Source organism: Urocitellus parryii, chromosome 10 (assembly GCF_045843805.1).
Source record: "Urocitellus parryii isolate mUroPar1 chromosome 10, mUroPar1.hap1, whole genome shotgun sequence".
In the NCBI taxonomy this organism is placed as follows: domain Eukaryota; kingdom Metazoa; phylum Chordata; class Mammalia; order Rodentia; family Sciuridae; genus Urocitellus; species Urocitellus parryii.
In genome coordinates, this window is record NC_135540.1 from 140,781,328 (window position 1) to 140,922,642 (window position 141,315).

The 141,315-nt window shown below is 56.8% G+C and overlaps 1 protein-coding gene across 2 annotated transcripts; it reads right to left on the bottom strand.

Moving 5' to 3' along the window:
- Positions 1 to 5,468: 5,468 nt before the first annotated feature.
- Ppp2r2c (protein phosphatase 2 regulatory subunit Bgamma) lies at positions 5,469 to 104,470 on the bottom strand. Of its 2 annotated transcripts, none has more exons than XM_026395252.2 (9): positions 104,271 to 104,470; positions 37,874 to 37,971; positions 35,796 to 35,961; positions 34,849 to 34,961; positions 31,411 to 31,588; positions 18,655 to 18,819; positions 12,297 to 12,466; positions 10,939 to 11,030; positions 5,469 to 7,630 (listed from the first exon to the last, which is right to left on the bottom strand). In XM_026395252.2, the coding sequence occupies exons 1-9, from the start codon at positions 104,338 to 104,340 to the stop codon at positions 7,339 to 7,341; spliced, it is 1,344 nt and encodes a 447-aa protein (XP_026251037.1). In that variant the 5' UTR covers positions 104,341 to 104,470; the 3' UTR covers positions 5,469 to 7,338. The 2 variants fall into 2 exon arrangements, with proteins under 2 accessions (XP_026251037.1, XP_026251038.1); XM_026395253.2 differs by lacking the exon at positions 104,271 to 104,470 and adding an exon at positions 104,194 to 104,266.
- Positions 104,471 to 141,315: the final 36,845 nt, after the last annotated feature.

Sequence of the window (141,315 nt, forward strand, 5' to 3'; positions counted from 1 at the left end):
ATCTGACTGTGTGGGCCTCCTGCCTAATTCTAACAGCATCCAGGTAAAGATAATGGGGCTTTGTTTTTTTTTAAAGGACCTCAGTTTGAAGAATCGCTCCCCACATAAGCAATTATTTCAGGCTCTAAAAGCTTCTGTGTTGCTAGGAAACCACCCTGGGAGGCTGGCAGCCCTTTGTTACAGAGGTTCATCCAGTGGTTGGTTGCAGCCTAACTTTGAAAAGCAGTTTGCCTTCTGCTCCCTCACCTCCCTGTCCAGAAGTGACAGTCACCTGACCAAACTCTCTAGACGGCTGGCTTTCCCGTGTCAGAGCCCCTTCCTCCTGTTGAATTCACAGAACACCCTGTCTCTGTAGGCAGAGGGCCTCCTGGGCAGCGTTCAGAGCCCCCAGAGGAGCCAGGGGCCTGGGTACTGGGATTTCGAAAGTGCCCCTGGGGCTGAGACACAGGGCCCTGTCCCTGGAGGGCCAGCAGTGAGGTGGCCAGGTCCTTCGCTCCTGACTTCTTCAGGAGCTTGCAGAGACCCAAAAGCTCAGCCCCACCAGGGAGAGTGTTAGGGCCACCAGAGGGGACAGCCAGCTGGCTCCCCACAACACTAGAAACTGCTTTTGCTGCATCGGCCCCAGGCTCACTTAGCTCCCAAGGTTGATATTATCCCTGGCTTGTCCCCGGGAAGCTGGGGCATACAGGGTTTGCAGAGAAGTTCAGCTGCTTGCCTGACACTCCTGTGGTGTCCCCACACCTCCCCCAGCACAGCAGTCCTTGTGACCAGCAGAAAGTGGAGAGGGGATGAGTTGTCACTTCTGAGGTTGTTTTATAATGAGACTGTGGCCCTATCTCAGATCATTGACTCATGGATTCATGCAACCATGTGGCCCTATCTCAGATCAGTGGCTCCAGGTGAATCCACTGCATTGAGTGGCTCCATGGAGGAGCCCATGTGTCCAGGGCTTGAGGCCTTGGCCAACAGCTATCCCAGAGAGCTGGAACAAAGTTGCCACTCCCAGCTGGCTCTTCTTCAGAGATGGCGGCGTGGCCAATGGCTAGGTGGCAAACTCCCAGGAGACCCTGAGCCAGGACCCATAGTATTCAGAGTGAATTAGTTTGTGCAAGAATGGGTTGTTTTAAAACAAGATTGGCCCACATGCTGGGCCCCTTCTGCCTGTGTCTGGTTCCCTTGCTGTTCCTCTATTATGTTGTGACATGGCTAAAGGGTGCCCTTACCAGAGGTCAAACTGATGCAGCCATAGATCTCAGACTTTCAGCCTCCAAAACTGTGAGCCAAATGAACTTCCATACTCTATAAAGTACCCAGCCTCAGGCCTTCCATTAGAGCAGCAGCAGATGGAGTAATACACCATCTAATCTTTGCTCTCCCAGCCTCTGGTCACTGACTTTGGAAGGTTTGTCAGGCTCCTGAGCCTCATTGCCTCCCTTCACCAGGCACCACTGCCGCTGTCCTTATCGTATCCATGGGCCTCCCACATGCTTCCTAGCTTCCTAGGCCTCAGTTGGCTTCTCTGTGAAACCAGGATCACAGAGAGCTGCTTTGCAGGGTTATTGTGAGTTGGTGGGAAATGAGCCATCACGCTCTCGTCCACACGATCACTCTTCACAATTCTTCCATTTATTCTTTTGATCATTTATACATTGACTCATGGATTCATGCAACCATTCATTCTCTCTCTAATTCTTCAGGCCCCCATGTCGGGCATGTCTGGAACATGTCCCTTTGCATAGGGAGGAAGATAGCAGGGTCCCCTGTACCAGCACAGTGGTCACAGCCCTTCTAGAGAAGGGCGTTTACCCAGTGGGAGGAGTTTTTAAACCCACATGGACCCAAGCCCTGGGCAATCTCCTCTCACACGGATGCTGGTCTTGGCCTTGCGAGCTGTTGTGGCCAATGGCACAATGGCAAATGTTGATGGCAGTCAGGTTGCCACATCTGACCTCAAGCCAACTGCCACATGTGCAGGTGAGGCTGTTCTAGAACGTGCAGCTTCAGCTGTGCCCCCAGCTCACCCACAGAGTGAGTCTGACGGGTTCTGGGTGAGAATGTTCACGACTTCTCCTCCTGCTCTGGGGCAGCCCAGGACAGTCCGACTCTTCAGGCATCCTTCACACTGTCCCTCCTCATTGTCCTTGTCCCTAGTGTTGAGAGTTGATAGCAATGGCCTTGACATATGTACTACCTCATCCAGTGTGCTGGACACCATGGTTTCTTTAAGGTGGGAATTTTGATTTTTCAGGTCTAGAAAACTTTTCTCTAATCATTTCCCTTCCCCTCTTTTCTCCTCGCCTCCCTGAGCCCCTCCTCTTGGTATGTTGAGACCTCAGAGAGATTATTTTTCTCTGAGACTCTCTTTGACTTTTAAAATTCTACTTCCTGAGAAATTGTCTCAACTCTCCCTTCCAACCTCTGTGGAAATCTTTGTTTCTGCAATGACACTTCTAATTTCATGGCTTATGTTCTTTGACGTTTCCTGTCTGTGTGGCCTACATATCTTCTCGGTGCAGTTTGTGTGTGTGTGTGTGTGCACACGTGTGCTCCTGGGGTTGAACTCAGGGGCGCTGGACCACTGAACTACATTCCTGGCACACCATGGTCTTAAAATTAGATTTTAAAAGATTTTTCATTTTGAGATAGAGTGTCCTGAAGTTGCCCAGGCTGGCCTTCAACGTGCAACCTTCCTGCCTCTGCCTCCGGTCACTGGGATCACAGATGTGACCACTGAGCCTGGCTATTACAGCATATTTTCAAGAACGTCTTTGTTACTACATGCACCTGAAGGTTCCTTGGCTTGGGGTGTTTTCCCTCCTCTCTTGCATAGCAGCTGCCTCCTTGGCTGACTGCACAAAGCCCTCACAGCAGCTGCTGAGGCCACAAGTGGTGGAGGTGTCCCCACAGGTGCACTTCCTGGCCAGTCTTCAGATGGCGTCCTGATGGCTGACCATGGCTGGCTTTCTGTCTCCAAGCCATTCCCTGCTGCTTGCTTTAGAAGCCTCAAGGCTGTCCCCCCTCTGTTCTCTGCCCTGTGGCTCCTGCGTTTTATCCCTTACTGCCATTTTGCTGGCCCTCGGGAGTGGCTGGTGGTAAAAGGGTGTGTGAAACCTGAGCCTCCCACAGGGGCCACTCCTCCAAATAGGCTCTGCTGGGCAGCTGGTCCTCAAGGACCTGCAGCACCAGGCCTGGGCCAGGCACTGGACACAGTGGAGAGAGAAGCATGGTCCCCTGAGGCCCCCCACAGGGAACAGGGGGCTGTGATGGGGGGTGGGAGGCAGGGCTGAGGGGCCAGGAGGAGACGGGGCTCCGGCTCAGCTCAGGAGGTTCATGGGGGGTAAAGGGCAGGTTAGCTCTGGGAGCAAGGGCTGGGACGGTGGCGGGAACATCCATTTCAGCACTTTCCCTTTCAGGTGTCCCTGCGTGCTGATGACCTCTGCACGGCCTTGGCCTCCCGAGATCTGCAGCTGTGAACGGGGGTGGCGGGGTGCACGGGGTGGTAAGGCACCTAGGTGTAAGGATCCCTAGGGTGTTGTGACAAATGACCACAAGCTCAGTGGCTTAACAGAGCACACATTTATTGTTGTACAGTCGGGAGGTCAGAGGTGCCATGTGGGCCTCCCTGGGCTAATGCCAAGTGGGCTGGTCTCCTGCAGGCTCAGAGTCCACACCCGCCTCTTCCCGCTTCCAGAGGCTGCCGAGGTCCCTGCCCGCCCCCATCTTCAGAGCCATGGTGGTGCTGCCACGTCACACTGCCCCGCCCCTTCTCCTTTGTTACCTCCCCTCCCCGCCCACCAGCGTGAGTCTCCAGTGTCAAGGGTGAGGAGATGGCTCACCTGGGTAACCTAGCTCTCCAACTCCACCTTGGAGCCTCGGTGCTTCTCAGGGGGCCAGAGCGGACGCTCCCTCACTGTTGGCTAAGGGTGGCTTTGGTGGGGCTGAGGACATGACATGTCATCATGCCCAGCTTCCACCGTGTGCCCATGCTTTTGCCATCCTGGTTTAACCCCGATCCCACCACTTACAGTTCTATGAGCTTAGGCATAAACTATTTAATCCCCCTAGGCCTCGGTCTCTCCATATGTGAAATGGGCATAACCATAGTACTGCCACCACGCCCTGCACAGGGGTCTGCACAAGGGATAATGCTCTCATGTATGGGCTGAGTCACACCCAGCCCCGTGGAACCAGGGCCAGTGAGGGAACTAACGTCTCCTTAGTCGTCCAGCTGCTGAGAAGGTGTTGTGCCCTCTGTTTACATGTGTGGATCAGAGAGGTTAGCCACTGCCCCCCAGCCGGGAAGTGACCTTCTCCCTCATGCTGTCCTGGGGGCTGTGTGGTCAAGGGGGAGCTTATCCAAGGTAGATGCTGCCAGCAAACCCACAGAGGGCTCCTGTCCTTGTCCTGCTAGGTCTGGATATGACACCTTCTAGAAAGTGCAGGTGAGGCCTAGGCTGGGGTGACAGATGCACAGCAGGTCCCCACATGTGCTCCTGTCTACCAGCAATCAAAAGAGATGAGGCTGGGCCTCTGGCTTCCTGAGTGAAGGCCCCTGTGGCCTCTCTCCAACCAGCTGGCCATGCCCGGGGACCCAGAAGCCCATGCGTATACTGCTGCTGGGGAGCACTGGAGGCGGAGCTGGCCAGCAGCCCAAGTGGGATGTACCCTTGTGTGACAAGCTGTGATCTGCAGCAAGTCCTCGGCCTTGCTGAACCTCAGTTTCTTCGTCGGTACAGTCCTGTGGAGAGCACAGGAGGGTTTGGAAATACACGGGCTATGCACACCTGCTTCCAAACAGAACAAGACACTATCGTTCGTCGAGTGCGACGTGCCACACTGTCCAAGTCCTCCTGCCGGCCATCCGCACGCCAGACCCACAAAGTAGGCATTCTGCCAGCTCCAGCTCCTCAGCGATGGCTCCAGGATCAGAGCTCGGGGGCAGCAGGAGGCCCTGGGGCGGCAAAGCCTTGCTGGGCACCGGGCCCCAAGAGGCCCAGGAGTAACCCCACCACTGCCGCCTAAGCACACACGGCATTCTGGGCCTCGTGTTAGATGTAACATTTGTTATTTTATTGGAAAAAGCTGGTATTAACATATTTATAATTTTATTCAACAGTTGGATAATTTGTGAGACATCGAAGAAAAAAAGAATGCACCTATGCGTCACAGAGTCCAAAATGACCAGGCCCACGCCACCAGCACCACCCACGCCACTACCCACGCCACGCCAGGGCCTCCCCCCCAGAGAGCAGTCAGATGAGGAGAAGATCAAAACGCCCGACAAGGCCACAGTGACCGTGTGACGCCCAGACATTCAAGGAGACCAGGGTGTTTAAACAGGAGGGTGCCCCTTCCCGCGCCTGCCCCCCCCTCGCCGCCTCTTGCACACCCTCTGCTCTGTGAGCCACAGTCTGCTTCAGGCAGGGGCATCTTCCAGGGACACAAAGACAGACTTTTCTTCCAAGAAGACCTTTTTCTGTCTTTCTCTTCTTTTTGGTTTGGTACCCAAAGTTTAAAACTGAAGAAGTAAGGACAGAGGAACTGCACTTAAGAACCCCCTTTGAAGATGAAGATCAGGTCAATGTTAACCCTGTGGCTGGACAGTGACTGCTAGCTTCAAAGGCAGGCTTCAAGGAAGGAGGCCAAGGTCCCCGAGCTGAGTGCTGGGCTTCGGCGTCCACGGATCACTATACACTCACCACATTCTCGAACCTCTTCACAGGGCAGGAAGGTCACCTGATCCTTTGATTGTTAAACTGAATTAGGATAAATATGTACATATAATACTGTCCAGGCTGCCTGGATTTTGTAGTGACATATAAACAAACATTCTTCATTCACATTGTTAAAAAAAAAAGAAAAAGACCAATGGACCCATTTCTGTGTGTGAATAACATGGCTGGAAGTGAGAGGACATGCGTTTTGTGCTTTCACACACACACAAGCTTTCCGTAATGCACTGAGACCTCAGCGGAGTCTGTTTCCTGGGTTGTAGTCCAAGTCATAAGGGATGCAGCTGGGTTCGGCCGGCTCCCGCTGCTCCCAGCTTTCTCAATGGAGATGCCCAGCCACGTGGTCCTGCCGAATTCCATGGGAGGACACTGCAGGTCAGGGCTCTGGTCTTGGCAGAGCAGGGTTTACATCCTCTGAGTGCCCTCTGGGACTGTGTGTGATCCTCAAAGAAAATACCCTAATGGTCACGACATGCATGGTCCTGTCTTTGGGAGGAGGAGCAGGTACATCCCAGGTGGAGCCCAGAGTTCAAGAACAGCTCACAACCTCGCCACCCAGAGAGAGCAGCCACCAGCTTCTCCATCTTCCCTGTCACACAGATGCCTACTCTCCTCTTCATAAGATGGAGAGGTGTCCCCTTCCAGAACCTTCCATCAGAATGATGGCCCATAAAGAGCCTGTGAGAAGACCCAGAGGGATCCCTGACCCTGCCACTTGGTGGGTTCCTGCCTTGGGCAACTTGCCTGTCTGCACAGAGCCTCGGTGTCCCCATGTACAAAAGAGGACGGTACTGCTCACCTTTATCCCTACCCACAGCCCCTTGCAGCAGGGCACTCGGGAGCAGTTCTGCTTGTGGAGGAAGTGAACAGACACCCACCTCGTGGTCGAGAGAGAGGAATAATACAGTCCACAGGCTGCAGCCAGTGTCTGTTCAGGAAAAACGTCCGTGAGTGTGGAGGGAAGAGGTGGAGGTGCCGCAGCTCAGGCCAGGTGCACCTCCGGCTTGTGCCACTCCCAGAAGCAACAGCCGCTCTGCTGGGCAGAGCCAGATGATGAGGAGAGGGTGCCAGGCCCACGCTTCGTCTCAGGAAACCGGACCAGCTGGCCTGGGCTAACGACCATTCAGAGACCAGGGCCAGAGCCTGCATCTGCAAAGTCTCAGCAGGAATTCGCCACCTGAGAGACCCAGGTGGGACCGTCTGAGATGGGCAAGCTGCTCCATTCACAGTCCAAAGAGCCTGATGTCCCCAGAGCCAGATCAGGGACCAGCTCCTGCTCCTCCTGGAAGGACCTGCGGGCATGAAAAATTAACCCAGACACATGAAAAGTCCTAAAAATGTGGAAAGACCGCAGGCCGAGGCAGGAAGCTTCCTGAATGAAGGGACCCTGAACTGAGACTTGGCAGTCACGCCCATGTTACCACCTGTGGCCCTGAGTCCTTTCTTCTCTTAAATGGTCATCGTCATGACACTAGTCTAGGGAAACTAGGCCCAAGTCACCCGTGTCCCCCATGGCCACCTCTGGAGTTGACCTCCCTCCTGCACTGCTGCTGAAGGTCGGGGACAATCTGCAAGAGTCGGGCTGGGACAGCCAGGGCCTTGCATGCTAGTGCATGTCGGAGTTGACCTTGTCCTGGAAGATGTAGAGATTATTGGTGGCTGCGATGGCAATGATGTTCTCGGCTGGGTGCCAGGCCGTGTGCAGGATCTTCTTGGTGAAGTCCAGGCTGTCCACGCTGATGTCGTCCCGCCGCCGCTTGCCACCCACGCACACGCGCCGCGGCTTGAGCACGGCCCTGGGCTTGCTGCTCTCCCTCGAGGCCTCCAGGGTCACGTCCCGCTTGGTGTTGCGGTCAAACATGCGGAAGAAGTTGTTGTAAGCCCCCGTCATGATGACACTGCGGAACAAGAGGGGTCAGCAGTGGGGGGGAGCGAGCACCCCACCGTGGCCAGCGTCCCCAGAAAGAGCCACCCTGCCTCCCGTCACCTTTCCCTATGTCTCCTTTGTGCCCTTACCTCTCAGCTGCTATCCCTACGCAGACTTTGGGGCAGGGGCCGAGACCCCAACATAACAGAAACCCCCTCTGGGCATTTCCCTGGGTGCAGACCAGGCAGCCCTAAAACTTGCAACTGCAGAGGGAAGGACACTGAGGTGGCCGGGCCAGGCTCTCAGCTGGGCAAGGCCTCTGGACCTCCCACCCGCCTCCTCAGGCCCAGGCGCCCTGCTCCCAGGAGCCATAGCTGTAGAGTGTCTCCAGCTCCCTGATGAGGATCTGCACTCTCCACGTCCCCCTGTCCTCTCCCCTCTCCTAACTGGGACTTCTGCCTGTGGAGGGAACTGCTAAGAGTACACACAGAGTAAGACCCCGGAGGGGGACAGTGCACAGGCCTGGGCCCAGGGGAGGCCAGAGCAGCTGTGTGTGGGGAGGTACTGGAGAGGAGGAGGGGCCTCCAAGAGCAACGAGAGGGTGCAGAGGTGTGGCCTGCACCCCAGGGAGGTGCTGGCCCCGCGGGGCTCTCTCCTCTTGGAGGCTGAGCTGTGCTTCTGAGGCAAGCTCCTCCCAAGCGCCGTGCGGGGACAGGATGGGCGTCCCGTGGGGCTCAGGAACCTGGCTCACGGCCCTGGATGAAGGTGTACCCAGGCTGCAGGGGACATGTCTCTCTTATCAAGGCTTCCTTCTCATGGGAGGACTGTGCCACAGTGGAGGCCTTGCCTGTCACCTCCCTTCCACCCAGCTGGCTCTGAGGGAAAAGGTGGGCAGTGAGCCCCAGGAGGCTCCTCTGTGGGTGTCCCTGGGGCACCCAGGCCCTCCTGGTGAGGGTTCACTCAGGGTCTCAATGAGAGCATATGCCAGTGATGACCAGAGGAGTCTGAGGAACAAGCACTTATGGATAGTTCTGGAAGGTTCCAAGGGTACCACAGGGGAAGTGCAATGCTCTGGGACTGGTAGGTTTAGGGTTTCGTCACCTGTGACCTGCAGGCCTGTGGCAAGAGGAGAGGAAGTCACCAGGGAGAGAAGTGGGGGAGGAAGATAGGGAGGAAGAAAAGGAGAGAGGGGCAGAGAGAGAAAGGGAGAGGGAGGGACAGGCAGATTAAGGGTCATTTCATGCCTTACTGGGACCTCAGAAGGTGGCTGTGTCTGTGTCACTCTGGGAGAGGGGTGGGGGCTGTGAGGGCGATGGAAGGGGGGAAGGAGGAGGAAGCCATCGTAGGGAGGAAGGGCAGAGGGGAGGCAGGGAGGCAGACGTGGGCAGGACAAAGAAGAGAGGTCCCCAGGATGCGGCCAGCCTGGGGAGCCCTGCTGCACTTCTCCAGGGAGACGAGGCTTGTCCAAGCCTTGCAACCAGAGATGCTCCAAGAGGACAGGCTGCAGGGGGCTTCAGGGACAGGAGTGAGTTGGGGCTGTCACAGAGGGCAGCAGGATTCTCCCACGGGTGACCAGGGAGAACGCAGGCCTGCCAACTGTGTGCAGTTGCAGATGAGCCACCTGGCCAGGCGTCACAAGACAGCCATGGACGGCCAGGCTTTATTAGTGTCACTTTCCAGGTGGGCAGACTCAGGGGCCCAGCGATGTAACCAGGCACTCTCCAGAGGAAGCCACCGTGTGCCTTGCTGGAATGGGTGGGTCACTGCAGGGCTGTCGCCCAACACACAATGTGGCACCAGCAGCTCCTCACTGCCCCTCTGTCCAGTGGGGGCTCAGCTTCCCATTAGCCAGGGAGCACGGCTGCAGGCCGCAGGCTTGATTTTGCCTCATTGTGCAAGAATGGGGTCCTGGGGCAGCACAGCTTCTCCCTGAGCCCCCGAAGTCCCAAAGGGCAGCATGGGATCCCAGCCACAGGCAGGACAAGCTCAGAGGTGGCCCGGTGCCTCTGTGCCCCAGAAATGCGACAGCCCTTGGCTGAATGAGGGCTGCACTCGGACTAAACCCTAGCCCACCCCACCTCGGGGCTCCGTCTAGTCCTGGTCAGGAGGCCAAGAGGACAGAGGCCATGGGAAAGCCCATGTAGGTGGCAGGACAGGAGAGGAACACCCAGGGGGCTATGGGAGGACCCCAGGGCTTCCTGCAGGAAGCCAGGAGGAGCCGCCCAGGAGCAGAGCACTCAGGGCGGGTTCGTGGGGGCGGGAGCAGGAAGCAGGGAGGAGTGGGGACCACCAGGGCCGAGACAGCTGGCCTGAAAGGTGCACCCCACAGGAAGTGCTGGGTGGAGGACAGGACAGCTGAGCCCCAGAGGCCACGCGCCAGCCACTGGAGCTCAGCACTTCTGACTCTGGGTGCAGACGTCGCCAGATCACGAGCGCCCCCTGGTGCCCGTGTGGAGGAAGGACATACCTAGTAGCTCAGCACCAAGTCCCTCTCCTGAGATTCTCACTGCACCTCCCAGTGTTCACCAGGGAGTCCCCAAGTGTGGGAGGGCCACAGGACAGGAGGGTCTGAGCACTCCCACCTCCTCGGGAGTGGGGTCAGTCCACTGGCCAGAGGGGGTCCTGGGGGGCCATCCTGGCTTTCTATGCATCCTCCTGTGACCACCGGGCTGGCCACTGCACACAGCTCTGGTCAGAGGCCCTGCAGGCAGCTCTGCCCCAGGACATCAGCAGGCCCAGGGGCTCCTGTTACCACTGGCTCCGCCCACCTGGGGCCAGGCCTGCCTCCTTGTGGCTTCCTCCTAGCCCTGGTCCAGTCGCTGTCCCCCCCCTCTTCCCAGCCCTGTGTCCAAAGCCACAGCAGGTCACAGCCCAGCCCCTTGCAGGACTACAGCAGCATGGCAGCCCTCAGCAGCTCAGGGGCCATCCACGTGAGTGGATAAACTGGGCCATGTCCCTGGACCCGGCCCCTTCTCCCCACTGCATGGATGGATAATGGAAGGCCTCCTCAGGGCTGCGGCCAATGGTGGCCACAATAATGGCGGGAGCAGGGGCCAGGTAGACCAATGGTCACTGCTGTAGAGAAGTGAGGCCGTCTTGGGGCCCATAGGTGTGGACAGATGACAGTGACCAGGTGCCACATGCTTCTGCCTCATGGAGAAAAGGCACTAGGGTTCAGCCATCACGCTTGATGGCCCCAGGGTGTGGCCTCGCACCGACACCTTCACTCAGCAAGGCGTGTCCACCCTGACGGTTGTCCCAGTCACCCCAGTCGCCAGCTGAGCTCCTGCAGGTCGAGAACACTCCTGCCACATGCAGGGCGGCCAAGGCTGGGCTCACCTGTCACTGCCGTTCCAGGCACATTCAAACTTGTCGAAGATGCAGTCATTCTCGTACAGGGAACAGAGCTTGCTCCGAAGGTAATCATGGACCTGGTGAGAGGAGGGCCAGGTGAGAGCAGGGACAGGGACGACATCACAGGAACTGGCCGCTCCTGGGCTGCCCTCCCCAGACTCCTTGTGGTGGAGAGAAAGAGCCCTGTTTGCAAGGTGCTGCAGGTGGCCCAAGGGACCCTGATCCCCACGAAGCCTGGCACATGGTTAGTCACGTGCTGGGTCCCCAGCCAGTCTGAGACCCACAAGAGACTCTGCACCCCCCTCTCAAAGCGCCTGAAATCAAGGCGTGTGCTTCACGGGTCTGCACTGACCACAGGGTCATGAAAGGCATGGTTTGTCCCTGTCCCATTCTGAGGCCTCTGCTATTTCTAGAGGGACACAGAAGAGCCTATCCCTGCCCAGGGTGTGCAGTGGGGGTGGAGTGGGGGCCATAGTACCTCACCCTTGGCCAAATAAGGGGCCATCACCAGGAGATGCTCCATGGGCACTGGCCTCCAGGGGCACTGCTCACACGGCCCAGCTCAGCCTCGGAGTGCCCTGTCTTCTGAGCTCTGTGCCCCTTCCCAGTCCCAACCCCTGTGCCTAACAAGACACGCCCCTCCCAGGCCTCCGGGAGGAGTGGGGTGTGGGTCACTGAGTCAGGGTCGCCTCCCTCACACCCCAGCCCCTTATAGCTCGGGCTTCCCTTTCTGCAGGAGGGCTGACAGCACCCTCTTCACAGGGGCATAAGGAATGGAGGTGACCCCAGGGTGGCAGGTGTGACACCCCATGCACTCATCCCAGGTGACGCCATGAGGATCCAGCTGGGCTTCTGGTGGGTGTTTTCTGGCCACATCTGCATGACCAAATCCTGCTCATGCCTCCAGGTCTAGTACAAATGCCTCCTCTTCCAGGAAGCCTGCCCCCCCAGCAACACATGCGAGTCTAGCACCCCGTGACGCTGGCCGCCCACCCGCAGGGTCTGCGTGGACCGTGGGAGGAAGGACACACACGCACACCCTTCCCAGGGAGGCGCCAGCTCTCACCCTGCACCCGGCCCACAGCCCAGTGCTGAGGCCTAGAGGCGTGCCCACTCCCTGCCCGCTCCGGCTGCTCCCAGGGGAGGGCAGCGCTCGCCTCACTTAGCAAGAGGACTGCAGATGCTAGAGGAGGGGTGCACCCTGCACCCCGCATGAGACCCAGCCTGAAGTCCATCTTCGTTTTCACCATCTCCTCCTCAAAACCGAGGCCCCAGGTGCAGGGACTTTTCCTGTGGGACCCCACCTGTGGAGCGGCCCGAGGTCTTCAGGCGGTGGCACCCACCTGGTAGGTCTCTATGGGCCTCGCCTCCATGTTCAGGTCCCAGACCTTGACCGTGAGGTAATCCCGTGTGAGCATGTAGCGGCCGCTGTGGCTGAACTTCACGTCTGACACCGAGGAGATGATTTCCGAGAAGAAGGAGCGGTTGCTGGGGTCCTCGGGTTCCTCAAAGACTGCAGAGAGAGTTGGTCACTGTCACTGGAGTGCCCAGCCCATGGGTCAGAGGGCCAGGAGACTGTTTCCACCCTGGGCCCAGCTGTCTGTCTGTAGGTCACTTGTTCAAACATAACAGGCACTGGCCTAGCTGTCATCCAGCAGAGGAAGAACCGGCACCTAAAGGGCTCAATTGTGGGAACAGTGACACATTTATTCTGTGTCAGATTCTGTGAAGTCTTCCCTTATATTATCTCATCTAATCCCTGAATAAAAGTATCAAGTTGATACCCTGATTATCCCCCATTTTATAGCCAAGAAAACCAAGGCAGACACTGAAAACCACGCCCGGGGGTCAGAGCTGGGGAAAGTGGTGACTGAACCCAGATCTGCTCTCCAGTGCTGCCCTCTGCTGCCTCCTACTGGTGACGTCCAGCACCAGCTCGCAAGGGTGGCCTGACAGGATCCTGCCCTAGGCTGGGCACTGCTGTGGCTTCAGAGGCCTCTCCCCCCCTTGAGGGAGACCAAGGGTCGCTCGCCCATGATGCCTGCTGGCCCCTGCTGCGCGTCAGTTGGTCTCCCCATCTCCTCCACACGGCAGGAGCCTCGTCTCCAGACAGCCATCCCCAGACCCTCCAGCCTGCCTCCACCCAACCCTTGGCTCCAGCAGGCTTGTGAGGTGAGGACGTGACCCTCTCCTCCTGTGCCAGACACCATGCTCTGAGCACTGCGTCTCTGCCCCGTGCTAACAGGCTAAGCCCCCAACTGGTCCCCAGTTTCCAACCTCACCCCTAGTCTGTTCTCCACTTGGCCACCAGGGGGAGCCTGCCGAACACTCAGGCACCCTGTGGCTCTGGCCCTTCAGAGTAAGGGTCGCTCTCCCCGTGGCCTGTGAAGCCTGTCCATGTGGGCCTTCCTCCACCCGTGCCCCTGGCCTCCCCTCCCACGGGCCCACTTCTCTGCCTCACCAGCCTCAGCATCCAGCTGCAGGGCCTGAGCACTGGCTGCTCCCTTTCGGGGCAGCTGGGCCTGACTCTGCCCCCAGACTGCTGGGGGGACTGGCCGTCTGGCTTTTCTGCTCCATGTGCAGGGTCAGGGATGCGCCTTGGGAGCCCCCATGCAGCTCCCCCAGGTGAGCCTGGCTCACCCACAATTCCCCTGAGTTTTCAGCCTTCAGCATTTCTGGGGAGACAGAAGGAGCTGCGGCTGGTGACAGGAGACAGGGCTCCACCTGGGCTCCACCTGACTGTGTGACCTGGGCCAATGTCCTAACTTCCCGATGCCTTAACGTGGTAGGCGGCAGCAGTCTCTAAAGATGTCTGCTCTCTGCTCCTGGGAGCCTGTGCACACGGAGAAAGGATCTGAAGGGGGGGATCCTGGATCTCCACCAAGTGACGACACAGGGACCTCTGAGAGGGAGGCAGGAAGCTCCCGGCAGAGGAAGAGAGGGAGGAGAGACAGAGCGCAGAGCGACCCGCGAGGAGGGTGAGGGGAGCCACGGGATGGGGAAGGCAAGGCCCCTGGAGGCTGGGGATGGACTCCGCCGGAGGCCCTAGGAACCCGTGCCGCCCACCTCCAACTCCCTGACCTCCAGAGCTGTGTTGTTTCAAGCCACAGAGGAAGAGCAGCCTCCCAGGCTCTTGTGGCAGCAGCGGGGGTGGGATGCTCCCCAGCTCCATCTGTGGGATGCACCACCGTGCCCTCCTCCGGGCAGCTCTGGGACTTGATGGACACCCACCCAGAGCAGCGCGTGCTGTGCCCCAAGCTCTCAGCAACATGAACTGGGGTTCTCCTTGTGCCCAGCACCAGCTGGGAGTGCCGTCTGGTCCCACCAAGGGTCTGGACTGCCACCGCCCATTCTGAGGAGCCTCTGCCACAGGCCCGCCCCGTCCCTTCCGCAGCTAAGCTGTCAAATGCAGAAATAACTGTCTATTCTGAGGACTCACAGAGGGTGGTTTCCATGGCTACCCTGTCACATCGCCTAGCAGACAAAAGACCCTGGTTTCTAGTGCAGAGAGAAGCTGGAGCCATGTACCAAGCGCCCTCCCACCTTGATGTGGAGGGTCTAGGAAGCTACTGTGCTTCTTGGACCTTCGGTTTCCTCATCTGTCCATTGCGGAAATAAACATCCACATGTGGTCCAGGACTCGGGTCACAGTGTGAATGAAAATCGCAGGTTTGTCCTGCTAGGAAGTGCTGACGTGAGCATGCCTCCCTGAGGGCTTGCACCCATGCTGAGTTTTGAGCAGTAAGTGGACAAACAGATACAAGTGGGAGTCAGGAGCTAGTCCATCTCCAGGTCTAAAAACGTTAGCTAAAGTAACAATCGTTTGTGTTCTGATCAGAAACAGCCACCACCACCTGCCAATCGGGAATCAGCTGCCTGCTTAGTTCCCTGCCTCGGGACCACGCATGGCCTGGTCACAGCAGGCAGCGGGGCGAAACCCAGCCCTCACCCCGCATTTACGGCAAACTAAACGAGACAAGGAGAGCCAGCCGAGAAGGCGTCCAGAGCAGGAACCAGCCTGTCACCAGATCTGAAGAGAAAGCTTCCGGGGCTGAGGCTGTGGCCAGAGGTAGAGGCTGCCTGGCATGCCCAGGCCCTGGTCCATCCCGGCACGCAAAGAGAGAGAGAGAGCTATTCCATATGCAGGCTATTGAGTTTGAGAATAAAAAATCCTGGAAAAATTTTAAAATACAGAATTAACTGTAATAGAAAATCTGCATAAACCACATAAACCACTAATCAAAAGGAAATAGACCTTTTTTTAAAAAAAAAATTATTCTCAAAAAAGACATGAGAGCCAGCCAGGTGCAGCGGCCCACACCTGTAATCCCAGTGGCTCCAGAGGCTGCGGCAGGAGGATCGAGAGTTCAAAGCCAGCCTCACCAACGTGAACTGCTAAGCAACTCAGTGAGACCCTGTCTCTGAATAAAATACGAAACAAGGCTGGGATGGGGCTCAGTGGTCAAGGGCCCCTGGGTTCAATCCCTGGATAGGCTCATACGTGAGCTTCACGAAGACGCCAGGGGCAGGTTTACTCCACCAAGTTCCAGAAAGAGGAAGACAGAGCTACCCAGCTCGCTGTAGGAAATCAACTAACCTTAACAAAACTGGGCAAAGAATAGGGAAAGAAAATTAAAGGCCAACTTCACCTAGGAGCATGCACAGAGGCCTACATAAAACCAGCGACGCGCACATGGCCGCCTGTCCACAGGCCAGGGAGGGGCCTGGACACCAGGATGCTCCCAGGAAATCATGGGCAGCCAGAAAACAGGCCACAGGGATGTCTCCGGAGGCACCTGGCCACATGTCACCTAGCACCATGCCAAACAATGTTCTGGAAGACCCAACATCACTCCCTGAACACCTCGACTTTGGAACCTAGTGCATTATGGGGAGGGGTCTGCCAGGGCCCCAAAGCAATGCTCCCTGCAGCTCTGGAGGATGGGGCGAGAACGAAAATTGGATTGAGTCATGGAAAATACAGCTCCGTGCCTCCTACTCTCAGGTTTGCCTGTGACTCAGACAAGGCTGGCTCACCACCAGGAGCGCAGCGGTCACGTGGTTGGAATCCATGCTTCTAGCCCAGCTCAGGAAGCACACAGGTGCTCCCGCACACCCAGGGGACCAGGGTGACACGGGCTGCAGGAGCCTAGGGACTCTGATTTCTACCCCCCCCCCCACGACAATGGAGCAGCATGGCACCAAGAGTCTCTGTGCCCCTCTGTGTCCCCTTCCCACCCATGTTTGCTGATTCAAGGTTTGAACCTGTTAAACACAAACAGAGAGAAAAACAGGAACAGCGTGTCGGCCGCTCTCGGTGGCCAGCGGCCTGTCCTGGCCCCATCCTTTCCGGGGCTCCCTTGCTTCCCTCTTTGGCCAAGCGCTCGTTGCTCTTTTGTCCCCCACTGAACCTCCTCCCAGGAACATTTCCACGTCATTTAAAAATCCTCTAAGACGATATCAGAACAAGGGACCGAGCAGTGCTCCATGATGCAGGCGTCGACGTCACCGAGTCGCCCTTTGCTGTCCTGGACACGGGGTGCCTCAGCTCCTGTCCTGTAGGAAGGATGTGCCCCGGAGCCTCGGTTTCCCTCCACGGGGTTCCGAGGGAGTCAGGGCCTGGACCCGTCCATTCCCGTCTTACTCTGTACCCTCTGAGCCAGCCCTGCCCAGGTGACACCTGACCTGGGGCAAGGAGGCCGTGTCACACTCCGACCTGCGCGAAGAAGAGAATGAACTTGTGTTGCGCTAAGCTGCTCCCTGTGGTTGTCCCCTGTGGCAGAGCAGGGGACAGCTCCATTCTGGGCCTGATTGTGGGCCAGCACTGCCCACACTCCTCAGGTGGCCTCTGGCCTCCCCTCTGTCCTGTCCACACACTGATACCTCAAAGGCCTAGGCCTCTCCCTGGCCACCAGGCCTCCATGTCTGGCTGCCTGCTGGACCGTGCTCCTGGGAGCCTCGTGTGCAGATGTCCCACTCACAGGTGGCCTGCCACCTCTCCAGGTCAACCCCCCTCACCACCGCTTGAGCCTGGGAGTCCCAGGCCTGGCGCAGCCCACCTCACTTGGAGCACACTTGACCTCTCACCTTTGGCCTGACCTGCGGGCGGTGGCCTGAGCCACCTGCCCCTGCTCTACTCTGATTCGCCTCCTGCCCTCCTTCCCGCGCTCCCTCTGGCCCCCTGCCTCTGCCCCACGCAGCCCTGCTCTGGACCACCTTCTCCCCACTCCCGCGGCTCACTCCCGGGGGTGTGTCTTGCCATACCCTCGCTGGCTTCTGTCCCTGAACTTGACACTGTGGCCTAGGTACATGTTCACTGTCTCCCCAACTCTGAAGCAAGCCCCTGGTGGGAACCAGCGCCCGCTGAATGCTCCTGACGTGCAGCATGGAGCGTGGGCAGGCCTGGAGGAGAGTGGTGGTGGCCAGGAGCAAGGGACAAGCTCAGGGAGGGAGAGGGCACAGGAGGCGTCAACGCCTGAGCCTGAGTCCCCAGGGCGGGAACAAGATCCATGCTGACTGCCCATGACACGTGCACCCAGGGGAGAGTGTCACCCACCCTCCGCCAGCCACCGACTGGCCTCACTCGCTCAGGGGGTGTCTCTTTCCAGACACTGTTAATAGGCACTGGGGACGGATGGGCAGGTGGACCAGAGGGACACGGCCCCTGCTCTCCCAGCAGGGGTGCAGCCTGCAACTCCACAGGAAGGGAGCCTGATCCTGCCTCCAGGGGCCTCTGGAGACCATGTGGCAACTGGGGCCACAGCCAGCACCAGGCAGCCCAGCCCCCCCCATGCTCAGTTCTGGGGGCCAGGCTCAGCCGAGTGTTCAGAAGGTGGGCTGTGGTGGCTGTCTTGCTGAGGGCTTGTTCCCCTGGGCCTCCAGGGCACCCTCTGGGGGGCTCCAGGATGAACGGGCCACACATTCCACACCCAGAGGGGCTCGGGCTGCAGGGGACGAGGGAGCAGCCCCCAGGGAGCTCTTCGAGGGAGGAGGATGAGGCCTGGGATGGGCAGAGCAGGCTCCTGGCCCCATGTGGCGTCAGGGGAGGGCCCGAGAAGGTGACATTGAAGCCAGATTTAAAGTTAGGTAGTCAGTGTAGTTAGGTAAATCGGGTCTAACATCGAGTGAAATCTAAAATGGAGGCCATGCTGGGAATGACTACAGGACAACTCATGGAATGTTAATGAAGTCCCGAAAAGGCCCTAGGCCAAAGTCCACCTCAAAGAAGTGATAATGAAGTCCTTCCTGCTCAGACTACTTCTTTGGCCCACCTGTGTCCCACCCCTCGGGCCTTCCAACCTACATTCCATCACTGAAAGAACTATAAAAAGGGGAGACAACCGCACTTCCACGGATTCCACCTCTTGGGTCCCCTTCTTCCTCCGGGAGAAGTCTTTTCTGCTGTCCTTTAATAAACTCCTAATTTCCACTCTGGCCTTGCCTCGGCGTGCTCTCTGGTGTTATTCTTCATCACTGGGGAAGCAAGGACTCGTCACCGGTCAACAGCGGTAACACCATTAGAGCAGCACCTCCTTCACTTCTGCGTCTCCTGGCCCTGGCCCTAGAGTCCCAGACCCTGGAAGCTGGGCGGCTCCTGGGCAGCAGGACCAGCAGAACAGCCCGGCCCACGCCGGCCGCCCCCAGCTCCAAGACAGGCCGTGCAGCTCGCCCCGCCTCTGCAGGGCCTGGGATGGCACTTACGCTTGGAGTGCTTGTCACACAGGGCCGCCGCCCGCATGTCGCAGAGCCGCAGGGAGCCCTTGCTGCTGCTGTAGACGAAGAGGTTGCAGTGGTGGGGGTGGAACTCCGAGGCCGTGATCACCTCCGTGAGGTCCTCCATGTTGGCCGGCTTGATGTCCACGATGTCTGGGGGCAAGGTCAAGGAAGGCCAGCAACGGCACCCTGGCTGCTCCCCTTTCCCTGCCCCCAAGGCCCCCAGAACCAGGCTGTGCACCTCTGTTCCCAGGACCCCTGGACAACACCGCAGCAGAGAGGCCCCTGAGCCACAGAGCTGCGTGGGGCAGTGCCTGCTGCCCCCCTTTCATGCGGTGTCCACTGACCTTGCAAAGCTGGACCCACTGCCTCCCTCCCACCCTGAGCCCTCTCCCCAGTGGCTCCCAGCCCTTATCATTGTTGAGCAAAAGGAGATTTTGTTGTGCACCTACTACATACTCATCAGGAATGCTCTTGGTGAAGGATTCAACATCTCTGTCACTCTAACTGTGTCTGAAACCAAGCCTGTGGTCCTCTGCCCCCTCCCCCAGCTCCTTTCCCCTCTGCCCACGGCATCGGGGTCTCCTGTGGGGAAAGGGCCTCCGTCCTTTCTGGGCCAGCTCCAACTTGTGCCTATGTGCAGGCTGGGGAGTCGCAGGCCCCAAAGCCTGGGTCTCTCAGTGGCCCAGGACAGTGGCTGTCACAGCCAGAGCACCTGGGGAGAATCTTGCTCTTGCAAAGGATGCTGGGCACAGTGGACGCTATAAGGAACTCTGTGAGCAGGCTTGGTCTCCACAGGCACAACACGGTCATGGCCAGGACCTGGGAGCCCTCTGAGCAGGGCCCTGGAGCCAATGGGCAGTGCTGCCCTCTGAAGCCAAAGCCAGTGCCCCTGGGCAGCATGGTGTCCTACAGGCCGTGGGCATCCCACTGGGTCAGGGCCACCAGGTCCCTGAACCCACAGGTCCTGCTGCCTCCCTCTTCATGGAAGCCATTGGGTATGTGACGGAGCTAATGAATGAGAAGGGATGCCATCCCTGCTGAATTTCATTTAGTCACCCCAGGATGGGCCTGATAGTGGGCTCCTGGTCAGGGAGGTGCCGTGGCAGAAGCCCCAGGGCCCAGCAAGGGCAGCCTCACTCGCCCGCACGACCATGCGTGTGTAAGCCACAGCAACCACCTGGACGGCTCCAGCTTTGGGCAACCAGGTCAGAAGCCAGAGGCCCTGGGCTGGGCATCAGGGCCTGTCTCCGGAGCAGGGAGACCTCTGCCCTGCAGCCTGTCTCCATGTCTGCAGAACGAGGGGGTGGGCATGAGCAGGGAACGCACTTTCCTTTAGAGGATGGCCCCTGGCCCCTCCTCAGCTCCTGAGCGGCTGTGTGAACCCACGTGTGGGACCCTGCTGTCCAAGGCCCGCCTCAGGATGGGCCTCCCTTGGGAAGGGGCATAATCAGGTGCATTGAGAGCCCCTCCACTTTCCCGCCTGATTCCGCTCCAGCTGTCCGGGGGGCTCTGACTAACTAACTCCCCATCACTCTTTGGCAGCTAAGAATCATATTCCCTACAAGAAAAGTTGTGGGGCACAGGAAGATTCAGGAGAGAGGAGCAGGTCACACAGACAGGACGAGGACAATGGGTAAAGTCCCCTCCTCGACTGAGCAATTATTTTCTCCAGAGCCCTGGGCTGAGGATGGCCCCCCAAAAGGTGTCCATAACCCCCAGAGAGTGTGAGAGTCATCTTATTTGGAAAGGGGGTCTTTGCAGATGTAATTCAAGATCTCGAGATGAGATCACCTTGAATTACCCAGGTGGGCCCTAAATCCAACACGAGCGTCCTCATGAGACACAGAGGACAGTCATCAGAGGGGGAGGCCCTGCCAGGATGAGCCAGGGTCCAGTGATGCAGCTCCAAGGAGCTTGGAGAGATGAGGATGGGTGTCGCATGCAGCCCTGGAGGGTGGGTGCACCCCCTGCCCTCAGGATGAGGCCTCGTCACCCTGAGGTTGGTGGATGTGTGGATGCCCTGGCTGTTCAGCCCAACCTGTGGATCCTAAGCTGCAGCTAAGAGAATCAGTGAAGCTCAGAAATGGGGTGCACTCCACCCAAGAGTGAAGTTCCTGGCTCTCCTGCAAGGACACGGGGCGCCTGGTCACACGGCCTTCTACGGGTTTGCAGAGACTTTTATAGAAGCCCTCTGTCTCCTGCTGTCAGGGGCTCTGCACTATCAGAAGACCCAGCCAGGGTCACACCAGCATGGAGGGCATCATGAGGGCTGGTGACATATGGAAGAGGGTCCCCACATCCCTGGCTCTCAGTCCTCTAGCCTTGGCACGCTCTCCACTTCAGGGGCGAATCTGCCAACAGTCAGTGGGGCGGGGCCGTGAGATGGGGAAAGCTCCCCGCTTGGTTCTGGTGAAGAGCTAAGTGAGAATGGTGAGGACGTCACCCGTGCAGGCCAGGGCAGTGCGGCCATTCCAGCCACGCCCAGTGGGCCTCGGCGAGGATGCCAGGAGGGCTAGCCTGAGACACAGCGAGCGAATGCCACCCACCGGAGTAGAGAAGCTGGCCTTCTCTGCAGGAAGGGCTGCCCTCTCCCATCCACTCAGCAGGAGACGGAGGCGCTGGGTGGGCAGCACCATGCCCAGGACCTCTGTGAGGCAGAGGCAGGGCTAGCCGGGCCGGGCTGGCCTGGAGCAGGCGCAGGTCCGCCCCGTGGCAGCCCTCCCTATGGTCGGTGCCCCAGGGCCCTGATGCTGGGTCTCGCTGGACTGGCTGGGGCCCTCAGCAAGGCAGAACTGAGTGCAGACAGACGTTGGACGGGAGGGAATCTGTGGCCTCTGGCTCCACTGATCAAGGGAGCAACGCGTGGCCATCCAGGTGCCTTGGCAGGAACCTGCTCTGCCGCCGCGGAAGCAGCACGCAAGGTCTGCTCTCAGCACCAGAGACTGTTACCATGGCAACCAAGCAGCTGCAGGGAGGGAAGGAGCATCCTGCCCAGGGCCAGGCCACGGAAAGCCTCCCCCGCTGGCCTATCAGGGACACTGAGAGCGCAGGAGACAGTCCTGGGAAAACTGCTTTCCTCAGCAAATCTCCAAAAGATGGCCTGGCCTCAAACGTGCGCTGAGCACTCAGGCCACCTCACGTCCACCCTGCCGGGCTCCCGCTGCCACAGCAAAATGCCACAGACAGCGGCTTGGACAGCAGACGCTTGGCTCTCCTAGTCAAGGAGCCAGAAGCTCAAGATCAAGGTGCCAGCTGGGTTGCTCCTCCCAAGGCCCGTCTCCTGGGCATGAGGGTGCCCATCTCCCTGCACTGTGCTCTCACACCCCGGTGCCCGTGTGTCCCGATTTCTTGTTTTTAGGAGGACACCAGCAGTACTGGGGAGGGCCCACTCCACCCATGGTCTGACCTTCACCCAGTCACTCCCTAAAGGCCTAGTCCCCAAACAGTCTCATCCTAAGGTCCTGGGCTGCGATTGGTGTTTGCCTGGTGTGTAACAGCCTCGGAGTCAGAGTCCAGACACCACCCAACAGCTGTGCGGCCTCTCAGAAGCCCAGCCTCTCTGCACCGGCCTCTTGTCCCTGGGCGGGGTGACAATGGCTCTGCAGGGCTGTAATGAGGTCTCATGAGATGACACACATGGGAAGGTTTGCACTTGGCTAAAGTTAAACCAGAATCGCGACCCAGAGTCCTGCACTCCCTCTGGGGACAAACAGAAACAAAACAAAACAAAAACTAAGTGAAGTCGCAAAGGATAGATACTCCAGCCCTGGAGGACCAGGGTGGGTGCAGAGCTGGACCCCTGGGTTCTAAGAGCTGGGAGGGCAAGCCCACACTGGGCCCAGCAGGCCTCTGTCCAGAGGAGAGAAGAGGGTGATGGGGGGAATCTGGGCAAGGGGGCAGCTTAGCAGATGCCCAGGGTGAGGGAGGGTGGGGTACAAGGTGGCCCTGGAGCAAGGCTGGGGGTGGCAGGATCCATCACAAGAGCAGCAGGCTGGGCTCTGGCCTGGGGACGCAGGGACTTCAGTGGGAAGCCTGATACCCCGAGGCCTGTCAGGAGGGTTGGGACTCAGGACAGGGCCACTGGTCCCTTCTCCCAAGTCCTCGCCCTCAGCCACATGCTTCACAAAGCCTCTCCTCTGTCCTGGGTGGCCCATTCTCCTTAGGAGCCAAAGCAGGAGCCAGGAGACACTGCCCCAGCTTCGGAGCTGGATGGGCAGCTGGAGGGACCTGGGGCTCTGAGAGGCCTTGGCAGGCGCCCACCTCTCTGAGCTCAGCTCCACCTCTGCCAAGTGGGGGGGAAGGTCACGCCCCTCTGACTCGCTGTCAGAGGTCGCTGGATGGAGCTGCACGAGCTGTGCTCAGCCTCTGAGTCACCCCAGTGGCCCCATGGGGTGATGTCATTGTGAAGGAGAGGCCAAGTGGCATGACAGCTGGGTGCTAGGGCTCCACGTGTAGGCAGCCCCGGACGAGCCCCTGCCATCTCCCCGCAGTCACTCGGGGCAGGTCTCCTAACCTGTGTGCTCAGCCATAGATGCTGGGAGATTGCCTAAGGCACCAGGTGCCCTGTGTTCAGAACACCGGTGCTCAGGGCTGACAGAGGGTGGGTCAGGGGGTCAGCACCACGGACAGCGGCACCGAGCGGAAGCCCTGGGCCTGCTCACCCCCAGCACAGTGTGCCATCATGGTGTGCCATCAGCTGCCTTTCTGGGAAGAAGGGAGGCAGGTTTCGTCGTGTTTGTCGACATGGGTAGAGGACACTATCACCATGGCCCAGCTCATACCGAAGCTGGACACAGGGGGAGGAGGGGGACCACCGCTCCTGCAAGCAGGCAGGGGCCAGGTCGGCTGAGAGACAACTTCAGGTGCCAGTCCAACCACACCCCACACAAGGGGACATGGGCCCCGTGGGGAGGTAGCCTTCCAGGCCACCGGGCGGCAGATTCAGCAAGGCTGAGTCCAGGGGCCAGGGGCAGGTGGGACTGAGCCAGGGAGTGGCCCAGCACCGGGGGACTCTGAGCCGGAGGAAGGGGCAGAGCTCAGTCAACGCTGCTAAAAGCCTCTGGAGGGCTCCCAACAGTGAGCTCTGACTCGCAGTTTTTAACTGCCACCCCTGTCACTGCTGTAGGGGACACGGGAAGCACAGCTAATGACAGCACCGACGCCGGCTTCAATAAGCGCCAGGCTACTAGAGAGATTCATGGGCCACATCCCAACACCCCGTCCAGGACAGCAGCAACAGGGGGTTGTCTTCTCACATTCTGGGCTCAGGGGTCCATGTGGACGGTCAGACCACGGAGGCATCACAAAAAGGGGCTGAGGCTGAACCTCAGTGGGTCCTAAACTGAGAAGAGAGGCCACTAGGTCTGGCCAAGGTGAGGGCCGGCAGTGGCCTGGACCCAGTCAGAGGGAGAGGCAGCTGGGCTCTGCAGCACTCCAAAGCCAGGGCAACAGCCTCACCAGGACTTGCCTAGTTCAGGGTCTGTCTTCCTACTCAACTATAAACCCCTCGAGGGCAGTACTGGGGGCCCCACTCAAAAGACGTCTTTGTGCAAGTCATGAAAAGATACCTTTTCTATACAGATTTTTTTTTTTTAATTTTCTTCCCCAGATGCCTGGCTTGGATTTCTGTCCTCACTCACCACCTCCTTTTTTGCAGTAGACAACCTATAGTACTTGAAAGCCTTGGCAACTTGTATCCCTAGCTCCTAGTACAGTACTCAGAAAGGAGAAGCCGAGCTGGAACAAGCACCCGGGGTGCAGATGCATGGCCTCTGCTTCATACCATCAGCTCTCCTATCCAACAGCGGTGGAGAGAGCCCTTCTGAATGGGTGCGCCGTGGCTGCCTTCTCTTCCTGGCACTGTGGGCAGGATGAAAAGGTGCCCACAAGGGACCCGACTGTGCGTTGCAGACTGGTGAGGGCCATTCTGCCCTCAAGACCCCTGGCAGGCATCCCCCATTGGACGGAGAACATCAAGGTCCTGGCTGAGTGGCTGGCCAGGTGAGGGAGCAGAGGGGGCAGGTTGGCGCTCCGGCATCCTTGACCCAGCACAGGGCCTGGCACAGGGGGAGGGTCCTTCCTTTGTTCCCTGCGCAGAAAGATGGTGAAGCCTGCAGACCTGTGTGCGCTGACCGGGGTCCTGAACCTCCCACCGCTCAGCTCCCTGCCTGGCTGTGGGAACCCGCTCCATGAATGAGAATCAGAAATCTGTTCCCGACGGAGGCTGGCGCAGCGCCCCTTCCAGCGTGAGGAATTGCTCAGGGGAGAAAAAATCAATTGAACTGTCTTTAAAATCCTCCGGGTGCTAAAAATAAAGCAGAGGTCCTCAGCTGTGGCCTCCTGGGCCATTTGTTACCTCTGAGGTGCATCGAAGTCTAGAAGAATTGCCCAGTGCTGTCAGCTGTCTCAAGACATTGGTAAAGGACGCGAGGGGCTGTTTCAACAGAGGCTGAGCTGGCACCTGACCACCAGAGACGCAGAGGCTTTACGAGGACCGACTTTAAATATGGAAGGGCTACTGTTCAGGGGGGAACACCCCAGGAGGTTGCCGGCCTGGTCAGTTACCAGGCCCCTTGTGTGAATGAGTGCTCCACCCCTCACAGGTATCCTCAGGAGAGGGAAAGTTCCCCACGTTGCCTTTGTGGAAGTTGATGGTCCAGGAGGGCCAGCAGTGGGCCTGAGCCCGGGCCTGCCAGGCCCCAGGGCCCAGGCTGTTCCTCGGGCTTTCAGTGCCTGGGTCTGGGCCCCCTGGACCTCACATTGATGAGAGGTGGTGATGTCCTTAGGTTCTGTGGGGATGGTGAGCTTCTCACCCCAAGTCCAGCCTGACCACCTACAGCCATGCAGAAGCACCTACTGTGTGCAGCCCCACAGGAGTGCAGGGATTGTGCTCACCTGGGCTCCTGATCCCAACCTTCTGCCGGAAATGGGGGAGGCGGTCATATCCCCAGAAAACCCAGTGCAGCTGGAGAGAGGCCAGGAGCCTGGCCAGCATGAGAGGGCACATGGCAAGGACAGGCAGACCATGGCAGAGTGACAGGGTTGGGAGCAGATGCTTGGAGCAAGTGGGAGTCAGCTGGGCTCTGAGAGGGAGATGGGCTGGTCAGGGGGGTCAGCAGTACACAGCCCACACTGACCAGAAGAGGAGAGAGGGCAAGTCTGATGTGCCAGAATGCTAAAGGCGAGGCCATAGGCCTGGTCACCAGAGAGCTGGCCATGGCTGAGGGTGCCCAGGGCCCCTCATGGCTGTGCAGGTGGACAGGCTGCCATGGCCTGGGGAGGGGATGGAAAGGCTTGGCACATTTTCCACCTCGAGGCGGAGGAGACAGGGAGCTTTCATGTGAGCTGTGGTGCCGGCTGGGCCATGTGTGCGCCAGGCAGCAGGAGAGGTGGGGAGGGGGACTGTTTGGACAGGAGGAGATGGGGACGAATAGGGAACTTCCAGGGGACCACGAGGACTGCACAGAGCCCTCAGGACAAGCAGGCTCCCGGGCAATGGTCGCAGGAACCGGGCCTGCCCTTCACTCTGCCCCAGGCCCCAGCCCTGGCTTCTCTTCTCAGGACCAGTCAGGACTGTTGTCACCCAGCATCCAGAACCCGCCAGGTGGGCTCTGCCCAAGGGCATCACAGTCGCTGGCAGCAGCTTCCCAGCTGGGTGCGGTGGCCCCTGCCCTCTGGGCTCCTCCCACGAGCCTCCTCCTCCACAGGACGCGCCGCTCCTCACCACCAGAGCCACAGCAGCACCTGCGACCCAGGCCACGGCACTTTCTCTGCTGAGGGAGGCCGGCTCCCTGTGCGGGGTCTCTCAGCTCTGGGTGCCCGTCACTCCATGGCCAAGCACCAGCAGGCCGTGGAAAGGAAACTGTGGTTGCCTGGAGGAGGACTCTGGCCAGGGGAGGCCCCCACGTGTCTCTGCAGACCGCACTGTCCACACACCCGCATTCTGCCTGCCAGGCTGCCTGGAGCCCGGCAGTCAGTGTTTTCACCTCCTCTGTTGCTAAGAGCCAGAGCACCTGTATTTCCATCAGCTGACAATTTTCACAAAGTTAGAGGCTACACCAGGTTTTGCTGAGCTATATGGCAGAATATGCAGCCAGGGAGGTCCCCGGGATCCCAGGGGACCAGTAATCCAACTACATGATCCCTGGCCTGGCTCAGGTTCCAGCCACTAATCATCCTTCTTCCCCTGCACCCCACCAGCTCCAGGGCTGCCCTTTCCCTGGCAAAACCACAACTGACTCACTATGCCCCTCCCCGGCACCCACAGCCAGCAGACAGCATGGCTGGGAAGGTGCTCACTGCTGTGCCAGCTGGGCACATCGGTCACCAGCTCCCACACTGGACACCTCACTAATAGTCCATCACCCGTCCACTCCTGGAGGGCAGAATCCTCTCCACCCCCAGCATCAAGCACGGTTCCTGGCACACCGAGGTGCTCAATAAATACCTGCTGGTAGGTGGCATTCCCTGCAGCATGCAGAGAGCACCATCTGTGTGCTCGCAGTGTGGCAGGAGCCCAGGCTGACTGCAGTGCCCAGGAGAACGCCACAGCTCTGCAGAGGATCAACCCTCTCACAACTAACCATTCTAATGTCCTGGGGCCACTTGGGTCCCAAACCTGTGAAGCCTACATTCTTACTGTCTGGGAACCTCACCTGCCTATGGCCACGCCCAGATGTCCCCTCTCCCCTGCATCTCCTTGGCTCCCAGGCTGTGTGTGCAATCCCACCCACCACCACACACAGCCTCACGGCCCCTACAAAGCTGGCTGGTGATGCTGCCCAGCTTCCAGTGTGCCCACAGCTTCTCAGACCTGAAGCCGTGGAGGCAGACAGTGGCTGCATGTCACAGGTTCACGTGCCGTCACACTGCACGTCCCCAGGCTCTGAATCCACAGACTCAACCATGTGCCGCGGAAAATACTCAAAAGAAAGTTGCATCCACTGAACACGTGGGTTATTTTTCCCGGTCATTGTTCCCTGCATGACACAGAGTCACAACTCTTTCCACAGCACTGTCAGTGCAAGAGGCCTAGAGACGGTGTGAAGCACACAGCAAGATGTGCAGAGGCGATATGCAAACACCACGCCACTGTATACCAGGGCCACTGTATACTCGGCCATTCTGACACCAGCATCCCGGGGCAGGGTTTGGGACCCCATGATGGGGAGGGGGACTTCTGGTCCCTGCTCTCTGTCTCTGCCACTCCAGCACTGCCTCTCTCCTTCCACCAGGAGAACCAGCCACAGGCCCGACATTTATGGAGCGCGGTGCAGCCCCGCGGCCCACAGCTCCTGTGGGTGTTTAGCTGAAGTTGGGAATTATTAAAGCTGAACTGAACTTACAACGTGGCTCCTCAGTTTCCTGGTCACACTGTAGGACTCGACAGGCACAGGTGGCCGCAGCTGGCCCCCTGAGTGCAGACAGAGCTCTCCCAGGTAGGGCGAGGACGGCTCCGTCTCTGTTGTTTCAAGTGCAGATGTTATGAATGGCTTCACAGCACTGACCCATGTCCTTCCTATTTACGGCATGCGACGTACCACGAATATTTTATTTTCATTTACAACATGAAGCTAATTTCCTCTCAAAAAAATAGTTATTTAGGCAAAACTAAAGAAAACTGACTTAAAAGAAAATTAATAAAACTTAGAAAAAAGTGGGAAGAGTAAATGAACAGGCGGCTGCAGACACGGCAGGTACCCAAGGGGCCTGCGAGTGACGCCGGTCAGGAGAGGCACGCCTCACAGCCTGGCCGGCCTGCCCAATTGTGTGGGGCCACCTCTGCCCTGCTCCCCGTCAAGCCCCTCACCCGCCGGCACTCCGCTGCCTGGAGCCCAGGGAGCTCCCCACAGTCACTCTCCTGCCTCCTCCTTGTGGCCACGGCCGCTGTGCAGACCCAGGTTCCAGCAAGGAAGACCCTTTCACTCCTCCCCTGAGCCCGCAGGCCCTCCAGGGAAGGGCTGCACCCCTCCACTCCTCCCGGGGTCCCAGGGCCTAGCAGGGGCCTGGACAGGGCAGCCTGAGAGCCCCGAGAAGCCAAAAGCAGAGGGGAGCAGCGCAGCCCAATCCCGCCGGGGCTGCAGAGCCTCCGGGAGCAAGGGCATCACCAACGCTGCACTGCACCTGGGGGATAAGCCCATCCCCCAGAGGCCCACGCCAGGAGGAAGTCGGGGTTCAAGGAGGGTGGCTGCCACTGTCCTGGTCTGCAGTGGGCAGCTCAGGGCAAGGCAGACAGCACTGGGCCAGGCCACGGAGGCTGAGCACAAAGTCCAGCTCAGCCCTGCGAGCTGGGGACTTGAGCCAGCCCAGGCTCCCCTGCAGCTATGTCCTCACCTGTGAATGGGCTGGTGGTAACATTGCCACTGTCCTCAGCTCTGCCATGAGCACCCAGTGGTGGAGGGGGCTCTCTGTGATCTGTGGACCCCTGCCAGGAAGCCCTTTGAGTCTCACCAACCCCATTAGCAAACCTGGAGTGTCTGTATTCAATTCTCCTTAGCATCTTTTCTTTTTCTTTTAAAAAATGTTTTTACCAGTCCATTATAGTGGTTTTTTTTTTAATAATTGTGGGGTTCATTTTGACATATCCACGAATGCATACAACTTCATGACATATCCATGAATGCTCCACTTCAACAACTGGTACCTCCCGTTTCCCTCCCCTCCTCCTTCACCTCGAGCCCTTCCTTCTATTAATTCATTATTTTAATGGGCACTTTATAGTTATACATGAGAGTGCAATCCATCCTGCCTCATAGACATGTGCATGGCATCGTTTGGTCAGTTACACTGGGACGTCAGTCAGTAGTAGTTCCAGATTTGGCAGTGGGCAGCGGTTCCTGGTCTTCCAGGACTGACCCCTCCCACACCTAGACACTGGGCTGGGCAGAGATGGAGGCCTCCAGCACCAGGGGGCCATGTGAGTCTAGTCTGGCCAATCAGAGCATGGCATTTACCCTCCCTCAACAGTGATTGGTTCAGAGAGAGCCAGGCCCAAGCAGAACCAATAGGGTGCCATCTAAGGTGCTCCTGAGAGAGTTTGAGAGCTGGTCTCTTTTCTCCTGGACTTTCACTCTGGCACTCACATGGAGCCTGAGACCAGAGGCAATGAGCAGAGAGCCGCCCCCTAACACCGCTGGAGCCCCAAATCCACCAGTGTGGAAGCTCTTTGTGGTTACATTGGTCAGTAAAGGCCGTGCTCACACCAGCTGGAGTGAGGCGTCCTGACCCGGCAACAGCAAGTCCCACCAACCAATGCTGTGAGCACCAGGCACGGCAGGCCTGCTGGGATTTAGCCTGGGTGGAGCATCTGGGCAGCCCAACCCTCCATCCAGCCAGATCTGAGCTTTCACCCCTCCTAATGCCCCAGGCCCAGTACTTTCTGGAGTCCTCCCGACCACCCACCCCCACCTCCACCCTCCATGCTGGAGAGCGGGAGCAAGGAGGCAGATGCTCCCAATACCATGGAGCTGACTGTGTGCTGGGCCCAGCCTGAGGGGCCCACAGACTGTATGTTGTGGTCCTGTGAGGAGGGACCACAGAGGGGCTTGAGGCTCACACAGCCCCCACGTGTGGCCAAGCCTCCTGCTGGGCCCAGGGCCCCTCAGAGGCTTTGCTTAGAGCTGCTCCCAATTCTCTTCCTGCTGGACGAGTCTCCCTGCCCGGAAGCCATTGTCACCCTCTGTCCTTCCTCTAACCCCCAGCCTGCTCCCTCCTGCTCCCCCTCTCCCCGCTGGCCAGTCCTGGTGTCTGCTGGAGGAACACTGTCCGGCCAGGCTCACAGTCCTGTGGGAGCTCAGCCGTCTGGACCCTGGGGACCAGCACTGACAGGCACTTGGAGACTCAGTTGCACGAAGTTCCCAGGGTGCCCTCTCCCATCACCCCCAGGTGGCCACTCCCACAGAGGGCAGTCAGAGTGGAGGCTGGGTGAAGAATCTGGGCTGCAGGGCCTGAGTCTGCTGTCGGCTTAGAGCAAGTGAACCTGGGCTCTGTGACTCAGTTCTCTCATCTGGAAAGGGGCTGGTGACCATGCTGGTGACCATGCCTGCCTCCCGGGGCTGCCGTGAGGATGACCTGAGTGAAAATCCATGTAGCGAGGGAGGCCAGAGCCCCTGGGTAGCACCTCACTGGGGCAGCATCACGAATGGTCTGTAGCACAGTGACATCCCAGCAGCCGCCTGCCCTGTCCACCACCACCCCCAGGGCCAAACCTCACCCCTCCCCAGACTGACATTCATGGATCAAGGGTCCTTCCCTTACCAGGCAGTGTGAGCCAGTCATCACTCTTGACCTTCACCTGCTCTGACACAGGACCACTGAGCAGAGGTTCTCCTGGCCCCCACTCCAACTGGGCTTCTGCTCCCGGGTTGTCCCTCTAAGCCCTGGAAAGGCCCTCAGTTCTGCCCATCACACATGGATACAGCTAGTCTGCAGGAGCTTCCAGGAGGGCAGGCGTCCTCCTCCAGGACAGACGAATCCTGGGCCCTTTGCCCTCTTTGCTGTACCAGAGAGGCCCCAGGAGGATGGGATGCTGGCCACTCTAGGGGAGGGGAGAGGTCAGATGTGACCCTCAGTGGCCATGACTTTAAGGCTTTCATTGAGTCGACCTGGGCTCATTCTGGGCTCATGCACACTGAATCAGAGGTGCTTCCATGAAGAAGTTAGGCAAAGCGAAGGCCCCCAAGCCTGCCTGTGGCCAAGCCAGCACCCCTGAAACCACCCCCATGGGGCCCTTGGCAAGGATACTGAAGCTCCTGTCGGTGATGGCCAGGTGCCAGAGGTTGATGCGCAGGTCGTCCGCGGACATGTACGTCTCACAGTCGCTGTTGACAGAGATGGAGTTGATGTGGTAGGTGTGGCCATTGGCGAAGATCCTGCGCGGGCTCACCTCCACCATCAGGTCCATGGGCTTCAGCACAGGCACCTGCAGGGCAGGACGGAGATCAGAGGGGCAGCAGGGAGCAGGTGAGGGTGGCATGGCAGGGCACACGATCTTAACAAGAGGCCACAGCACTCGAGGGGCCATAATCCTGATGCTGCACTGTCTGAAATGAGCAGTGACAGATGGCAAGGTCTCTCACCTGCCCAGCCCTGCAGGAGAGGCTTCCTCCTTTACATAGGCTCCTGGGATGTGTCCTGAGCCCTGGCCTGAATGCACTGTGTCTAAGTAGCTGAAAAACCCCTCTGCACCCGACTTTCCCATCTCTAAAATGACATGGAAGATAGCATGGCAGACCAGGCCACTGTCCACCAAACTGCTCTACTTTCTGCAATAACATCACTGGGAAGTTTCTGCTCACCAGGGGACTACATTTCCCAGCTGCCTTTGCAACCAAGTGTGGTCACGTGACTGATCCTGACCAATGAGACGTCAGCAAAGTGATGCATGTGCTCCTGGGCAGGTGGTTAAGCAGGGGTGTGCCTTCTGGCCTGGCAGTGAGGACCCAGGCCTTGGGGGATGGAAGAGGCTGCAGGATAGCCGCGCACCATCAAGGTGCCTGCACACTGGACCTCCTCACAGCAAACCCATCTCCACGTCAGAGTCCCTACAGTGGCCCTGGCCTCAGTCTGTGCCTTGTGCCTGGAAGGCTCAGCCGCTTTGGACTCCTAGTCAACCCTGCTTCTGCCCGCAAGACCAGAGTCACACTTCTGAGGCTGAGCCTGCCCTCCAGGGATGTCCCTGTCCCTCATGTACCCAGCTCACTGCCCACAGCGGGGGGCACTGCAGTGCATCTTGGGTGCAGCTCTGTTCAACTATGAGGTCTCCAAAGGTGGCTGGCCAGTCAGCTATGAGCTATCCCAAGGCCTGGCCTAGGCTGGTAAAGGGAAACTGACCCCACCCTGCTCAGGCTGCCCAGGCCCACTGGAGTTCCCATAGCCTAGGGCAGCTTGAGGTTGTTGTCTGCTTTCCTCTTTCCCCGGGGAATTGGGAACAGTCAGGGTGTGATGTGACCTTCTCTTGTTTGTGTCTGGTGCTGGGTCCAGGCCCAGCACAAGAGGCCCTCTGGGGAGTGAGTGAGTGGGTGGGTGGGTAAATGAATGAGTGAATGATAGGCTATGTTCCTGAGCTCCCAGGGACCCTGGGGTGGAAAGGGACAGAGGATATTGGAGTGAGTGACAAGCACCGGGCTCCTTTGATGCACATGTGGCTTTGCAGTCCCCGCTCAGTGCTCCCACGTCCAGGGGCTGCGTGAGCATCCGGTGTGAGGGTAAAGGCTCTCCCAGCCTATATGTCACTGTCAGGGTCCTCATGGCAGTGACTCTACGTCTGGGAAAACTTTGGGGGCAGGGAGTGAGTCTTAGCTGGGACTTGCTTTGGGGCTCAGGACCTGCCCAGCACATTGGCTCCCCCAACAGGATTCACAGGTGGCAGGAAGCTGCGGGGCTGATTGGCTCAGGGTCACGGGAAGGGGGAGGTAAAGAAGAGGCAAGTCGAGGGAAAGGCCAGGATGCAGCTCCGTTCAGTCCCATCTCCAAGGCTATGATCCGGGGCCACTGTCCTGCCTGGACGCCAGGCCAGTGAGACGCGACCCTCCTGCTTCCTTCTGGACGATACCCAGAAGCTTTTCTGGGCAGGGGGCGTCATCCCCCATAGTGGACACCAGGTAACTGCCTCCCAGCTTCCTCAGGATCTCTGTGCAATGTGCCAGTCACAGAGGCCCGCGTGTCTGAACAACCCGATGACCGCTCTCTGTCTCTCCAGACCCCCGGTTCGGGGCGTGCGAGCACCTGCTAAGACTCTCCAGGACGGGGTGCAGAAGGCCGGGCGGCAGGCCCTCCACCTACCAGGTCTGCTTTGCTGGTGAGGAAACCGAGGCACAGAGCAGGGAAGTAGCCGCAGCCACCAACCAGCTGTAGGTGAGTGTGTCTGGGAGCCTGCGGGGGCCCCAACACCAGGCCTCACATTAGGAGGCTTCTGGATGGGAGCGACAGCCCTGAGTCGCCGAGGAACCAAGGGAGATGGGATTCCAGGCCACGGGAGCTGCTGGGCCCCCCGGGGCTCGCCCTGCTCATTCACCAGCATCTCAGGTCACTCCTCTGGGCAGCACTTGACCCAAGGCCTGCATTTACTGAGGCTTCCCAGTGCCCAGAGCAGAGCAGAGGACGGAGGTGTGTGGGATGGATAGAAGTGAATCCGCTGTGTGAGCATCGATTTCATCAGTGGACGGTTCTGGAAGCCAGGGACAGACAAGGGGGCTCCACTCCCCCTGCCCTGCTTCAGGAGGAAAGGGACGGTTAGTCTTGTCAGCATGACACTGCTAACCACCCCACGGCTCTGCTGGGAGCAGGGACCTCGCTCCTGCTTCGTGGAGGACCAGGAGGCTGGCTCTGGACAGCCTTCCAGGCTTGGGTCCCGGCTGTCCGCCTGCTCGTCTGTGAGATGGGACCGTGGGAACAGAGCCAGCCTAAAGGATCTGGTGAGGGCTGAGTGAGCACTTGTGACAGCCCTGTGGTCCCCGTGGTGACAGTGCTTGGGAGACACGCTCACTACTGAAGCGTTTGTTCTTGCTGCAGATGAGGACTCCGAAGCTGGGGCAGGCTCGGTGCCTTGTCCCAGGTCACTTGGCCAGGCAGTGGCAGAGGTGGGGTGCGAACCCTCCTGTGGCTCATGCCTTCCATGCCTCACTAACTTCCTGCTGAGAAGAGGAGACCTTTTGCCTTTCAATCATGCTGGACCAGCCTGTGCCTTGGAGTGGCTCTGCCTGGCCTCCTTGGTGACAAGTGCCGCCTGGCCAGCTGGGCCTTATAAGTGCTGAGGCTCGGCTCACCCCAGCTTCCCTGTGCGCCGTGGCGGAGGCTTGGGGGCAGGGCTCAGCTGACAGGTCCTCTGCTCTGCTTCCTCCAGCTCAGTGCCTCGGCGTGAATCCTGGCCCTCCAGGGTGGCAGTGCCCCCCACCTCCCAAGGCAAGCTCTGGGGGCTCCGCCTCCTCCGTCCCAGATGAAAAGCACTCTGGAGACCCACGTCCGACACCTCATGCAAACCTGACCTCCGGGATGAGGGTCCTCTCCTGGTGAGGAACTGAGGCATGGGGCAGGGAGCTGGCCATGGCCACCCAACAAGGAAGCAGTCCGGGATGTGACCCTGGCCCTGGCTCAAACCTCAGAGGCCTTTCAAGTCCAAAAATTCTCATGGCTTAAAAGAGGAAGCTCCCCTTCCCGGGACCACCTGTGGAGGCCACTCACCTGCAGCGACGTCACCGTGGACAGATCCTTAAGCTTCCCTTCTTCGTCCTTCAGGTTGTAGCCCTCGGGCCTCTTATCTCGTTCGGTAATCTTCCATAATTTGATAGTTTTATCTTTAGGAACAGAACAAAGGAAAACGAGACACAGAATTAGGCACCAGGACAGGGGCAGAATCTCCAGGACAGCCAGCTCCGTACGTGGCGCTGAAGGCACCTCTCGTCACCCTGTCCGCGGTCGGGGGTCCTGCGGTTCACCTGCACTGACGCGGGGAACCTGCATGTGGGCGCTTGTCCATACTCTCTTCTCTCCTCGTGACTGGTCCCAAAAGTGGCACAGCTGGGCCAAGGGCGTGACCCTATCGAGCCTCCTTATCTACCTCTCCACTCGTTTCCAAGGCAGGACCATCGCTCCGTCCCCCTTCAAAGGCCCTCACTGGCGGGGAGAGAGGGCTCTTCCTGAGTAGCACCCTGCTGTGCGGAAGCCCCCAGCCGCTGAGGCACGAGGGCCCTGCTGCTGCCCCAGAGTGAACGTGGCCCAGCAGGCACTGGTGGCACCTGCAGCAGGGGCAGGGGTCCTCCTCCTGAGGCAGAACGACAGAGGCTCCTAAGCCAGTCTGCTCTGACTGCCACTGTACACCTGCGGCACAGCAGTTCTGGGGTGGGCTGGCGGCCGGGCTGGAGGGTCCACCCTGTGTCAGCTGCCGCTGGGTGTCCTGACCTGGACCCTCTTCTGAAACATCAAGCCCCCTCCACCCCACAGACAAGTGCTCGTGACTATTTACAACCCGGGTCCAGCCAAGCTGGTCCAGCCAAGGAGGCTGTGGCCTGGGCAAGAGGGGGGATTTCATGCTGCTCAAAATATTATGCTGAGCTCTCGCACAGATCCAGGAGAATGCCCACAGTACAGTAAAGCAAGATAGCGTTTGAGGACAGGGCCGGGCGCCTCACCGTTGGTGGACAGCAGCGAGTGCGCAGCGTTCTGCTGCGGGAGCCACTTGATCTTGTTGATCTTCTCCTCTATCTCCAAGCTCTTGAGATAGTCGAACTCTGGCTCGTGGCTCTGGAAAGTGCTGTAGACATCATACTCACCCTGGCTGTGGGGAGCATTTTTACTCTGCAAGGAGACCCCAAGGACAGAGCTGAGCTGCAGGACTGGCCAGCGCCGGGGAAGTGGACACAGGGAAGGGGCTGGGTGGTCAGAACCTCAGAGGACTAGACATTGCCTTGAAATTGGCTGCCAAGGAGCACCAGTTGGTCCAAGTCAAGGGCCAACGGAAACTACATTTTAAAGGGCTAATAACTTTCTGTGTGGCTGAGGCCACACCCCACCTCCTGTTCAATCCAGACCAGTTCACATTTAACTGAGCACTTACTATGTGCCGGACGCTGAGCTAAGGGCTTCTCGGGCTGTCCCTCATATTCTCCAGGCTTCCTTTGTGGGAATGGGAGTTCCAGGACAGCTCCCATCTTACTGAGCCGCAAGTGGAGACTCAGGTAAGTGGAACTTCCAAAGCTTTGTGTCCAGTAGGGGCCGCCACTCACTCCACTGAGGTCACATGGCAATGACCACCCTCTGGCCTCAGGTGCCAACCTGTTCCTAGTGTCTGTGTGTCCAGGGGGGGCCTGATTTGAGGGAAACTAGAAGGGAGGGAAGAGCAGGGAAGTGGCCGAGGTAGTGTCCTACCCCAGATTTCACACTGGGGTAGGACATCCTGCAGTGTTGGGCCTGGAGCAGAATTTCGTCCCTGACCCACCTTGGTGGCTCCTGTTCTGGTTCAGGCAGCAGAACTTAAACCACAGTGAAGAGGCTCCTGGTGGCGTTCCCCAAAGAGGGGGCAGGACTGCCACGTGCACCAGAGGCCGTTTCCCAGTAGACAATCAAGTTTACATGACATAAAACTGCAACCAGGGACAGATGAAGATAGTTGCCAAGCCACAACTTTGGGTATTTCTGTTCATTTTTTAAAAGTGTCTTTTTAAAACCTTTAAAGTTCTTTGCAATAAGTGCCTCCAGTTCTCCTCATCTCCCGGGAGCACTGGTTATGACAAAAAGATCAGTGACATTAAAATGAAGAGAATCCAAAACGGAGCAGCTCACATCTGCCAATTTGGTTTCCCTCCGCAGTTTGGCAAGAGGAAGGCTTCACTAGCCCCAAGGGGGACACTCTGGTCTACCTTGTGAAATCCATATGGGCCGGCCAGTGATGCACTGGGTCAAGGATGCTGGCCCTGGACTAGTCTGTGTCCCTGGTGAGCTTTTTCAGGCCCAAGATGCATCTGTCCCCATTTGGTGCCTGGGGGAAGGGAGCGCCGAGCTACACCAGCAAGCTGAGGGGAGGGTGGGGCGGACAAGGAGGCCAGCTTGGACCTTGCTCAGGAGGGCATGCGGGCAGCTCTCTGCCCCTCCCCGTTCCTGGCTTCAGGGTATCCTCCCTCCCCTGCCAGCTCACATCTCCATGGCTGGCCTGCTGTGCACCAGCTGGTCACTGGCCTGCTTGCTCATCTGTACAATGGGTCTTATCCTTGCCCTCGGAGGGGACCAATAGAGTCAAAGAGGAGAGTGCCCCAAGACTCAGCCAGGCGTTTGCACATAGTAGGTGCTCAGTGAATGGGGGGCCTTTACCAAGCGTTTCAGAAGTGACCCCCAAGGCAGGTGTCCCAGGCCTCCTGTTTCATCCAGAATTCTGCTGACAACAAACCCCACGAGGCAGGGGCAGGGCAGGAAGGGAGAGGATCCTCCTCCCTGTCCTCTCTGGCCCAGGGTCTCAGGTCACCCAGGCAGAGCAAGGTCTAACCGGAGGCTTCAGCTGTTTTTCTGGGGTCTAGGACAGGGGCACAGCTCACTGGGTGCAGTCAACACACTGCCCAGCCAAAGGCGAAGTGGTCCACATCCCACCTGCCCGTTCGCATCCCCATCTTTCCCTCCGCCCCGGACCCTGGACCTCCAGACCCCACCGGGTCAGGCCCCGCCCACTGGTCAGCCTCTACCAGGCCCCGCCCCCTGTTGGCCCCACCCACCCACACACCTCCGGTTCCCTCTGGAAGATGACAACCCGGCCGCCCTTGTCGCCTGTGGCCAGCAGCTCCCCAGTGTGGTTGAACTCGACGGTGGAGATGATATCGGCTGGGGGAAGAGAAGCAGGAGGGCGCACTCGTTAGAACGGGGTTCAGGCGCTGGACTAGCGCCCAGAGGACCTTAGGGAGCCAGACGTGGGGGAGCATGCGCAGGGCCCCTCCCGGCCTCCCCGGACTTCGGAGCCCTGTTTGGGGTGTGTGCCCCTCTTGCTTCTTCCCTCCCTTCTAGTTTGCAGGTTTCCTCCTGTGCTGAGCGGTGTCCCCCTGCATGTGGGACACTCACTGAGCCTTGAGCTCAGTCTCAGGGCTGGGTGACAGCTGGTGGTCACGTTCTAGACTTGAGGTCAGCATGGGCCAAGACAGTGGCCTGCACAGGTCTCCACTGGACGCCCTTAGAGAATGCAGGCCTTCAGGAAGCCACCCTGAGAGGATGGGGTGTGGGCGGGACTGGGGACCACGTGGCCATGCAAACTCCTAGAACCTGGGCAACTTCAGTGGAGACTGGAGGTGGCATCTAAAGGCACCTAGATGTGCCCCCCTCCTGTCTTGAACCCCCGGCCCCTGGACTCCAGCCACCTGGGCCCGGCCAGCCCTTCCCAGCATCTCCGTGGGCAGACAAGAGGCTCGCCTGCCGGGGCCTGCGATGATCGGCACCCATTCAGGGTTGGGTGGATCTCCCTCCCGTCAGAGCCCAGCCCCAGGCAGGCTTCTGGGGTCCTCCTGTCTGTGCCCGGAAGGCTGAGCCCAGCTCTGCTTGTCCTGGCCGCTGCTCCTCCGGCTCTTCTTCCCACCCATGTTCCCTCAGGGATCCTGGGGACCTTCCTTACGGGGCACCCAGAGTCGCCCACTACCTGGAGCCTTCGGCCCCCAGGGCTGGCGCGGCTGCACCGGCAGGCATTTGAAGAGAACTGACAGCCCCACCCCCAGGTCCCACAGTTGGCACCTGGGAAGTACAAGGCCTCCCTGCCGTCCCCAGCATTCTCAGGGTCCAGTCAGAGATGAGCAGCCCGGATGTTCCAGGGGCCAGCCTGGGGGCCGGGGAAAGCTGGGGGAGGACGACCGTGGCCTGGCAGAAGGACACTTCCCTCCCAGGAGAGCTGGCCTGCACTACTGCTCCCCCCCCCGGGTCTGCCACCAACATGTTGATTCCACTCACGCCCGACCCCTGACGAGGGGAGGTGAGCCTATGAAACCCACATTTCAAGTATGTTTGAAAAACAGACTGTTCCAGAACAGTCTCCCCACATGCCCAAGCAGAGAGCAGTCCTCCCATGCACAGTGGCTCTGCCAGCTCTCCGTTCCTGACCTGGGCTCCAGGCACCGAGACCCCTGACCTGACCTTAGCCATCTGGACCTACTTTCAAACAAGTCCCAGGAAAGCCCCCCCCGCCCAGGCTGGATGCCAGCAGGCTGCCCGGCCCCAGGTTCCCTCTCCTGACAGCAGCCAGGGGTCAATTCCCGGGACACAGCGTGTCTGCTCAGAGCCTGACCATGGACCCTCCCACACCGCCCCCTCTGCCGCTTCCTGCTCTCAGGGACGGCAGCACCAGTGACGCTAACTCCCCCCAGCCTTGAAGTCACCAACTCCATCTCTTCCTGACGCAACATTACCCTGCTGCCAGGGCAACACAGCCAGATGCCAGCCGCTTCCGCCTCCACCTGATGCCACACACCTCCTGACCATCACCTCCCTGCCGTCACCCGCTACAAGCCAGCTTCCATGGAGCAGTGAGAGGCAGGCTGCCACCTCATGCCCCTGCTCAAAGGCCTCCTGTGGCCCCGTCTCAGAGTAACACAAGGGGTAGGGTTAGGAGTAGGGGTAGGGCTAGGAACAGGAGTAGGGGTAGGGCTAGGGGTAGGGCTAGGGGTAGGGGTAGGGGTAGGGTTAGGGCTAGGGGTAGGGTTAGGGGTAGGAGGGCTGAAAGCCCCCGACGAGGAACACATCAGGAAGCCAAGCCTGTCTCTCCCGTGCCCCCATGGAACCTGGCAGTGCCCCCACTGGCCAGGCAACCTGCTCTCTGCCCCTGACTGTGTGTAGCTGTGATTTGCTTGGGGCTCCAGGACATCAGCAGACACTGGAAAGGGCTTGGGCACTAGAGTTGCCACCCTGCACCTCTGCCTTTGTCAAGAGAAGGGCCTGCCCAGAAGCCCACCCATCCCAGAGGAAGGAGGTACAAGCCAGTCTCTGGTCAGATGAGACCTGATGTTGGCCTCTATAGATGTGAGATGAATGGCTTTACTTATTTATTTGGGGTACTGGGGATTGAACCCAGGGGTGCTCTACTACTGAGCCGCATCCTCAGTCCTTTCAATTTTTTTTTTTTTTTTTTGAGACAGGGTCTAAGTTGCTGAGGGTCTCCCTAAGTTGCTGAGGTTGGTCTTGAACTTGTGATCCTCCCGCCTCAGCCTCCAAGTTACTGGGATCATAGTCACGGTCCTGCATCTGGCTACATATTTACTTTATATGCAGCGGTTTGGGGGTTTAGCTCAACCACAGATGACGACACCCGCCCCAACCCCGGCCACTACTCCATCTCAGTTATCCCTCTCCTGACTCTGGGCTCCATCTCCAAAGTACAGCTCTCGGGCCTGCTGGTGGTGGCCCTGAGTGTCAGCAGAGCTCCTTCCCTGTCTTTCAATTCTGCTCATCTGCTGCTTCTTGAGGGCCCAGCTTGGACCACCTTTGCTGAAATCGCCATCTGTATCCCAGAGCCCCTCTGGAGTAGCCCAACCCCCTGAGCCCAGACTGGCTTCTCCTACGGTGCTGTCCTGTCTGCGGGCTGTCTGTCTGTCTGCCTGAGCGCAAGGCCGCACGGGCAGCAGCTTGGGCTCCTTGATTGGCAATGGCACTTGGAAACTCGGTGTGGCATGTGGTGGGTCAGTCTAAGGTGTCATTCTATGTAGACCTCTGGGAAGCAGCTCCCGGCTGGCACTGCCCTCTGAGCCACCAATGCCAGCTTTGATGGTGACAGAAGAAAGAGAAAAGCGGGCTGAGAAGCCAGAAGGCAGTCGTGAAGACAGACGCACGACGTTCTGTTAACACTTAAAACAAGGCCCAGAGGAAACACGCACCCGTCCCTTGAGCACAGTGCAGAATGTCCTGGCCCCTGATCCTGTCCTTCAGAGAGCTGTTGGCGGCCATGGAGCCCAGCCTCAGCCCAGCCCGCCAGGCTCCCAGATGTGGGCTGGTTCTCACTGTTTCATATTAAGGCCCCCCCCCAAGGGCAAAGAACAAGATGTAAAATTGTATATAAAATGTCTTTGATTATGTAGACCAGTGATCACAGCCAGGTTAGATAAGCAAACAGCCGAGCGACGGCAGGAAGAAAACCTCCCAAAACGCCAACAGAGCTTCCTCTGTGTGGCTGAAATTAAATAATTTTTTCTCCTCTTTCTACTTTTCTGTTTTCCAGGGGTTTTTTTTTGTAATGAAGATACATTATTTTTTTTAAAAAAAGGTTTATTGGGTGTAATCAAAATGCAAAACCTGCACACATTTAATCTATGTAATTTGATGCGTTTGGACATATGAATAATGTATGTTATTTTATGGTGGAAAATAACAGTGCTATTAAATTTAAATGCCAGTGTAACCTTGCTACCCAGAGTGAGTGAGGGCCACAGAAGCTGGGTGGTTACCACAGTAACAGACACTAACGTCTGCAGGCGACTCATGATTCATATGTCATTTCATAACCACCGCCTCCTTCGCACGTCACGCCAGCCCCCGGGGAGAGATTACTATTTCCACTTGGCAGCTGCAGACCCCAAGCTCCCTCGGCAAGCAGTGACCCCTGCTCTCTTCCTGGGTCACGCAGAAACGTGGGTTGGATGCTGGGCTCCAGCCCCTCGGCTGTGTGGCTCTGGGGAGTCACACAGCTGCTCTGAGCCCTGGTTCCTCACCTGCAATATGCCTATTAGAGTCTTCCAGGGATTAGAGGCCCATGAGCCCGGCGGGGGGGAGGGGGTGAGAGAGTCAGGAGAGAGGGAGAGCCGACCAGGACTCCAAGGAATGATGTGTTCAAATAATTTGCTGAACAGAAGTTTAGGGTCTTTGTCACCTCTGAGTCTGCCTCTAGAGAATGTGCAGAGAGCAGCCCTGAGGTGTGTGAGCTAGATGGTGGCCCAGCCTCACCTTGCCAAGTCCCCCCACCAGCCCCTCCGACCCCGCTCTGCAGGTAATGATGGGCCACCTCCCCTCACCCAGCCCAGCCCTGCCTGCTCAGGCCCAGCAGGTGGCTGGGGGAGCTGCACAGTGACCGGTTTTCACAGTGGCCATCTCCATTGTCTTTGGGTAAAGTGGCCTCCCCTGAGACCTGGAAGTTCCCATCCCCCGAACGAGGAAGTCAGCAGCCTTGGTGCCACCTCTAGTCCAAGGCCATCCTCTCATCCTGAGGGCGCAGCCCGTCTCAGCCCCACACCACCTCCTCCCAGAAGCCCCCGCCAGCCCTCCTCTCGCCGTCCCAGTTCAGTGGCCTGGCCCACAGCTGGCCGTAGGGCCACTGGGTGCACCTGCAGGGCGCGAGCACTCCCACCTGGAGGCACTGGGTTGCTGTTACCTCTAGTCTTGACCGCAGGGGGCAGCTCAGCACCTGGCCCACCAGGCTTGCTCCCTGCGCTGCCCCCAGGGCTCCCGCCCTAGCCCAGAAGCCCCACCAAGCAGCCGTCCCACAGATGGTGACCACAGGCCTTAAATGACCACAAACACCACCACCGGACAATCTGAAGCTGGGATGGCCACCCAGAGCAGGTGGCAGCCCCTGAAGAAAAGCCCTACCCTGGGCCTGCTTCCCGCCTCCAGCCCCAGGACAAGCCCCAGCCACGGCCACGCAAGTGTGGACACTCAAGACAGCCACCGTCTCCAGGCTTACACCAGACAACAGTGTGAGGACACCTGCCAGCTGCAAAAGGGAGAGAGAAGGTTCTGGAAGGTCTCTTTGGAGAAGGGATCCCCAAACGTGGCAGGTAAAGTCTGTCATGTCTCTCGATGCCCCCAGATCATGCTCGCACGAGGCAGGCTCCAAACAGCTGCAGGCTCAGAGAAGGGATCGAGGTCCCTGGCACCGCCCACCAGCTGCCAGAGCGGACGCTTGATCTCAGGCACGGTGACCATCTCCAAATACAACAGGATCCGCAATGCCAGGTATATCCACAGGAAGTGACAGCGGCATGTCAGAGACCCTGCCCTCCCGTGTGCCCTGCGGCACCCAGCACAGCACCAGAGATGGAACCAGCCCAGGATCCACAGACATCAGGGACCTCTGACCCTGAGGTGTCCTGGGGGCTGGAACTGACAAACAGAGATGCTCAGTAGCTCTGAGAACTGTGGAGGACATGAAGACAGCCTGCTCACACCTAAGAAGGAGGAAGGGAAACGCAGCAGAGCGGGGAGGGAACTCAATGGGAATCCTACAACCCAGGAGCACAGTATCTGGAACAGAAAGATCCCGGGATCCTTAGCACGAAGAGACGATGGAAGCAGGAGTCAGTGCCCGTGGTGTCAACAGGAACCTCCCAGGCTGTGAACAGACAAAACGAAGATGTTTTAAAAAGAAAAGGGCAGAGATATGTAGAGGCTGTGGGATGTTATCAAAAGGACTGAGCCGGGCCTCGTGGCGCACCTCATCCCAGCTACTCGGGAGGCTGAGGCAAGAGGATGGCAAGTTCAAAGTCAGCCTCAGCCACTTAGCAAGACTCTGTCTCAAAATAAAATAAAAAGGGCAGGGGTGTGGCTCAGCACTTGCTCCAAGCCCTGGGCTCCATCCCCTGAACAGTGGGGGGAAAATCCTGACACACGTGCAGCTGGAGCTGCGGAAGAAAGAGAACAGAGGAAGACAGACCTGTAGAAAGAGGCACTGAGAACTCCACAATTTGCAAAGAATATAATCTGTCCAGTTTACAAATTTAAGAAGCTTACTTAACTCCACAGGGCACACCCTGGCCTGGGCACGTGCTTGATTTCTTCTCCACTATGCCTGTGGACCTCGAAGATGACAGGGTGCTCCACCTGGGCATTCCAGCCTCAGCCCTGTTACTTAACCAGCTGTGTGACCTCACCAGAACCACTCACCCTCTCTGAGCCAAGGCTGCCCCATGGGTAAAATGGAAATCATCATCACTACCTGGTCACAGTTCTCCTAGAGTGTATGTGAAACTCAAATAGCCTGTAGACTAGAAAGTTCTCTGGAGGTTCTGGCAGAGGCTTGCAAATGCAGGAGATTCAGATACTGTCGGGGACTCTCCCTCTCCTTGTCCTTCACCCTGGGTGCTGTCTACACCATTAAGGATCCATCAGGTGTTGGAGCTCAGAGCAGGGGGCCTGGGCAAGCCCAGCGTCCCTCTGATGACTGTGGCGTTTGATGAGCAACTCAGGGTCCAGGGCTGGGAGAGGAGGGAGGAGGAGGGCTGTGGGCAGGCACCCGGGACAAGAAGGGGGCCAGGTGCCAGGCCCCTGGGCTGGGGCTCTGTGAGTGGATTTGCCCAGCATCTTCTCTGGGCTCCCAGAAGAGGAGCCAGGCCCCACCTGGGAAGAGGGGTCCTCAGGCCTGCCCTCCAGGGACACCCTAGGTCCAAGGACACATGCAGGTGAGGGGCGGCCAGGTGAGGCAGAGAGGATCTGAGAGTCTCTGGAAGCAGTGACAGGAGCAGGGTCTTGAGGGACAAGGTGGGGTGGCAGATGAGGACTCAGGATTGCCACGGAGAGTGAGTCAGACACGGGAAGGCCAGGAGAGGTCACCACAGGTCCAGCCTCGGGTCACGTCCTGGGTGACCTGGTCCTAGCACGCTGCACACACTGAGTCCTTTCCACAATCCAGAGTTGTCACAGTCACCATCACCCCAGTTACAGGTGGAGACACCGAGGCACAGAGGGCAAGCACCTGCCAGAAGCCACCCAGCTAGTGGGAGCGGAGCCAAGATTCAGTGTCAGGCGGGCTGGCTCCAGAGTCCTGAACTTGACCCCTGCCTGGGGGTCTCAGGACACCAAAGGGGTCAGAGATGGGCCTGGGGAGAAAGCAAGTGCTGGGCTCAGAGTCCCCACACACCCCTGTGAAGAGGACCCTTGGAGAAAGCTGAAGATGTGGCCTGAGACCTGGAGCTGAGGGACCTGGTGTCTGAGGGCCGGGGAGGATGTTCTGCATCCACGTGCTTCCCAGGGACAGAAGAGAGCCAGCCTCGGTCATCTCAGGTGCTGTGTGCTGGTGCCTGGGGGCCAGGAGATGCAGCAGGGGTGGCTGGGCAGGGGGCCGAGGAAAGCCCCGGGGCTACTGGACAAACAGCTGTGATCCCCAGGTGAGGGTCCTGCGAGAGAGGGCTCTGCAGGCGTCTTCCAGAGCTCCCAGGGAAGGACTTAGGACAAGGTGGGCAGCCATGTCCCCCTGCCAGGCCCACCAGAGCACGCAAAGCCCAGCACACAGCAGATGGCCCACGTCTCCTGCTGACCTCCCAGCCAGCGAGCAGGCCGACAGGACGCCAGCCCAGCCCCGTCCCCCTGTAGGCCCTCCCCCCCCCGTGGGCCTCGGGAGGAGAGGCCTGGCTGGCCGCAGGCACACAGGAGAGATGCCAGCCTCTCTCAGAATCGGGACAGGCATTGACCGGGTCTGGAAAGTCAGTACTGAGTGTGTGGCGAGGTGCATGTAGCTGAGGGGGACTGGGAGAGCCGGACCACCCCCAGGGCAGGGGAGGGGCCTCCCTGGGGGGCTGTCAATCACAGGCCTGCCTGCCCCGCACCTCTGTGCTCACCCAGGGCACCTGGCTCATGGTCCTCACCCAGAGGTGACAATCTAAGGGTCACTAATTTCCCCACACTGGTCACCACGCAGGCCTGGTGAGCGGTTCTCTCCTGCAGCCTGAGCACAGGAGGAGTGAGGCAGCTCCCTGAGCTGTGCTTGGGCCACTGGGCTGGAGCAGGGCGTGAGGGGCTGGCGGAGGCGTGGGGGTCTGAGTGGGTGGGCCAGGGCACAGGACCCCAGGCTCTGCCCCTCGGGCCAGGGCATCCTCAGGATAGGAATCGGGTGCCCGCCCCAGCCCCAGGCCCTGGCCTGGCCTCTGGAGGAAGCCACCTCCTTCCTGCCGGTGACCTGTACAAGCCACCTCCCTCTCTGGTCACACCTCTTGTGTACAGAGGACAGGACCAGGGAGGGGGACGGGCAGAACCCCAGGGCTGGGCATTGGATCCTCTCACAACCTGGCGGGTGCTGCGGGCCAGTGCTGGCCTCAGCCCCACCCCCCCCAGCCGGGCTCCTAAGAGGAAAAGCACCTCCAAGCCTGGAACGCGGGTTGAACCGCGTCAGCTCTTACACTGGGCCTAGCACTGGCTCACTGTGAGGCCCGGGGACAGTCCCGTAGCTGGCACCCGCCCCCGGAGCTCCAGCAGGAAGGGAACGTCAGCATGAGGGGAGCTGTGACACGTGGCCAGCCAGCCCGACTGAGGACTCTGGCCACGTCTGCTTAGACAGTGACCTTGGGAGAAAGGAACAGCAGAGGGAGGCCTGGGCGGTGCCCTTACGGTGGCGTCCACCCAGGAACAGCTGCTGTCTGGCCAAGGGAGACCTGCTTCAGCTCCCACTCCCGCCAGCTGTGACTCTGGGGAAACACTGCCCCTCTCTGCGTCTCGGAGCCAGTGGATTTGTTCACCTGTGCAACAAGACAGCAATGTGTACCTTCCGAGGGCGCTCAGCCACCTGGGACAGGCACTCAGTAAGCCCACTGGTCTCTCATTTATTCATTCAAGACCAGACTGATGGAGGTGGGTGTCGCCCAGTGAGTGCAGAGTTTCTGGGAACAAGGGAAGAGTCTGGAACGCGATGTTGGTGGCTGTAGGACACCGAGAACGGGCTTCCTCTTGGAGCCGTGTGCTTAGGAGCAGCTGGAGTGGTACGTGGTGTGGGGTGTGTTCTAAAACAGAACGAGGACAACTGGACTGGGAGCACTGCGCACACTGGCCCTGGGCACAGCAGGCGCCCCGGGAGACAGACAAGAGTGACTTTCCATGGAAAGCAGTGTTTTCTGGAGTGAGGGCAGAAGGGCCCTTGTTCTGGCAGAGGCCTGAGGGGAGCCAGGAGGGAGCCGCATGGATACCTGCAGGACCAGCACAGACCAAGGCCCTGAGGCGAGTTAGGCCAGTTGCAGGCCAGCAAGAAGCCAGTGTGTGCAGAGGGAGGCAGGACAGGGCAGGGCAGGAGGATGAAGCGTCAAGCCAGCCTGGACACCAGACCCCGCAGGCAGGAGGTGGCCCAGGGACTTTATTCTAAGCAAGCTGGGAGCCTCCATCTGACTTAGGCTTAGAGACTGCTCCGACCCTCTGTGTCTCTGTGGCACAGAGGAGATCTCTCGGGGTGCAGGGTCTGGTACTCGAGCGGCTCTGGGACAGATCTGTTGAGCCAGAGGGAACCAAGCCTCGCGGGGTAGGCTGGGGACAAGCTGCAGCAGCCTGGGGTCACCTCTGTTCCTCATGTGACCTCTCTCCCGCTGCACTCTGGCTTCTCGTTGGCTCGGAGAGACGCTGGGCTCACACTGGTTCTGGTTTGATTTTAGGCCATGGTGGGCTGAGGCCTGACCTACACCACACCAAACTCACACTTGGGTGGTTTCTGGACGTGCCACGCAGGAACCATCCCTGCTACCTAGTCCAGGGCAATCCCACCGCCCATTGTGGTGCTCCGGCTCCTCCCCAGCCAGGCAGCCACCGCCCGCTTCCTGAGCCCCTGGACGTGGCCTGCTCTGGACCATGCCGAGTGGCCTCCCGGGGAAGGGCCCTCGCCCACCCAGCAGGGCTTTCACAGTGAACCTCAGTCCTGGGTCCCCTCTCATGGCTGGGCACTATCCAGTCACCACGATGTTTCCAAGGCAGGTAGGTCCCTTGGGGGACGTCACGAGCCTCTGGAAACCCCTGCATCCTGGGTCCCTGAGCTGTGGCTGTGCCCAGCTCTGCCAGCCAGGGGATGGCTGCGGGAGCCAGGATGGGTGTGGAAAGACGCTGCCCCGTCAGGGTCAGGGGAGGGGGAGGCTGCGATGGTGGCCAGCAGCTCCTCCCCACCCAGGCCAGATGGGCCCCCTGCTGAGTGTCTGCTGGCTGGGCTGGCAGGGCAGATGGGCCTGGGGGAGGGACGGGCAGCAATGGATTTGCCAGTGGTCAGCAGGGTCCAGTCAAGCTGCTGGGTCTGATTCCAGGCCAGGCTGGACTGTGCCCAGAGTAGGGGTGACACCCAGCTCTGGCTTCAGCACAGCCTCTAGGGATTGCCCTCAATCAGACTCCTGGGGCCTTAAGGTGGCCAGGTGGCCTGAGGCCAGCCACTGACTCAGGACGGGTCAAGGTGAAGGAGACCACCTGCTCCCCGCCTGCTCTCTTGCAAAACAGGCTCCAGAAAGCCTGCCTCCCCCAGCACCCTCAAATCACCCAGGCTTCTCTCCTGAAGAAGAAGAAGATTCTCTGGCCCGGCCCTGCTCTCCTGGCTGGACCACTGGGAAGGTCCTCCTGCGTGCTGAGGTTTGAGGACCCTGGCAAAGCAGCCTGGAGGGCGAGAGCGCCAGGCCCGTGCATTCTCAGTGATCCTCGCACGTTGGATGACTCCGAGCCTCCATGTCCCCACCTCCAATGGCAGACGCCCGGGCTGGCTGCAAGAGGGACCGAGGCGAGGACCACAGAACTGCCCAGCACCAGGGACCTGCTGAGAGTCGGTAACTGCAGCTAGTGGGCATTACCACTGCTGTCACACGCGATCACAGTGCCACCTGGACATGGTAGGGAAGTAAGTGACAGGAGAGGGCTTCCGACCAGGTGAAGCGGTTGTGGGGGCCGGTGTGGCTCTTACGTCCTGGTGGTGGGGTCTGGGCGAGCCCTGCTGGCTCTGAGCCTCAGTGTCCCTGCCTGCAGCATATTGGTGACTGGAGCCGTCGGTGCTGGGGGCTCTGCACACTGTGATATGCTGCCCTCGTGCCCAGAGGAGCGTGCAGGCCTGACACTGATTCATACGGATTACCCGGGTCGGGACAGGCCAGCTGGCCTACTGGCTTCTGTCCTCCCAGCACCTGGGGTCCCACGGGCCCTATCCTCCCTGCCCAGTTCCTTAGACCCCAGCCAGCAGGCGGGCAAGGGGGGGGGGGCGAGCTGTCCAAGCCACTGCAACGCCTCTCAGTTCTCATCACGTCAGCGTGACCACCAGACCCCCTTAGGCCTGTCTGCTCCAGGCAGGGGCTCGGGCACTGAGCCACTATGTCCCTGGCCAGACTTCCCCAGGCTGGGGTGCTGGGGTCAGTCAGCAGGGCTGGTTCTTCTCCTCTGGCCACTGATCTTGCCTCATCCTGGCCCAGGCCACATGACCCAGCAGCTCCAGCCTCAGGGGGTCTCCTCTGAAACTAACACCTCATCACATCACGAGTCTCCCTGCAGCCTCGGGGGCTCCCCAGCACCCTCGGAATGAAGGCCCATCTGCCTGGCGACCTCTTGCTCACCACGCCTGCTTGGAGCTGGCCCAGGCATCCTTCATTTCCCCAGAAGAGGCCACTTACTTATTCAAACTGGACTTACTGCACCCCTACAAAGTGCTAGACCGTATCCTAGGCAACAGGAATTGTGCCCAACGAACACTGCCTGACCAGGAAGAGAGCTTGCCCTCCAATTCAGCAAGAACTACCTGTGGCGCAGAGCAAAGCTGACTTCTTCCCCGCCCTCCTATGGCACCACCCCGTGTGCCAGTCTCTGGGTGACAGTCAGGTAGAGGAGGCCAGTCACCCTGTTCAGGTGCCAGCTGGGGTGCAGAGCCAGAGACCCCCATGGGGTGGGACGTGGGCTTGACAGACAGGTGAGGCCAACTCTAGTGGTGTGATGGCAGCAGCCGCGTCCCCAGCACCTCAGTTCTGAATACAGGCAGGCCCTCGGGTGCTGTGGCTGCTCTCCGGGACCCTCCTGCTGTGGCCTCCAGGCTCCCTGCCCCTCTTTCACCTCCCTTGCAGCCCCCCTCTCCTGACCCTCTGCTGGTACAGATGTCCACCTGGGTTACCAGATGGCCATCAGGGAAGTGTCAGTTCTCGAGGTATGGGTATGGCCTAAGGGGACTTCAGTGCCACCACACTCGACAACCTGCCACTGGGATCACAACGCCCCTTACAGAGAAGAGAGGTGCACAGACCAGAGCCCCCCGCCCCAGATGCTGCCCACGTCCTCGGGCGCCCCTACTACAGCCGGGCACATGGTCCAGCTGCAGCTCTGTGGGTGACAACAGCGATGGCCAGTGTGGAGACCCCCCTCCCCTTTGGTCTCCTGCTTAGACCATTAAGGAGCACTGCACAGTGTGCCCCCATTCAGTGGTGGAGCCAGCCTGAAGGGGTGGGTGGGCATCGCTCTCCCTTCTTACACAGGGAAACCGAGGCTAGGGGAGGGGAGTCCACCATGCTCTGGGGAACCCAGTGGGAGGTGGAGAGGACCCTGACCTGTGGTGCTCACCCAGCCTGTGGATGAACACTCCTGCCAGAGCTGATGCCAAGCACCTGCGTTTGATAACTAGTTCAAGAACTTCTAAAAATGTCACCGTCGGCTCCCTCCAGCCAACATGGGCCAGCCTGGGCACACCCTGGCAAAGTGATCCACCTAGGTGGCCTGAGGTCAGACTCTGGCACCAATGTCACCGCTGAGTTCAGAGTCTTCCCTCAGAAGCACCTGCACCCACCCAGCCCAGTACAGGAGGCTCCGGTGCACTCGGCAGGATCCTTGCCAGCCACGGAACCCCAGCCAGCATCGCAGAGGCCACGCCAGGGAGCTCAGCTGGAAGGAAGGACAGGGAGGCCCACTCCAGCCATGCGCCTTCTAGCTGTGATCAATCCCCCAGTCATGGCTTGCAGGGGCCTGGTGTGATGAGCAGAAATACAGCGCCAAGAGAGGTCAGGTGCTGTCCCTGTGCTGGGTGAGTGCCAGCCTCGGATGCAAGGTGAGGGTACTGGACCAGCCTCAGGGTCCCTCTGTGACCTCTTTGTCCATAGATGCTCTGGCTTGGGCAAGATGAACAGGGACTGGAGGACAGGCAGCATGGGACCCAGGGCCCCACCGCTGCCACGTGCCCCTGGAGGAGGACACCTGTTCCTGCAGGGGCAAACCCTGGGCCTTCCCCCTTCCCCCTCCCTCCAGCTTGATGAGCGTCTCCCACCCCCAGGAGTTCGCAGGCTGCAGGTGAGGTCTGGCTCTCCACCTCGGGTTCCCAGGACAGCTCTTCTCCAGGTCCCTCTGCCAGGGCTGGTGGGACCTGGCCCTGACCTGCAGCCAGCCATCCGCCAGTCATTCATTGACCCAACGTTCACCCATGTCCAGTCCATGTGGAGTCCCTGGGGCTGGGCCACCAAGGTGGATGTGCAGATGGCTTATGCCTCCATGGTGGCTGGGAGGGAGACAAAAAAGGAAACCAGTAAACTCATTCCAGCCTCACAGGTTCTGGGGAAGAATTCTGTGCCAGGAGTGGGCAGAACCCCCAAGAGAGGACAGTACAGCCTAGCGGTCAGAAACAGCTGCTTTGGCCAGCCCTGGATCCAAGCTTCCCTTCCTCTCCTTAGTCATCTGAGGAGGCTACTCACCCCCGGCCAGTCTCCTCGTCTGTCCATGGGCTTAAGGCTAACCCTGCCTCAGAGGGCCTTAAGGGTTAATGAGGGACAAGTATTCCACAGACAGAACTAGACTGGTCCCAACCATTTCACAAAGGACAGAGCTGGAAGTCTGACTCAACCCGATTTCAAGACCAAGATAAAGTGACCACAAACAAGAGTGTGGCGTTGGTGGAAGGCGAGACAGAGAGATCCCTGCAGCAGGCAGGCGACCAGGAATCACCTGCGATTCCACGACCAGCTGGCCTTCCCAGAGGCACCGAGGCCGGTCGCTGAGGAAAGGGTGGTCCACGCGGGAAGAAGCCCGGAGGGAGCCAACGGCTCAATGTGAAAGTCAAGAAGATAAATCTACAGGGGAATTTTGGCAGCTTTTATTTTTTAGACAAGACCCAAAGAGCAAGAGCAACAAAAGAAAAATGGATTTCTTAGACTTTATCAGAATTAAAGCATTTGTTCTTTGAAAGAAACTATTATGAAAACAAAATGTTGTGCCACAGGATGGGAGAAAACACCTGTAACGCATGCACCTGACTGTTGAGAGCCACAGCTGAAGGGGCCCCAGCAAACTTCCAGCTGATTGGCTCACCCTGGCCCCAGCAAACTTCCAGCTGCCAGCTGATTGGCTCCTCTGCGGTGATGCTCACTGGGCTGTTTCCCCGCCCTTTCAGACCACGGAGCTGCTCATTGGGAGACTCTTTTGGCTCCGCCCATGCGACCCAGCCAATCAGCCTCAAGAGAGGAGGAGTGGGGGTTGAGAGGCTCCTTGGAAGCTGGTGGAGGCACTTGGGCTCTGAGGGAATTCCTGAAGAGCTCTGTGGTGCAGCGTGTGTGTTCTAAAAATAAAGTTCGTTTCTGCTGGACAAGTGGCTCCTGAATTGTGCCCAGCCAGACTGTGGCACCTGACCAGCCACTCGCATCCAAAGCTCATAAGGGCACAGCGCTCAGTGGGAACACAGCAGCCGGAGGGAGAGGCGGGAAGAGGCCACCAGAGGTCTGGCTCTCCACGTCGTGTTCCCAGGAGAAGACCTCGTGTCCACAGACAGGCAGTGGACACAGGGGAGGCACGCCACATCCTGGGCCATCGGGAGGAGCATTGAAACCATGAGGTGACACTGGGACTCACCCAGGAGGACAGATAGATTAAAAAGTCCCGGCTGGTGACCATGAGGAGTGGCTCGCACCCCGACACTGCCAGGACTGTGCAATGAAGCTGCCCCTCGGGATCAGCCTGGCAGGATCCTAAAGAGCCACACAGGCCTACCATGCAACCCACCCGTTCCTCATAGCCAAGAGGAAGCAAAGCACACGCATGTGCAAGATGTGAGCATCCCTGTTCACAGCGGCCAGTCCACCCAGCTCAGACCTGGAACAACCCAAGTTTCCATCGACAAGTAGAAGGATGAACAATTGTGACCCAGCCACTCCGTGGGCTACTACTCAGCAATGGTAAAGACCACCCTAGGCATGTGCGAGACCGCGGGGGGGGGGGGGGGGGGGCTCTCAGAGTGATTCAGCTGGGGGAAAGGAGCCAGACCAAACAGGCCTGCGTGGTGACTCCATTTATATGGACGTCTAGAAAGTACGGACCAATACACAGCAACAGAGAGCACGTGGGCGGCCAGGCCGGTACAGGGTAGAGATGGAATGGACCACCTGGGGACAAGAGGACCTCACAGGAGGTGCTGGTTTCATGTGCATGTGGCCAAGACCCCAAGCTCACTGCTGTGTATTAAAGTGTGGCCAAGACCCCACTGTATTAAAGTGTTAAAGGGAGAAAAGGGGAAGCAGCTGCCCTCATGGGAGGCCTCCAGAGAATCGCAGGTCTAACCCCGGGACCGTGGGTCATCAACACCACCCCAAGTAACATTGAGAAGGGAAAGAAGCCTTTGGTGCAGTTTTCATCAATCAAGCGCATCCTACCTGTCAAGATACAGTTCACCCAGATTTGTCCAAGGAGGCCTGGCCCACCCGCCTTGGCACAAGCACCACGCTGTGCCCCATGGGGTGGAACTGCGTCCATCGCCTAGGGTTAGATATCTCCTCCCTCTTCCAGGCGCTTGCAGCCCGCCAGAGGCCGGCAGGAAGCTGCAAGGCAGGGTGGCATGCGCTGAGCCCGGGGCTGCCCCCTCTGTCACAGAGCCCTTCACACACGTGGCGTGGCGGGCAGAGGAAGGGACCTGAAAACCAGGGCACAGCCAAGAGTGGCCACCTGCTGGCAGGTTCCCACCAGAAACATCCAGTCCTGTTGGACAGCCGAAGTCTGCAGCAGAATGAAGCCCAGGCAAAGGGTGGAGGGCTTTGACGGGGGCCGAGCCAGGCCAGTGTGACTGGTGTTCCTCTCCTGGTCCGTCTCCAAGTGGGGCACTGTCAGGACTCCAAAGACCCTGGGCTTCCCTGTCCATGCATGAAGTCCCCTGGAACTGACACATTATCCTGCAGTTTGCCTGAATCGGTAGTTCTCAGATGGTGTCCTCAGACCCTTGGGGGTCCCCAAGACCCTTCCAGGCATTTGCAGGGCCCTCCACCTCCCAACTCCATGTTGTGTGAGGTGGTGACCGACAATACTCCAGCCACACAGCCGCACACCAGACAAAGCAGCAGCCCTCTATTAAGCCAGGCATTAAAGAGGTTTACCAAACACCACTCTTCTTACTACTGCTTTGTTTTGGAAAGTATAGTTTTTCAGAAAAAAAAATTATTTATGTTTGCATGTAATGAATTGTAATTTTTACTTTGAAATAAATTCATATATAAATCTTTTAACAGTCTAGGTTTTATTTTCTAATATGGCAAATATCAACAGACAGAGCCCACATAAACAAGGGCTTTTTGGGGATCTTGAATAATTTTTAAGAATGTAAAGACCAAAAAATTTGGCAACAACTGCCCTAAAAACATGTTGGGCAATTTGGCTGCTTGACTTGACGGATCAAGGCATCTACAGATCTACGGATCAAGCGCGTTCCTTAGCGCTTGGAGTGCCCGGCCGGCTGAGGACTCTCCCAAGCTCCTGGGTTTGTACCTTTGGTCACAAGGCACCCAGAGCCTAATGTCAAAGTCAAGGCTGGCCAAAGCCCCTAAACAAACACCTCAGAATTGGGCCGTGGCTCCCCCACCTCCCTGCTCCCACTTGTGATGGTCCAGGGCTGGGAGCCGATCACTATCTATCAGAAATGTTTGTGCCACATGATTGGACCCACCTGCCCCTCTGGGAATGTGACCAGGGCAGAGACTTCTATCTCTGGACTCGGTTCATAGTAGGGACACAGTTAATCGTGAGCACAGATGTGCCGGAGAGGGGCTTTGGAGCACTTTCAGCAGCTGTTCCTGCACACCACCCACTTCCCCAACCACAGGCACACGTGCATGCAGTGGGGAGATCGTGGCACACTGGTCGCTGGTGTGTCCAGAGTGCTCACCCTCCCTGGCCCTCCTCTCTTGCCCCTTCCTTCCTGGGTCCTTGTCCTCCTCCCATCTCTGCACTAGGCCAGGAGTGTGGAGGTGGGGAGCAGTCCCTTCCCAGGGCTCTCAGGCTCCTGGGGGAGTCAGGGATGTAAACAAGCACCACGTGGTGCAGCCCAGCCTGGGGGTCAGGAGCCTCCCGGAGGAGGAGGTGGAGCTGCATCCTGAATCCTCCTGAACTGAGGGCACAAACACTGCAGGCGGGAGGCATCCTGGGTGGCAAGGGCAGGTGCACGGCTGGGGAGCCCATTCTGTAGAAGGACGCAGAACATAGTCAGCAGAGGGGGCCCTGCAAGGACATGATCGACCCACCAAAAAGACCCCACCTGGGTCTCCACTCAGCCAAGGAGAAGCTGTGTCACTCGGCTTGTCTCTGACTCATGCCCATCCTCAAGGGCCAGCTGGAGAACCAGGGAGAAGAAGGGCCCGTCAATTCTACCAAGGCCGGGGAGGGCCAGGGAGGGCTTACAAGAGCCGCCGGGCAGTGGAGGGCGGCAGCACGATGTCTCCCTCCCATTGGTAGATGACTGTGCCCATGAGGATGTCCCTCCCTGGGCCACTGGGAAGAGGCAGGACCCCCAGCAGCTCCCTGGTTGGAAGGGGCAGACTGCTCATGGGAGGGGCAGCCCCAGAGATGGCGTCCCTCAGGGGTGGCTCAGCTGCAGGAACAAGAACTGCCCCCACCTCTCTCTCTTGCTCCCCAAGTGTCTCCTTTGATGGGAAAAAGAAGAGAGAAATTGCACTCAAGTCCCAGCTCTGTGCCCGAGTGTGTCGAGGTGACGAGATGCCTGGGTTGGTGATCAGCTGCAGTTGAGGTTACAGGAAGGTCCCTGGCCGAGGCCTCCCCAAGGCTGCCACTGTCCTCACTCTTGGAGCACACTGCCACTCTCTGCGGTAGGAGCCCTTTCCACTGGCACAGTGTGTAGCCCTGGAGGAGGCCCCTCCTGTCTGAAGGGCACACATCCTGCCTGCCGGGAGGGGCTGCTGCTGCCCCTGATGACCATGGGCAGCTCCCTGTAAGCAGAGACACACACTTCCTGTGCTTGGTGGGACACCTGCGACATCAGTTGTGAAGCACCCCGGTAGCACACTTGTCACCCCAGAGACTGCAGGACACCCTAGGTGGCCTGCAGAGATTCCCCATCCTTCAGGTGTGTCAGAATGAACCTCAAGGCCTGTGGGGAAATGGTGGGGCCCCAAAATCCCAAGCTGGGGCCAGGCAGCAGGCTCATGGCAGGAGCAGGGACCTGCAAGAGGCCCAGAGGCCGGAGGCAGGGTGCATCCAGGAGGACGGGGCACTGCCCAAGAAGGCGGTCAAACTCCAAGCCAAGTCCGTCTTGTCCCACCCTAACCAAAATAAGTAACTGACCCAGGAGGTACTGCAGGAGGGCGCGCCTGCCCAAGCCCAGTCACCGGAGCTTCCACAGAGGGCTCTGCCAGGGCCACCTCTCCACAAACAGCAGGTCTGCAAGGACGTCTGCCCAGCAACTGTCTGCTTGACCTCGGAGGATGTCACCCTGGTTTTTGATCCTTGTGGCCAAGAATGATGGGTTCAAAATATCTTATGTAATCCTTGAAAAACGTCCCCTGGCCTCCGCCCCCTCCAACACACTCAGCTTCCCCGGGCAGTGCTCGGCTGTGCCCAAGGAAACGTTACTCTGCGGGGACTCCTTCCCCAGGGTGACTTTGGTGGCAGGATGATTACAGTGGAGACTCGAACCCCACAGAGGTGGCCCAGGAGACAGAGGGTCCTGGTGTGCAAGAGGCAGGCAAGGGCTGCCTATGCTGTGGCCAGTTCTGCCAGGTGACAGCCCGGCCACTTGTGCATCTTGAGCAGCCCTGGCAGCTCCCAGGCCTCCACAGCCTCATCAGGGAAGTCAGAAGAGCGTGGCCTCCTGCACAGGCTTGCAGAGTCATGGGCACAAGTGTGACGTGGGAGCTGGGGTCCTCACTGCCATTACAGCCCAGTCGGGCAGCATGCAGGCAGCACAGCCACTAGGTCCCGCGTCATCACCACCACCACGTGGGGGAGCTATGAATTCATCAGTCTTCCCATTTTACAGATGAGAAGACCAAGCGGGAAGGTTAAGGGGGTTCCGAGCGTGGGGGAGCTCCGGAGCTTCGGAGTGGGGACAGCCCTTCTACCTTTCTCCCCCTGCAGCCGCCCCCCATCCTGCCTGCCCTGAACTGGCTCTCAGCAGGCAGTAAACTGAGGTCTGATAAACAAATAAACCACTGCATAAACGAAAGGGGTGAAGAAGAGAGGAGTGTCACCAGGAGGACAAACCCCCTCCCCACTCAGAGGCACAAGGAAAAGCTCCCATTTAATTATGAGGAGGGGACCCCCAGGGCAACCCCCAGCCAGCAGCAACACAGGCACCTTCATTACCGTTTATGGCTTCCTGGGCCCATTAACAGGAGTCCCCGTTCCTGGGGAGCGATTAGGTGGGGGAGGGCCGGGCCTGCTCCCGCCACCCCAGAGGGCGGGGCTCCGGGACGCAGCCCGTCTCGAATCCAGATGCTGACACGACAACATCCCAGAAACCTCATTTGCAGACCCAGATTAGTGCCACTCTGATGATCGTATAAAAGAAAGACAGGACATAAAGAGCCGGAACAAGCGTGACCATGGGTAGTGGCGTCACGGCGGAGCAGGGGGAGCCCCCAGAGCCTGCTGTCATCGAGGCCCATTTGGTGACTTACGGATTCCGCTAACTGTTCGTTTTGTATCCTGGTGGGGCCTCTTTTCCCTTTATTTTATCTGTTATCATCCTCATTAATAATCCAGAGGCACTCGACGGGGCTGCCGGTGTACGATAATGACTGTTCCAAGCGCCAGGATGAAACTCAGCACCCATCAGGGCAGGGCCGCCCTGCTCTGATGTTAACACAGCCCCCCTTCCCAGCGTCTGGCGGTCCGGCCCCTCTGCTGGCTCCAACTGCCCTCTGGGAAGCTCCCCATGTGCTTGTTCACCAAACAGCTCCCGCCGGTCCTGGCCAAAGTGGCCTCGACCCACAGAGGTGGGCAGCACTGCTCTCTGGGAAGCTGCTGCTCGCAACCTCTGGTCATCTTGTGCATTTCATGACCCTTCTTCATCTTCCTTCTTGTCAAAACAGGAAGAGGTCACTGCAGTGGGCTGAACGGTGTCCCCAAAGATGTGTCCACGTTCCAACCCCAGAGCCATGAGCGTGACCTTATCTGGAAAAAGTGCCTTTGCACATATGAAGCGGTTAAGAGACAGGAGACCGTCCTGCGCTGTCCCAACAGGCCCTCCCTCCAGTGGCAGTGACCCTGTTGGACATACAGAGCAGACAGGGAAGAGCAGGCGGTGTGCAAAGGAGGCAGAACCTGAGCACTGAGGCACAGGGTCAGGGGCCGACGGCTGCGAGGCCAGACAGGTGCTCCCCACGGCCCTCTCCCCACCTCGGCTCAGCCCTGGGGACTGGCCAGCTGTGAGAGCCGACGTCTGTCATTTTAAGCCACCCTTTGATGATGTTATGGCAGGAAATGGTGTTGACGGTGTGTGACCTGGCTGGGGTCCACAATGCCCAGCAGAAACAGGACAGAGAGGGGACGAAAGCACCTGACCCTCCCAAAGTCCAGCAGACTTGGTGAGCATTTATTGCAAAAATCCCAAAGTTTTAAAGCCCAATACCCTTAGATAAATGGATTGGAAAGTTCTTCAACTATTCAAAAGTGGATAAAATGGATTTAATTTTTTCCCCAGAGGATAAAAAAACTAGATTTAAAATTATTCCCTAAGGGGCTGGGGATGTGGCTCAAGCTGTAGCGCGCTCGCCTAGCATGCGTGCGGCCCAGGTTCAATCCTCAGCACCACATACCAACAAAGATGTTGTGTCCGCCGAGAACTAAAAAATAAATATTAAAAAAATTCTCTCTCTCTCTCTCTCTCTCTCTCTCTCCTCTCTCACTCTCTCTTTAAAAAAAAAAAAAAATTATTCCCTAAGGATACACAACAAAGCCTGCATGCGGTCCAGCGTGGGGGCCAAGGGCCCCAGTGTAGCTGCTCCAAGCTGAGGTGCGCTGTCAGCTAGGACTGCACAGCGGAGCTCGAAGACTTGACATAAAAGGATGTCCACCATCTCATTAATAAGTCTGCACCATGTTCACCGTAGTTTGCACATTTACAACTACCACAACTTCACCTATTTCTTTTTATTTGTGTAACATGGCTACCAGGAGATTTTCAATCACACGTGGGTTCCCATTGCTGTCCACTGCTGGGCACTGATGTAGAGGATATAGAAAATGTGGTCAGGACAGTGCTGGGAGGTAAAGTGCCCTTAGATTAGTTGACAAAAAGAATTAAAATGCCAGCCAAATGGCAGACGAGCCAGAACCCTCCCCACAAAGGACGCAAAGACACCCAAAAGGGACCAAATGTTAACAAGCTGATGAGCCAATAGCAGCAGGGACTTCACTGTCCCCTTCCCCCACCCCCAACTCCAGGCTAAGGGAGTTCCAGGGAGCCCTGGCCAGACCCAGGTTCCTCACCAGGGACACGCCAGCCCTCAGCTGATTGGATCCAGAGGCAGCCACCCCCTTCAAGAAGCAGCCAATCATGGGCTCCCCAGAGAGCTGAACCAATCACATTTCTGTCCCAGCAATCTGGGGGAGGGACTGAAGGGCCTGGAGCCCAGAAGCTCAGGTGAGGCAGCTGAGGCCACCTGGAAGACAGTGATCCAGAGCTCCTCGGTGGCCTGCAGTCACACCCACATGTCAAGTGGCATTGTCTGTGACCAGCAAGTAAGCCAGAGGGAGGCACAGAAGCCCCAGAGTCAACACTGTGACAGAGCAGGGACTGCCACCCATGTCAGCCCTGGGGACACTGAGATAGGGGAGAACCCGGCTGCCCCAGTCCTGGATGGAACTGGGGGTAGAGCCAGGAGGAGAACCCAGGTCTCTGGCCTCCGTGCACATGCCTGTCCCAACTCCGGCGCTCTTGTCCCCCAAGCCTTCGCCCACTGCTCCCTCTGCCTGGAACCTTCTAGCCTTGGCCTCTGTCTGATGAAGATTCCATGCTCAGCTCTGCCTGAGGCCTGCCCGGTTTCGGGGTTTCCGGGTCTTGGGAAGCAGCTTGGAGCAAGAACCAGGCTGGTGCGACACCATCGACATGTCACGTATCCCTCAGATGCCCTTAATTCTACGGGTGCGCCAGCTCCACACCAGGCAGGCTGGCATGTGGGGGGACGCACCTGCCTGACAGGGGCTGGGGAGCCTCAGGGCGCACTGGCAGAGCCCCTGGGCGCCGGCCTCCTGCTGCCTCTTGAGCTAATGAGGCTGCGTGTGAGCTGTAATTACACCTGCACCTGAGCACGCCTGGGAGCTGGTTCACGCGGCCTAATGGAGCATCCCGTGTTCTACAAAGTTCACCGTGTGATTTAATTAACCCCCTGGCCCGGGGGGTGCTCGTCACCTGTCTCGCAGCGCAGACCCAAGCCTGCTGGGGGCCGGGGCGAGGAGGGAGCAGGTGGGTGTGCACAGACGGTGCCCAGGGGAGCAGAGGTTCCAGGCACCCGCCAGCCAGGCTCAGGTGGAAGGTGAAAGAGGACGAAGGCTGGGGAAGTGGGAAGGTACTCAGGACGGGTCCCGCCCTGCTCCTGAGGGCGCAGCCGTGATGCATCCTGGCCGGTGGGACAGTCAGCATGAGGAGCTCACGTGCAGAGAGAAGCCCTGAGACCCAGCTCTGCCCTGCACATGTCACCCTCTCCCAGAAATGCCACAGTGTAGACGCCTTCACATACCCGCTCTCCTTTCAGCCTACCACAGCCCCATGAGGGGCGCTGTTACCATCCCCGTCCTAATGAGGAAGAAATACAGAGAAGGTAGGTAACATGCCTGCAGCCACACAGCCAGGAAGGGGCGGGCAGGACTCCTGCCAGGGCGGACCTCGCTGCTCACCCAGACCAACCAGGTTTGTCTGTGCACCTCAAACATGTCTGTTCTCCTCCTTCCCAGTGGCTTGGCCAGTCCCCCGGAAGCTCAATATCCCTGGTGCCTCCGTTTCTTCTTCCAGGAAATGGACATAACATACCTTGAGGGATTGTTTTGAGGATTACATGAGTTAATGGCTGAGAGTCACTGGGAACAAAGCCGGCCGAGCAGTAAGCCTTAGGTAAATGTGTGTTAAGGGTCTTCATCTCTTAGCCCTTTCTACTGGGGCGGGGGTTCCAGGCCCTTCCCACACAGGAATTGTGAGACCAGACCTGGGGGTGGGCCTTTCATAGAAAGGGCCACATTCCCAGTGGGTGCAGTGGCAGGCTCCCCAGGTCACAGCCCACCCTGACCTTCACTGCATGCCGGGCCCTGCTGACTGCATCAGTGGCCTGCTGGTCCCCGGGGGTGACCCTGTCGTGTTAACCCCACCCTGCTCGGGCTCCCACGTGTCCCTCAGAGTCACCTCTTGGAAACCTAATCCCTAAATATATGGTGCACTGTTTGGGGGGGCGTGGCCTTGGGAGGTGAAGGGCTCCCAGACACTGCCGACTGGCACTGTGATCCCAGACTGGCCGGAGAGCTGTGGGAAATGAAAGCCTGTGGTTCAGGAGCCCAGCCTACAGCTCCTCGAGCAGCCGGTAGGGCCAAGACAGACGCTGAAGGTGACCAACGGAATCACAAACCTGGCTCTGAGGCACAGTCATCTTCTCGAAGGTTCGCTCCTATTTCCCTCGAGAATAAACAGTGCCACAATCTGTCATGCGCTCGCTTACTCTCACACTCACACGTTCACACTCACTCATAGCTCAGATCCACGCACTCACACCCCCCTCGCACGCACGCACACTCATGCACACACGCGCATACCCCAGGAGCTGAAACTGAGCCGCCGGGGATCACATCCAGAGCCTCCGGGAAGGCGCGGCCTGGCCTCAGCCCTGGAGGAGGGAGCACTGTTGGTGACCTGGACATGTTTGTCTCAGCCCAGGATTAAATTCGCCAGGTAGAAGCTGGTGGGTACCTGTCAACAGGTGGGGCGTTTGTCCTGAAGAGATGGTCAGAGCAAGAGCTGAGCCTGCAGCCCAGAAGCCCCCAGGTGCCTCTCATCCCACGAGAGTGCCACCAAGGTCCACTAGTGACAGTGAGATCCGAGGCTCAGGTCTGCTCTGCATTTCCATATCTGGATACCCCAACAATCCTCCTGTTAGCAGCAGAGATGTTGAGCCCTCAGAAACGGGGTGCCTGGCCAGAGACCACTGCTGAGCAGGGGGCAGAGCTGAGGTCCCTACTCCATCTGCTGCTGACACAGGTGACCTTCCCAACCACCGTGTTCCCCCACAGTCCCTGTTCAGCCCCTTCCTCCCATGAGCATCTTGGTGACACTTAGAATGGGACAGTAGATCTGCAGTTGGCCGAAGATGGATAATCATGTCCAAATCCACACGATGATACACCTGATGGTAACATAAATGGGGAGGGTGTGCTCAGGTGGGCATGGCCGTGTGTGCACAGGTGGGCACGGGCGTGTGTGCTGATGGCCAAGTATTCAAGGAACTGAAGCTGCCAGTGCGGTCTTCTCTCCCATTGGCTGGAGCCAGAACTGGCTGGAGCTGCAAGTCCCGGAGACCTGGCTGGATTCAGAAGCACGGGCAGGCGGTCCTTCTACCCATGTGGAGAGACCCGGCTTTGCAGAGCTGAGCTAGACGGGCCACACTGTCTGTGCCAGAGGCTAACCAAAAAGCTTTCTTCCCATCTGCGGGCAGCTCTGGGGTCCACGGCTGGGGGTGAGGGCAGTGGGTCAGAAGGGGAAGGGGAGGGGAGCGCCAGGCAAGGTAGCGGTCCCTCCCACGGGCCACCGGCACTCCCTCCACAGTCACAGAGAGCCAGGTGTGTTCATTTTGCCTTTCAAAGAGTCTTGAGGTCGGGCAGGTGCCCTTCCTATTAGGGACACGTGCCACACCATGATGTGTCAGCAGTGGCCTTGTAAGGTCCTAACGGAGCTGAGATTTTCCTGTCACCTATTGACGTTGCTGTGGTAGCACGTTGTCATATGCCTGTCACCCCTGGGCTCTGGTGTGACTGCACAGCTAGATGCACAGAGGCACAGGAGCACCAAGCCCCGTGCCGAGCTCTTGAGAGGCGGCCTGTCCCGGAGCCTGGTGCTCCAGACTCTCGGTTGTTTGCAAGTGCACTCCTACTTATTAAAAAAGTGGCTGTGAGACCGTCCCACCCTCTCACACGGCAGCAGCCTCCTACAGCTCATGTTTGTCACGTCTCTTGATTAACCAAGGGCCCCGTGGGTGACTGACCCTCACCATCCAGGTCCGCTGAGTACGCTCTATGGTGTCCTGACCTGTGACTCTCGGAATGTACCCAACCGTGGAGCAACACATGAGGGCGCTGCGGCACGTGGCTCCCGGGATGGGGACTCACCACCGTTGACAGCTCAGCCGACTGAGGAGCTCTGCCTGGGAGCACCCCCAGTGCACCGGCTCTGCCCCCCAGTCACCAGCTCTGCCCCCAGTCACCAGCTCTGCCCTCCAGTGCACCAGTTCTGGCCCCCAGTGCACCAGCTCTGCCCCCCAGTGCTCCAGCTCTGCCCCCCAGTGCACCAGCTCTGGCCCCCAGTGTACCAGCTCTGCCCCCCAGTGCACCAGCTCTGGCCCCCAGTGTACCAGCTCTGCCCCCCAGTCACCAGCTCTGCCCCCCAGTGCACCAGCTCTGGCCCCCAGTCACCAGCTCTGCCCCCCAGTGTACCAGCTCTGCCCCCCGCTGGCTGAACAGAGCGCCTGGCCCCTCTATTCACAGGCATGGTAGAAACCAAGTTTTGTCCCAAGTCCCTAGCCACCCCTGCTTGTCGCACCAGACCTTTCTGTTTGGATTCCCTACCATCAGTGTAAACACAAGGTTAGGGCTGAGCCCACCATCTTCCAGAACAAACCCACTCCTGCACCACCTCCACCCATCAGCCACCCAGGAGGCAGGAGGCAGCTCAGCGTCCCTCTCTCCCTCACAGACAAGGCGACTCCAGTCCTTAGCCTCTTGGGACCCAGCCCTGGAGTGGATGTCTTGAGTGCACACAACAACCCCTCAGCCTTCCCCACTTTACAGATGAGGAAGCTGAGATTCAGAGAGGTCCTGTAAACTTAGAAAAGTCACACAGCTACCAGAGTCGGGGTCAGGATGCAAACTGGGGTGGCATGCAGAGGCTCTTCACTGCCTTGATGTGCAGCACCCGCAGCCCACAGTGCCTGCCTAGGAACCCCTGTGCAGCCCCTCTGGCCCCCACTGAGACTCCAGAGTCACCTCCCCACCCTCCAGCTGGAGCTCCCTGGCCACAAGCAGCTGTGACCCTGGTGAGTAGCACCCAGCACCCTAGGCTCCTCTCTCAGCCCTGCTCCCCGCCCCACACACACACTCTGTGCAGTCACCTCCTTACTGGCCAGGCCCAGGCTGCAACACGCCCTCCTGCCCAGGGCCAGCTCCGAATCCAGACCCTTCTGCTCGGGAGGCTTTGGCTCCTGCCTCTGAGCCATGCTGTCACTATCCTGCAAGGGACAGGACCCCAGCAGGGCTGCGCAGCTGCGTGAGTTTTCCTGACACAACCCCATGCAGGTTCCTGGGGGCGCTCCTGGCCTCTGCCCTCCACCCCGTGTTCCTCTGAGAGGGGCAGGGACTTGCTCTGACTGGGGCATCTGAAGGGTCAGCAGGCAGGGGGCCGACCCTCCTGGGACAAGTGCCTGCTGGGGGCCCACTGTTCTCCCCCTCCCCCACCAGCGTCCCAACAGGAAGGTGCACCAGATCAGGCCTGGGGTGGGGGCTTAGGAAGCCCATCTGGCCACCACGCCCAGCCGGGTCTCCAGGTCAGCAGTGTGGGCGGCCAAAGCAATACGCCTCCTCGGGCTGGATTATGGCTCAGTGGCACAGCGCTTGCCTAGCCTGGGTGAGGCACTGGGTTTGATTCTCAGCACCGCGTATCAGTAAATAAAAAATGATAATAAAGGTCCATTAACAACTAAAAACATATTAAAAACAAGAACACACCCTCCTCCATCCTGCCTCCTGATGCGAGCCTCAAGGGGCTCAGACCCTGGGTGGAGGGAGAGGCCACTTACAGGAACCCCTGCTGTGGGGAGGGGGGGCATGACAGAAGGGGGGAGGGGCAGTGGCAATGCTGCCCCGGAGTCTGGACCCAGGCTCCCTGTCGCCTAGGTTTTCACGTGGACCCTTCCCTGGTGATGGTGACCAAGGAGGGCACTCCCCCAATCCCATGGCCTCTCCTCCCAGCCTTGGCTTGGGACTCTTCCCCAGAGAAGAACCACCCCCTCTGGGTCCTGCCGCCCCTCCCTGTCTGGCCTCCTGAGGACTGAGGTTGACCCAAGCCCTGGTATCCCAAGGGCCAGGCCACTGGGTGGTCTCCAGGCACAGCCTGCCCCACACACCACACCGGCTCTTCTGGAAGCCGCCTGACATCAGCATAAACACGGTCTCCTGCAGGGCCTCCCAGGGGCCCCAGGGGACCACGTCCATGGCCACAGCTGAGCAGCAGTAACTCAAAGATGTCTACTGGCCGAGGGCAACCAAGCAGGCCTCCTCAGAACTGCTGTGATCAAGGCTGAGGGGGCTGGGGCTGGGGCTGAGACCGGCTGTCGGCATGCACAGGAGGGGGACAGTGTGGGAGTGGCCCATACACCCAGCGCGGGCACTCGAGGTCCCCACAGTCGGTTCCAGGCTCAGGCGTCTGGCCAGGTCACCATGCCTTGAATGGCGCACTCCAGGGGATTTCTGCCCCTCGACCCAACATAAGACCATGTTGGCTCCCTTCGCCCTGGCGAGGTGGCCGCCACACACTGCTGGTCCAGCGGACGGAGACTCGGACGGGGACTCGGGATAGGGAGGCTGGGCGGGAGGAGAGGGGCAGGTCCCTGCTCAGCTGCTTGCACTGACCTGTAGCTTTGGGAAGCCCTGCCTCCTGGGCCTCTGCTTCCTCCTCTGTGAAGTGGGGGCAGCCGCAGCAACCCACAGACGGCAGTGGAGGGGACGGACCTGAGGGGCCGGGTGTGAAGTCTGTGGAGGGAGGGTGAGCTCCACAGGAAGGGAGGCTGACTCACTCGCTAGGTGGCAGGGTTGTCACCAAGCACAGGCAGCCCGGGTGCCACGTGGCTTTATGGTCTGCTTACCCCACCCATGACAGACCTGACAGGTGGGGCTTGCTTGGCACACCAGAGTCACACATCTGTGAGGCAGCACAGGCAGCAAAGGCCACCACCCTTCACCCACTTGAGTCCCCCTGGGAGGGTCTCCCTGGCTGTGCAGATGGGTGGGGGCCAAACTGCCCCTGGGCCTGGGACCCTATTAGACACACGTTCTCTGTCTTCAAACCCCAGGCTGGCCCACATGGTCCAGAGATGTCTCAGCTGGTGCTCTGCCCTCCCCAGGGACTGTGACACATGGAAGTCACCTCTATGACAGAGGAAGGCCAGGGAGCCCAGTGAGGTGGAGGAACCCTGCCCCAGGACGCAGGGCACAGAGAGGTTTCTGGAGAAGATCCCTCGACCTCCCAGGAAGTCCCCCAAGCTGCCCTGGGCTGAGGGCTGTGCCCAGCCTTGGGGCACAGGGTGCCACCAGATAAGGAAATGGGCATGTGACCACCTGGTGCTGTCCCCTCACCCAAGAAAACCACTGACAGAAGAGAATACCCAGGACAGAGTCCATGCCCATTCAGCCTGGAAACAGGCCTGTGCATGGGGCAGGGGCTCCGTAAAGGTGAAATGGGCAACTCCAGGGCTCTGCAGCCTGGGGCCACAGGCCAAGCCCAGACCCAGGGGTAAGAATGCTCTTCGCATTTTTAAGGAATTGTAAAGCAAAGAGCAACACAAACAAAAAAATATGCAACGGAGACTTGTGGCTGCCAAGCAAACTCTGGCCTTGCTGCCCTCTCCAGGGGAGCTCCCCGCCCTGCTCCAATCCACACCCCAACCTGCAGCCAGAGAACTGGCACCAGAAAGAGGGCGGGGCTCCAGGGTCCTGCTCTCAGTAATCACTGCAAGGAGGGCTCAAAACAAGAGCACTTCATTCTCTCCACGCTCTGCAAGTCCAACTGTCACGCTCTGGGGGCGGGCGCAGCCTCTCCTGGAACCACGCCAGTCTCTGCGTCTATTGTCACAGCCTTCCCCTGGGTGTCTGTCCCCTTCTCTTCAAAGTGACACCAGACATTGGCTTTGGGGTCCACTCTAATCCAGTGTGACCTGTTCTTACCTAGTTACATATATTTCCAAGGAGGTCCCACTCTAAGGTTCTGAGTGAACATAAATTTGGGGGCATTTTCAATACACTATCCTCTGAACCCCCAATTTTCTGCCTCCTCTGGAGAACTGTATTCTCAGAGGCATGAACACCTCCCTCCCTCTCTCTCTCTCTCTCTCTCTCTCTCTCTCTCTCTCTCTCACACACACACACACACACACACACACACACACACGCACACTCTGCATGACAGGCAGGCAAGACTTCCCAAGGACAGGCTGCGGGACACATGCAGGCTGGCACATGGCCATGACAAATAACTTGTCTCTTGCCAAGTCCCAGTGCCAATGTCTTCCACTAGAACCCACCACCAGTGGTGAAGGTGAGAATAAAATCATTCTCAGCATGTGACCTAAAAGCATCCGCCCCCTCCCGCCTCAGCAGGCAGGGACCTTGCAGGGCCAGCTTGGGTCTGAAGCTGCAAGGACAGATACACTTCTGCAAAGTGTCATCCATGCCCTAAGAGCCAGGGCAGGTGCCCTGCCCTGTCCCCATGCCAGCCTCTCACTCCCGCCTCTTAGGTCTGGAAAGGGCATGGCCATTGGTGGAGCGCCTGCTAGCTGCTGGGGACATGTCATGGGGACCTCACTGAAGCTCTTTAGCCTACTTCAGGACAAGCTGATGGAAAGGAAGGGGCCAGGGCCTGTGGATGGACTGCAGAGTAAACACAGAAACCTGGTGCCATGGCTCAGCGTGTGTGTCCCCAAGGTTCATGTGTGACATGTGGGCGCTCAAGGGGAAGGGCTGGGCCCTTGTGAGAAGACTGTCACCATGATGAGGGTGGGATTGTTCTAGAAGCAAGGTCAGGCCTCTCTTTGCACTCTCACCCACGTGGTGCCTTCTGCCATGGCTGACATAGCAGGAAGACCCTTATCAAATGTGGCCCCTCCTTCTGGGACTTCCTGGCCTCCAGAACTGAGAAGAAATGTCTTCTCCATACAAATCACTCTTCAGCAGTAAGTACGCTGTCACAGCAGCCCAAAACTGATGGTGCTGCTTAACAAGAGCATTGGTCAGACACGACAGGTGGCTGCAGAGTGGAACCCCAGAGCCCAACTGTGACATGAGTAGCATTTGACAGGGAGTGATGTCTAGGGCCTGTCTGGTGCCCAGCCCGTGCCTGGCACACAGCAGAAACCCATTGAACTCTCAGGGAACACCACAGAGCCTCCTCTCCCAGCCTCACCCCTTGGAAGGGAGGCCCCCTGAGAGCAGGACAGGTGTGGTGATCCTTGGGGGGCCTGGGCAGGCCTTCATGGGGGAGGGGAGCAGGGCCTGGACCCTGAAAAGGATAATGGTAGTCCTGGAAAAGGGACCACAGGGACCATGGCACAGAGACACTTCCCCTACCATGGCAGCAGAACAAGGCCACCAACGATCTGTGGCAGAGTACCCTCCTCTCCTGTCTCCTCACACCAAGCTCACCAGGCACTCAGGTGTGGGCTCTGCTGTCCTTCACCTGCCCTGCGAGTCCTGCTTTCCTACTGGGGGAGTTTCCCACTGAGTGTGGGCCACAGAAGCCAAGGAGCCAAGTCCTCCTCTTCCCCAAGCCACACGTGGGCGTGGGGCCCAGACTCAGCCAATCACACACCACTTCCTGATGGGCACATGACCCATGTGGGCCAATCAGATGCTCCTACCTGCGCTCAGGCTCAAATGCTGCTGAACCAGGACTGTGACCATGAGTTCAACTGTGGCCCAGGTGGGCACAGCGGGTGGGGCAGCTGGCCTGTCCCACTAGACCACAGTCGCACGCTTCCTGCTTCTTGGCTTCAGGGATGCCGCTGCACAGCCTGCTGCCTTCTGCCAGTGCAGAGCCTGCAGCCCAGCAGAACCGGGCTTTCCCCACTTCTGGTGTTTCAGAGCCCCCAGCTGGACCCAAGCGCTGAATAGCGCCTGGACATTCGGCTCCAAATACTTAGTGCCACCTGGTTTGTGCCAAGTGTCCTGGTGGCTGCCATCTCTGGAACACAAAGTCCCCAGACCTGGCTCAAGGAACTCAGGCGCAGGTGGACCCCTAACTAACAAGCCAACCCGAGGCGCACTGAGAGGGCCTTGGCCGAGGGCCAAGGGTGCAGTGCTACTCTGGGCACTTAGGACGGCCACCTCCCAGAGGCCCACACCTGCTAGGATGCCAACGGCAGGACAGTCCAGTGCCTACCCTGCCCACTTCCTGGGCTGTTGTGAGCGACTTATGCGACGTGGACAATGCAGGCTTTGCCAACAGCCAGGGAGCAGCGGTGCAGCAGAAGCTGCGTGGCCTCTCCCACCTCCTGGAACCGTGTGGCTCACGTGTGCTGAGCGGAATGGCAGGGGCCAAGTCCACTGGGAGGATTTCCTAAAGAGAATTCCAGCCAGGTTTCAGGGGCAGCTCCTGGAGGCATAACTGAGTCGCAGCCCTGAGCGGCTGCAGCCCAGGGCCACAGCGGTGGCCACTTCTTTCTTTTCAACTCCAGTCGTGTGGGCAGTGAACCACTGTCTCTCACAGACAGCACGGCACTCTGAGGAGGCAAGGCCAGGAGGGACAGACACCCCAGGAGGCTGCTAGGGCCCACACACCTCCTCCTTGCTGGGACTTCCAACCGCAGGGCCCTGGGCGTGGCAGCACAAGATGGAACCCAATCCACCAAACTGGCTGTGCCATCCTGGGGCAGGGCCAGGGTCAGAGGGCAGCACCAACATGACCAGTGCACTGGGACACTGGGCAAATGAGTCTTGGCCTCCCCAGCTTCTAAAATAGGGAACTTCTCCCCAGTCAAGCTGGGAGGATCTACTGAGGACTAGAGGGGTCAGCCAGGGCCACTGGAACAAAGGACCACGGCGCAGGCCCTCAAATAACAGAGGATGATTTTCCCACAATTCTGGAAGCAGAAAGTCAGAGATCAGGGTGTCAGCAGGCGGGTTCCTGGCGAGCCTCTCTCCTGGCGTGCAGATGGCCTCTCCTCCCTGCATCCTCACAGGGCCACCACTCTGTGTGTTTTGGTGGCTTCTTCTTTTAAGGAAGACACCATCTTGGATTGGGGCCACCTCAGGGACCTTATTCTACTTTATTTATGCCTTTAAAGGATCTTCTCCTAACAGTCACATTTTGAAGTACTGGGGTGGGTGTTAGGACTTGGACATGTGAATTGCAGGGAGGGACACATTCAGTCCATGGCAATGACACGGTAGGACTTCAACATATGCCACGCCCTCTCAACTGGAGTCTCCGGAAACTGTCCATCTTAGGGGAAGAAGCAGAAGCAGCTGGCCACCAGGCTCCTGAACCCACGGGGACACAATGAGCTCACCGTGCTGCCAGCTGCACCCCACGCATCAGCACGCGGCATCTCCTCTGGGGAGCACCCAGGAGGGGCTCCGTCATCCCACCCCGGGCCTCCACCCTCGCCTCCTCTGCTGGCCGTGCCCTGTGTGGGAGAGGCTGCCTGGCACCCTCCCAGGCCTGGTCCCCTCCCAACTAACACCTGTGGAGCCCACGGCAAGTCAGGGCCAGCCAGTGCAAGAGGCCCACATGCCCTGCCTTGAGGTCTCAGTGGGGGAGGGGAGCAGCCACGACATCCTTATGGCTGGGACTCGGGACAGGGGAGGAGGGAGGCTGAGAGGGTGACCAGCGCCCAGTGCAGCCCTCCGGATGGTGAGGGTGGGGTTGCTGCAGGGGACGAATAATCACCCCATCACACCTAGGAGGAAAGAGCCTGAGAGGGCAGTCTGCTCTCACAGGCAGGGCGTGGGGCCAGCGCCAGCTGGACCTCATGCACCCACGAGGGTGGAGGAGAAGGCCTGCCTGGCGATGGCCTGCTCCAACTAGACACGGAGGCCCAGAGAGGCCAAACGCGTTGCCTGAGGTCACAGTGCACAACAGTAGGGGTTTGATGCCCCACCTGAATGTTCCACTTGTGTAATAGGAGGCCACTAAGAACGTGGACCTAGGAACCTAACTGGCGTCCCAACTCCACTCTGGACCCGGATCACATGTGGGTCCCATTTATGAAGTGGCCATACAAATCCCTTTCCTTTTCCATGAGAATGAGCAGCACTCCCCAGCACCAAAATCAGTGAAAGTAGCCAAAACTCTGTTCTCAGTGGGTACAGTGCTCACTGCCAGCACCTGTACCAGCTCCCTGCAAAACCCTGGGTCGGGGCACCATGATTTTCCAGAAGGCAGCTAAAGAGCAGAGCAAAGCAACGTAGCGGAGGCCACACGGCCTGCACCAGCCACCTGGTTCCAAGGCCCACACCTCTTCTGTGCACTTACTCCCTCGTGTCAGGGAAATGCCAGAGGAGTCTGGGAGGCCCAGGAAGAGAGGTGACTTCCCTCCACGACCCCCACCCCACAGTGCTGGAAAAACTGGCTTCCAAAGAATCCATGTGAGGGGAGACCCACAGCCAGAGGTTCCCAAAGGGTGACACTGAACCTCAGAGGACAGCACACACCAGCCCCAGCCAGCGTGGACAATAGTGGCCCGCTGCCAGTCCACTCAGAGACGAAGGTGGATAGGCTCGTTTTGGAAATCCAGGCCAATTCTGTAACCTCACCACTCCCAACGTCAACAAACCCACAGACGCATTATCCTGTCCAGCCCAGAGCCCAGACCCCCTCCCCCTGCCCCGGTCACAGCCACTCACCCCAGCTTGGGAAGCCTGGGTTTGGGGGAGCCCCTCACAGGGCAGGGGTCCTGAGGAGAAGCTGGATGACAGAGGAGGCTGTCACCAGATCAGGACTGGCTGGCAAGGAGTGCAGAGCAGGACGCAGGGAGGCCAGGAGGCAGGGAGGCCGGGAGGCAGCTGGCAGCACGCTGTCATCTAACCACAGCGGGCAAGCCAGGTCCCAGGGGTGCAAACATTCTTATCTGCCGATTCCAAACTACCAAGAACTCTCCAACCGGCTCACAAATCTAAAACTGAAGCACTCGGCTCTCGGGAGCCAGTGCAAGCCAGCTCCAGAACCCCTGGCTGAACCCTGCCTCCCATAAAATAAGAGACAAGGCCCTGGCGCATCCAGGACCCTCCCCAGAGAGGAGAGTGCAGGGCTGAGACGGAGGAGGCCCCAGAACTCCGGAGAGCAGAAGCCGGGCAGTGGAAGATGCTGGCCTGGCACCAGCCCTGAGCAGAGCCTGGTGCATACAGGCCCCTGGGCCCTAGCAAGGACAGGTCCTGTCCCGAGCCGCGGCAGCCCTCGCTGCAGCCAGTCGCCTGACCAAGCTTCCCACTCTCTGCCCTCTGCCCCTGAGTGGATCTAGCTGCTTAGGAAGAGAACGTTCTGGGGTGTTGGGCAGGTACAGAGCACAGGGCCTACCTACACTCCCTCCCCAGGAGGATAGGACGGCACTCAGTCACGTTTATCTTTCTGTAGCAAACCACGGAAATCCCCCCCGGAGGGCCAACTGGAGACCACAGATAGCTTCACACCCATCTGGGCTGGTGTGGCCCCAAACAACCTGGGAAAGTCTCGTGGCTCTCAGAGGCTTGGGGCCTCTGGCACCGGCTGCCGGCTGTTGTCATCTCTAACGTCCCTCAACAGGAATCCATGGACCTTCCAAACGCTGGCCCTTGCTCACCCTCCAGTGATGGTGCGGGAGTCTCCGTGTCTCCAGGGCCTCCCTGCACGTGCTGCCCCAAATCCCAGCACGCTACAGTCCCCGTCATCACGATGCCACCATCGTAGGAAAGCCTCTCTGCTGTCTCGTCACCCTGAGTGGCTTGCTGACACGGCCGCCCTGTGTCCTGGGATGTCCAGGTTCTAACAGTCACCAGGCCATGGACAGGCACCCCGCTCGGCCTCCTGGAAGGCCTGGAGAAGGGCTGGCGGCACCGCCAGGAAACGCAGCTGCACTGCCGAGAGGAGGGCGCCTGGGACCTGGGCTGCCTGAGGTTGTCACACAGGATCCGGTCACATGCCTGGGGATCCTCTCCTAGCCATCGATTGAACCCCTCCACTCTAAGGACGGGGCGTTAAAGCCAGAGAGAGAGCAAGGCCTTGATGAATCAGAGGAAGCTGGCAACGGTGCTCTGGTCAAGTGTCATCTGGCCCAGGCCCTGTCACTTCGACACCCTCCAGGGCCTCCTCCAACCCGGGGCAGTCTGGGCAGCCCTGTTCTGTGCACCTCTTCAATGCTAAGGACCCACAAGCACGTCAGAGCCCAGTGGCTCTCCATGGCCTACAGAATAGCATGTGTCACCAGCCCTGTATAGGGACAACCCATGGCCCTGTGTGTTCGGACACACCTGCCCTCATTGAGTCCTTGACACCCTGGGAGTGAGCACAGCCGGGCTTCTGTGTGAAAGAGCTGCCGTCTCTCATGACAGGGCTATGGCTCTCGGAGGCAGGACAGCTGGTCCAGGTGCCAGCTCCCTGGCTTTCTGGAGGGCAAATGGGGGTGACCCCACGAAGCTCTGCCAGAGTGGCCTCCGGCCTCCTCCTTCCAGCCCTTTTGCATTCTCCGGGAACTGGAGTAACGGTCCCGGGTCACAGCCTTGTCACGTGGCATCTGGCCTGCAGGTGACAGTCCTTCCTGCCGTTGTACACACAGACCTGCTCTGCCCAGGGCTTTCGCACAGCAAATTAGGTCAGAAGTCTGTGAGCCGGAGAACGATGCCAGTGTAACGTTGGTTCACACTCGGTTTCCCTTGGCGTGTGCTGTCCTGTGCCAGTCCCTGGGAGCCACTGCCACAGAACAGGGCCGGCCAGCGTAGGGAAGAGGCGCAGCCGGGCACAGGGCCGCGCCCATCCCTCGTGTCTTCCCTCTGCCCTGCTGAAGGCGTTTGGTGGACTCTGGCTGAGTCGCCGTGTCCCGTTCCTGGGTCAGCCCCTCCTCGCAGCCCCTCCATCAGGATAAGACCGTAATGGCTGCCATGTTTCACTCTGGTGAACTTAACAGGCAGAATTTTACAGGACCGGTCCTGGCTAGCGTCTGGTAGAGCGCGCACAGCGTCTGCACAGACCTGACCCCGTCCATGTGAGTCTATGGACCAGGAGGCTTCTCAGGGGACACCTGTGTCCTGTTAGAGCAGGAGCCACCTGCACCTGTCTGAAGTTCCTTGTTTGGCCTGAAGTGCTGGCCACTCCACTGTGGTCCAGGGTCAACTGCTAAGGAAGAAGGGGCGGGTACTTATGAGTGGTTAACAGGTGGCTCCTGATGACAGTTTGGGAGGTGTAGATGTGGCACAGGGTGGACACAGAGCATAAGCCAGCACATGATCATCTGACCCATCAAAGGCCTTCAGACACACAGGAACAGACTCCAGGTGGACCAAGGACCCTCCCCTCCAGAATCTGTACTGCACCAGGCGTGGTCAGAGCCCAAGAAATGGGTCTGCCAGCCCAACTGCCTCACGTCCCCCAAAGCAGGCGGGAGAGACAGGGCCACACCAGCAAGAGGCAGGGGAGCAGTGGGAGGAATCTGCCGCCACTCCCCTGCCTGGTCGCTGCCCTGCCCAGTCGATGCCCTGCCCAGGCCCTGCCCTGCCCAGGTCCTGCCCTGCCCAGGTTCCTGCCCAGGCCCTGCCCAGCCCAGGTCCTGCCCTCCCCAGGCCCTGCCCTCCCCAGGCCCTGCCCTGCCCAGGTCCTGCCCTCCCAAGGCCCTGCCCTGCCCAGGCCCTGCCCAGATCCTGCCCTGCCCAGGCCCTGCCCTGCCCTCCTCAGCAGAGATGACTAATTACTCCAGACCAAGCCTAAAAGAATTAGATGTGCTATAAATGCAAGGCTGTGATGCTGGTTGGACTGACTCGTCCTGCAATTGGTGACGGGCCCTGATTTATGGCCCCACATTCATAGGGGGACGGTTTTCAGTTTCTGATGCTCTAAATGAGACACAGATTCAAAGAAAATTAGAAATCTAACTTTAGCATGGTTCAAAATAGCTCATTTCCACCCCAGAAGAGGCAGAGATAGAAAGGACCTTTCCTCTTGTTTTCCTCTACGTTAGGGAGACACCATCTGGGCTAAGGCAGGGTGCTCACATCCAGGCCTGGGCCGAGCCCTTCCGCCCCTGGACAGTGTGTTCATCCCAGCCCACCCACTCCTGCACCCCGCCCAGAGAGGTCTTCCTGGACTGGAGTCTCACCACCCACACTCTGGCTTAAACCTGTTGGAAGGATAGGTGCCAGGGCTCTGGGTGACACTTCCCGGAGTCCTGGAAATCAAACTCACACTCCAGCCCCATGCCTTGACCAAGGCTTTCCACGTGTGGCTTCCGTGACACTGCACCACTAGGTGTGACCACCCCCAGCCTGCCTGACCTCACACCACCACGGGGACAGCTCCGGGCACAGCTCCCAGCCTCCCTGACACAGCCACCACAGGTCCCACGTGGGTGTGGCCAAACCTGTCCCTCATCCCCGTCCCTCCACCACAGCATAGAGGCCCCTGTGGCCTGCTCCTTCCAGAGCCTATCAAAATGGCATGGTGTCAGCCGGGCATGATGGCACACACCTGTAATCCCAGCGGCTCAGGGCGCTGAGGCAGGAGGATCATGAGTTCAAAGTCAGCCTCAGCAACTTAGTGAGGTTCTAAGTAACTGAGTGAGACCCTGACTCTCAATAAAATATAAAAAGGGGCTGGGGATGTGGCTCAGAGGTTAAGCACCCCTGGGTTCACTTCCTAGTACCCCCCCAAAAAAAGACATGGTGTCTTTCTGCACTGCATCTCCCGCCCCAGCTAGCTCCCCAGGGTGTGGCCATGGGACTGCTGAGTGTGGCCCCAGAGTTCACACTGGGGCCTGGAGTCGATTAGGCCTCAGGCTCAGCCCCCAAGAATTAATGTCATCATCACAAGGACAGCAGGTTTGCCATGAAAGTGGGTGTGCCCCACCTCGCCTCGCCCTCTCTCGCACCTCTGCCTTCCACCATGGGATGATGAGACCTAAGGGCCCTGGCCAGGTGCTGGCCCCTCGATCACAGACTTCCCAGACTCCAAAACTGTGAGAAATAAATTCCTTTTCCTTATAATTTACCCACCCTCAGGTACTGTGTTACAGCCACACAAAACAAGACAGGGCCTAGACATCCCCAGGTGCACAAGGCCTAGTGAGGGGTCAACAAACGACATGCTGGGCAGGTGGACTGGGACAGGTGAGCAGATGTTCTGTGGATTCATTGACTGGGAGGTCCTCAGAAAAGGGCATCTCTCCTTAGGGCTTCCTGTCTGAGCAGTCAGGTCTGGCCCCCAAGCTCAATCCTGAATCCCAATCCACAGCAGGAAAGCAGGACAGGGGAACTGAAGTCCTGTTAGGTCCTGTCCCAGCAGTCATGTGGAGGGTCATCAGCAGGCCCTTAGGGAGGGCCCAGCCCCGCACCTGGCATTGCTGGAGACCCTAAGCAGTGGGAAGACTGGTCTTCCACCCCAAGGGGAGACCCAAGGTGCTGCCCCACCCTGGTGCTGTCCATGGTTCTGAAGCTTGGCCTCCGGCCTGTGCACATCTGGGAGTCCTGCCACAGCTGGCAGCCCCACCTGGAGCCTCTCGGAGCCCTCCCCTGCCTCAGCCCCAGAGCCAGTTCTGTGGCCTGGGCCTCCTGAAGTGGCCACCCAGGCAAGGACTCCTGTGGAGTGGTCAGGAAGTGTTCCCAGGGAAACCAGGACAGGAAGGGACGATCAGAGAGCGATACTCGGCAGAGTCCCACACAGGGCAGCCTGGGCTCGGTCACACCTGTGGCCCTGGGGACAGTGCAGGTCACACCTCGGTGTCCCAGGCAGGAGTGAGGGAGCTGGTGTGTGCACCACTGCTCCTGGAGGTTCCCGGGAGCACCAGCAGAGGGCTCAGCGGCCCAAGGGCACCTGCCACCCAGTGCCCAGTGCAGGCACTGAGGGACCCGCCACAGTTCCTGGTGCGTGGATGTAGCAAAGAGGCTCTGGACGAGGGGCATGGGCAGAGGCTGTCCATAGCGGCTACTGACTGGCCCCCCACTCCTTTCCTCCAGGGCAACCCCCAGTGACCCTGCTACCTCAGCCCTGGGTCCACTGCCGTCCAGGCCCCTCCAGCTGCAGGGAGACCAAGCTCCTGCCTGCCCCCCGAGGCCCCAGGACCTGTGCCCGGCTCTACCTGCTCACTGACCACATGTGTGCACTCTGTGCCCCCACCCTTCCTCTGTTGGGGCTGGACCCCCCGTGTGCCACCTGGATGGTGGTTCCACGTCACCTTTGCTCGGCATACCCAGGCCCCTGCCTCGCCACTGCCCAGACCTCACTCTGCACCCCCGGCCTCTGCATCCTCATTTTATCCCAGTGAGAGACCAAGAGGCTTGGAGGTGGACACGTAAGAAGTGAAGGGCTGGCGCCCGTCCCCCACACAGCACAGCCCGCCCAGGGTCTCCATCGCACGGGCTGAGGCCCCTCCTCCTAGCGCTGCAGTCAGGACTGAGTGCCTGGTGGCCGCAGCGCCCATGGCTCCAGCCCACCGTCCCCTGCAGAGGCCATGGGATGCCGCCCGACCACCCACCCTTTCAGGCTGAGCCAAACTCTGGCCAAGGGAGGGAGAAGGCAGCTGGCCAAGGTGACCATCTCGACCTCCATTCATGCTGCTCCTTCAGCTGCCGGCTCAGCCCGCCACACTTGGATGTGATTCAGACACCACCGGTGGCTTGGGGGGCGCAGGGCGAGGATTCCGGCCTGAGCTCCAAGGAGGCCACCAGACTGTGCCTAACACGCCGTCTCCCCGCCTGGTGTCCAGCACCTGGCCTGCTGCTCTGGCCATCTGCCCCCCAGCAGAAGGCCTGGCCGCCCCTCCCTCTGCTCCTCTCCTTGCCAGGAAGGTGGGTGGGTGGCTGGAGCTACCCACCACTCAGCTCCATTTAGCTGGGGTCCACTGCATGGCCCACGGGGAGAGGGACACAGTAACGATGATGATTTCACCTGAACACCAGCACTCACTGAGTGTCTGACTCCCAACTACCCTGGGATGTGGGGCTAGTGTTTCCAACCTCATCAACAGATGAACAGAGTGAGGCACAGAGAGGTTAGACAACTCACCACAGGCCACACAGCCAGTGAAAGGAGCCTCGGGGCTTCAGTGCATGTGCCCTGACCACCGAGCCTTCGCTCTTGTCACTGCCTGGTGTGGAGCAGCAGTGCGGACCCAGGGCCCAGTGCTCTGCCTCAAGGCTCTTGGGTCCCAGGAGTCATGGAGGGAGGCACCCGTTATCTCCCTTCAGGTGGAGAAGGCCTGGAACCCGCACGACCGCCAGCAACACACAGCCTCAGAGCACTTGGCCTTGGTCTGCCGGCTCCGGAGCCCCTCTCCCAAATCCCCACCAACAAAAACACCGTGGCCACGCTCAGCACCCTGGAAATAAGGCCCGAGACGAGCCCTGGCCCTTCTCCTGGGGCCCACCCTCCCAGGACCCCACCAGTCTGCCCAGAGGGCTGAGTCCACTTACGCCCTGGCCACCACGGCTGGCAGCGTGAGGGTCATCTCTGGGGCCGGCTTCTCCACCTTCCACTGAAGGGTTTTGTAGGCAGGGGCACTTTAGGGGCACAGCGGCCATCTCCAGGTCCAGCCTGGCCATGCAATGCTGCTGCAGGTCAGTCCAGATTGGCACCAATACCCAAGGACACATGGGGACCTAGGGACCATCGGGCCAGGACAGAGGCCAGCTCTTTCCCACATAAGTCACCCCCATTTGGGGTCTTTCTCACAAGTCACTCTGCGGCAGCTTCCAGCTGGAATGTCCGTAGCCCCGAGCAATGAAGACAAGCCTGGGAGCTGGGAAGCCCTGGGTTCAAACCCCACCGCGACCACTTCCTGCTGTGTGGCCTTCATCTGTGACTTGACAACTCTGGGCCTCGTGTTCCTGGTCTGTATAGGCGTCGTGGATGGAAGGCCCAGCTCAGAGGCTGTGGTGGAGCTCTGGAGATGCTGGGTGCTCTGCATCTTTACCCCCCCAGCCCGCCCCCAGGAGTCCCTGCAGACCATCTGGTCCAGGGGCTGCAAACAGATGGCTCCTGGTGCAGCTTATCTGCTGTCTCTTTCAGCCCACGCAGCCCTGTGACAAGCCAGGCATCAGGCGGCTCCAACACAACAGCAGCACAGACACCCAGCCCTGGCCTCGTGCTCCGCCTGCCTGAGGCCCTCCACCCACGAGTATCTGCACTCCGTCTGGGCTCAACACCGGGGTGGGAATGAGTGGGCAGATTAGGAGAAAGAGCCCAGAATCACACCAGGACAGGACGGAAGGTTCAGAACCCAACACCAGCCCGGCACCGCGGGGCAGTGTCCCCAGGCGTGACAAGGCAAGCAGCAGCCAGTGCCTGTTTCAGGGGCTCTGCGTCCATGGGAGGGACAGCACCAGGGAGGGCCGGGTCTGGGGCAGCCCTTTCGGGTCCGTTTCCTCAGTCTGTCTTCTGAATGACAACCAGAGTCCCAGGGCTGCTCCCCGGCCCCGTCATGCAGATGAGAAGGCCGGGGCTTGGACTGACCACAGAACTGTCCCAGGTCCTCTGGGTGATAGTAGGACACACAGGACACTCTGCCATCCCAAGGGCTCGCAGGCCAGCTGTGGATCTTCCCAGAAGGCTCAGAGCCGCAGGCCTCTCCCCACCCAGCCCATGATTCAAGGGACAATTCTGCATTTCACAGACGGCCAACAGGAGCTCAGTTTCTGAATTTCTTTAAACTCAAGGAAGCTACACATGAGAGAAAGTGCAGAAGGCCAAGTGTCCGCACATCTCGAGTGACGGTGGCCAAGAGGATGACTTCTCTAACCAGACTGGGTTACATCTGCTGGACAGAGGGAGGACACAAGGGTCCCTTCCGGGCCACCAGCCACCTTCATATCCACTGCCCAGTGACCACAGCCTCTTTCACAGCTGACCAGAGGGATTCCTGATGCTTTTCCCCAACAGCTAAGAAGAACATTCTAGAGTCCTGTGTTCACTGTCCAGGTAGGACTTGGCCGACTGGAATCACTCACGCCTGCGCCCCATTGATGTGCAGCGGGGACCCGCTGGAGGACATTTAGTGAACTACGTCTGTGAAAGGACAAGCTGTCAACGGGCTTCACCTGTTAGTCCCAAGTTCAAAGCACAAGTGACAGTGGCCCTCATTAGGTCAAAGCAGAGCCTGGTACCCAGGTGACCAGGACTGACAAGGGAGCGCTGAATGCGTGACTTTCACTAGCCCGAGGTGCTCTCCTGGCTCGCAGGCCCCCTGGCTCCCTGCCCACACCAGCTGGAGATCTGCAGAGGACTCCCAGCTCAAGTGGCCAGATGGCCTGGGGCCATGCCCAAGGTCTCCCAACATGGGTGACAGTGCTGGGCGCTTTCTAAGGAACCCTGAAAGCCCACATTCCCTGGTGGACCCAGGCTGGGTTCTTGCTGACCGGGCACCCCGGGCTCTCCTACTCAGTTTCCCTATTAAATACCAGAACAGATGGTGCCCACCCTCAGGGTCAGGCTGGAGACTGGAGCTCTTGGAACCTGACCTACAGGGACTCCTAGAAATGCCAGCGCAGTCCTGGGACACCAGAGCCCAGAGGTGTCCCTGCAGCATCTCCACCCCCCCCCAGTGGATTCCCTCAGCGCCCCACACACACAGCTGAGCAGAGCTCGAGGTGGGGTTCTAGACCTGCCCTCCCAGAGGTCCTCACCCCACCCCCACCGCCAGGCCGGGCAGCAGGCCATGGGAGCAGGGACTGCATCCTGGAAACTGCAGTGGGGTTGAAGCCACACCTGCGTCCTGGCCCTGCCTCTTTACAGGCACAAAGATCACGCTGCCTCCCAGCTCTGTTTCCCCCTCTGTAAAATGGAGATTGGCACCGGTCACCTCTCGGGCCCAGCACAAAGACCAAATACAGCCACACACAGGAGGGTCCGTGGCCCAGCGAGATGGAGGACTTGATGGCTCTCACGGTCCCATGGGCACCTCTGCAGGTCTCCAGGTGCCTGGCTGGCCTCCCTGCCTCCCAGAGCTTGTCCATCAGCCAGGCCCAGTGCCATGGGAACAACGGCCACAGCTGCGCAGCACTCTCCACTGCAGCCCACCTTCTCACTGCCCCATCAGACCCTCACCCGCCAGGCAGGGCAGCTGCCTCCGTCCCCACTACTCGGATGAGAGGAGCGAGGCTCGGGGGACTACGCAGTTCACTCTTTCAGGGGCAAACGCTCTGCGTGTTACCAATAAAAGTCCACTGGAGAAAGGCGTGGACCAATGAGTGGACGGCCCAGGGACTCGGGGTACTCAGCCGATCCAGGCCACGGCTGGGGAAGAGGTCCTGGGAGAGGAGCAGCAGCCCACAGCACAGAGGTCCTGCCAGGATGGTGCTAGAAGCTGCAGCTGGCTACAGCCCAGGACCTGGTGGAGAAAGGCCCACGGGCCTGACGCCCACCCGAGGCACCTGGGGACTTGAGCTGGGCAGAGGGGCGGGAGAATGGGGCACCAGCCTCTCTTGGGCCCCTGAGACCCCACGGTGCAGAGCAGGGCTTTGACCCTTCAGCCGGGACACACTGTCACCACGGCCACCTCCAGCGCAGGGTGCTGAGAGCAGCCTCCCACTCTCGGTTTCCATGGGGATCCCCCTGAAATAACCCCACAGCGTTCTGCTCCTCCCTGCGGGGGCAGAGCCCCAGAGAAACGAGAGGGAGGGTCCAGCCCAGGTGCTAAGGAAATCTGAGGCCCAGGGCCCAGCGTCCCGTTCCCCATTCTGCGGCCACCCCACTCGCACCCCAGCAGAGACGGGCCTCAGGGGACTCACCTTCGTGCCTGCCCCTTACTCTGTGGGCCCCAGGAGACGACTCCTCAGCAGTTCAACAGGAAGGAAGAGTTGAAGTCCCTCTCTGGAACACCCCCCTGTGTCCCTGCGAGAGGGATTCATCCTGGCCCAGAGAGGCCCAGGATAGCAGGGACCAGTCTGGGGAGCAGCCAGCTCACAGGAGCAGGCTGACCAAGACGAACCTCTGGACTTGCCCTGCCCTGCTGAGCTAAGGGCCGCCCCCGCCCACCCGCAGCCCCTCATCGTCCCAGGTGCATGGAAAGCTCGCTGGTTCGCTCGGCTGCTTGGGCAGCAGACATTCCCTGAGCACCTCTTCAGGAAGGGCAGAGGGGAGGAGACTCCTGCGTCCCCTCCCAAGGGAGCCACACCACGGCCCAGGACACGGGGACGGTCACCAGGGGCAGCTGACAAAGGAGAAGACCATGGCTCAGAGGGGTTTCCTGAGACCAGCAGGCGAGCGAGAGAAGACCTGGGAGTGTGGCAGAGGACATTTACTGGGCACTTTCTCTGGGTCAGCTCCTGAGCAGCTTGCACAACCACCCAGGATCTGAGAACCATTACCACCCTCTTTTTTTTTTTTTTTTTTAAGAGAGAGGGGAGAGAGAGAGAGAGAGAGAGAGAGAGAGAGAGAGAGAGAATTTTCAATATTTATTTTCTAGTTCTCTGCGGACACAACATCTTTGTTGGTATGTGGTGCTGAGGATCGAACCCGGGCCGCACGCATGCCAGGCGAGCGCGCTACCGCTTGAGCCACATCCCCAGCCCCCCATTACCACCCTCTTTACCCACGGGAACACTGAGGCACCAAGAGGCTGCCTGCAGAGGGGTGGCCAGGCAGGACCCAGGCCCAGGTGTCCCAACACTTGCCCACTGAACAGGCTGCTCTGGGTCCTCCCTGCCCTTCCCACTGAGCACCAGGCTGCAGCTCGCTGAAAGCTCAGCTCGGCTCCCAGGCAGACTGGAGAAGAAGCCGCTCACACCTGACCCCCTTCCCGCCCCTCGCTCCCAGGGCCACTCCCACTGCCACCACCCAGTCACCAGGAACCAGGCACAGGGTACCATGACACACTGTAGGGCCTTCAGCCGGGAATTCCTGGGCAAGGGCCAGAACTGCCACGGCCAGCCCCTCTCATCTGTCCTGGATGCCCTCTACCCCCAAATGGGTACAGGAACCACAAGCTAATGGCCATCACCCCAAGGGACCTCCTGCAGTCCACCTTTACAAAGCAAGGGAGGCCACCAGTGAGGTCCTGGTCAACTCTAGGGGCCCGAGCTGACTCCAGCACAGGTAGGTGTGTCCTGCCATGCTCTTCCAGCTGAGACCCCGAATCTCAGTAGGAAGCCAGCCACCCTGGGAGACCCAGAGCCACCTTCCTCCAGGGCCCCGGCCAGGCTGAATGACCAAGGGCAGCAGAGGACAGGAGCTAGGTCACCTGGTGGGCACAGAGGGGCAGGGGAACATCTCAGGGGGAAGGCTGTGCAAGCATGGCACCCACAGGACACCAGGAGTCTGACACACCCACCAGGAGCACCACGTCCAAAGGGACAGTCACTGCGAGACACAAGCTCAGGTCCATCGCAGGCCTACTGAGAGGTGACGATGGGCCGTGCTCCTCCACCTCTGTTCAGAGCTCAGCTGGTCTCTGAGTGGCAATCTGCAGGACTGCAGTCTGCATCCCATGTGCACCCTCCCGACACCCTGGACCACGAGAACACACAGCTTTGACCTTGAACTGTTCCTGCCAAAGACACACAGAGAAAGGAAAACAGCAGGGGGCTGGGCCACATGAAGGCCCCACGGTCTGCAGCCTCTGTGGGGAGCAGCGTCCCTGCCCATGTGCCAGCGGTCCAGCAAAGCAGGGCCCTCCACAGGTCCCTAGGTCCTGAGCACCAGGTCCAGGTAGCACGGGTTGACCCTAACCCTAACCCTCCTAGAATTCTGGAGAGCGGGTACACTCCACAGCTCTGGGTGGCCAAACGTTCTCCTCTTCTCCAGGAGCCAAATCTGGGGGGATGCGAATTCCAGAGGACGTCCAGTCCTGGATGGAGAAAAGGCTCAGGGGGAGGCTGCGACCCACCTTGGCCAGAGAGGATGGGAAGAGCCACCCACTAGCCTCTGTACCACCTCCCAGCCGGCCTCCCAGGAGCCTCGAGTCTTGCGCCCAGGATTCCCTTCTCATTCTCTCTCATCCAGTTGCTGTTGGGACAGCTGTGGCAACTGTGTTGGAATTTCCTGCAGCAACAAAATGAGCCTGGGAAACACTTGGCGTGGTGGGGGTGACATGGGCCCTGGTGGCAGGCAGAGCTGGGGCTGAACCCGATTCCACCACCCCTGTGACTGTGCACCCCGGAGAGGGCTGGCCCCTGGGGCTTCTGTTCACTCATCTTGGGGTGAGGTAACAGCACCCACTGCAGGTGACTGTCCCAGTCAGGACTGGACTCATCTGGCCAGAGTGCAGAACCTATTCCACGGGGGACCTGAGCCCTCGCTTCCCTCCCCGTCCTCCACCCCTGTTTTTAACATGAGCAGAGGTCTCACTTTATTGCCCACAAGGATCCCCAGTTCTTCATCTGGGTCAGAGAGTCACTGAGTCACGGTCAGTCTCACCCGCCACAGTGGCCAGGTGTGGGAAGCACACGGCCAGGTGACCCACACAGGGTGTCACCAAGGGATTCACCCTCGGGCAGCCAGGTGAAGGATGAAGGAAGGGTTGGGGAAGGGCCAGCAAAGGCCACAAGTGACCAGACACAGTGCCAGGCCAGCCACCCCAAGCCCTGTGGAGCTGGAGGCCCAGGCAGACTGCTCGAGGGCTGGCCTAGGTGGCTACAGACCTGGGTAAAACTCCCAGCCCTGGCAGGAGGGTCTTGCAACGGGTCAAACCTCACAGGGTGAGCCCCTGGCAGCCCTCCCTCCATACTGCAGGGCTCCTGGCCCACCCAGAGCCCTCTGCCCCATTGGCCCCACACCCACCAGGGTCCCCAACACTAATCTTACTGCCAGCACCCAGCAGGCCCTGAGGTCTGTGCTGAATGAGCTCCGTCCTCCCTCCTACCCCGCCCCACACACACACACTGGTGAGATGCCTCCTCTGGGCAGCTGGGCCCTAGGCTCCTCTCCGCAGTGTCCCAGCACTGGTCACTTGCCCATAAGGTCTGTTGCAAGGACTCCTTGGGTCAGAGACCTGTCAATAACGTCCACAGCCACATTCCCCACCCCGAAATGCTCTGACCCAGCGTATGCTCAACACACTGCCCACTGGATGGATGGGTGTGCAGAGTCCCCACCAGCCCCCTCCGCCTGCTCCCCCACACTCGGGGCCCTCCCCTCCTGCCCAGGCCAGCCTCCCAGCAGCAGCTTTTGCCACTGCTCCAGACCATTCCTAAACAGCGTGACCCCCAACAACTCCACCTTTCCCAGAGGCAACCCCAGGGAGCACACAGTGGGCCGGGGCTTGACCCCTGCTGCTTCCCCTGTCAGCAGCGGGTGGGGCGGGCCTCCTCCTCAGCCTCCCAGCCCTGGAGAAGGGCCTCTGGTGATAAATCCAGCCAAGCCTGTTTTATGGAGAAGGTGCTGAGCTGCTGATAGGTTTTTATAGCTGCCTGTTTACAAAGACAAAGCATAATTAACTCTGCCTCCCCAGGTCGGTGGCCAGAAAGGAGGAGGACAAAGGAAACTGGGTGGCCCCCCTGCACTCTGTGCACTGCAGCAAGGAGCCCCCCGCCCCCAGCCTCAGTCCTCTGAGCGACCAGGATGGGTTGGCTGATTGCTGTCCAAGTTGGAAACCTCCTGGAGGGAAGGGGAGTGAGACCTGCGGTCGGCAGGTGGACAGCTCAGTGGGGCCCTCGTTCCTGGCTTCTGAGGAGCAAAGGCACCCGCACCAGAGGGACCACAGTCCCAGACCCAGAGCCACCTCCCCCACCCCCCGCACCCTGTTCCCTGTGCTCACAACCTCCACCAAACCCACGCATCACTGTACCTCTCATGGCTGTTTGTTCCGCAGGGGCCTGAGCAAGGCAGGCGGGGTGGGAGGGCTGGAGAGCGGGGCCCACGGCCTGGACAGGAGGCAGAGGACCAGGTACTTCTGCTGGCCAAATATTGCTAGAAACAGACAACTGGATGCAGCCCCTCCAGCTGGCCTAGCGCTGTGTCCCCTCAGGATGACTTTGCACTCCCTACTTGGAACCAGAGAGGCCACCAGCTCTTTGTCCTCTCGTCCCAGTTCCCAAGGACCGGCTCTGACACCCTTGTCCATTCCGGGTCCTCTGGATGGCTTTCCCAAGGCTGTGGACCTGCCTGGGGCCTGGCCTGTGCTACCTGCTGCTCTCCTTGCCAGGGAGGGCGTCCTCCCTCCCAGAGGACATGCCAGCCTCTGTGGCCCCCAAGAAAGAGTTCCCAGTTCACAAGAAAAGGAAACTGAGGCACAGAGAGGATCCTGCCTGGCACGCGTCCCTAGAGGTGTCTGTGCAGTGATGCCAACCCCAGGTTTTCAGGGACCACCTCCGTTTTTCACCTGCCATCCCCACTGTGCCCAAATGCACAGTGTGGCCCAACAGAGGTCCCAGTTTGGGGATTTGAAAATGGGGTCACCTGCCAGAATGGCAATCAGCAGATATGCCTGGAGCCCAGGGAAGACCCCAGGCTCCTGCTTGACCCCATGGTGCCCAAGCCCAGAAGCAAAGTGAGTCCTGAGTCCTCAGCATGAAGTCCATGTGGGTCCTGGACCAGCTCTGTCCTGCCTGACCTCCTGGCCCAGAGTCCCCCAGAGGTCCAGCTCTCTTGGCCCAGCACAAGCCCCTCCTCAGAACTCTGAGGCACTGCAGGAGGCTGCAGGCTGGGCAGCCCACAGCCCAGGGCCATTTTGCCAGCCCCTGACCCTCTTCCTGCCTCCAGTCCTCGAGGCCATGTGGCAGGACATCTGGTCTGGTTAAAGGGCGAGGTGGGGATGGGAGTGGGTCAGACATCTTCCCCGCCATGCTGGAGAGCATGGGCGGAAGCAGAGAGGCCCCTTGGCCCTGGTACCGCAGCCGGGCACAGGACGGATGTGTGCTGGCCTCCTTCCGAGCATCAGCGCCTAACGTGCTATTTCTGTCCACCCTTGAAGAGATCCGAGAGGACACGCTTGATTTAGAGCCGAAGACATCGAGCCACCGGGAGGGGCCATAGTGGGCCACATGCACATTGGCAGTGACCCCTGACAAAGGTGAATCCTGGGGTGGCCCGAGTCCCTCTCTGTGCCTGCCCCGTGCAGAGGTATAAGCTGCGGACAGCTTCCCAAGGAGGAAGGGGCACTGCCCAGCCCGCCTCCTGCCAGCCCAGGGAGACCTCAGCCTGGTCCACCTAACAGGAGGTGCCCAGTGCGCCCGCTCCGCCCAGCCAGGTGTGGGGGAGTGGAGAACGCCCCCGCTGCCCGGCAAGGACCTTCGCCATGGGGACTGGAACACTTTGCAGTGAAACTGCTGCGAGGCGGAGCCAAGGAGCCGGTGGGGAGGCCGGAGCACCCTCCTGGCATCGAGCCGCACCCAACCCTCCAAGAGAAAACCTGCCTGCTCACCTCTGCCTCTCAGCCTCCACCCCACACAGGGTCCTGCCAAGGGCACCTCCTCGGCCACTGTGCCCTGCTGCGGGCACCACCAAGCCTGACAGGGTGTGGCCACAGGCGAGGACAGAGGCAGCCCAGCCCAGCCCGCGCCCCTCCGTGTACAAAGCCCCTGGTGCGCAGGGAGGGAGGAGGCAGCCTGGCGTCTCACCTACACCCGGGAACGCCTTTGCTCACCTCCTTCCGACTCTTTTAATGAGCGAACATTTGGGTGATTCTGCTATTTTTGGCCCAGGGACAGCAGGAGGGAGGCACCTGTGCTCCTTCACCGAGTCAGAGGACAGGAGTATGGAGCTCAGCAGAGGAGTGGCAGCCCCAAGGTCACACAGAGCCCAGCCTGGCTCGGGGTCCTGCCCAGGCCATCTGTGGCCGATTGCGTTTCTGGGGCGGGGCACAACACTGTCACCTGTCCCGGGTGCTCCTGAAGAGCCAGAGCTGGCCTCTCCCACATCCGGGGCAGTTTAGCCCCTGTCGACCTGGCCGGCAGGTGACGAGCCCCAACTAGGACAGTAACAAGATGCTGTGAGACTGTGGGGAACTCAGGGAAGGCCATGTGGCTTCTACCTGAACCCCCGGGACACTTGGCCTTCACCTGAGTCCGCCTGTCCAAGACCACCATGCCGAGAGGGAGCCCCGCCTTCCAGCCACCCCACCCCACAGGCCATGCACTGGGGAACCTGCAGCAGGGACAGCTCCCAGGAACTCCGCAGTCACTCAGCAGTGGAAGACTTGGCAGGCCGAGCCCTGCCCAAGCAGGCCCACAGAACCCAGGGTTCAGTGTCCCTCGGGTCCAGGGTCATTTGTCACCCGGCACTCTTCGTGTGACAGGGGCATGTGGCTCGGTCTCTCTGAGGCTGTTTCCTGGTGTGGTGGATCGTCCCACCACCTCCCACAGAGGGCAGAAAGTTACTAGGGTCATGGACACGTCCTTACACAGTGGCCTCAAGAAGCAACTTGTCCTGTCACCACCTCATTGCTATCAGTTTACCATGAAGACAAAATAGCCGTGTCCCACCTAGAGGCAGCTCACATGACGACGCAGGCCCCCATCAAGAGGTGACCACAAAGCCAAGCCCCCAGAGCTGGTGCTGACGTCCACCCGTCGTTTCAGCAGGAGCCAGACGGACGGCTGTGACCTACAGGGCTCCAGTCACACCACCTGCAAGTGGACTTACTCTTAAAAACTGCCCAGAAATGTTGGGGTATTTGAATTTCAGCGCAGAAGACAACATGGTATTCAAGTGGGTATTCAAGCCCCATGAAAACACTCCTACCCTTTCACCAGGACACGGCACCCTGGAGAGGAGGACTTGAGGGAAGGGGACCAGGCAAACGGACCTCCACGAGGATGCTCATCCCGTCTAAGTCTGCTCACCAGAAGCCAGAAGCCTGGGACACGGGAGTCCTACAGGAGGGGAGAAGCCCTCCCTGTCCTCCCGCCCCACCCACCGCATCTGCCCCTGCAGGCCACGCTGCCCTGTTGATCAAGACCTGGACAGGAGGCTCAGCCTGCCTTCCCCTGGCGCCCCCAGCCCAGCAGCCCCGCTCTGCCTCCTTGCCCCGCAGCTCCAGGTGCCTCACTGGGGTCTCCCAGCCTCTGCTACAAGTGCCCACACGCCCTCCTGTCCCTCATGGCCCCTCTCCAAGTTCCCAGGACCTCTGGTCACTCTCAGTCTCCTCTTCTTTCCCTGCCTGGACTGACGGCACCATGCCACCTGGGATCTCCAAGACCTGCCGGTAGACAGGAACCACCCGCTGACCTTCCTCTGAGCCTGCTCATGAGGTCCTTCTTGCCGGGGACACCCTGCTCCCTGCTCCCCATTGGCTGGGCAGCACTGGCTGCTCCTCAGCCACTGTCACAGTTTTAGTGTCTCTGACCTGCCCCAGGCTGGATGGGCCACAGCACCCCTGCTCATCATACTGCGTTAGGACCACGGTCAGTCACAGAGGGTCTCTTCCTGCACCCCATCCTCACCCCGGCCACACACAACACTAGCTGATGCATGGTTCCCTAAGTGACCACCGAATGAGTAATCATCTCTGTGTGGTGGAATACTACACAGCCAGAAAATCATTGATGGTGTGTCAGATGTTTTAAATGATACAAAACTATTTATATTGCAATCTGGGGGCAGTTACAAAATGTGAGCAATGTTTCTGGGACAATGAAATCGGGATGCTACCCTTCTGCATTGTCAGGCATTTCTGTACTGACATAAAATAGAGAAATGTGACTAAAATCGTCTCACAAGGAGCACCTTAACAGACATCCAACTTAGCTCCTGAGTTCGATGACCTGGGACACAGGATGAATTACGTGTTCACCAAAGCTTTAGTGAAGGGTCTTACTGCTCTTCGGGGCTGTGTAATATGACGGTTGTTTTAGTGCCTTTCGCACTGAGAGCTGGTACAGGGACCACTCTGACTCGGCCTCTGCCTCCATCAGTTCTGTCCACGAGGGGCTGTTCCAAAGCCAACAGCCGGGCCCAGGTCTACACACTGACCAGAGATGGGGCAGCTGAGTCCCCCACAGCGATCGTGGGCCACCTAACCATGTCCACAGCAAGGGACTTGATGATGTGACGCTCTGAGCTGCGGCCTCAGTAGGGAGAGACGGCAGCCTCCTGGGTTTGGGCATCACTGTAGCCTCCTGCTCCGACAGGCGACATATGCAGCAGCGAACACTGCTCCTCTGGAATGCAGGCGCTAGGTCTGGACGTGGGGTGTCCTCCAAGAGCTCCTGTATGAGACCACGCAGGGCTTTTCAGAGGTGGGGACTGTGGGGGGTAACCTCATGGTGGATTAATCCACTCATGGATTTTTTTTTTAAATATTTATTTTTTTTTAGTTTTCGGTGGGCACAACATCTTTGTTGGTATGTGGTGTTGAGGATCGAACCCGGGCCGCACGCATGCCAGGCGAGCGCGCTACCGCTTGAGCCACATCCCCAGCCCCTCCACTCATGGATTAATGGGTGGTGCTGGGCAGGTGGAGTGTGGCTGGAGGAGGTGGGTCCCTGGGGACATAAACTCTGGGGTTTACGTCCCGGGTGAGCAGAGCTCTCTCTGCTTCCTGTTGCTGTGTCCTGACTGTCTCCCTCCACCACGCCCTTCCACCACCACGGCCTCGGCTCAGGCCTCCGCTGACCAAGGACTGAACTTCGGGAACATGACCAGTAACTTTCCCTCCTATGTGCTGTTCTTGTCATGTCTTTTGGTCACAGCAACAAAAAAAGCTGACTAAAACAGAGGGCAAGCGGTTTGTCCTCCGTCTGGAAGTGTAGGACAGTAAAAGTCACCTGCAACGCAGCCGGAACAGCTCGAAGCCATGTCAACAATCAATGAAGAAATTTACAGTCGTCCTGCGTCCTCTAAAACGTTTTCTGAAGACATTAAAAACCCTCTTACCGACTGTTATAAATGCACAGGGAAATTAAAAACGAGAAATGGTGTTTATTCAGGACACTGCAATTCAAAACGCCAGGGAGAGGAAGAAATCCAGTGCTTCTGCCTTTACAAGACTCCAGGCAGGCAGAGAAGGCCCTCCCTGTGCCTCCGGGTGCCGCTAAGTTGGATCAGCGTCCTAAGCTGTGTCCCCTGTGCTTTGGACATCGGGCCACATCTTCCAGCGGTCCTTGAACTCAGTGAGTCTTCCTGGCTGCTCCCTCCAGGGCACCTCCACCCTCTGGGGTACAACGGCTCTCCTCACATTCGAGGGCTAGTCCCTGTCTCACAGTTCCTCTGGCTGCAGATGAGCCTCAAGAAGGACAGAAACTTCGGCGTTCCCAGGAGCAGTGACTTCTTCTGGACTTCCACTTACATTCAGTTACGAGTCCTCCTCCAGAGTCCTCACTTTTATGTTCCTTGTGGGTTTATTTTGTTTTATTTTTTGCAATGCCAGGAATCCACCCAGGACCCTCATGCATGCCAGGCTAGCGCTCTACCCCTGAGCTACAAGCCCCACCCCAGCATTATCTCTTCCTGTCTTTGCTGAATGCCATCCTCATTGGCCAATTCCTCCTCTCAATTGTCCGTATTTGTGTGTTTATCACTGGGAATGTCTTAGTCCATCTGTGCTGCTATAACAAAACACCATAGCTGGGGTGACTTGTAAAAAACATGCTCATTTCTCACAGGTCTGGAGGCCGAAGTCCAAGGTCAAGGCAAGGCAGAGTCCCTGTCTGGTGACAACTGCTTTCTGGTTACAGTCGGTGTCTTTTCCACTGGATCCTCATGTGGCAAGGGAGAGAAGAGCTCTTTGGGGCATGAATCCCGCTCACCAGGGCTCCACCCTTACAACATAATCACCTCCCAAAGGCCCCCCCACCCACATGCACTCTCACAGCGGGGTCAAGGTTTCAACACGAACTGTAGGGGACACAAGTCTTCCATCCATTGTAGGGAGACAAGGAAGCAACACAGCTACATGTTTGCTGCCTGTGGATGAATGAACACCTGTCGAGACCCTTGGCCACAGAAGTGATCTGCTCATGTATCACCACATGCATCTGTTCTTTCTTTGGTGACATGGGGACTGCGGAGCGAGCAGTAGGGGTGGTGCTCTCTGCCGTGACCCGCCGCCTGCCTTGCTAAGTGAAATCCCAGAGGTGCTGCTGGGGTCAGCAATACCTAACTGACCACGGCAACCAACGTCAACACATCCTGGAGCCGCTCAAACTGAAGTTGGCTGCCCTCAGAGAGTTTGGCCAGGGGAAGGCAGGGCACTTGGTGAAACCCCACCTGCACTGCTCTGAGACTGGATGTGAAGAGGTGTCATCTGTTGGCTCACTCGGTCATCCAGCCATTCACTGGGCATCTGCTGGGTGTCGGGCTGAGCTAGGTATGGAGGAAGATGACAGGACCAAGAAGACATAATGTCTGCTGACTTGGTGGGGACAACACCGGCCCCAGCAGGAGCCAGAGGCAGGTCTGGGGGTTCAACGTGGGGAAGGCCTGAGGTTCGGTATCTATTGCTGTGTAACAGCACCTTGAATAAAATGACTCCCAGCAGAAACCACTTACTGTTTTGTTCATGAATCTGCCATCTGGCTGGGTTTGCAGGGGCACTTCTGCAGGATCCATCTTTAAGATGGCCTTGGCTAGCAGGGTGGCACTGGCTGTTGGCTGACAGCTCTCCACAAACTGTTTGGGCTTCCTCACAATGTGGTGGCTGGCTTCCAAGACCAAGTGTCCCCCAAAGAGTAAGGCCTGGTCCTGTGTTGGCCTGTTAATGGCCTGACCTCCAAAGCCACACAGTGTCACCTCCGCCATATTCCAGCAGTTCTTCTCATGACTGAGGAATGCACAGATCCATTCTCAGCAGACAGCAGAGTTTTGAACCATAAAATCACATAAAATTAAACACCACCAGAGGTGAACAACAAACCAAGGGGCCACCTCTGTGACAGAGATGACCAAGGATGTAGAAAAACAAGCAAAGAAAGTGGAAAACTTACAACCAAATGAATACCATGGCCAACAAGCGTAAGTGAGGCAGCTGAACCTCACTGAAAGATGATTCAGAAGCACACAGCTTGCCGGGAGTGACAGCACACAGCTACCCGAGAATCCCAGAAACTCGAGAGTCTGAGGCAGGAGGATCACAGGTTTGAGCAACTTAGCACCGTCTTAAAGTAATAAAATAAAATAAAAAGGGTTGGGGTGGAGCTCAGTTGTGGAGTGCCTGCCTAGTTTGTGTGAGGCTCTGGGTCCGATTCCCAGTAGTGGAGGGAGAGAAAAGAACGCAAGGACCTGAAGAAACACTTCTCAGAAGATGATGTTCAATCAATCAACAAATACATGAAAAAATATTCATCATCACTAGCTATTAGAGAAATTCAAATTAAAACCACTCTAAGATTTCATCTCACTCCAGTCAGAATTGCAGCTATTATGCATACAAACAACAATAAGTGTTGGCGAGGATGTGGGGAAAAGGCACACTCATACACTGCTGGTGGGACTGCAAAATGATGCAGCCAATATGGAAAGCAGTGTGGAGATTTCTTAGAAAATTGGGAATGGAACCACTATTTGACTCAGCTATCCCTCTCCTCGGTCTATACCCAAAGGACTTAAAAACAGCATACTACAGGGACACAGCCACATCAATGTTTATAGCAGCACAATTCACAATAACTAAACTATGGAACCAACCTAGATGCCCTTCAATAGATGAATGGATTAAAAATGTGCTATATATACCCAATGGAATATTACTCAGCAATAAAAGAGAATAAAATCATGGCATTTGCAGGTAAATGGATGGAGTTAGAGAAGGTAATGCTAAGTGAAGTTGGCGAATCCCAAAAAAACAAATGCCAAATGTTCTTTGATACAAGGAGGCTCATTCATAGTGGGGCAGGGAGGGGGAGCATGGGAGGAATAGACGAACTCTAGATAGGGCAGAGGGGTTGGAGGGGAAGGGAGGGGGCATGGGGTTATTAATGATGGTGGAATATGATGATCATTATTATCCAAAGTACATGTATGAAGACATGAATTGGTGTGAATATACTATGTATACAAGCAGAGATATGAAAAATTGTGCTCTATATGTGTAATAAGAATTGTAATGCTTTCTGCTGTCATATACAAATTTTAAAATTTACATGAAAATAAATAAATAAGAAAAGAATGCAGCTTATTTTACTGTTTTATGGGCAAATCTGAATCCAGCAAGGCTCTGGGGAAAGGTTCAGACACTGCCGGCTTGGGGCACGGGGAGAAGCTGGTGTCAGTTGAGGATCCTCTAAAAAAACAAACCTTTAAGAGCAGCAATTCCACTTCCCGTGGAGGGAGCCAAAGATGTACAGTCAAAGACGCCCTTCACAGACCAGCCATGACCTCGAGCAGACAGACACTTCCTCAACCCACCATCGTGGAAGTGACTTAAATGCCTATGAGGTGCACTCCACAGTGATGATGGGGTCCCTCGAATTCATTTGTTGAAGCCCTAACCCGCAGGACCTCAGAATGTGCCCATATTTGAAGATATGGACTTTAAACGGGCCATGAAGGTAAAATAGGCTTGCCTGAGTGGGACCTAATCCAACATAGCTGGTGTCCTTGGAAGGACACAGATACAGAAGGAAGACCATGAGGACCCAGGGAGAAGACGCCATCTGCAAGCCAAGGAGAGAGGTCTCAGGAGGAACCAACCTTGCCAACACCTTGATCTTGGATTCTCAGTGTCTGGAACTGTGAGCTAATAAACCTCTGCTGTCTGAGGCCTCTGTTTTCTGGTACTTTTTAATGACGGCGAGCAGCCTAGGACAAGGGGCTCTGCGTTTTATAACCTGGAAACTATCCATAAGTGTTGTTAAGGGAAATTTTAAAGGAGTGCAAAATAGGATGAGCACACAGTACGTGTCTAAACAATATTTTTGTGAAGGAGTCAATGTAGAAATGGATAGATAGCAGGTAGATAGGCTGTCTGCACCTAGGCAAATAAAAATAAGCCAAATATTTTCAGTGGTAGGATTTTCTTTTTCACCTTTTCTCTATATATATTTTCTGGACTTCCTACAATGAGTGCATTTATTTGTGTGTGTGTGTGTGTGGTAAAACAATAAGCCAATACAAATCACACTACTTTCAATGAGGTGGAGAGAATGTCCTGTGTGTTCCACGATGTCGACAGGATGAAATCCAAATTCCTTACAGTGCTTCCTCCCTCCCAGCTCCCCTCCTCTCCTCCTCTGAGCACCCCTCCCTCACACACCCTCAAGGCTTCACAGGCCCACAGGGTCCCCAGGAAGGACGCCCTCTCCAGAGGTGCCCGCCTTGACCCCCTGAGACCAATTCCCACTACTCCTTTCCTAGCTGACCTGCTGGGCTCAACTCATTGGCTTTCAGGATTCAGATCAGTCATCACCTCTCCCAGGAAGGCGTCCCTGAACCCCATAGCCAACGTGCAACTCTCCACTCTGGTCCCTGTACCAGGGGACACTCGAGGGTCAGGGGTTGAATCAGGGTGTCTTCCCTGCAAGATTCTCAGCAGGATTCTTTTAGACCAAAAAGTGACAGTTTGTTCTGCTGGGTCAGGTGGCAAAGATGACTAGCTGTCCACAAGGATCATCTGTTCCATCTGTAGAGCTGCCCCTGGGAGCCCAGCCAGGGACGGCATTTCCCAGCTTCCCTTGCAGCTGGGCAGGCGGTGTGACTAGCTCCAGCCAATGGCATTGGAGGGAGGCCCCAGGAGGCTCTTCAGGGCCAAAGTGTCTAAGAAGGGAGGGCACCTTCTCCACTCTCTCCCAAGGAACAGAGAGGGCAAGGGAGCTGACAGGTGGGAGGGCCCCCGGCCACTCTGTGGACAAGTCTGCCCACCAACTGGGACCAGCCGCGGTGGATGGTAAAGACTTCGCTGGCATCAAGCCACCAACTCCTGGGTTTCCCCACAGCAGGTGCTCACCAGCAGCTGGAACAAACTGTCCTCCGCAGCCACCTCTCCTCTGGGGAAGCTCACAGGGCACATGCAGGCCAGTCCAGCCCCCCCGGTCTCCCAGCCAAGCAGGAGCGGGAGCGGCCGGCAGGGGCTCCAGGTCTCACGGCCACATCCTCAGCTCCGAAGAAAGACAACCTGCCTCTGGCGTGTCAGCCCCGAGCTCATCCTCGGGTCATCTCACCAACACAAGCTGCCACTCTGAGAGGAAGGCCGGCCTCCCCCACCCCACCCAGGTGCGGCCCAGCGGGGCAGGGAGGGGTCCAGGGTAGGGGGGCCGCCCCGGGCCTGTTCCCCAGGAGGGAAGCAGTCACCATCAGCCTCCAAGACCCTTGGGGCCTGGGTCAGGGCAGTGGAGGTAGCACTGTCCTCCTCAGAACATAAGGAGGAATGTCACCTGCAAGTCACTGGTCTGAAAATGGGACAGAGAAGTGACAGGTCTCGACCAGAAAAAACTCAAGAGGAAGGAGAACCACAGGCAGGGCAGGGCCAGATCCTGGGTCACAACAGCTCACAGTAAGAGGGCTGTTGGGACAAGCAGGGGCATTGGTGCAACGGACCAGAGTCCAGATCACGAGGAGTCAGCACCCACTCATTCTGTGAGGCGAGTGAATGGGGTTTGGCTGCGTAAGAAAAGAGAAGGGCCTCCTGTTCAGGAATGCCTGGTGGCATGAGGTAATGAGCCCGGCTTACATTTGCTTAAAAATTCTCCAGCCAAATGCAGGAAGTACAGAAAAATCTTGATAGCAGCGGAGTTAATAGCAATCTAGAGTATTATTTTTCTCTACTTTTACGTATGTGAAAAGTTTCGTGAAATAATTTTTTGGGTTTTTTTTTTTATTCAAAAGTTAATAATAAAAGTAGCTCCCTTTCCTTCCAATTCCAGTGTGGTGTGTACATTATTTCATTTAATCCTGGCTGAAAGCCTAGGTAGTTGGCCATTCTCTCCGCTTGGGAGAAGAGGAAACTGGCTCAGAGGCTGAAGAAGCTGCCAGAAGAACACAGCTGTGCCGAAGCCGAGCTCCACAGGGACTGGCGGGGAACTGGGAAGCCAGGCTGACCCCAGGGTCCTTCAGGCCTGCAGTTGGAGATCCGGTCCCTGCTTGGGGCAGCCCACACTCCCCAGCCAGAGCCTGTGGACAGCCTTTGTTCTGCATCAATGGGTCATTTAGGGCAGGATCTAGAAGACAATGGCCCCCACTGTGCAAGGCTCCTGGGCAGCACAGCAACCCCCTGTGCCCTGCTCCCTGGGACTGCATGGCAGGCAACTGGCTCCTGGAAACAGGACAGGAAGGAGCTCAGACGCTGTCGGGGTGAGCATCAGGCACTCCACCAGGCTGTTCCAACTGCCTGGAAGGCACTAGAAGGCTGTATCCTAACACCATCACTCTAAACCTGGGGACTGCCACGTACCCTCCAGCCCCTGAACCTCCTGTCTCCTGTAGACCACCACCCACGGCCCACCACCACACACCTGTGCGCTGGAGAGGAACTCCCCCCATGAGCCTGAGACCGAGCCAGGCAGACTGGGTTCAAATCCTCAAACCCTCTAAACACAGTGCATAATCAGAACTGAGCAGGCCACTTGCCCCTGTCCTGTTGTCCCAGCTACTCAGTGTGGGGTAAGGACTGCAGGTTCCGCAGGCAGATGACCCAGCGCTGTCATTTTACAAACCATGTGAGACTAGGTAAGTACCCACACCTCAGATATAATGGGGTACACAGACTATGTATTCAATAAATGGTTACTCATAATAATGGCTGTTAGGTTTCCATTATCATCATTTAATCCTAAGTCCACATGGGCCATCATTCCTGAGGGCTGACCAGCGAGTTCTGTCTTTGCAGGGCTCGATGGGGTACTATGGGGCTACAGAGTCCTCCTACCACATCAGATCCGCCTGACCCATCACTGATGCCCCAGTCCCCTGGAAAGAAGGACTCCACAGCCCTCCCGCTTCTCTTCCTGCTCTTCGGCCACTCAGACTCTGTCCCTGTTCCAATGTCTCATTATTGGTCCCCTAGATGCTGACGAACCTTGGAGCTGCAGCTCTCATCTCCCCCACCCCTCTCTCCCCAATCCAGCAACATGGCCTCTTCTGTGCCTTGCAGAGAGTGGGCACTCCATTAATATTTGTTGAATGACTGAGTGAAGGTCATGGCCTAGCTCGTCAACTTGGTGCATCTCACATATAACACGACCCTGGAACATGAGGGAAGTCGGTAAACGTGTGTCGAACAAAAAGCCTCATTGGTATTCAGACATAGATTAAAACAAATCTTTTTCATCTATGATATTTGCAAAGGTCAAACAAATTAGACTATCTAATGCTGCTCAGCTTGCAGCAAAACACGGAAACTTTCTGGAGAATAATTTGTCAGTCTGTATCAAACATTAAAAATGTTTGTGATGTTTACATAAAATTACACTTATAGGACTTGCTCTGAAAAACACCATTCCAAAGTTAGGGGAAGGGATAGAGCAGGAAATTCTGTAAAAGGACAAAAAGCAACCTAAACATCCAACAATAAGGAGTGAAATTTGAACTACAGCACATCTATACAGCAACAGTACACAGCCAATAAAATGAGGGTCAACCTGCACTGGGGCGGGGCTGAGGTCACAGTTACCCACCTCTCCTAGGACTTGAGAATATATAATATGCTAATATGCACAAATCTGGACGAAAAACATGAACCAGGGACCCTGCATGGATAGCACGTTTAAGTCTAGACTCCCAAGTTAAAGGACCAGCGGCCTTTGGGATGGCGGGGTCCAGGAGGCGGCAACCTCCAAAGCCAACCCGGCCCAGGAGAGAAAAGCTACTCAATGGATAACAGGCTCTCTCACCGTTTTCACCAATCACAAAAGCCAAGGTGAAGGGCGTGGCCAGGGACCCCACCTCTCCCGAGTTTCAGCAAAGAGGCACAAGGGTATCATGAGTAGGGCCCTGGAAAAGAGAAAATGCGGGATCCTTCTGCCAAAAAGCATGAGACCTCACTGACTGGGCTAAAATACAGTTTTTTCATCTCTTCCATATCTGTTAGGATGTTATTTATTTCCAGTTTAAGTCAATCGAAATAAAGACAAAGTAAAAGTTTATATTTTAGAATGATTTTTATTGCCCATCATCTTGTCATGCAATTTCAATTTAAATGCTAGAGCATTTACCCAGAACGTGAAATCACTGAGAGGCACAATTAGTATTTTGCACATGCGCGTTGTTCTTTCCAGAGCAGAGGCAAGTCCTCTGAGAAATAACTGTTGTATTGGCTCCTTGATACCTGCGGTCGAGCAACACTCTACCCCACTCAGCCGACAGTAGGGAAGGACCCAAAGAAGGAGGGTGGAATCAGCCAGTCCATATGTGGATTTTGAAACATCAAAGCCTGGCTCTCCCTGATGGCCCCCTAGGCTGTAGGTCCAGCACCAACTAATTCCCTCCCTGCCTAGCCTGTTTCCCACAGGTTGGGGTAGGATTTGGGCCAGCCCACTTGATGACAGTTCTGAGGACTAGCCTGGACATTGTCATTTATGTACAGCGCTTATGAGGGCAGCCTGTGCTATGAGTCCTGGGCTGGGCATGCTTGGTATACCCAGCCATTTAACGCAGGGGGCTATGGGCCAGGGAGATCAGAGAGATGTGAAAACTCCAAACAATGGCAGGTCCCTCATTTGCAAAGATAGGCAACAACAAAGAAGAAACTGAGGCCTGGACAGACTGTGGCTAGCCAGAGACCACAGCTCAGAGCCAGACTCCACCAGACCCAGGTCGCCAAAATCAGGTCTTGTGGTCACACATCAGGTCACCACAATAGGACCCGGAAGGGGAAAACTGAACTTGGCAACCTTGACTTGGGTGCAGTAAGGGACAAAAGGACTCCTAAACAGGAAGTGAACAGAACCCTGGCTTTATGTAGAGTCCTCCTGGCTTTCCTGATACCAAGTCAGGGTTACGTGAGTCGGATGCTATTGGCTGCAAAGAATGGAGACTTGACTCAAAGGCGAAACAGGAAATGTACAGCTCATGCAACTGGATGCCCAGAGGTGAGGTGGACATCAGGCCTGGATGTCACCATGGTCCTGGGTCCTCTGTCACTCTCCACTTGGCCATCGACAATGCCATCTTAAGACTGCTCCCCACCAGGTGCCAACAGAGCTGCCAGCAACCACAGGATTTAATGTGCTCACCCCACAGAGGGACTGGCTTCTGCAGCCCCCTTTCCTTCCCACTCAGCCTCCAGAACTACCCCACATCCCCTCTGGAACAGTCACTGCCCAGGGGATGAGACTGCCCACCCTTAGACCTGTCAGACCCAGACATGGCCGCGGCCTCTTGCCAGGAACAGCACGTGTGCTGCCCAGAGGCAGAGACAGCATGCTGGGGAGTCGGCTGTGACATGACCACAAAGGTGAAACCCATCTCTCACAAGCAGCACCCTTTCCAGTGTGGCTGAGGGTGGACGGGAAACCATGGCCTCTAGGGAACAGCCCAGGACAAATGCCCACAGTGGAACCTGCCCACGAGCTGGGTTAGGGCAGGCCGGCGGCCCTTGCTCACCAGAGCCCCCTTAATTTCCTCCCTGGTAACTCAGGATAACAGACAACCTGAATGAGGTTAAGAAGACAGAGGCACTGCCCTTCCTCAGGTGTGAGCAGCAGGTGTCTGCAAGGGGTCGATGACTGAGATGCTCCAGGGAGGGGACACTGACTGTGGTCCCAGCCAAACACCGTGCTCCTGACATGCCTTACCTGCTGGGCACATGGGAGTCGCTGCTCCTCCTCAAAGTGACCCAGACCCACCAGGATCCACCTGTGAAGCCCCAGCTGAGCTCTTGTGTGGGAACCATGCTGCCTGACCAGAGCCAGGCCCAGCAGAGGACGTGCCTGGCACCTGGTGCCCAGAGAAGGAAGGGTGGGAGGGTTTGGCACCTCCAAACCCTTTCAGACCAGCCTAGAAACACCCAGGGAACTCACTCAAAGGCTGAGTATTGGGTTCTGCAGCAAGAGAGAGCACAGCCAGGAAGGGCCCTTTCTGGAAATATTCAGCTTTTGAGAAACATCTGAAAGAGACATCCCAGCATCCTCCTATCCCTGGGTCCCTTTCCCTAGGGCTCAGGTCTCTCCAATGTCCTCAGTGCTTCCACTTCACTGCTGGCCCTCATGCCCCCCAGTTCTCCGGGTCCTACACTCACACCTAATGATCACAATAACCCTCAATGCAGCTGAGCCTAGCCAAGAGTAAGCACAGAAACAAAAAACCCCACACAGTCCAATTCACACTGAGGTGTGAATGACTAACAAGACATAAACTCTTCTCAAGGTATTTAGGATTTCCCAAAGCTTAGAAACCCAGGCAGGACTCCCACTGGCAAAGATGACATTGAATTTGGGACTCAAAGGATGAGTGGGAGATAGTCAGGAGAAACGCAGGAGGTAGGCCTCCAGGAACTGCCAGAGCAAATACTGTGAGGTCAAAAGAAATTGGCATGTGAAGGAGCAGGAAGTCACCCACGCAGCGGGGCGTCCTGAAGGAGCGTGGACCGAGACACCGGTGGAACAGGAATGTGCACACCTGGTCTTTTTATTTTATTTACTTTTATTTTATTTATTTATTTTTATGTGATGCTGAGGATCGAACCTAGGCGAGGGCTCTACCGCTGAGCCACAGCCCCAGCCCCCCCACACCTGGTCTTTTGCAAACTGAGTCTCAGCATCCACTACTGGTTATGAAATTCTGGTGCCATTCATTAAATGATTCTGATAAGCTAAACACTACAGTAGGCACTTTCTACATTAGCATAGTCACCTCAATAATCTAGTCGGTGACAGAGATCATTTTATTTCTCTCTTTACAAAGTGAGAAAGCAAAGCAACTTGACCAAGGCAGCACAGGAGGTGAGGCATCAGAAGCAGAATTCCAACACAGGTCTGAAGGCTGACAAATCTACGCTCTACCAAATGCAGTCAGGATTCCACAGCATGAAAGTCCAGTTTCCTCTAAGGAGGTCACAATTCTCATCTAATTTTCTCTCAATCACTGTTACTGTTTCTTCTTGTGGACGGCAGGAAATCTGATCTAGCCCCTGCAAGGCCCTGGCACCTCAGCCCTGGGCACTATATATCCTGACATTCTGTCTGAGCCATGGACCAAGCCAAGCCTCAGTGTCCTCATCTAAAAAGTGAGATGAGGGTTATGTGAGACCTTGTGGGAGGCCCTAGCACAAAGTAGGTGCAGACCACACTTTGCCATTGACAATTTGGGGTTCCAAGGTGCTCCTTCCTCCCATCTCACCTGGGCCTCATAGGCAGGGTGGTCTTCTGCACTCTCATTTTACAGGTGGGGAAACTGACATGAGGTGGGAAGAACTCCCCTCAAGGTCACAGGGCTCCCTGCGAGAATACAGCCTGCACAAGGGAGTCTATGGGGGGCAGGGGGTGGTCCTAAGGCAGCGACTGCATACACAGGGGCTCAGGAATCATGTAAAAGGAAAAGGGACTCAAAAGCATGACTTCAGCTCCTACAGCTGAGAACCGGTGGAGTCATCAGAGAGAGAAGCCAGGGGGATGACAAGGAATTCATGCTGAAAATGTCCTATGAGCTGGGGCCGTGCAGTTGATGTTTAATTACAGCTCAGTCCTGCCTCCCATCCCATCGTCCCCAATATAAAGATGAGAAAACAGAGGCTTCCTCCAGGGAGCCAGACCGGAGCCAGATCCGCGCGGCAGAGGACCTGCCAAGATCCCCTTGCTCTAGAGCCAGGCCGCTCGGGCACCTGCCAGCAACCCGAGGCCTCCTTCAACCCTCTGCCGCTCCTCAGGCTGTGAGCGGAAAGCGCACCCCCAGCACACAGCGGATCCTGGCTCCACCTCACCCAGGCAAGCGACAAAGGGCCGCGTTCGGCTCCCGGGGCCTCCCGGAGCCCGGCCTGACAGCGCTGTCCCCCAGCGCGGCAGCCCTGCCTGCTTTCCCCACACCCACCCAGCGGCGAAGCATGACTCAGCGCTTCTCCTCTCCGAGCGGGGAACGCCACCCTCAGCAGCGGTCTGTCCGCCCAGGTTGCACACCCAGCCTCCGCCCCCGGGGTCAGGACGCCGAGCCCGCCTGGCCGTCCTCCGCTGCCTAGTCCCCGCAGGGCTCCGCTCCCTCTCGGCCTCATTTCCGGCGGAGCAGGCATTAGACACCGGCCGGAGGCTAGTCATCGCGCAGGGCCCACACAGGTTCCCCAGCTCCCGCACCGTGCGCACCAGTCCCGCGGGACGAAGCGCCCAGGGCCCTTCCCCAGGGTGCCCATTAAGAAGCCTCTTGCTAAAAACACACAAGCACTTCTGCAGCCTGCCCAGCAGCCCGCGGGGGAGATGCACCGCCCTACACTCGGGAAGGTCTCCAGCACGAGGGTCCCCGCGGGCGCAGCCCACTGTTACTCCACGGCCAGGTCTCCCTATCCTCCACCAGGGGTTCACTCCGCTGTCCCCTGGCTTCGCACTGGAGCTGTCCCACCGTTCTCTGGGCTAGGCAGAGCAGAGGGACCCAGGAAGTTACTGCCATGTAAGAGGGGCGCTGACCCTCTGGGTTCCACCAGCTTGGTGTGGGGGTTGGGCTGTAGGGCCAACTTAGGGGGTTTAAATGCAGGGTCTGTCTGGGGTAACCTGTGCCACTTGGGTGGTGGGAATCCTGAAGGTTGGGCCCCGCTACTCCTGTCTCAATATAACTCCCCAGGAATAAAACTCGAGTCCACATCTGCGCCTCCCTCCCAGGAAAGGACCCTGCCTCTGGGGGCAGGGAGAGGCCCGCGGCAGGCGAGCTTCTCCGAAGGGTCTGGCAATGGATTTTTCCTCTGGGCCCCTCTCCGTCTCCAAGGAGTGGGCAGCCTAGAAGATTCTGCGGGCTTTGGATAGGGCTGAAATGGCAAACACGGGGTTTTAAGCCATTACATTTCCCCGGGATTTCCGCATCACCTTAACCGCAGGCATGGCCTTAAAAAAAAAAAAAAAAAATGATGGCCACGGCAGATCAGGATGCTACCTGGCCAGGGGGTAAAGCTGCCTCCCGGAGGGCGGCGCGGAGGAGGGCGCTGGCCTCTCCCGGCACTGGGCAGCGGGGGGCCGGTGCCCTAGGGTTCCCTCCCTCCAGGCCCGGGTCAGGGTGAGGTGGGGTGAAGGTGGGGTGGGGTGGGGTGGGGTCGGGGGACACGACACACATCGCGCGGTCCAAACCTTCGGAGGGCATTCGGTGCGACGGCATCCCCACGCCGCGGCCGGCCGGAGGGGGTCTCAGACAACACGTACGTTACCTTCAGTCACATAGCTGTGGTCCCGCAGGAAGCTGTGGTTAATTTTCCGCGTGTCCGTGTCCTCGCCCATTGAAGGCCGTGCCCGGTGCCCTGGGCATGCCCCGCCGCCGCACACCGATGCAATCCGCAGAGGTCGCGCCGGGCGCGCGGGCCATACCGCCGCAGCCTAGCAGGGGCGCGGGCCGCCGGGGCCCCGGAGGGCGGGCATCTCGGCCGCGGGCGGCCGGGACCGGGCGGGGTGGCCGGGGCGGGCGCCGCGGTCAGGCGAGAGCGCGGCGGGCGGGCGGCGGCCGCGGGTTCGGGCTGGCCGGGGCCCGGGCGCGCATCCCGGCTGGCCTGTGCGCGCTGCGTCCGTGCGCCGGCGGCGGCGGCGGTGGCCTGGTGCCGGTGCGCCTGGCTGCGGCGGCGGCGGCGAGGGGACGCGCGCGGCGCTGCGCTGCGCTGCGCCGACCGAGCCGGGGCCGAGCCGGGCTGCGCGGGCTGGGGCGGCCGCCGCCGCCGCTGTCGCAGGCCCCTCCCTCGCGCCGCCCGCTCCTCCGCCCCTGCGGCCGCGCCGCCCGCCACCCGCCGTGCACCCAGCCACCCTGCAGGTGCAGCGGGCGCCGGGGCAGAGGTGGGGCCGCGGTGCTCGAGTCTTTGCGGTGGGCACCTTTGGTGGCTGGATGCGCCACGGAGGAGGGATGGAAGGAGGAGACTGCCAGCCTGGGTGGGGGCGGGGGTGCTGGTCGGCTGAGCTGTGGGAGGAGGGTCCCTTGGGTGCCAGGTGCTCCAATTGGGGAAGAGACGGCCAACGGATAGGGGGACTAGAAGAGCGGAGGAGGTGGGCAGCTTCGCTGGGCAGAAGGCAATAGAAGGACTGGGAGGAGGTGGGGCGCAGCTGAAGGGGGCACCTGTAGAATGGGAGTCCTAAGTGGGTGGTAGTGGGGAGAACCACAAGCCCCTTGGTTAGTAGAAGAGCGAGTGGATCCGGAAAGTTCTGGGGGCCCTTCCAAGAGCACCCTGGCTCTGTGAGGAAGCTAGGGGAGGCAGGCCAGCACTTGCAAGGTGGAACTCTGGATGATTCTGCCCAGGGTGAGTTTACCTCCCCCAGGCTGAGCCCTGATCTCTCCTCCTGCTCACCCCTGTATACCTACAAGTGAGATCCAGCTGTGGACACCAGCACTGGGGGTGCTCCAGAAACAGGCTGGAGAACGCACCTTCCCTCACCCATCCCCTGCAGTAGGCATCAGGAGCTTACCTCCTCCCTCCCTCCCTTCCTTCCCTCCCCTCTTCCTCCACCCCACCTTTCCCCTCCCTTCTAACTCCTTCCCTCCCCATCTTCCAGTACACTGGACCAGGCCCTCCTCTTTTCTCAAGCTGCCATCTCCTCCAGGCTCACTCTGTGCGTGATGCATGGGGTACAGTGGCCTCATAGGCCTGCTTGGGTGTTCGGCAAGACCTCCTTGGAAAGAGGGGAGAGAAAAGCTGCAGTTTGCCATGGGGGGACAGATTCCATGTGGTCACCAAGGCTGAGAGGCCCTGGGGTCCAAGATTTAGGGGCACAGGCTCCAGGTGACCAGCGGGACTGGTCTTGCCCAGTTGTGCAATTATGCAATGCTCTCTGCTTCTCTCAGCCGGGTTTTGGAATTCCAGAAACCTCACTAAAATGTGGTAGAGACAGGAGGGTCCAAAGGTGCTGGGTATGGAGGGCAGGCTTATGGGAAACAGAGATGCTGCCTGAGGCATCCTGGTGGGGAACAGGAGGAGGCTTTCACAGCTGAAACTGGGTTTTCATTCCTCAAAATTCCCAAAGGTCAAAGTGCCCAACCTAACCCTGCAGGTGTAATGGAAAGGCTTGGACACATCAGAGGCCTGGGGGCTCTGCCAGCACCTGCTTGCTGAGCGGCCCAGGACCAATGCCCTGCCTGTCCCAGCCTGGGCTTTTTCACTGCACAGCAAGCTACCACTGCTCTCCCTGGAGCAGAGGGGTGCAGATTAAATGCAGGGACCCTCCACATGTGCTGGTTCCACATCACTCTGCCCACAGGAAGGTGACTGATGTCCACATGGCCTCATACACTGAATGGGGACATTCTCTGTCTCTCACACCTGGTCTGCTCAGATGTCCCATACTGCACATCCTGAACCAGTACCCATTCTCTGTCCATGTCCTCCTCACCTCTCCAGCTCAGGACAGAAAAATGACTGCAGCCTCAGACACTGGAAGACAGACAGGCTACATTCAAGTCCTAACAACAAGGGAGCTGGGGCTGGCACAACCTCATCTGCAAAAGGGACATGAGAGGCACAAGGAGGGCCTCAGAAGGTTGGCATGACTGGTTCATGCTTAGCAGGAACCTGACCTCATTGGTGCTATACTGTGGTCATGCCGAGCCCCAGCCTCCTACATGTCCTTTACCCTTCCTCTCTGGTCTTGGAGAGATCTCCACACCCACCTTTCCCATCTGTCACTTCTGCCAAAGCACCCAACCCATGCTAACACGAGCCTCACCTGCAGGGATGCCCTGAACCACACTGACACTGAGGCCCACCCGCGCCTCAGTCCATCATGCCTGAGCCCTGCCTGGGACCCCTGAGTTGGTGATCTCCAGACTTGCTGGACCCCAAGGCTCAGCATCAGTCCCCAGGAAGTCCCTCTGAATCCTTCAGATTTCTCCAAGCTGTCTCCCCATTCTTCTGGAGCACCCTCCCCCAATCAGAGCCAAGGCCCTCCCTCTGCCTCCTGGCTACCGGCACCCACTCAGTCACAGAATGCACTGCTTCCTCCTCTGCGTCTGCACACGTCTCTGTCCCTCCTGGCTGGAACCTCAGCTCCAGATCCTGCACCCCCCTGCAGAGTCCCCTGCCTTTCACTCATTCACAGTGTGTCTGCTGAGCGCCTGCTCTGTGCACGCACGGCCTGGCACAGGTTAGAGGGGCAGGCCTCCCGTGGCATGAGATGGGCAATGTCCTGAGGAGGTGAGCCTGTCCTGGGGAGGCCATGGTGGGTGGAGAAGAGGAGGAAGGAGCTGCTGTGGAGACACGTGGCCGGGAGAGGTCCTTTGAGAAGGGAGGAGCAGGATGGCTGTGTAAGGAAATATTTGGCAGCAGCCCTCCAGAGACTCTCAGGACTCAGGGCGGAGCCTGCTAGGGTCTCTGCCACAGTCACAGGCCTAGACGGGTCCCTCCCAGTGCCAGCACCTGCCTCCCCTGCTCACAACCTCCGGCCGAAGGACTTGTTCACATGGGCCACCGCCTCCTCCCCACCCTCTCAATGCCTCAGCCCCTCCTGCTGGCTTCTGACCACCATCCTCCTCTCCTTCCCGAAGAGAAGCTGGTCCCATGGGGTAGAGAAAGGCTTCCTGGAGCCAGGGGACACTGTAGCCCCTCTCTTGGCTGCCGCTGGTGGGCAGCCCTACTCGCTTCTCCCTGGAGCTGCTGCTCCTCCTGATGGACCCAAGTCTCGTGCCCCTGTTTCCCCAGGATGTTTTAAGTGACATAGAGAACACACAGCCCACCCCCCAATGCCTCGGAGATTATTAGGGTTAGACGAGGTCACAGGGGGTTTCATGGTGGGATCGCTGCCTTTGTTAAAAAAGACAAGAAGGCTCACCTGCTTCCTCTGGAAGGTCACTGGGCACCTGGGGAGAGAGCCTCCCTGGGGGACAGAGCGGGCGGAGCCTCAGCCTCGCCTTGGACATCCTGGCCTCCAGAGCTGTGAGAGAGCTTGTCCGTGGTGCCTTGTGAGGGTGGCCCGTTGCACAGTTGAACACTGGGCCCCCGGACCTCGGGGAGCACCTGTGGCTGCAGACGGCAGGAGGGAAGCACAGTCAACCCACGAGGCTCCTTCTGCCCCCTCACTCCCACCCCAAAAGTCATGTTTAAATCTTGTCCCTCGAGAGCTAGGTTTTAGGAGGGGAACAGTGGAGGTGATTAGGTCATGAGGGTGGCACTCTAGTGACAGCTCAGTCCCCACAAGAACACAGAGAACTTGCATCCTGTCCCTTTCGGTCAAGTAGGGACACAGCAAGAAGACCACCAGCTCCAAGTCATGGGAGCCACACGGCCTCCAGAGGGGTGAAGGGTCCTCATCCTGTGTAAGCCATCGGCGGTGGCATCTGTGTTACAGCAGCCCTGGCTGAGGCCCACCCACACATCACCCACTGAGGCTTTGCTGCTCTGGAGATTTCCCGCCACCAACTCCAGGGCACGAATGCCGCTCGCCTGGTGTCTTGCTTGACGTTCTCTCTCTGGGTTCTCGCTTGGCGATCTGTGTACACCCTGGTTGTGGTCTAGTCGTTTGCATTGCTGTGTACTGTTCGTTGTGGAAATGCTGCAATGTGCCCTCTGCTCAGGGCACTGCAGTTACCTTCAGTTTGGAAGCCGGAAAGTTCCCACGCGTCCGCATTTTTTGCACACGTGCCAGCACTGCCACTCGACGGCCTACAGACATCTAACTTTGGTTGCAGAGGGCAAGCCGTCTCTTTAGAGTGACATTAGAGAGTCCCTGTTGGCCCACCCCTGCCTCAGGGAGCTACTGCCTTGGCTTGTGGGCACAGCCCAGCCACCAGCTGCCATGCTGACACCGACTGGCCCGCTCCTTCTCCCACCAAGGGTGAACCCCTGCCAGCTCCTCTGCCCACGCCTTCCCAGCCTGCCCTCTCCTGGTCTTAGACAGAGTTCCCAAGCCCTCCTCCATCCAGTCACATGGCCACACCAGGACCCAGGGGCTCCCATCTCCCACACGCTATTTCTGAATGCAAGGGTCTTCCCAGTAAGTGCCCGACTGTGTCTCCAGCCATTCCTGTGTGCACCCTGGGGCCTTCCCGAAGACCACAGCTTCCGGAGCAAGGCAGACTCCTCCAGAGGGCACATTTGCACCAGCCACTCCTGCCTACAGTGCCATCTTGTCGACCTTCCCTCTTTCTCCTGCTCCTCGCCTTCTTCTGTGCCTGGGGTAGATTTGCACTTCCTGTCCCCTCTTAAATTAGTTGTGGTCATGAGACTAGTGTTGGGCAGTGAAGCTTGAGGCAAGTGAGAGGAGAGTATCTCTCTGGGTTGGAGCTTCTCTGTGAGAGGCTTGCCAGATCTTCCTTCCTCCCCTCCCCACTCTCTTCTCCCTTCCTTCCTTTACTTCTTTAAAGGACTCTGAAGAACTATTACACATTGGGGTAAGCAAGAAAAAGAATGTGCTGTGTTAGTCACTAAGACTTGCAGACTGCTTATTACTGCAGCACACCCTCGCCTATCCCCACTGCTCTGTCCCTGTAAGCATTTCACATGTGTTATTGCACCCTCTATCAGAACATGAGAAATGCCACTCAGCCACCGTGGACCAAGTCATATTGCAGTAATGCAGTGACTTACAGGCTTATTTCTCATGCATGTCACACACTCCTCATGAGTTGGTTACAGTTCTCATCATTTCTATCTTTGTTCCAGGACCCAAGGTGATGGAGCAGCCCCACATTTGGACACTGGACTCATGCAGAGGTAAAAGAAAGACCTGGGATCACAAGCTCACTCCTATGGCATCACTGGTCCAAGCAGGTCACATAACACCATACATCAGTTCAGGAAGGACAGGGACCCAGGTCACAGGGCTTCATGGTCTCAGGGGAGCACAAGGGGACAATCTTTCTCTAGGAAAGAGCTGCAATTAGTTTGCACCATAAGACACTCTACCATAGTTCCCATTTTACAAAAAAAAAAAAAAAACAGATGCTGAGTCATTTTCCTGAGTCACACAGCTCCTATGTGGCATCACAGAGATTTGCCCAGGTCTGAGTGAATCCAGAGCTGATTGGGTCGGTCCATACGGCCAGTACAACCTAGCTACTCTCTGCCACTGTCCCCCTCTGTGACCTCTCAGATCCTGGGGCAAAGCTTCAAGATGGTTTCAGCTCTCTCCAGCACTGTGACTGTCTGTTCCCACCTCTAGGCTGACAGAGCGCCCCGTGGCTCTTCCCTCCTGGGCCAGGATGGCCACAATCCCACCCACTCACCGTAGCCTAGGTCACCAGGCCTGTGGATGGGGATGTCTCACAAACAGGCCACGACCCCGCAAAGGGAGGTGACGTCCACATGGAAGGGCCTAGAGCTACGGCCTAGCCCAGCCCTCCCAGGGCCCAGGGAGTGCCGCCCCGGCCCAGGCACATCCAGACATAGGGAAGATGAAAAGTGAAGATCCTGAGTCCAAACGCAGTTGCCAGACCCCTTGGAGCGTGTCCCTCCAGGGCCTTCCACGTTAGTTTTCGCTTCAGTTTTTTATTTTAATGCTGTTTGTTTTAATGATGCATTTTAAATACGCAGAGTCATGCCTGACGACAATCCCCACCTTTTGAATATTGATCCAACATAAACCAGCTTCCCGGTCCCACATATTTGCTTCAGCTCTTGACACTTAAGAAACAAAACCAGAGAAAAAGAGAGAGCGGGAAGGCGGGCGCTTCCTCGCACCCCTCCTTCATTCTGCTCTCCCCTTTCTCTTTCCAAAGGCAAACAGCGTCCCCAGGCTGGAGTTTCCGCCCGTTCCCTTTCCATTCTTCAACAATGTGCGTCTTACCACTTTGTGTAATTTTTGAATTTATATAAACATTATCATATTGATCGTCCCACATTGAAAATTGCTTCTTTGCCACCCTAAGCATTATTTTCTTCGGCTCTACCTGGTCTCTTCATCGATCTTGGCTGCTGGGAGAAAGCAATCAATGGTGCACTGCCACTCGCTCCGAGCACCTTCCCACAGACTCACCCTGTGCACCTTCTCCCAGCTCTGTGGTCAGTGATGTCACAGGATAGACAGACCTCAGCCATGGTGGAGAAGTGACATCTCAGAAACTGGCAAATGAAGGCTTTCTCCCTGAACAGCGGGCTGTTAAACATTCAGCAGCACGCCAGGGGCTATGGCGGACTTAGGATTTCTCCACCCTGCTCCACCTTGAAGGATATTTAGGTTGTTTCTGGACTTTCAGGATTTCACACAGCATGCAGTGGTGTCCTTTCACCTAGCTCCCCAAACCCAAATGCAAGTCCCTGGAATCCGGAGAGGGTGCCACCCCTTACATATACCAAGAATATACATTACTTGTGTAATGTGGAGTATGGTACATACATATGATGGGTCATGCCTACTAGTGGATATGTAAATTCAACTTCTAACTTTCTTTTCAAATTGAGAAACCATTTGTATTCCTTCAGCATTCTCACTAAGACCTGGAGCAGATGCAAATTCCTGTGAAGTTGATGATTGCTTCATTTGCAACTCCACACTGGAAGTGCAGTCAGGAATCTTTCCAAAGCTGCCATATGAATTTCCTCTTCTGTGAATTGCCTGTTCTTTCCCTTTGCCCATTTTCCCATTAGGTTGCTTGGCTCTCTTCCTCCTCCTCTTCTTCTTCTTATTCTTCTTCTTATTCTTCCTATTCTTCCTCTTCCTCTTCTTCTTTTTAAATACTTTTTAGTTGTAGTTGTTCACAATACCTTATTTTATTTATTTTTATGTGGCACTAAGGATGGAACCCAGGGCCTTGCACATGCTAGGCGAGCGCTCTGCCACTGAGCCACAACCTCAGCCCCTGCTTGGCTTTCTTCTTACTGGCTTCCTGGAGCTTTTTATGCAAAGGTACTCCCTGTTCTCATCTGCTTGTATGTGATGAAAATATTCTCTTCTCATTTGTTGCTTTTTTCTTAATGTTATGTACAGGACTCTTGTCCTACAGAAGGCACTAATTTTTATGCAGTGAAATTTGTTAGTGTTGTATTTTAAATGTTTTTTGTTTGAACAGTACTTCTCTCCCTCCTGAGTTATAAAGGTGGTCCTTCAGAATGACCTTCCTTTATATTAACACGTGAAGACCTATTAGTTAGCTTTTCATCACTGTGACAAAATACCTAAGAAAATCAACTGAAAAGAGGAAAGATTTACTTTAGGTTATGGTTTCAGAGATTTCAGTTCATGGTTGGCTGGCCCCATCACTGTGGGCTTGTATTGAGGCAGAACTTCAAGGCAGGGAGCATGTAGCAGGGAACAGTGTGTGTGTGTGTGTGTGTGTGTGTGTGTGTGTGTGTGTGGTGTGCACATGTGTGCAGGCACACGCAGATGCGTGTTTGTGTGTGAGTGAGAGAGATAGAGAGGAAGGAACTGGGGACAAGAAACAGTCCCCAAGGACCCACTCCCTTCAACTAGGCCCCACCTCCTTTGGTTTCCACCACCTCCCAGTGGTTCATTCAAATATAGATCATCCGTGGACTAATACCCTGATTAGTTTCCAGCCCTCATGATCCAATTGCTTCCCCAAAGCCTCACCTCTGAACATTGCTGCATTGGGGTTCAAGCCTTCAGCACAGGAGCCTTTGAAGGACATTCCGGGTCCCGACCCTAAGAACGTCTATTTAGAGATTTAGCCCATCTAGAGCTGCTGTGGGCTTGGGGTGAGGAGGAGGGCATCACATACTTTTCCATGTGAGCAACATAATATCCAAGTCAGTCACTGTAGCCCATCCACTCCCACTGACTGAGAGTGCCACCTCTATACCAGCTTCCTACGTGTGTGTGTGGGGGGTCATTCCTGGACTCTGTGTTCTGTTCCTTTGGTCTTTTGGCCCTGCTCACGTGACAGTACTACCCCATCTCAGGCTAGCTTTATAATAACTCCACATCAAACAGATCAAATGGCACTGCCTTGGCTCTCCTTCAAAACTGCCTTGGCTATTCTTGGACTTTTACTCTTCTATATGAATTTCTAGTCTTTTGGGTTCCATTCCAAATCCTCTTGGGTGTTTTATTATAATTGCGATGAATTTACATTAGCCAGGAGAAAAATGTGGTTCTTCCTAACACTGAATCATCTCATCCACGATGTGGTCCATCTCTCTACTTATTTGGGTCTTGTTTCACCTCTTTCAATTAAACTTTGTAATTTTCTCTATAACAATAGGAACCACATATAGAGAAGTTGAGTGTGGCAGCCCCTGTTCTAAACACTTTATATCTAGCTCAACCGATCTTCCCAACTTCCCCGTGAGATACATATTAGTATTTCTCTTTTATAAATGGGGAAACTGAGGCATGGGGTGAGGGACTAATTCACGCAGGCCAGGATGTGGAGGGTGGACAGCTGAGACCTGAGCTCTGGTGGTCTGGTTCAGAGGCTCTGCTCTGCTCAGCTGAACCACTCCTGCACCTCCTCCACAAGGGGCTCATGCCAACATTGCTAGACGTCATCTTAAGACCTGTCTGGAGTTGGCTGCTGCAGTAAATGGGATTCGTGCCTTCTCACATGTTGGTGTGACTCCTCAATAGGAATGCTATTGATTTTCTGTGTTGCCTTGTGTCCAGCAATTTGTTCAACTGTACAGGCTTCTAATGGTACAAAATTAGATTCTCTTGGGTTTTCCATGTAGACAATCATAACTGAAGACCCTTTTGACTTTTCTTTGCCATTCTGTCCCAGTGAGTTCCAAGACAAGGTGATATTGGACAGCAGTGGTGCTAGAGGGCTTTTTCAGTGCCGGGAATTGGACCCAAGGGTGCTCTACCAAGCTACATCCGCAGACTTGTTTATTTTATTCATTGAGACAGGTCTTGACTAAGTTGCTGAGGCTGGCCTTGAACTTGTAGTCCTCTCTTCTCAGCCTCCTGGGTGTCTGGGATTACAGGGATGTGCCACCAGCCCAGCTAGGAGGCATCTCTGTGTTAGGTCTAGCAATATTTTTAAAATTCCATCACAGAGAATGATGTTGGCATTCAGGGGTTGATTAATGTTCTTTCTCGGGCCAAGAATTCACTTCCTAGTTTTCTGAAAAAAATGAGCATTCACATTTTTCAAAAGTAGATGCTTTTTGTTTGGTGATTTCTTATTATACTATTGAAATGATCCTGTGACATTTTGCCTTAATCTATTAATGGAGTGAGTCAGATTATCAGTTTTGTCCGTAACCATCCTTTCATCCCTAGGGTGGACGCTACATGGTCAAGATACAGATATATCCATGTTCATTTGGCTAATAAATTTATTTGAGTTTTTGCCTCTATGTTTAGAATTTAGATTGTTTAGTAGTAGTAATTTTTTCTTGCAGTTTACTAGATGGCTTATGCTAACATCATAAAAAGAGTTGAAGAACTTTCTCTTTATGGTTCTATGGGATGGTTTACATGTGATAGAGATAATAGTCCATACTATTTCCAAGTGGCTATGCCGTGTTACATGCCAGACGGCAGCGTACAGGAGGAGTCCCTTCCTCCGTGTCTCCACCACAGTTGCGAGCGGCCAGCCTTTTTAACGTAGGCCATTCTAACAGGTATGTGGTGGCACCTCATTGTGGTTTTAATTGGCATCAACCCAGTGGCTAGTGACATTGCTTATCTTTTCATGCCTTATATGCCACCTGTATACGACTTTTGGTGACCTGTTCAGACATTCCGCCCACTTATTAATAGGGTTATTTGTTTTCTGATTATTGAGCTTAATATATTCTTGATGCAATCTATTTATCAGATATGTGCTTTGCAGAGGTTTCTCCCAGTCTAGGGCTTGTCTTTTCATTTTCTGAAGAGTGTTTTGCATAGAGGGGGATTTTTAGTTTTTTATGAGGCCTCCATTTATCAATTTTTTATTTTACAGATCCTGCTTTAAGAGTCATGTCTATGAAATCTTTGACTAACTCCAGGTCACAAAGATTTTTATCCTGTTTTCTTCTACAGCAGGACTGGCAAACTGTGGATGGAGCCCAGCTGCCTGTTTTATCTCCAGGAGGTCACTGGGACATGGCCACCCCCATTCACTTCTGGACTGTCTATGGTCACTCTCACAGTGTGATGTCAGAGTTGTGTACTTGCAACAGAGACACTGCAGTCCACAGGCCCAAAGTACTGATATCCGGACCCTGAAGACCTCTGTCATCTTCTCCTGTAGACCTAGGTTTACGTTTAGATCTATTATCCACATCGTGTTGGGTTTGTAGATGGCGCAAGACATGTGTTGAAGTTGGCTGCTCTCCTTTGTGCCTTGTGTGAGCAGCTGTGTGCCTGCGAGTCTATTTCTGGACTCTGTTCTCCATTGATCAGCTCCTCTGTCTTGACACCTGTGCTGCCTGTATTGATGACCAAGGCTTGCTAATAAATTTTGGAGTCAGATCCTGTTAGTCCTCCTTGTTCTTACTTGAGAGGGCTTTGGCTCTCCTAGGCCCTTCGCATTTCTATAGGAATTCTAGAATTGGCTCATCAATTTCTTAAAAGGCGGCTCAGATTTCATTTAGGTTGTTAAATTGTAGGTCGATTCGGGGTGACTGACATCTCGACAGTGTGGGTTCTCAGCCTGTTGGTATGGTGTTTCTCCCTACCTGGTTAATAAGTCTCTTTAACTTCTGTCATCAATATCTTGTAATTTTCAGGGTATAGGATTTTCACATCTTGACTAGGACTTATTTCTCCATATTTCATATCATAAATGGTGCTGCTTCTTAAACTTTAATCTGGGGCTCAGTGGCAGAGCGCTTGCCTAGCATGTGTGAGGCACTGGGTTTGAGCCTTAGCACCATAAAAATAAATAAATACATACATACATAAAGGCACGCTATTCATCTACAACTATAAAAAAATTTTAATTCTGATGGTTCTTGTATTCTGCAGCTTGACAAACTCACTATGAGTTCTGACATCTCTTTTGTAGATCCCACAGCTACCTGGTAATCATGCATCTGTGAGGTTTCTTTCCTTTGCCTCTGACATGAGCATCCTGTAGTCTCTTCCCTGCAGCCTACACCGCTGAGACTTCCAGGCCCAGGTGGATCAGAAGTGTGGAGTGAACGTCCCCGCCGCGGGCCTGGGCTTCACTGCCACATCTGTGTCCTTCTCACGGACACTCTGGGTCAAGCTGAGATCTGATTAGGAGTGAGGCGGGTTCTGCCCCTGTGTTTCGTGGCCTGTTGAGAGGACTGGACAGTCGTTGGCTGCACTCTCTGGCTGAAGCAGCGTGGGGCCTTCCCTGAGGACCCGGGGCCTTCCTCCTCCTCGGATTTCTGGGAAATCCTGGTAGCCGTGGTGCCCCACCTTCCTCCAGCGTTTGGTGGAGCCTCTGCAGAGCCCCCTGGCCTGGAGATTTCCTCCCGGGAGGGTTTGAATCACATGCTCCTTCCCGTATTGTCGAGAAGAGGGCTCAGGCCGGCTGCTTCTTCTTCAGGAATGTTTGCTTGTGTGTTTCAAGGAACTTATTGACTCCATCTGCTTTTTAATGTTAGTAAAACATGCATAATATTGTGTTAATTTTCGATACTGAGGATGGAACCCAGGGCCGTGTGCATGCTAGGCAAGTACTCTACATGGAGCTACATCCGCAGCCCTTTTTATTTTTCCAAACAGGGTCTCACTAAGGTACCCTCAAACTTGTGTCACTCCTGTCTCAGCCTCCCAAGCGGCAGGGAATACTAGTGTGTATCAGAAAGCCTCGCTAGTTTTCCTTTATTATTCTTTTAATAACTGCCAAATCTACAAGGATGTCACTGCTTTTTTTTTTTTTTTGAGAACTACTCAGCAAAATAAAATTCCAGTTTATAATTGGACAACATTGCTTCACATATACATCAAACAGGTCAAAAATAGATAAATAAACAATAGCTACACAGACCAAATTAAAGAAAATCGAAAGTAACCTTTTTATTTTTGGCCTTTTTAGCCTTCTCAAACAAACCGACTACTTAAAGTACAGCTAAAATACATATCCCAAAATGTTACTGGAATTCTCAGAGTAAGATTTTGTTGTTGTTGTTATTTTTTCTGTTTTTACAAGTTGGTTTCTCTTTCTCCTTTGAGATGATGATGAGCCTGGTCACACCATAAGTAAGGTCAGAGCAGCACTCAGAAGGCTGGTTGCGTCATCTGAGATCATTAAAAGTGGCTGACCCCTAGTAATATGTACAAAAATATAAAATGCATACAAAACAATCATTTTCCTTTTTTAAAGTAATTTTAAGAAAAAAAAGCAGAGCCTTAGAAGTTTCAGTTCTTTTTTTCCCCCTCCCCTGTTGAAAATTTATTCTGTTTTTATTGGTGGCGTTGTTTTCTGTCTGTTTGTTTTGGTACTGGGGACTGAACCCAGAGGCACTTAACCCCAAGCCACATCCCCAGTCCTTTTTAATTGTTTTAGAGAGAGGATCTTGCTAAGTTGCTTAGGGCCTTACTAAGTTGCTGAGGCTGGCCTTGAGCCTGTGATCCTCCTGCCTCAGCCTCCTGAGTCGCTAGGATTACAGGTGTGTGCCACCGCGATGGCTGGCGCTGTGGTTCTGGCTGCTGGTGGAGAGCGCGTGTCATTGGCACTGGCACAGCCCACAGTGGATGGGGGCCTCTGAACTCCCAGGGACCACCTTTAGCTCAGTTGGGAAAAGCCCTGTGAAGGGCACGGCCACTTTCTCTCCTTTTTGGTCTGACTTTTCCTGTGCTGCTGTCTAATCGTCCTCGTGGGGCTCCTGCTTCTTGGTGTCCTGCAGTCACCAGGTCCCCTTCAGCTGCCTTAGCCTCTGCTGCTGTCTCCGTCCTCCTCCCCCACCCTCTTCTCCTCCTTCCTCAGCCTCCCCGTTGGCCTCCTGCTCTGCATCTCCCTCTTCCCTTCTCGGCCTCCTCCACAGCCTCTTCCCTCTGCTTCAGGCCCTGGTGGTGATCCAGAGCTGGTGTCCACGTCTGCACAGTGGCCCCCAGTAATTGGATGCCATGAGGCGACAAGAGCTGGACCCGCCCAGCAGAGAGGCTTCTCAGAGCCTCCAATGGGCTGTCCCCCTCGCGTCTTACCCCTCGGCCATTTGATCATTTCTTCCTCGTCGACCTGGTCACTCTGGCCAGGAGTGTATGGATTTTATTAGCAGAAATCTCAGGTACTTCTTTATTAATAAATAACTGGCTTTGGTTTCCTTGGTTTCTCTATCACTTTTGTTTTATATTTTGCTGTTTTCTGTTCTGTGTTATTTCCTCTGTCGTGGTGAGATGCGCGGTGTCCTCCCAAAGCTCGTGTGTGAGACAAGGCAAGGTTCAGAGGCGAGGTGAGCAGATGATGAGAACCATGACCTGATCAGTGGGCCAACCCGCCGGTGCAGATTGAGCAGAGATCACGAGGCAGGTGGGTGTGGCTGGAGGAGGCGGGTAGGCGTGGCTGGAGGAGGCGGGTGGGCGTGGCTGGAGGAGGTAGGTGGGTGTGGCTGGAGGAGGCAGATGGGCGTGGCTGGAGGAGGCAGGTGGGTGTGGCTGAAGGAGGCGGGTAGGCGTGGCTGGAGGAGGCAGGTGGGCGTGGCTGGAGGAGGTAGGTGGGTGTGGCTGGAGGAGGCAGGTGGGAGTGGCTGGAGGAGGTAGGTGGGTGTGGCTGGAGGAGGCAGGTAGGTGTGGCTGGAGGAGGCAGTTCCCTGCGGGTTGAGGTTTGTCCCAGGTGGGCAGAGCGCTCTCTGCTTCCCCATTGCCACATCCTGAGCAGACTTTCTCCTCCCCACTTTCTGCCTTGACTTTCCCACTCACCTTGAGCCCTCAGCAGTGGAGTCTCCGATCTGTGGACTCAGACCTCTGGAACCGTGAGCCCTGAATAAACCTTTCCTCCTCTAATTGTTTTTGTCACATATTTTGGTCACAGCAGCAAAGAAGCTGACTAAAACATCATGTTACTTTGGGTTTCATTTGTTTTTTTTTTTTTTTTTCCTAGTTTCTAAAGGTGGAACATAAGATTATTGATTTAAGAACTTTTCTTCTTTTCCAATATGCGAGTTCGGGCTAAAAAGTCCCCTGTGGGGCCTGTGTTTGTGACACCTCACAGATTTTTATACATTGTGTTTTTATTTTCACTCAAGAGAAAGTACTTTCTATTTTCTTTTCCATTTCTTGCTGTATACACAGGTTACACAGAAGTGTGTATCATGGTTTCTAAATATTTGGAGATTTTTTTGAGAGCTCTTATTGAATTTCTAATTTAATTCCATTAAAACAGAGAACATATTTTTATGATTTGAATCCCTTCCCATTAACTAAGATTGGTTTTGTTCTGTTTGGGCAAATGTTCTATGCTGTGTATTTGAGTTTCTATTCTGCTGTTGTTGGACAAGAAGTCTCATGTCCCTGTTTCCTTATACATTTTTGGTCTAATTCTTTTATAAGTTATGAAGAGAGGGCTATTGAAATATCCAACTATAATTGTGTATTCATCTATTTCTCAGTTCTATTGGTTTGAGCTTTTTGTATTTTGGAGATCTGTTATTAGGTGCATAAATGTTTAGATTGTTACATCCAATTTATAAATTGTCCCTTTTATTACTATGAAATTACTCTTTTAATCCTAATAATATTTTTTACTGTATCTACTTTGAGATTAATGCAAGCCACAAAAATCTTCTTTTTATTAATATCAGCATAGTATATCTTTTTCATTCTGATGCTTTAGTCTATTTATTTTTATATTTAAAATAGTTTTCCTGTGCCGGGTGCAGGGGTATACCCCTGTAATCTCAGCAGCTCTGAAGGCTGAGGGAGGAGGATCTGGAGTTCAAAGGCAGCCTCAGCAACAACAAGGCACTAAGCAACTCAGTGAGACCCTGTCTCTAAATAAAATACAAAATAGGGCTGGGGATGTGGCTCAGTGGCCAAGTGTCCCTGAGTTCAATCCCTGGTGCCCCCCTAAAAAAACAAAAAGGTTGCATGTGGGCAGTATATATCTGGGTCCTGCCTTTTCATCCAATCTGACCATCTCTGTCTCTTAATTGGAAGTATTTAGGTTTATATTTGCCATATTGATATTTGCTTTCCACTTGTTCCATTTTTTCTTTGTCACCCTCTTTCCTTTTCCTGTCTTCTTTGGGATCATTTGAGCATGTTTAAATAATTCAGTTTTATCTACTTTGTGGCTTATAAGCTATAACTCTGTTTCAGTTCTTAGTGTTGCTTTAAGGTTTACTGTGTATCTCTTTAACTTATCACAATCTATCTTCAAATGATGCCATGCTATTTTATATTGAGTTGATGAGACTTATACTTACTTACAACAGTATACTTCCATTTTCCCCTCTCAGTCTTTTTGCTATTGTTATCATATATTTTTGCTTTTATACGTGCCATAAACCTCACACTATATAGTTATTATTTTTATTTCAAGAGCCAACAATATTTTAGAGAGATTATACTAACAAGAGAAAATTTTATATATACACCTATGTAATTGTCATGGCAGATGCTCTTCATTCCCTTACATAAATGCATATTCTCATCATTTCATTCTGTTTTTGAAGCACATCCTTTAACACTTCTTGTATGACAGTTCTGCCAGAGATACGTTATTTCAGGTTTTGTATGTCTGAGAAGTCTTTATTTTGCTTTTATTCTTGAAAGACTTTTTCTGAATGTACATCCCAGGTTGAAACTACTTTTTTTTAATTTAGTGCTTTAAAGATGTTGCTCTGGAGATGGACATCATTACCCTAAATACGTGTATGAAAACACAAATGGTGTGACTCTACTTTGTGTACAACCAGAGACGTGAACAGTGGTGCTCTATTTGTGCAATATGAATTGGACTACATTCTGATGTCATATATAACAAATTAGAATAATTTTTTTTTAAAGATGTTGCTCCATTGCCTTCTCACTTGCATTATTTTCTGCAATAATCTGCCGTCGTCCTCGTCTGTGTTAATGTGTTCCTCCCCACACCTCTTTTTTCGGTTCTTCCCTCTCACCCCTTTTTTCTGGCTATTTTAAGATTTTTTTCTTCATTACTTATTTTGAGTAATTAAATTATGATGTGGGTTTCGTTTATATTGTTCTGGGGTTTGTTGAGATTCTTGTATCCTCGAGTGTATAGTTTTCATCAATTTAGAAATGTGCCAGCATCTAAGATGAAGACACACTGGATGGGATTAATAACACAGAAGACATTGAAAAAAAACAGATTAGTTAGGTTGAAAACAACAATGGAAACGATCCAAAATGAAGCATAGAGATGAACAAGGCTTTTTAAAAGAAGAAGAATTTGTATCTTCAGATATTTTTCTGTTCCTCCCCAATGCCCCATTTCAGGAACCCCAATTGCATGTGCATTAGACTTTTAAAAATGGTCTCACAGCTCACTGAAGAGGCCTCTGTCTTTTTAAAATTCTTCCTTTTAAAACCCTCATTAATCTCTGTTTCTTTTTGGATGGTTCCTATTGTGGTTTTCAAGTTAACTGATCTTTTCTTAATGTCCTCTGGGTTAATAATCCTACCCAGTGTGTCTTCATCTCAGATGCTGCAGTTTTCATCTGGAGTAGTTTGATTTAGGTTTTTTCCCTCCAGTTCTGGGATGGAACCCAGGACCTAGCACACACTAGGCAAGTACTCCCAGTCCCGAGCTGCACTCCCCATCCTGTGATTGTACCCTCCATGTCTGTTGAATAGTGAACCTTTCTTCTAGTTTTAAAAAAGCGGTGGAAAGTGTTTGTAATAACTGTTTTTGACGTTCTTGTTGGTAACTTAAGTGTCAATCGAGGATCAATCTCAGTTGACTGGCTTTTCTCCTCGTAGTGAGTTGCATTTTCCTGCTTCTTTTCATGACTGGCCTTTTTTTTTACTGGATGCCAGACCCTATGACTCTCAAGTTCAAGAGTGCTGAGCGTCCATATTCCTATAAATGCTTTTGGACTTTGTACTGAAAGGTAGTCAACACATTTAGAAACAATTTGACCCTTTCAAGTCTTGCTCTCACAGTTGCAGATCTTAATCTACCACCAGTTTTTCCCCACCATGGAGACCAGACTTCCCTGAGCCGTCTCCCAGTGTGCTGTTTCCAGTCAGGCTGATAGGAGCAGAAGCCTCTGCCAACTCCCCGTGCGCTTACACTCCCTCCCCTCAGGTCCTTGTAGTCATTTCTTCACTAGCCTGTGCTGATGAGCACTCAACCAAGTGCTCAGGCTGGACTCTGCTGCCTCCAGAGCCCTCCTTTTGTAGCTCTCCGCCTGCCCCCCTGGCCCCCTGGCTCTCAGACCCCTGGCCCCCTGACTCTCGGGCCCCTGGGTCTCCTTGGCTCTCGGTTCTGCCTGCCCAGCTCAGGGCTCCTCCATGCTCAGGGGCAGCCTCTCCCTGCACCAGGGCTGGCAGCTCCGGGCAGCCGTGGGAGGGGTGCTGAGCTCGCCCATTCCTGTCCCACCCTCAGCGGTTGCTGTCCTGTGCTGCCTGGGATCCTGTTGCTTGAAAACAGCCATTTGGTGTTTTGTCCCATTTTTTGGTTGTTTCGGGAGGAGGTGAGTCTGCTGCCTTTATTCCACCTCTGCCCGAAGCTCAGCAACTGCGTTTCAGGTTTTGCATTATCCCCTTCCACGGGGATCCCATGAGAGCCGGGCACCTCCTCTTCCTCCCCCATGGTAGGGAAGGGTTCCCGGCACAGCCCCCTCCAGTGGCCCTCCCCACAAATCCCCTGTGACCCACCACCCCCCTTGCACATCCTGTCTGTTCAGGGGGTAGGAGAACCTTCCCACTGGCTTCTGACGGTTCTTTGGAAGTCTCCTCATCTGATCCCTCACCCCAGTGTGCTGTGGCAGTTCTTCTGGAGCCTCAGTGGGAATGAAGGAGGATGGCACGCAGGCAGCCAGGCACATCGCCATTGCTCAAAGAATATATATTGTGCCTAATTTGGGGGGATTCTGCCAGCCCCCAACATGTGAGGCAAGAGTCGGGAGAACTGGGGTGCAGAGAAGCACCTCTTTGCAATGCCCAATAGTGTGGCAATCTCTAGGAATGCCTGGCTTAACCCATCCCCTGTTTCAAACTTCATCCCCAAGTAGAAGGCATCCCTTTACCCCTCACCCTCCACCCCTCCACCCCCCACACACACACTGGATTTAAGCAAAATAAATGGGCACTGAGCTGATCCCTCCCCCAGGCCAGCCCTGGGGAAATTTGGAAAACAGGCAGTTAAGCATGATGGAGCTGCTTGGCCTGGGAGGGGAATGACCTCGGCTCCACCGTGTTCTCTGGTGATCAATAATTCACAGCACTTGCTGGCCCTGCGCAGCCTCCACACTTCCACTCCTCTGGCCAGGCAGCCCAGCCCTTTGGAGAGGCCCCAAGAGCCTGAGGCCCATCCCCACTTCCCACCTGGGCCTGGCAACTTTGGGGGAAAGGAGACGGCAAGCCCCTGGGGGCATGGCTCCTCTGTGGACCAGCATTCATCTGTGAACGGGCACTCTGCCTGGCCTGCACCCGGGAGACGGCGCCCGCCCTCTCCACCGGCATCTCTAGGCCTCCTCCATGATGCTTCCTCGGCGGAACCTTCCTGGATCGCTTCTGTGCTCAAGCCTAAGTCCCTACAGTGGTTACTCAACATTCACTAACTTAATGTTTAAAAGTGGTTGATCACTGATTGAGTATCAAGGCTGCAGTGGACGTTGCAGCACAGACCAATAAGCAGTACCTGTTCCTGCCCTCAAGATCCCAAGGCAACAGCCCCAAGGGACATGTGGAAGGGAACAGCTGGATGGGAAGATGGCACAGAGCACACTGGCCCCGTCCCAAGAGTGAGACTTGCCTTCCCTGCACCCCAGCTCCACATCCCAGGGAGAGAGGAAGCTTCAGATCACTAGGAAGTGACACTCCTCAGGCCCAGGGGAATTGTGAGCCCCAGACAGAAGCCGGGGTTGAAGGGCCACTCACCCGTGCACCTGTACCTCCGAAGCACTCTTCACTTCGCCTCTAAACCCCGCAGGCAGGGACTCGGCATCTCCATCTCCACAGGTGAGAAAACTGAGGCCTAAAGGTTAAGTGACCTCTGCTTGGTCACCCACAACCCAGCACCCGGCTCCAGGGCGGGGCTCCCAGCCTGTTCCCACACTAACCCTGGGCACCGCAGCCCGACATCCCAGGGCCTACTCCCTTTTGCTCTTTCCCTGCAGCACTATGGCCGACCTGCGCCTTCCTCCCGGTTGGCCTGGAGGCCGTAGGAGTTCATTTGGATTTGTCGGGTGGATTAGTGAATGGCCGGACGATTAGGAAAGCCAGCAGGCATGCCCAGCGGCCAGCCCCTCATGCTGCCCCTGCTGATCCCACAGTAGCCCCCAAAGGATGTTGCCCCAACCAGCAACCTGTCCAGCGACCTCTGCTGGGGAGAGATGGCAGAGCCCGTCTGGGTGTGGCTCCATGGGTCAAGCCTGGAGTTAGAGGAGCATGGGGGCCAGTTCAGGCATCCCTTGGGCCAGAGAGTCAGCCCAGTGGGACGACTGGAGCCCGGGGGGCCTTGGAGAGCCAGGGGCAGGACTGCTTCAAACAGGAGGCCAGGCCCAGCACCACACCCTGGTGTCTTCCTGCATCTGCCCTGAGGCCTTCATCGGGCACACAGGGCCTTGTGCGCGTGAGGTATGGAATGTGTCAGTGACCCGAGGTGACCCCCGCCCAGCTTGCACTGAGAACCCCTGGAGAATTGCTGCCACCCCCCTGTCTTTCTGGGATCTGTTTTAGAATCTTCTGTTAGACTTCTTGGTGGACTAGATCTGCGGTTCCCTACAGCAGGGACCCAAGTGACACACCTTGGGATTATATCCCAAATCAACAGTCTGCAACAACTTGCTGATCTCGGGCTCTGCTTTCAAGAAACCCAAACCAAGATGTACATGGAGAGGGCTCCTTGGGGTCTGAAGGACATCCATCAAGGACACAGGTACAAGGGGCAGGCTGGCCTTTGATAAGAGGGAGACCTGACCACAGGACCTGGGCCCCAGATGTGAAACTCTGACCTGTCCTGGTGGCGTGTTCTCCCATTGGTGAGGACCTCCCCTTCCTCTCCTCACTGCATTACAGCCAGGCTGGGTTCCCTGCTGTCACTCCAGCACAACACACAGGCCCTAGCCTCAGGGCCTTTGCACCACTCTGAGCCCCTGCCTTGCTCTGCCTTGGGTGCCCACAAGGCCCAGTCCCTCACGTCCTTCAAGATGCCGCTCAGATGTCACCTTCTTGGTGAGGCCAACCGGGTTCTCCTACTTACAGATGCAGCCACCCCCCATGCCAGCCCCGCCATGCCAGCCCCGATGCAGGAACTCCTGCCCCTGGTCACCTTTGCTTGGCTCTGCCTTTCCCTTTTCTCCCCCTGGCATTTACCTCCCTTTAACGTCACAAGGTGCGATTTGCTTGTGCATAATAACCACTGCTTCCTGCCTGTCCCCCCACTCAGAAGGCCCGCTTCACCGAAGGGCTTCCATCCGCCCTGGGGCCGGGAGGTGTGGGCGCCTGTGTAGTGGTGACGGTGCGGTGAGGCTGGGCTCCTGTGTGGAAAGGACCTGACCACCACCCCCAGGATGGCCCTCCGAGCTCTCCGTGTCCAGCCCACAGGGTCACGTCAGGAACCTGACACACACTGTGCGACCCACTGCAAGGTAAGAGGAGAGTCCACGCTGACCGTCCCCGAAGGAGAAGCTCAGGCTCCGGGTGGGGGGAAGGTCAGGCTCCGGGTGGGCACGCCCAGGAGGGCCGCATGGAGGGCTGGGGACCTCACTTTGCTCTAATTGCTTCTGACAGTCCCAGGTCCTCTGGGCTGCGCTGAAACCCGCCCCATCCCCCACCCCAACTAATGGTTTTCTCTTTGGTCGGGAGCCACAGCTTTAAAATCACACCCACCTCAGTGTACTCTGTTGCCTAGCAACGGCCATACGTCCACAGAACATGCTGGAAGGGGAAGGCAAAACCTTCCCGGCTATTAGATGCTTTGGCCTTTTAAATCCAAACACTCTTTGCCCAATGCCTCAGCCGTGCCCGGCATCAGCCTCCCTCCTCGCGGGGCCTGGGCAGGGCGTCTCTGAGCCTCTCACCAGGACGCTGGGTATTTCAGTCTGAGTCTTGTGCTGTCCCAGCACCCAGGGACAGGAGCAGGCAGGCTGCTCTGCCATGGAGGGGCGGGACCCTTCAGTCCAGCCCGTGGGCTTGGGTGGACCCCACAGCAAGCCTGGTCATGCAGGGGACCTCCACCCCTCACCTCGGGTCCCCAGTAGCCCGTCAGCAGTGTGGGTGTGAAGGACCTTCCTGATCCAGAGGCGTCCTCACGTTGACCCCACATCCCATCGCCCGCCCATTCGCTCACCCCAGTTCCACAGCATTTCCCGCATCCAGGCCCCGCACCTGCCTGCAGGCCCTGCCAAAGAGCTGGATGTAACCCAGCAAAAGCTCCACTGGTGCCCATTTGGGGGTCGCCAGGCATGGTGCCAGGTGCCCGTGGAGGGAGCGCAACAAACCCAGTCCCTAACTGCAGGAGCTGGCAGCCCCGCGGGGTCAGCGCTCAGGGCACCAAGCGCGCCCAGTAACTGAGCAGGTGCTGGGAGGCGGCTGGCGCTGGGCAGGGCAGGCAGGAGGCCTGTCAGCCTCTTCCTGGGGAGAGACTTGGGCCGGGTCGAAGCGCAGCTCTGCCACCAGGCTGTGCTGGCTGTTGCTGCTGGGGCTGGGGAGGGGGAGCAGGAGAGCGAAGAGAGCTAGGCCTGCAGAGCTGCTTGCTCCTGGCTGCCGGGCTGGCGGACACCCTGAGGGCCAGATGGGAGCAGGAGGTCCCTGAGGGGGCTGCTGCACAGGCCTGGGCACGCACTGGGGAGAGGAGGGGAGGCACTGAGGGTGCTCGGAGGCCTGGGCACTGTCCCTGTGACAGGGACAGACGCTGCAGGATGAAGAGTGACTGGGGGACAAGAAGCTGGAGAGTGAGGCTCCGCCCAGCCCTACCCTGGGAGAGGGCTCTAACCACCTGCTCAGCCTGCCCTGTGTGGACAGCAGTGATGGGGAGACCAGCAAGCAGCCCCTGAGCACAGGCTGTGAGCCCACCTCGGCCAGCCCTGCACACTCCTGGTCTGGCCCAGGGACAGTAGCTAACGTTGTGAGGGAGCAAATGCCATAGCCGTCAGCCAGGAGGCTGGGGCCAGCAGCAGGTGGAGTGTGGAGGCCGGCCGGGCGCGCCTGTGCCTGGAGGGGCCTGGCACATGGGGCCCGGGTTCCTGCAGGGCTCTGGCAGGCAGAAGGGAAGTGGAGTCGGGCAGGAGGGCTTCTCTACCTGGGAGACGGGGACAGGAGGTCAGGCCTTCCTCCCAGGCCACAAGGAAATCAGCTAGAAGCTTCAAGGCTCCTGGAAACAGTGCTGTCCAGGAGGGTCAGGGCCTGGGCTGCCCCCACGCTCTCCTCTGGGTGTCTCACCTCCCAGGGCGGCTGCAGCCAGTCGCCAGTGGGCGGATGGTTTGAAGCCACAGGACTTTTCCCCTCACAGCTCTGGAGGCCAGAAGTCCAAAGAGTGTTAAGGGATAAAACCAAAGTGCTGGTAGGACTGGTGCCTTCCAGGGGCCCTGGGGGACAACCCCTTGCAGGCCTCTGCCCGGCTGCTGGTGTCTGCCACTGTCCCTGGGGATCCCTTGGCTTGTAGACACACCGGCCCATCTCTGCCTCCCCCTCTCCAACTCTCCTCTCTCCTCTCTTATAAGGACACAGGAAGGGACATCAGGACAGCACCAGACAGCAAAGCCAGGATGCTCTCATCGGGAGGTCTTTAGTTTCATCTGCTGTGATCTTTATTTTCAAATAAGGTCCCATCCACAGTTACCGGGGATCAGGTCTTAGACAAAATGGAAGGGAACAAAATTCCACCCACGATGTACAGAAAGAAAACCCCAGTCCCAGAGGGTGCGTATGGCGGCTGGAAGGAAACAGCCGAGGAGCAAGGCCTCGCGGCCCGCCCGGCTCCAAGGACCAGTCGTCTAGCTACTACCTGGGACTGGGCACGACGCGGGTTTGCAGGAAAGCCATTCCTTTTGCTGTTGGTGACACCTCACCATGACCAACCCGCGTGGAGGAAAGAGGGAGGCGCCTTTCAGGGGAAGCTCATGGCCCATCATGGCCCAGCGGCATCTCCTGGCGCCCTCTGTGTTTCCGCCCTGCGCAGAGCACAGGCAGGATGACAAGGGGCCGGGTGTGTTTGGGAATGCAGCAACGGGCCCAGCTGCTTATTTTTAGAAGAGGAATGCATGGAAGAGGAGAGGGAGGAGCAGGTGCCCCGAGGGCTGGTGAGGGCAGACAGCAGCCTCCTGCGTAGGGAGACCCAGGGCAATTCCACAGCAGGGGCAGGGGCCATTGGGACACTGCTGTCTCTTTGGGAAAAATAATGTGGGGTCTCTAACTCAGGCCCTGCACAAGAGTAAACTCTAGGTAGAGTCAAGATTTAACTGTGAAAACTGTTGTAAGGCGTTGAAGAAGGCTGTGGTTAGGACGCTGGGGACCCCCAACCAAGGCCAAAGTGCAGACCACCAAGAGGGGCCCTTTCCACCACGTCAAGGCCACCACGAACAGAGCAAAGACAAGCCGCACACACGGGGTGCACCTGCCCCCCAGCGTGGCCGAGTGAGAAAATGCACAAGGAACCCCTGGACGCCAGTGGGGGCCAAAGGACCCCACAAAGACGTCTGCAGAGACCAGGGACAGCGCTTCCTAGAACAGTCCACAAGAAACACCAGAAATACGGGGAGCGGGCATTAAAGTCACAGGAGGGAGCGTAGCATCGTCAGACTGGCGGGGTCCAAAAGGCCAGGGAGTATGGCGAGCGGGCAAGGCGGGGGCTGCGCTCACTTGTGCTGCAGCACAAGGCATTCCAAGTCCACGTGACAACTGCAGCACGGGACAGCCCACACCAGCCCAGAGCCCTGGTCTAGAGACACATATAGCAATGGCCACAGCACGTGGCCATAGAATGAAGCAGCCCCCAAAGCCCACCACAGGAGGGGGGTCCCTCCGGAGCACTCACAGGGGTGGCACATGGGTGTCGCGTGAGCACGTGGCTGCTGCAGGCAGCGACATGCAGTGCTGAGCCAAAACCCGGTCCATAAAGGACACACAGAGCACTCTGCCACAGAAAGGCCAAGGCCTCAGGGGCTGGACACTGAAGGACTGAGCTCTGTCTCTGTGACTCAGCTTAGAGCCAGGAAGGATACCTACTGTGGCCTAGTGGCCCATTTTGTGGGGACAAGTGCAGAACTTGCAGGAGGAGCACAGACTCATATGCCCTTGGTTCAGCATGGAGCCCACAGAGCCTCTGATGCATCACAAAACCAAAATTGTGCAGAGCCCAGGGACAGGCAGCAGGCCTCTGTGCAGAGCCATCCGGAGCACACGGTTCATTCCTGGGGGCAGCAAACAGCCCTTGGGCCCAGTGAGCTCCCCAGCTTTGCTAGAGCCTTCCCCAGGACACAGGTGACTCCAACAGTCACCAACACGGAAGGGGACTCTTCCCTGAGCCTTCCCTGGGTCACTCTTGGCACCTCTCTCCAGCCCAGGAGGAGCCACACCATGTCTCTTAATGGGGCTGGAATTGAAGCAGGGGCCCCTAGATTTAAATCTCTGTTCATGTGGGTGACAGAGAAAGTGAGTGGATGGTGCCTCAGCCTCCATCGTCCTCACTCTGGAATTTGTCAGGACAAACTGAACCGTGCAGGGTGGCCGGGCAGCAGGGGCAGTGGGAAGCGGGGTGGGTGGCCGATAGGGTGGGGAGCTCAGTGAAGAAGAAGGGGATGACTTGGTGGGGGGTCGACCTTGCCTGGGGCCAGAGAAGTGAGCTGAGAGACCCCTGAGCACAGCGAGGAGGAGCTCGCACTGGTCACCCCCAGGCTCCTCCCTAGACTGGGCCTCCCCAGCCCGGAGCCACGACTCCATTCTTTCAGCCGTGCTGAGCTCCTGTGTTAAGTGGCTGCACAGAGGAGGACTCACTCACCCATAGCCAGGTTCTCCGAAGGGCCCAGCTCAAGATGTACCAAAGAACAACAAATGGAAAGTGCACTCACAATCATCCAGAGTGGCCCCTGATGGGACCTCATCCTTGCCTCTGCTCTGGCTCCAATGGTTTTCCCACAGTTCCTCCGACATGCTGAATACTGTGCCATCTCAGGGCCTTTGCCCGTGCTGTTGCCTCTGCCTGGAAAGCTTCTCCCCAGAGCCCTAGTCAGGGCTCCCCAGAGGCAAAACCAATAGGATACAGATAGACACATGGGAAGGGATCCATGAGAACTGGTCCTGCTGCCACAGAGGCCGGAAAGTCCCCTTGCAGGCCACCTGCTAGCTAGAGACCCAGGGATGCCCATAGCGTGACTCAGTTCAAGTCAAAGGCCCTGGAACCAGGGAAGCACATAGTGTGACTGTCACTCCAGGTCAGAGGCCTGAGCACCAGGCGGTGGGGTGCTGAGCCCTTCCTGTCTGAGGCCGGGGAGAGAGTGGGTCCCGGCTCCCAGAGGCAGGGGACTCATCCCTTCTGTTTTCCTTCTCTCCAGGCCCCTGATCCTTCTGGTGTCCACACACAGTGGGGGCAGATCTTCCCCGTGGTCCATGAAGATGCATGGGACACAAGTTCTTGGGTAGGCAGAATCAGTATTGTAAAAATGGCCATAGTACCAAAGGGCTACGCAGATTCAATGCAATTCCTATTAAAATTCCAATGACATTCTTCATAGAAGCAGAAAAGGGAGTCACGAAATTCATTTGGAAAAATAAGGGCCCAGAATAGTCAAAGCAATTCTCAGTGAGAAAAAGTGCAGCAGGAGGCATCACCATACCAGACCTTAAATTATACTACAGAGCTAATAAAATAAAAATCATACTACAGAGCCATGGTAACAAAACAGCATGGATTGGCACAAAAACAGGCATGAACAAGACAGAAGGCACAGAGACACAGACCCATGAACACAGTCATCTCCTACAAGACAAAAGTGCCATAAACATACAATGCAGAAAAGACAGCCTCTTCAACAAATGGTGGCTGGGAAAACTGGGAATCCATATATAAAAAAAATGAAATTAGACCCTATCTCTCACATGCACAAAACTCAACTCAAGGATCTAGGTGGATCAAGGGCCTAGGCTTTAGACCAGAGACCCTACACCTCTCCATCATGTTGGCTTAGGAATCAACTTCCTCAACAAGATTCCTAAAACACAATAAGTAAAATAAAGAATCAATAAATGGGATGGTAACAAGCTAAAAAATCTTCTTCACTGCCAAGGAAACAACCAAGAACATGAAGAAACCTACAAAATGGGAGAAAATCTTTGCCACCTGTACCTCAGATAAAGCATGAATCTCCAGAATATATAGAGAACTCAAAAAACTCAACACCAAAATACAACCCAATCAATAAATGGGCAAAGAAACTAAACAGACACTTCACAGAAGAAAAAATACAGTCAGTCAACAAATACGTGAAAAAAATGTTCAACATCACCATCAAGTAAAGAAATGCAAATTAAAACTTACACTGAGATTCTTCTCACTCCAGTCAGAATGGCAATTGTCAAGAATACCAGTAACAATAAATGTTGGCGAGGCTGTGGGGAAAAAGGTACACTCATACCTTGCTGGTGGGACTGCAAATTGGTGCAACCACTCTGGAGAGCTGTATGGAGATTCCTCAGAAAACTTGGAATGTAACCTCCATTTGATCCCGTTATCCCATTTTTTGGCATATATCCAAAGGACTTAAAATCAGCATACTATAGTGACACAGCCCCATCAATGTTTATAGCAGCTCAACTCACAATGGAATACCACTCAGCCCTAAAGAAGAATAAGATTATGGCATTTGCTAGTAAATGGATGGAACTGGAGACTATCATCCTAAGTGAAATAAGCCAATCCCCAAAACTAAAGACCAAGTATTCTATCTGATATGCGGATGCTGACTCTCAATAGGCTGGGGTCCAGGGGAGGCGTGGAGATTCACCAGGTTGAACAAGGGGGGTGGGGAGAGGGAGTGGGAATGGGAAAGACCGTAGAATGAGTCAGTCGTGACTTTGTATGTTCACATATGAACACATGAGCAGGGTGGCTCCACACCACGGACGACCACCAGAAAGGGAAGTCATACTTCTAGTGTGTATGATGTGTCACGTGTAACTAACAAGAACAAATTAAAAACAAAGATCCAGGCACAGTCTCCCTCAGAGAACTCACAGATACCCTCGGAACAGGGCTTCGCCAGGTTTCTAGGGTCCCCCAACCTCAAGTTCATCCCTGAAGCCCCTCACCTGGGCCCCGCAGGCTCTCTTCCCCGCCCTCTGGGTTCCCTGCTCAGCTCACTCTCTGGCCTCCCCACCATTGTCCCAGCCTGGGGCCGTCCCCAGACACACAGGGTCCTTGGTGAACAAAAGCTGCCGTGGCAGGAGGTATTCTGGGTTTTTCCTCAGCAGGAGAATGAAGGTGAGGAGACGAGGCCACTTGAGCCCCTTCTGAGCTCACCCATCGGGGCAGCAGGACCCCCGTCACCTGGAAAGGACCCACGCGCTGTGGGACCCCAACGGGAACCTCTGTGTCAGGACCCTGGGTGACCGTGAAGGAAGGGGCCTTCATTCACACCGTCCTGGGTGAGTCTGACAGATAGCCCTGTGTGGCACGCTCCCCAGGCGCCCGGGGCGAACGGTCCAGACACCAAGGCAAACTGCACTGATTGGAGAGATCACTGAAGCCCTGCAGGCCCAAGGGCACTGGGTGCTAATGGGGACACCAGCTGATGGGCAGAATGGCGGCGTCAGCCATGGGGCCTGGAAGCCGGCACATGGGCACAGGTCCTGCTGGAGTGGCCGGGATCAGGGGCCCTCAGCAGGCAGGAGGCAGCTCCCTGCGTCAACCCCAGGTGTGACACATGGGTGCACCCCTGAAGGGAGCGATAGCCACCGTGAACAGGGCCTTCTTCAGCCAGGATAATGAACCATCAATTACTCAGTGATCTGGGATGCTGATGACTGAAAGCCCAAACCCTGCATTTCCCTGCACTGGGCCCAGGGTGCGGGTTCTGCTCACCTCCTGTCTAACCCAGCTGCAGCCATAGAGCAGAACTGGCTGGCCCTGGGAACAGAGGAAGCAGTTCCCAAGGGGCCTTGGAGCTGCAGGACATACCCTGCGCCCTGACAAGCCTCCTTCACATCAGGGAGGGGCCGATTCTGGGAACACCCACCTGGTGACGCAGGAATGGGGCTAGAATCTGGCCCTCCCCCAACAAATACTCACAAAGACCCTCTGGGTTGCCAGGCCCCGTCCTCAGGGTCAGCAGGGGTGGGTCAGCTGGGGATTGCCAGGCCCTGTCCTCAGGGTCAGCAGGGGTGGGTCGGCTGGGTACCGTGGGGCTCCTGGCCCCGCCCCAGGGACCACCACCTAGAGCACTTGGGGCTGATGTGCAGGAGGACCACTAAGCCCGTGGCACTCATAAGGAAGGCACCACCGTTGCCCATTTACAGAGGAGGAAGCTGAGGCCAGGGTGCCCTGGGGAGCAGCAGAGTCCCTAGGTGTCCCCAGCTGCTCCCTGAAGCATGGGGTCCTGGGTCCCAGAGTTCCAGATGGCAAACCTGGCCCAGGGCTTGCCACTGAGCTATGACCCAGGTGGCTCCACAAGGAGAAGGACTGGAGTCTGTGCCTTTCTGACCCCTGAGTTCAGGCTCATCACAGGGCCTGGCACACAGTAGGGCTCAGGAATCGTCTGATGGATGGAGAGATGACGAATCAGGAATGAGGCCTGGAAAAGAGAGGACTGGAAGCCACGTGTCTGGCCAGCGCTGGGGACCCGCCAGCCAAGTGCCAGCTCGAGCCCGAGCCTGGAAGCCACATAACCTTTCTGATGACAGGAGAGAGGGGGTGACAGATCTCCCTCCTGAGCTGTGACGCACAGTGGGGCTGCACAGAGGGATGACAGAGCTGGCTGTGAGGGACACAGCTGGCAGTGGGGCCTGGCCAGGAGAGCCCCTCTTCCTACTGCTCCCTCCTCCCTCCCATCCTTCCATCCCATAGTATCTCTGGACCCTGCCAGACCCTGCGCTGGGCCCTGGAGTGTCTTCTAGCGGAGGAGAGAGACAATAAACAACGGGTAAAGAAATGAGCCTTCCCAGACCCTAAGGACTTGGCAGGCCGGGAACGGTGACGTCCCACTCTTCCTGCCGTCCTCTCCCAGATCGACGCTGTTCCACATGACTCCACACCTCCCGTCACTTGGGCCAGAAACATCTTGGAATCGTCCTGGTCACCTCTTTTCTTCTCAAGACCTCTAATTGGTCAGCAAATCCCACCAGCTGTACCTTCAACCATACTCCAGGTCTGGCCACTCTTGTCCCCTCGCTGGTCTCTTGGGTCACTATCACCCTGGCTGTGTGTCCAAGACCCTCACAGGCTCCTACTTCTCACCCCTACCTGGCTGCTGTCTGTTCTCAACACATAGCTGGAGTGACCACCATTAAACGTAATATCAAACCTTCCTGGCCTCCCATCCTGCCTGGACGCAACCCAAGGTCCTCAAGGGGACCATGCACATCATCATTGCCCAGTCTGCCCAGCACTTCCCAGACCTCGTGGCCCCTCCCTCACCCACTCAGTCCACCTGGCAGCAGCCTGGGGTCTGCAGTACCCTCCTCCTCACTCGGCAGCTCCAAATCTGGGCCCAGACTTTCCTTCTAGCAAAGTGTCCCCAACCTGCCAATTTTAAGTAAATGCCCACCCCGCCACCCCTCCCCACTGCCCCTCTGTTTCTCTCCATTGTACTGCACACAGCCTGTGCACCCTAGGGCCCACCCATGGGCCAGCTCTGTCGTCACACCTGTCTTACTCACTACTGTGTCCCCATGCCAGAGTGGCCCATGCCAGCTTGTTCCTCCTCAGCATGGCACTGAGAGCCACCCAGACTCAAGAGGAGGGGACAGACCAGGCCTCCTGGTGAAGGAGTGGCAGCCCCAGCATCAGAGGGCCTGTAGGACAGGAGGGATGGTTTGGGGGTCATTCATTTCAAGCCTCTGGGCTCCGGCACCTCCCAGCCCACTCCTGCCCCCCCATTCATTCTCTATGCAGCACCCAGAGAATTGTGCCACCCCCTGAAAACCCTCCCATCTCATAGGGTAACCCCCACTCACACACCCCCATGGCCCAACCCACCCCCGCCCCACCTCAGCCCACCACTCTGGCCTGCTCAGCACCACCGAGACTCGACAGCCTTCTCTTCCGGGAACAAGACTGCTGGCTGCAGCACCTGGACCCCTCCCCCTGGGACTCAGCCCCAGATCTGCCCCTTCTTGTTTTCTGGTCCCAGTTCCAAGCCCACCTCCCCCTGTATTCCCTGAACATCCAGTCACAAGTAGCCCTGCCTGTGACCGTCTGTCCCTTCGCCCTGTTGACATTTCTTCTCTGTCTGAAGTTGTTCCTGTTACGTTTGTCCTTTCACTGTCTATCCCTGCCCCAACCCCTCATGCACATGCTTGCTTTCTTGTGATGTGCACACACATACACACATGCACACGCATGAATGTCGACTTCCTGCCTGTCTTGCTAGCCTTGCAACCCCCAGTCCCTAGAATGGCATCTGGTACGTTGGAGGCCCCTCTGAAAATGTCTCCTGAATGCCTGAGTGAAGGAGCCCAAGCATTCCATCTGATCTCCAGGTCGGACACTCGCTAGCTGTATCTTTGAGAAAGTCCATGAATTTATCCTAGTCTAAATTTCCTCATCTATAAAATAGAAGTAGTGATCATGGCGCCTATTGCATGAGGTATATAGGACATTCTATATGCTTAGTATGGTGCTGGGCGTGGAGTAAGTGCCCAACAGACGTTAGTTCTAGTGATGATGGTGTAATGATGATGATGGTGATGGTGGTATTGGTCATGATGATGATGGTGAGGGTGTTGATGGTAGTGATGGTAGTGGTGTGGTAGTGGTGGTGGTGGTGGCAGTGGCAGTGGTGGTGGTGAAGGTGATAATGGTGGTGGTGGTGGTGGTGGTGGTGATGGTGATGGTGATGCTGCTGATTGTGATGGTGTTGGTAATGATGATGGTATTGGAGGTGGTATTGGTGGTGGTAATAATGGTGGTAATGGTAGTAAGGGTGGTGGTAATGGTAATAATGGTGGTGGTGGTGGTGATGGTGATTGGGATGATGGTGAGGATATGGATGGAAATGATGTAAGGGTATGATGTTGATGGTAGTCATGGTGGTGATGGTGGTGGTTGGGGTGGTGATTGTGGTGGAAAAGATGGTAGTGGGGTGGTGGTGGTGGTGGTGATGGTGGTGGTTAGGGTAATGATGGTGGTGGTGGGGGTGATAGTGGTGATATTGATGGAAATGATGTGAGGGTATTGATGGTAGTAATGGTGGTGGTGATGGTGATGATGGTAGTGGTGGTTATGGTGGTGGTTAGGGTGATGATGGTGGGGGGTGATGGTGGTGATATTGATGGAAATGATGTGAGGGTGTTGAAGTTAATGATGGTGGTGGTGGTGATGATGGTGGTAGTGGTGGTGATGGTGGTGGTTAGGCTGATGATGGTGGTGGTGGGGGTGATGGTGGTGATATTGATGGAAATGATGTGAGGGCATTGTTGGTAGTGATGGTGGTGGTGGAGATGGTGATAGTGGTGGTTAGGCTAATGATGGTGGTGGTGGAGGTGATTGTGGTGGTGGAGGTGATGGTGGTGGTTGGGGTGGTAGTTGTGGTGGTGTTAATGATTATGATGGTGGTGGTGGTGATGGTGGTGGTGGGGGTAATGGTGGTGATATTGATGGAAATGATGTGAGGGTGTTGATGGTAGTAATGGTGGTGGTGATGGTGATGATGGTGGTGGTATGATGGTGGTGGTTAGGGTGATGATGGTGGTGGTTAGGGTGATGATGGTGGGGGGTGATGGTGGTGATATTGATAGAAATTATGTGAGGGTGCTGATAGTAGTGATGGTGGTGGTGGTGATGGTGATGGTGGTGATGGTGGTGATGATGATGGTGGTGGTGGTGGTGGTGGTGGTGGTGGTGATGGTGGTGGTGATTAGGGTGATGATGGTGGGGGGGGTGATGGTGGTGATATTGATAGAAATTATGTGAGGGTGTTGATCATAGTGATGGTGGTGGTTAGGGTGATGGTGGAGGTGGTGGTGATGTTGGTGGTTAGGGTGATGGTGGTGGAGGTAGGGGTGATGGTGGTGATATTGATGGACATGATGTGAGGGTGTTGATCATAGTGATGGTGGTGGATAGGGTGATGACGGTGGTAATGTGGGTGATGGTGGTGATATTGATGGAAATTATGTGAGGGTGTTGATGGTAATGATGGTGGTGGTGATGGTGATGGTGGTGGTGGTGGAGGTGGTGGTGATGTTGGTGGTTAGGGTGATGGTGGTGGAGGTAGGGGTGATGGTAGTGATATTGATGGACATGATGTGAGGGTGTTGATCATAGTGATGGTGGTGGATAGGGTGATGACGGTGGTAATGTGGGTGATGGTGGTGATATTGATGGAAATTATGTGAGGGTGTTGATGGTAATGATGGTGGTGGTGATGGTGGTGGTGGTGATGGTGATGGTGGTGGTGGTGGTGGTGGTGGTGGTGGTTAGGGTGATGGTGGTGATATTGATGGACATGATGTGAGGGTGCTGATGGTAGTGATGGTGGTGGTGGTGATGGTGATGGTGGTGGTTAGGGTGATGATGGTGGTGGTGGGGATGATGGTGATGATATTGATGGAAATTATGGAGGGTGCTGATGGTAGTGATGGTGGTGGTGGTGGTGATGGTGATAACTGATGAGGGAAAAAGAGTTGGGAAGAGACCTCGCCTGGGCCAGGGGTTCTGCACAATGTTACAGGGCTGGTGCCTGACTAATGATAGGTGCCTGGTTGCTGTGGGTTTCATCTCAGCTCAGTTCTGCAAATGGGCCATCTTATGATTAAGCCAGTGAGCTCAGATCCAATAAGACCTCACATTAAAATGCTGATTTAATAGTATCAGCTGGTCCCCAAATCAGGGTTATAGAAAAGAGCCCACTGCCCTTCATTGCATCTCAGGGAATCCTATTTAACAATGTGATTGACTTTGCTCTTAGTGTGAGGGTTTTAAAGAGACCCACTGAAGCTAGGATAATTTGATTACATCTTTGAGCTAGAAAACCTCCCAACACCTGACTCATTCATCCGCCTGCTCATCCTTCACAGACGCCTAATGAGCGTCTCCGAAGTGCACATGTCCAATCTTGTGACCTATGATATTTTAGTGAACAAATTTTGGTCCTGGAGGCCTTGGTGGTCAGAGAACCAACAGGTCCTGGGGAGCCTGTCCAAGGAACGGCCCAGACAGGAGGATGCTGAGGAGGCGAGGCCTTGGGCTGAGGATGGGAGGAGCGCATGTTGGGGAGCCCAAGGAGGTCTCCCTGGGACGGCAAGGGAGCCTGGGCAAAGAAGGCCTTCCTGGGAGATGCCAGGCACGGCTGAAAGGGAGGGCGTGGCCAGCCAGCCCAGCAGACAGCCAGGCCAGCAGACCCACCCTATTCATGCAGCTCCTCCCTGACCAGCCAGAGGAGTGAGTATGAACAGGCTGAGCTGGGGGTGGACATGGCAGGTAGCCAGGAACAGCAGCTGTCTCCTGTGGGACGCAGACTCTCAGACTCAGGGAACAGGTGTGCACAGGCCACTCCTGGGGAGGGGCAGGAGGGCTCCCAGCGGGCAGGGAAGGAGGTATCCACAGGCTGGCTCTTCCTCCCTTGCTCTGCACAGGTTCCAGCTACAGAGCACCCCCACTCCCTGCACACCACCCACTCTCCCCGAATGAATCACCTCCGGTTCAGAACAAGCTAGGAAAATATTTTGCAAATCCCTGGTGACAATAAATTAAATCAACGCTAACTTAGAGGCATGCTAAAAATATTCAAATACAGATGGGGTGTATAAATTGGGCCTCTTATATTTGGGAAGCTGAAGAATACAAAAAGCAGAGCCATGTTAATGAGCCCCAAATTCATTTCATGTAAGGAAAAAAAATCACTTACCTCCCTTTGACACTTTTTTGTCTTTTCAGAACGTACAAAACCTAGTGCCATTGAGTTATTCTTTAGCTATTTATCTAAGAAGCAGGTGAAACTATTGTGCAATTTATCTTTTCAATTCTGTGAACCTCTGGTAGTAGGAGATACATGGTGTCATTTACTGAATGAACCGTGGGAGGGTTTGTTATTCTATGAGGTTCAATTCAGGAAGTAACCCGGCAGGGTCAGGGGCTGCCCAGAGGTCCCACCAGCTGTAGTCGAACCCGTGCAGCTCTCTAGGTGATGTTGTGGACACTTCCACAGAAGAGGTGATCAGGATCTGAGACCTCACCTGGTGGGCACAGGCCTCAGCAGAAATGAGCTACTGGACGAGCGCGTAGCCCACCACGGGCTGACCCCACCCTTGAACTTCACAGCACCGCACCTGCCCACCACGCACACAGAGGTGGACGGCACGAGCGAGGTCTGACTTGAAGGGGAGGCTGTTCAGACCCTCTGGCCATCATATTGGGGAAGGCCCGTACCTGGGTTCCAGAACTTGAAGGAGGAATGTGGGACCCAAGTGCACACAGGACAAGCCGGTCAGCCTGGCGATGCTTGGGATGTATATTCAGGCGGCCAGAAGAAAATGCCATGGCCTGGGCTCAAAACTGGAAGGTATTGTCTCGAAGTCCCGGAGCCGGGGAAGCTGAGTCAAGGTGCTGGTGGGGCTGTCCCCGCCCCGAAGGTGTGAGGGACAGATCTGCCCCAGGCCCCTCTCTGCCGGTGGTGTTCCTGGGTTTGTACATACACCCCCCAACCCCGCCTCTGCCTTCACCCTCGAGGCTTCCCCTTGTGTATCTGTGTCTTACAAGGACACCTGTCCTGTGGGACCAGGGCCAGCTCTGATCTAGTGTGGCCTCATCTTAAATTGGTCACATCTGCAAAGATCCTACTTCCAAATTAGGTCGCAGTCAGAAGTATCGGGGTGAGGCCCCAAAGTCTCTTTCAGGAGGACACAATTCAGTCAACGAGAGGTGCTAGTACAGATGGGGCTGGTCAGGGACATCTCTTGGGAAGGGACAATGCTAAAGGAAGTCCTATTCTTAACCAGTAAACGGGAGGCTCTGGGCAGAGAAGGTGGGGGAGCAAGAACCTCTCTCATAGGAAAACTGAGGATAGAGTCCAGAACCTTCTCAGTAGAGCTGGAAGACCATCGAGGGCCACTGGCCGTGAGCATGATCCAGTGCCGACAGTCCCTGGGCCAAGGTTAGGAGGGGTGTCGCGGGGCTCTGAGTGAGAGCTGAGTGGGCTCGCATCTCGGCTCGGCTGCTAAGGTGACCCTGAAGAGCGTCGTCTCTTCTCTGCATACAGTGAGAACCTCAGCAGCACGCGAGCCAAAGCGCTGTCCTGTGGACTGAACGGGTGAACGCTGCTGGAGAGCTTCCGGGGGCCGCAGGGACTCAACACAAGCTCCAACCAGCATGAGATGCTTTGGCCCAGCACCTGCATATAGTAAGCACCCAATAAACATTCACTCAGCAAACATCTATTGAGCTCCACCTGTGTACCACAGTTAGGCATTTGTATTCGCTCTCTGGGGCTACAGCGATGAAGCTCTAACACAAAGCTCCAGGGTTCTGGAAGTCAGAAAGGAAGGGGTCCACAGGGCCAGGCTCCCCCTAAAACCTACAGGGGAACTCTTCCTTGCCTCCCCCTCATTTCTGGTGTTTGTGGCCCATCCTTGATGCCGGTTGGCTTGGACCTACAGTCCTCTGCGTCCGTCTTCATGTGCCTTTCTCCCTGTGTGTCCGTCTTTCTTCCCATGAGGAGACTAGTCCTGTTGGGGTCACCCTGACGACCTCACCTTAACTGCTGACATCTCTGTGTGAGTCAGTTTTCTGTTACTGTGACAAAATACTGGGAAAAACAACTTGGAGGAAAAAAAAATATTTTGGCTTTGGTTTCAAAGCTCTCAGGCCACAGTTGGCTGGCTCCATGGGAGGAACATCATGGCAGAAGGGTGGCAGAGAAGAGAGGCCCAGGGCATGGTGGCCAGGAAGCAGAGCACATGCTTGAAGGGGCTGGGCCGAGATGTGCCCTTCCAGGCCAGGCCCCCAAGGTTGTGCGTCCTCCAGCCAGGCCCCACCGGCTATACTCTACAGCAGCTGGCAATAATGCCATCAGAAAACAAATCCATCCATGCATTAACCAATCCATAGTGTAGGTCACAGCCCACATAACCCAAAAGCCCCCCTCTGAACACTGGGGCCACATCTGCAACGCAGGAGCCTTTGGGGAACATTTCAGACCCAAACCATAA

Coding starts and splice junctions, on each gene's coding strand:
- Ppp2r2c (XM_026395252.2), bottom strand. CDS start 104,340: ATGGGCGAGGACACGGACACGCGGAAAATTAACCACAGCTTCCTGCGG. Junction 37,972..104,270: donor CCACAGCTATGTGACTGAAG/GTAACGTACGTG, acceptor CTCTTCCCCCAG/CCGATATCATCTCCACCGTC. Junction 7,631..10,938: donor GCCTGGAACGGCAGTGACAG/GTGAGCCCAGCC, acceptor CTTGTTCCGCAG/TGTCATCATGACGGGGGCTT.